The following is a 134898-nucleotide window of genomic DNA, read 5'->3' on the forward strand; positions in this document are numbered from 1 at the left end:
CTTCTTCCAATCCAGCTTCCCTTAATATATATTCTGTATATCGGTTGCATAAATAAGGGGAGAGTATACGGCCTCATTGCGCTCCTTTGCAACCTGGAGCCAGACTGTTTTGCCGTGTTCTGTCCGAACTGCGGCTTCCTGACCTGTTTCTTATGAGGACAAGGAGATCATCTGGGATTCCCTTTATTCTGAGCACATTCCACAGCCTGACGTGATCAACACGGTCGAAGGCCTTTCTATAATCGATGAACCGCATCCTGACTACTTTTTGGTATTCTTTGGCCTTCTCAGTTATCCAGCGTGCATCGGCAATAACGTCCCGTGTTCCTCGGCCTTTTCTAAAGCCAGCTTGAACATCTGGCATCTCTCTTTGCATGTAGGGCTCTAATCTGCATTGGATGATCCTAAATGTATTTTGCTACCTTGTGAAATTAAGGATATCGTATGGTAGTTTGCACCCTCTGTTAAGTCTCCTTTCTCTGGTATTGGAATGTGGATTGACCTCTTCCAGCCGGTTGGCCACTGCGTCGTCGTCCAGATTTGCTGGAATGGCTTGGTTAGGACCTTGCTTGACTTCTTCTGTTGCGTTCCTTATTTCAGTGGGTCTTCCGTCAGTTCCTCCAGCCTTCTGACTTGGTAACCACTGGAGTCTGATCTAACTTCATCTTGTAGTACTGGAGGTTCTTGTAAGTAGGGAATATCTTCTCAGGATGATATCTTGGATGTTGGCATCTCTGCTGTGTAGTGTTTCCGTATCCTCCTTCCATCTTCTTTTGATCTCTTTTGAATTGGTTACTATCTGCCCATTGGTGTCTCTTAGCATACCAATTTGAGGTTGGAACCGCCTTCTGAGTTCAGAGATCTTTTGAAAGACTTTCCTTGATTTTCCAACTCCGTTTCCCCCTTCATTGTCTTTACAGATGTTATTATAATACTGCTCTTCTGACAGCTCTCTGAAACCCTTTGTTGAGTTCCTTTCTGAGATTTTTGTCTTTCTTGGCTTTGGCGTCTCTTCTCTTCTTGGCCCCCTTCATGGATCACTGCCTTGTCATGGCGAAGGGCCTTGCGTAACTCAGTGAAGCCATGAGCTATACCGTGCAGGGCCACCCAAGACGGACAGGTCATGACAGAGAGTTCGGACAGAATGTGGTCCACTGGAGAAGGAAATGGCAACCCACTCCGGTATCCTTGCCAAGAAAACCCCATGGACAATGTCAAAAGGCTAAAAGATATGACGCCGGAAGACAAGCCCCTCAGGTCGGAAGGTGTCCAATATGCTACTGGGGAAGAGCGGAGGGCAATTCCAAGCAGCTCCAGAAAGAGCGAAGCGGCTGGGCCAAAGCCGAGAGGACGTTCAGCTGTGGATGTATCTGGAAGCGAAAAGAAGGTCCGATGCTGTAAAGAACAATATTGTCTAGGTACCCGGAATGTAAGATCTATGAACCAAGGCAAGCTGGATGTGGTCAAACATGAGATGACAAGATTGAACGTCGACATCATGGGAATCAGCGAACTGAAATGGACGGGAATGGGTGAATTTAATTCGGGTGACCATTATATCTACTACTGTGGGCAAGAAACCCTTAGAAGAAATGGAGTTGCACTCATAGTGAATAAGAGAGTGGGAAAGGCAGTAATGGGGTACAACCTCAAAAACGACAGAATGAGCTCAGTGCGAATCCAAGGCAAACCATTCAACATCACAGTCATCCAAGTCTATGCCCCAACCACTGATGCCGAAGAAGCTGAAGTTGACCGCTTCTATGAAGACCTACAACACCTTCTAGAACTAGCACCAAAAAAAGATGTCCTTTTCATCATAGGGGATTGGAATGCTAAAGCAGGAAGTCAAGGAGTAATCGGAATAACAGGCAAATTTGGCCTTGGAGTACAAAATGAAGCAGGGCAAAGGCTAATAGAGTTCTGTCAAGAGAACAAGCTAGTCACAGCAAACACTCTTTTCCAACAACACAAGAGACGACTCTACACATGGACATCACCAGATGGTCAATACCGAAACCAGATTGATTACATACTTTGCAGCCAAAGATGGAGAAGCTCTATACAGACAGCAAAAACAAGACCAGGAGCTGACTGTGGCTCAGATCATGAGCTTCTTACTGCAAAATTTAGGCTTAAATTGAAGAATGTAGGGAAAACCACTAGACCACTCAGGTATGACTTAGACCATATTCCTTGTGAGTACACAGTGAAGGTGATGAATAGATTTAGAGGGTTATATTTGGTAGACAGAGTGCCTGAAGAACTATGGACGGAGGTCCGTAACATTGTACAGGAGGCAGCAACTAAAACCATCCCAAGGAAAAAGAAATGCAAGAAAGCAAAATGGCTGTCTGATGAGGGCTTACAAATAGCTGTGGAAAGAAGGAATGCGAAAAGCAAGGGTGAAAGGGAAAGATATAAGCAACTGAATGCAGATTTCCAGAGAATAGCAAGGAGAGATAAGAAGGCCTTCTTAAATGAACAATGCAAAGAAATCGAGGAAAACAATAGAATGGGGAAGACTAGAGATCTCTTCAAGAAAATTGGAGATATCAAAGGAACGTTTAGTGCAAAGATGGACATGATAAAGGACAAAAAAGGCAGGGACCTAACAGAAGCAGAAGAGATTAAGAAGAGGTGGCAAGAATACACAGAAGAACTATACAAGAAAGATCTTAATGTCCCTGATGTCCATGTGGTGTGATCACTGACCTTGAGCCAGACATCCTAGAGAGTGAAGTCAAGTGGGCCTTAGGAAGCATTGCTAACAACAAAGCTAGTGGAGATGACAGTATTCCAGCTGAGTTATTTAAAAAACTAAACAATGATGGTGTTAAAGTGCTGCACTCAATATGCCAGCAAGTTTGGAAAACGCAACAGTGGCCACGGGATTGGAAAAGGTCAGTTTACGTTCCAATTCCAAAGAAGGGCAATGCCAAAGAATGCTCAAACTACCGCACAATTGCACTCATTTCACATGCTAGCAAGGTTATGCTCAAAATCCTACAAGCTAGGCTTCAGCAGTACGTGAACCGAGAACTACCGGATGTACAAGCTGGGTTTCGAAGAGGCAGAAGCACTAGAGATCAAATCGCCAACATTCGCTGGATCATGGAGAAAGCACGAGAGTTCCAGAAAAACATCTACTTCTGCTTCATTGACTATGCAAAAGCCTTCGATCGTGTGGATCACAACAAACTCTGGCAAATTCTTAAAGAGATGGGGGTACCAGACCACCTTACCTGTCTCCTGAGAAATCTGTATGCGGGCCAAGAAGCAACAGTTAGAACCGGTCACGGAACAACCGATCGGTTCAAAATAGGGAAAGGAGTACGACAAGGCTGTATACTGTCACCCTGCTGATTTAACCCTTATGCAGAGTGCATCATGAGAAATGCCAGGCTGGAAGAATCACAAGCCGGAATTAAGATTGCAGGGAGAATCATCAACAACCTCAGATATGCGGACGATACCACCCTCATGGCAGAAAGCGAAGAAGAACTAAAGAGCCTCTTGATGAGGGTGAAAGAGGAGAGTGCGAAAGCTGGCTTGAAACTCAACATTAAAAAAACTAAGATCATGGCATCTGGACCCATCAATTCCTGGCAAATAGAAGGGGTAGAAATGGAAGCAGTAACAGACTTCATTTATTTGGGCTCCAAGATCACCGCAGACGGAGACTGCAGCCATGAAATTACAAGATGCTTGCTCCTTGGGAGGAAAGCCATGGCAAACCTAGATAGCATATTAAAAAGCAGAGACGTCACCTTGCCGACAAAGATCCGCATAGTCAAAGCTATGGTTTTTCCAGTAGTAATGTATGGCTGTGAGAGCTGGACCATAAAGAAGGCTGAGCGCCGAAGAATTGATGCCTTTGAACTGTGGTGCTGGAGAAGACTCTTAAGAGTCCCCTGGACTGCTAGGAGGTCAAACCAGTCAATCTTAAAGGAAATCAACCCTGATTGCTCATTGGAAGGACTGATAATGAAGCTCAAGCTCAGATACTTTGGTAACCTAATGCGAAGAGAGGACTCTTTGGAAAAGACCTTGATGCTGGGAAAGATTGAAGGCAAAAGCTAAGATTGAAGGGGACAGCAGAGGATGAGATGGTTAGATAGCATCACTGAAGCAATAAGCATGAAACTGAGCAAACTCAGGGAGGCAGCGAAGGGCAGGAAGGCCTGGCGCGATGTGGTTCATGGGGTCACGAAGAGTCGGACACGACTTAACGACTGAACAACAACAACTCTTCTTGGCAGTTTCCATGGTTTGCTCCGACATCCACTTTGGTGGCTGGGAGTGAAAAAGACTTATGGAATCTGTTTTTGAAGGTGAAAGATGTGCCAACTTGGTGCCAATAGGTGAAGAAGTAACGAAGGGATTTCTTCCTGGGCTAAAAGAATCCACAGGGCAACGGTTACTGGGACAGCTGGCCCAAGCCCTGCACAGAATCCAGCATCTCCTCTGCATGTTGCGGCTGAAGGTCAGGGACAGCCGACGCCTGCCGGTTCAGAGACGTCACCTGGGGCTGCCTCTTCCCTCGGTGACCAGTAACCCACGCTCCCACCAGTTCAGCCCCACAAAGCCTTGGTCAGAAGCGAGAAAGGGGCCAGAACACGTCAGTTGTTAGAAGGGTCACCTGCGTTAGGGTTACTAGCGGCCACGCTCCCTTGTGGCCCTGGGCCCTCCGGGGAGCATTGGCTTAGCCCGCCCGAGTGTAACAGGCTAATGCTGGCTTGCAGCTCTCCTGGGGTGTGGGAAGAGCCTGTGGGAACAGAGCTTGGGATGCTTGTCTAGGTTCTCTCCGGCGCTAGCCTGGGCGATGGGAAGCTGAGGTCAGTGGACCTACGACCTGGGGCCTGGTATCAGGTGTTGCCCAGCCCATTTCTTAACTCAGCGCAGGCAGAGATTCAAGGGCACAACTCTTTGATAAGCTAGTTTTATTACAGGTACCGGAAAAGCTGTAATTTGAACAGGAAACCGGCAGCTGCAGAGACTGCATCTTGAGAGGGCTAAGCAGGTGGGTTGGGAGAGATCCCGAGATTCAGCTGTAGGTCTTGCTTTGCTGCCCTGCACCCTGAGCGGGGTTGCATGAAAGGCACCGTTGGAATCAGTGCCTCCTTACAGTACTAGGCTTACGGGCCACAAAGCCTGTCCTTCTAGCTTTCACAAACCTGGACACTGTGATGGAAAAATAATGACAGAAAGCTGCAAACTCCCCCCCCCACCTCTCTTGCTGCAGACTTGTTCCTCCCCTCCCCTCTGCCACTCTTGCATACATAAAACAGGAGCAGCCTCTGGCTGCTGTGTGACCCAAGAGCAATCGGGCTTCCGCTTCCCCAGAACTGCCCTTTCAATCCTATCACAGCAAAAACCGTGGGAAAGCCCACACCTGTCCGCCTAAAGATTTGCCAGGGGGCAGACCCAGAGAGGGCCCTTGGATAACGAGGGGAGAAGCCAAACCACAGGCTTTTTGCTCCCATCAAGCGCGAACGCCTGGTTATCTCCACACTCCATCCTTGTTCACCGCAGAATCCTTAGCCGACAGTCTGTTGCAAGAGGCGTGGCTTTGTTTTACAATAGAAAAATGCCTTTTCCTTTTGTTTAACACCTCTCTTGCTTCCCCAAACCTTGGTCACGAATCAGATCCTTCAGATTTCCCGCCTCTCTACCGCAAAGTGTATGAGAATCTCTGTCTTTCTACTGCTGGGGTCCCACTTTCTTGGAAAGGAGGCATCCAACGACTGAGGATTGAATAAAGAGCTAGCAATTTCTCCTCCCAGGCGAATTTCCATGACAGGAACCATGTGTGAAATGAGACAGATCCACCCAGACAAGCTTACCAGCAACCCTAATCCGTTTACTTCAAATCTTCCTTTCTATTTTAGATCCGGAGGTCATTTTGTCCTCCTGCCTTCCAGCTTCGGGGCTTCTCTGTTATTCTTGCTGTAAGTTCCGGGTCACGGCTGACGAATAACTCTTCTTGGGGGTCCCGACGGGGCTGGTGCTCTCCAGCCTTGCAGAGGTGTCATGGAGGAAAGGAGGTCGGGGGTGGCTGGGGCCTTTAGGGGGAAGCGCCAGCTCTTGGTGACCGTCTGGAAGACTAAAGGGGTGGGACCCTCCAGACCTCCATAGCCCTCATAGCCATTGTCCCTCCAGCCCAGCTGGGAACCACCCTGCTGTTGCAGGGGACAGGCAACATTTCTTGGCCCAAGAGAGTCCCCAGGGCCACAGCCATTGCCTGGGCTGTCCCCCGTGGAAGGCGAGAGGCCCTGGAGGCTTAGAGGAATTTGCAGAACACACATTGACTTGCAGAAACACAGCCACACAGCCCTCCAAACAGCTAGCACCGGGGGGGGGGGGGGGGGGGGGCGGTTCAGTGGCCAAAAGCTCCTCTGCGGCTCCCTGGTCTCCTTCAACAGCCTCCATAGATAGGTGGAAATGGAGACGAGACGCGTGCTTCTGTTAGAGATTCCTACTTTCCAGAGGAAACTGGCTATTTCAGATTCAAGTGGGGGGGGCGTGCTCCCTTGCCTTAGCAAAAGTTAGCACTTGCCAATTTTACTAAAGCCACTGAGTGACCAGAGGAAGGTTCTCTTTTTTTATCACCAGTTCAAACATTCTAATTTCTGAATAATGCTTTGAAATGCATCCTGAATAGCGGCTGTTGCTAAATCCATCTATTTGGTGCTTTTCAATATTATCTTCCTCCCAAAGCAGCTTAAAGAATTTTTCTGGCAGCAACAGAAAAGGAGGCAGCGGCGGCGACGGTGGCAATCTCCTATTTCATCCCCTCAGCAGCCGGGTTCTTGCAGGGTTAGGGTATCTGCTCCTGAATCTCTCCCTCCTATTTTTAGAAGTGTCGCTTCATTGTTCCAGGGGTCTAGTTTCTGCATTCGTAATATCTTTGAAAACGGGGGGAGGGTGAGAATGCACCAAGAGTCACTTTTTCAATGAACCCCTCCCTCCCCCTGCGGCTTTGGCATCTTAAAGACCTCCATATTTATCACTGTGTTTGTGGACTTCTGCCCACTTAGCCGGATGCACAGACCCTCAACGGTTTACGCAGGAGTAAATTGGGCAGTTGTCAGGGTGCATTTGCTGCTAAAGTCAAACTTGGCTGCCTCATGGAAACTTTTTCAGTGGGATCCACTGGACGGCCTTTGTTCCAAAATATCCTATTAAGAAACATGAAAGAATTTTGCAAAATCTGTTTATAAGGGATACTTTTCTTTTCCAACTTTTATTATAAATGATCGAAAGATACTGGTTCCTGTAGTCACTTCTGGAAAAGGAAAATGTAAACACGAGGTGCAACGTGATTGTAGCGCTTTCCCCCAACAGGCTATTGGCTAACCTGAGACTGTGTCTCCGCTGCTGCTGGGCCCTCCTGCCCTCCTGCCCGCTCTCGGCGGGGCGCACCCACTGCCCTCCCCCCCATCATCCTCCCATCAGCCAATGCAGTGCCAACGGCTTACTGCCCAGGTGCCTCAGCGATGAAGAGGAGCGCCCCCCGAAAGTCCGCAGGAAGAGTGGGGGACGGGTGCCTTGCTTGCTTGCCGGGGGGGCGGGAGGAGCAGCCCCCAAGCTCCCTTTGCTCCCCAGAGTGGAATCGGCCTGGGAGCCCAGCAAGGGCAAAGCTGGCTCGTTTGCGTAAAACTTCCCGATCATCAACCCCTCTTTCCTGGACGTTTTCTCGCCTTGGAGCCAGCGGCGCTGACTGGCTATTTATTCTGGGGCCAGTGGCCCCTCAGAACCTCTGGGAAGCCTGCCAGCAAAAGCAGCAGCGCTACTGCACATGCACAAGAAGAAGAAGAACAAAGCCCACTTTTAAGTTGCAAAAAACCAACAAATAACAGGAAGGGCCCACGCATCCTCCGGCCTGGGAGAATTACCAGGCTTGAGCAACTTCCGGGCCATCGTGAATCTGTGGGTGGGGATCGTTCCGGATGGCAGGCTCCGGACAGCGGAGACCTGCTGCCTGGGGCCCGTCAGGGGCCGTCGTTTCCTAGGCAGGCCCAGGAGCGTGCCCGCTTTTGCAGACCGTTCCAGGCAGGCAGAGAGAGTTAGCCATACCGTGGAGGGCTTTAAGGGTGATAACCAGCACCACGAATTGCACCTGGAAGCTGACCGGTCGGTCACCCCTGCAGCTCAGGGTGCATAACACGCCACTCCCATCACTCCCTCCGTTGTTGCATCCTGGACCAGCTGTAGCTTCCAGATGGCCTTCGAGGGCAGCCCAGTGGTCAACACATTACAATAATCCAATTGTGAAGTGACTAGGGCACGGGGGGCCACCTGAAGGGCCTTCTGGTCCAGGAAAGGTCACATCTGGCACACTAGATGTACCTGTGCGAAGGCCCTCTTGACCACCGAGAGTCCAGATGACGCACACATCTCGAAGGGAGAAGCGCAACCCCACTGAAAGTCAGTGCTGGGATACCTCCGGGTCTGGGGGCCTGCACAGGCATAGTCCCCTGGGCTTCTCAGGGTTGTGCCTGCGCCTGTTCCTCCCCATCCAGACCCGCCCAGCCTCTAAGCCCCGGGCTAGCATTTCGATGGCAGGGGGTCGAGATGCCCAGCTGGATCTCATTGATGGCACCCGACCCCAAACGGAGGGAAGACCTCACCCAGCGGTTCCACGCAGATGTTAAACAGAAGGGAAGCGAGCACCCCACAGGGAGCACCAGGATAGGCACGCCACCCCCATCCCGGCTCCACCACCAGTCAGTGATGGGTGTGACTTGCGGCGCCACCTCTGTACCGAAAAGGAAAGGCCGGAGCCTGGATGATAATTGCCCAGGACCATCGGGCCCCGGATGACCTCTTGAGGTGAGGCTGGTTCTCTTGGGTCCTTGTTCCCTTTTTGCACAGAAAACTCCGCAAGCTTGGCTCACAAGAAAAGCAACTCCAATTCCAGACGTGGTTCATTTGCATTTTAAAGTCTTATTTGACCTGGCAATCCATTAGCTCGTTCCATTAGATACCTGCTGGTTTCAGCTGCTTGAAAAAAGAAAAAAAGTCAGATCTGTTGTTCACGGTCTGCTCCGTCAGCGAATTTGGAAACAGCAAAGGAAGGTTAGTTGTTTCAGGGGTTCAGCCTCCCACCGGCCCCCGACGGAGCCACGGAAGCGACGGCAGCGGCCAGAGGGGAGGGGGCGTCCCTGCTCCAGCCGGGGCTCAGCGTCTTTCTCTTCCTTCAGTTTTCCTCCTGGAAGGTTGTGCACGCCTGTTTTGCGTCTGTCAAAGACAGAATTGCAAAGCTTGGGGTCCTCGCACGAGCAGCGCTCCTGCATTTACTGGGGAAGGTGCTGAACCAAGCGCCAAATTCCCCTCCAACTCATCCAGCTTGACCCCGCTGCCTTCAGGGGAGCTGCGCCTTCTTTGGCTGCCCAGCTGGGCCTTCTGTGCATGCTCGGGCTTGCTGATATTGCACCCCCGGAAGAGGAGGGCTGCCTGGCCAAGGGTAGGGGAGCAGGAGGAGATAGCTGGCGGCTGTGTGTGTGTGTGTGTGGGGGGGCTTGCACAGCAGCCCTTCCCCACAGGCAAGAAAGAGGGGAGGTAAGCAGCTGATTAGCACTTTGCAGGGACCAGAAGCCCAGCAGCCCCCAACTCCCTTGACCAGCGCTGGGCTGGGCTGGGCTGGCTGCGGGGGTTAGGCCTGGCCGCCTTCTGCCACACTCCTCCCCCACCCAACCCAAGTATCCGGGCACCCGCTAATGTGCTGGCAAGCCCCACAGGAGGCCTGAAATTTGATCTCTGCTGGGCTGTAAAATGGGGCCGGCGGCGGGGGCGGGGGGGGGGCGGCAGGCCAACCCAGAGCCTAGTGGGGGTGGCGAAGGGAACAAGCTGTCCCCGCACTAAAGCAAGCTAAGCTCACCTACGCTCTGTGCCTCCTGACAGCTCTGTCCTGGGGCGGGGAAGCCGACATCCTGGAATGCGGTCCCATTATCCACAGCCAGAGCAGGGGCCTGCAGGCGGGAGAGAGAGACCAAGGGCAGACCCGCCAGCGCTGCAGGAGGGCCTCCAAAGCCGTGGGGTGCAAGCGGTGCGGGTCTGCTCCCCCTGCATCCACGGGGGACGAGGGCGGGAGGGCCACCCCGGGAGAGAAGGGGAGATTCAGAGGGGCCATCAGCCTAATCATTTCACCATCAGTCTTGGAAGATATTTATTATTTATTATCCGAAGGACTATGGTTTTATGGTTTTACTGTATTTTAATTAATACTTATTCTTTTACTGTAAATCGCCCAGAGTCGCTTGTAGGGAGATGGGCGATGACCAATGGGAAACATCAATAAATAAAATAAAAATTAGGAACGTCCCGAAGCAGCGGGCAAGTCTGCCTAGAAGGCGGGGGGGGGGGGCTCCCCCTTGCTGGGGGCTTGCGAATGGGGCTGGGGCGGTTCAGCGACTCCTGCACGGAGCAGGGAGTTGGACTAACGTCCCCGAAGGTCCCGTCCGGCTCACCCTCTCTACGGCTCCACAGCCAGACCTCCCAGACCGGGGAAGGCGTTTGGTTGGGAACAGGCTGTGGGGACCACGCTGGGCCCCTAGAAGGCACCCTGGCTTGATCCCCAGCTCCTGGTCCCAGCCACGCCCTCCAAAGAAACTCCCTGGATGTGGGGTGCAAGGCTGCTTCACCGCGAAGCTCCTGCCAGGCCGGATCAGGGCCAATCTCTTCTTCCCAGCAGAGTCAGGCCAGCCATGGAAGGCAGCGGCTCTTGTTACGGCCCCTCGGCTTTTGGGTCTGGGGGTTGCCCTCCTGCTTGCCAGGCAGACTTGGCTGTCGTAGCTGCCGTCTCGCCTGCTCGGTGGGCCTCCTTGGGTCAACCAGGAGAGGGGCTCAGCACTGCCCAGGTCTGGGAACTCTTCCTGGTCTCTGAGCAGAGCTCGGGGCACTGGGGGAAGGAGTAGCCCCCCCCAGGCTTGGATGGACTGTTCTTAGCCCCCCCCCGTAAATCCTACAAACATCATCCTCATCTTAAGCATCCCTGATGCTCCTGCCGCTTTCCCCTTCCTCCCGTTCCTCCTCTGCCACGAGGGACTTGACAGCTCTTGAGGGAACGCGCTGCCAGGGAAGGCCCCGGATCCTCGTTCAGCTGGGCAATGGAGCCTTTGTCTGCCAGAGCTGGCTCGGAGCCAGCAGCCCCTATAAAAATGTTGCTTGTCTGGGCTACGTTCCAGCAGGTTGTGCATGCTCTGAAAGCCTGGCTGAAAATGAAGCTCGGTGCTCATGGGTTGGCACCTACCCCTCGTAGCTGCCCTGCATCCAGTGCCAGGTGCCTTGCAAAAGGCTCCATGATTCCGCTCATCCCACCTGGAACAGGTAGGCCAAGCTGCCCCTCCCTCCCTCCCTCCCTCCCTTCCGCCCTTCCTGCCTTCTCTCGCTAGGCTTAAGGGTCGATGCTGCACCTCAGGCTCAGCTGAGAAATAATTGCTTTCGGAAGGACTTTGCTCCCCTTGTCCCCTGAGGCTGGCTTGCTGCTTCATAGACTTAAGGTGGGGCCGGCCCAGCTCTGGCCCTGCCCAGCTCCTCTGCCTGGCTGCACGTCCCAGCCAGGTTCCCAGGAAGACTCAGGAGAGTGCCATGCCTGGCACCTGCCAGTCACCACCAATCCCGAAGTGCCCAGTGCCAGCCAACGGCCCAGTGCCAGGACCTGCCCCTTCCACCTGCTACCCGCCCACTGTCCCTCCCCAAGGGGGAAGATAAGTAGGGGTGGCCCCGCAGGAGGACTCTGTGGCGGCAGGCGCAGGCAGCCCAGCGCAGAAGAGGCGGCCCAGAAGTGAGTGGGCAGACTGGGGGGCAGGAAGGGGCTGCAGGGAAGGTGGGTTGGGTGCAGGAGATGATGGCGCTGGGGCTTGGTGGGGCGTGGGGCTGAGCTCCCCAGGGCAGGAGGCCAGAGACGAGGCTGCGCGTTCTGCATTCCAGAGCGAGAGGGGAGAGCGGCCATCCTCCGTCAAGTTCACAGGCGCCACTCGGGGCCTGCGCTCTGCCATCTACCCCCCCGGGTCCCAGCCCACTGTCCCCCCTGTACACGCATCGTTTGAAGGGGGGGCTCAGCTGCTTGCAGAATTAGGGCTAAAACACAGCGCTGCTGATTCCTTCCAGGGACATCAGCGGAGTCGAGGGTTCAGCCTGGTGGCCTCTGGGCTTGTGGAACGAGACCTCCCATCAGTCCTGGCTCAGCAAGGATAGGCCCGCGGGAGGCACAGCGCAAGGCCCTTGGCAGGCCCCAGGGGTCCGCACCATCTTGGTCAGGGAGGCCCCCCATAACAATAGTGGCCCCAAGGCCCCGAGGTCCAAGGCAAGTCAAGGCTGCGGTGGATCCAACTTGCCCCGTGTCCTGCCTCCAACAGGGATCCGCTGGGTGCCTCTGGAAGTGTCAAAAGGGCCCCTTGACCACCAGCAGCACCCTTGGCCTGCAGGACCTGCTGCTGCGCCCGTTCACCAGCGCTGGGAAGTAGCTGTTGCCTGATCAGTCCGCAAGGCCGTCCCACTCATCGCTCTTTGCTTTGCCATTTTCCCCTTGCCCTTCCTGCCGGCGAAGCAGCTCTCCCTCCCCTGTCCCCGTCCCCCCCACCCTGCTTAGCTTTATCCACTGAGCTCCAGGAACCTGCCACCTTAGAAGGAGCTGAGGCCGGTCAGAGCAGACGCAGTTCACAGGCCAGAGGGGAGCCACGGTCTCCTCTGTACTGCGTCTGCTCTGCCTGCTGCACGTGCATGCATGTTGACTGCCTGTTTCCTCCAGCAGACCCCTAGCGAGATGTGGATGTCCGTGGCCTCCGTGGTGGGGATGCTCAGCCTCCTAGTCCGGGCTGACCCCCATCCTCTGCCGCCTCTGACCCAAGAGAAGGCCTCCATGTTCTCCGACCTGAGCCCTGCAGAACTGCGGGCAGTCAGGAGGTTCCTGATGAGTCGCCCTGAACTGGAGCTCCTGCCGAGCAAGGAGGCGTCCCTTGCCAAGAACAGCCTCTTCCTGATCGAGCTGCTAGCCCCAAAGAAAAGCCAGGCCTTGCGCTACCTCGATTCGGGCAGGCAGCCCCCCCGGCGACGGGCCCGAGCAGTGGTGTTCTTTGGCACTGGGACCAGGCCCAACATCACCGAGTACGTGGTCGGCCCGTTGCCTGTGCCAACCTTTTATCGGCCGTCTGGCCAACCGGCGGCCTACACGGCCCGACCGATGACCCAAGTGGAGTACAAGCTGCTCTACGAGAAGCTAGCGGAACACCTCGCCCCTCTGAAACAGTTCCTGCAGGACATTTCAGGGTTTGGGCTTCAGGACTGCAATGACCGATGCCTGACGTTCACAGACATTGCCCCGCGGGGCCTGGCCTCAGGGGAGCGGCGGACGTGGGTCATGCTGCAGCGCTCTATCGAGGGCTTCTTCCTGCACCCCGTGGGCCTGGAAGTCCTTATCAACCACAAAGAGCTCGACCCCTCTCGGTGGTTCACAGAGAAGGTGTGGTACAACGGGCAGTACTTCAGCAGCCCAGAGGAACTGGCAGAACAATATGCGCAGGGCAGGGTGTCCATCGTTCCGCTCGTTTCACATCCAGACAACACCCTCTTTTCCACCTTTGTGCCGCGTGGACAGTTCACCACGGGGCCCTCGACGGATGTGAATGGCGCCAAAGTATGTGAAACACACGGACACCGATACGACGTGCGTGGCAACCTTCTGGAGTACAGCGGGTGGAGCCTTGCTTTCCGGCTGCGCAGCTCGACTGGCCTGCAGCTCTTTGATGTGAGATTCAATGGCGAGCGCATTGCCTACGAACTAAGCGTGCAGGAGGCCATTGCGTTCTATGGTGGGAACTCACCTGCTGCCATGCAGACAAAGTACATCGATGTTGGATGGGGGATGGGCAGCGTCACTCACGAATTGGCTCCAGGCATCGACTGTCCGGAAGTGGCAACCTTTCTGGACGTATACCACCACTATGATGCTGACGGGCCAGTCCGCTACCCCCGTGCCATCTGCATCTTTGAGCTGCCCACTGGAGTGCCCCTGCGGCGCCATTTTGACAGCAACTTCCAAGGGGGCTCCAACTTCTATGCAGGGCTTGAGGGTCATGCCCTTGTGATGCGGACCACCTCCACTGTATACAACTATGACTACATCTGGGACTTTCTGCTCTACCCTAATGGAGTGCTGGAGGCCAAGGTCCATGCCACAGGCTATGTCCATGCCTCCTTCTACACCCCAGGGGGGATCCACTATGGCACCCGTCTTCAGGCACACTTGCTGGGCAACATCCACACTCATCTGGTGCATTACAAGGTTGACCTGGATGTCGCAGGTAGGTTCTCTTTTCCACAACATAGACTGATGGAGTGGTGGGGATCCCCAGTCCACGTGTCCAATGTAATGGCAGAACTGTCCTGGACAGAAGCCTTTCCTTCCAGTTGCCCATGTATGTGGAAACCAAATAGTCCCATGAAATGGCTTTTCTTGAAATAACTTCTAAAGCTGTTTCATTGCATGGTGCACATCTCCAAATAGTCTCGTCTACAAAAGCGAGATTGCCCTCTCTCTTCTGTGGCGAAGAGCGCGCTATTCTAATGCTGCCCTCTTCAGGCATTTGGTTCTCTCCTCCAGAGCCGCTGGGGTCCCTCTGAAGCAGGACCTGGCACGATCCATGGCCTGAGACCCAGCTGGACCTGTTATTATCCCCAAGAATTCTGGGGCTCACACCTACTTTTACACGATCGCCTCAAGGTCAAATGGGGTCACCAACAGCCAATTCTATTTCAGAGCCAAGGCTCTTTCTCCCACCTTAGACCACCAGATCCATCACAGGAAGTCCAGCTGTTTTGATCAAGCCCTTCCAGTTCCCTCCTCAGATCCCAGGGGTTCAGCAGGACGAGGAGTGTCTGTTCCTCCTCTTTCTTGGAGATGATTTTCATCTCCTTCCATCCCACGTCACCGCCAGGCGGGACCCTCACTGTATAACTGTTCTGGTCTTGGCTTTCTCCACAGGAACCCAAAACAGCTTTGAGACAGTGGACATTGCCTTTGAGAACATATCACTGCCCTGGGAACCGAGCCACCGGCTGGTGCAGCCGCGCTTGCATCACCAGCCACGCCTCCGGGAGCGCCAGGCCACGTTCCCCTTCGGCAAGCCTCTGCCTCGCTACTTCATGTTCTCCAACCCCACCCAGCACAACCGCTGGGGCCACCCGCGGAGCTACCGCATCCAGCTCAACTCCCACGGTGGCCGAGTCCTGCCGCGCAACTGGAAGGAAGAGAACGGCATCTCCTGGAGCAGGTGAGTTGGGCCGGTGCAGGCCGGAGGGCACCTGGCTGGCCAGGTGTGATCAGGACCCCATTGTGCTGGCAGCTGGACCTTCCCCACGGAGGGCTTTGTGCAGCGATCGCCCAGAGAGAGACTGGCCGGGCTGCGGCCCCTGCAGAGGAGTCTGGCAGCTGAGCAGGGCTGCGCTGTGCTCAGGGTCTTATTTCCACAGCACCACCTGCAGAGCACAAGAGGAGGGGTCTCTGCCTTCTAGCATTCTCCTCAAGGGGGTTGGCAGAGAACAGGGGAGGCAGTGATAGTGGGGGCTTCGGGTACAAGGCTGGGGTCAAGGGCAGCTTGGGGATGGAGGGCTGTGTCAAGGGCAGCTTGGAGAGGTGGATTTGGAGAAATGGCCAAGGCCATGTCCCCCAGTTCTTGTGGGGAGCAGCTCCAGGGTCAAGGGGCAGCATGGGAGAGACCTTAAGTGTGGAGGACACCAGAGGATGGACGGGCCCCTGTAGCTGCAGGAAGGGAGAGCAGAGATGTGGGGCAAGGCCCCAGGGGGCTCTGCGCTGCGGGCTGGGTCTGCAGTTGTGTACGGACCCTGCTCTGGATCAGGAGGAAGATGTCTAGTCCGTCCAGCCCAGCTCTGACCATGCCTAGCCCAGTCCTGCTCAGCTGCCGCGCCACTCTGCAGAGCCCGCAGCCCAGCCAGACTCTCTCTCTCGGGTGGGGGGAAACCAGAGACCGGATCCCGGGGTAGAGGGACACAGGCCTTTTCTCTTGATACGGGGGGCGAGTGCACCTTTGCCACCCCGGAGGTTGAGGCAGGGCATCCTCCTGGCAGGTACCACTTGGCTGTCACTCAGCACCGCGAGAACGAAGACGTCAGCAGCAACTTGTACATCCAGAATGATCCTTGGCAGCCTGGCGTGAGCTTCGAAAACTTCCTCCGTAATGATGACAGCATCGACCGCCAGGTGAGCCTCTGGGGTCGTCTGGGCGGGGGTATGTGCGCACACGTGCGTGTGTGCACGGGTGGGCGGCGGTTGGCCCTTTCCTGACCGGGGGTTTGTTTCTGGCAGGATCTGGTGGCCTGGGTGACCGTGGGATTCCTCCACATCCCACACTCGGAGGATATCCCCAACACCGCCACGCCTGGCAACATGGTCGGGTTCTACCTGCGCCCCTTCAACTTCTTTGATGAAGACCCGTCGGTGGCATCCCGTCGCACAATCATTGTGCGTCCCGGGGAGCCTGGGAGCAGGGAGGCAGTGCACGTCAAGCGCTGGACGCCAGGCGGTCCCGAGCCCTGCGTTTCAACGACGGCGTTCAGCTACAACGGTACCTACAGCCAGCTGTAGTCCAGAAGGGAAGCAGCCGTCCCCCGAGGGAAGGACCTCACCCAGCGATGTGCGTGGCCAGGCAGAGGGCCGACAAGGGGCAAGGGCAGAAAGGGTCTGGAGGAGGGGGAAGAACCCTATCATGCTGCCCCCCCCAGTAATACAACCTAAGGCACCCTGTTCAAAGTCAGTTGAAACCAGTTCCTCCCCAGGCCTGGCTGGCAGCTGGGCTTCTGGCAGCTGGCACCAATCCCCACGGTATTCTTCTAGAGCATGGCACAGGCCCAGAGAAGGTGCCCAGCTGATCTCACCTGCTCCCCCTCCTGGCCATCACTGGCTCTGCAGCAGAAGCGGAAGATTTGGACTGGGAAGGCCCACCCGCTGGGAAAGGGAATGCCTCAGGGCGCAACGGGTTCCAGTCCAATGTTTCTTCGGCTCCAGATGTGTACTTCCCCAAGAGGGTGGCCTTTAAAGCATGGCTCCCCCTTTGCAATGTGAACCTGCCATCCTACCTCACAGGGCTGTTGTGAAAATGAACAAGATAAACCTTTCAAAGCACATTGTGCCAATGTACAAATTATGTCATGCAGTGAAACAGGCTGCCGTTGCTCAGATGCCACAGCCAGTGTTTTCTGTGCCCAGAACGAGAGGAAAACACACTCTGGAAAGTGAGCTCGTAATTAAAGGTCAAGCAAGTTGATCCCCAAGGCCCCCCCACTGCCCCCAAAGTGCCAGTTAACGGCAACCCCCCCTCCCCATGCGCTCCCGGCAACCACAAAGCCCAGGGTGGCCCTTGCCCAGGGAGGAGCTCTGGGATGCCGTGCGCCTAGCATTGCAGAGACCCCTTTTGGGAATCCAGCATGCAAAGGGCAGAAGGGAAAGAGACACCACATGGCGGAGGGCCTCGTGCAGAATGGGGTGCGGGGGGGGGAAGAGGAAAGAACATGCAGTCCCCAGGCCGAGTTCTGTGGCAACTCCAGAGACAGCAAACTCCCGACAAGCTTCAGCGCAGCAGAAGGCCAAGGGATCCGGCTCCAGCCAGAAGACGGGAGTGTGTGTGTGTGGTATGGCCCCCACCATAGCCTCTTGTGTGGTGGAAAAAGTGGCCTCTCCAGGGCAAACGCACCCACACGGCACCTTTCAACACAGCAGCAGACACATGGGCCTCCCCCTACCCCCCCGGCTGCAAAGCCTGAGACCCACAGCCAGCCCCCAATGCTGAAGGAGACCAGCCCAGCCCAACCCCCCCCGCCCAAGGCTGACTCTGTCCTTGGAAATGGGGATGTGCCACGAAGCCTCCCAGGACCATCTTCCGAGACCCCTGGCCAAGCCTCACAGGGGCCAGATCGTTGTGCTGTGCTGGCAGTGGTTTTACTGGGGGAGGGGGATGGCTGGGGTCCCACGTGTGGGACCCGCTGTCATCCCGGCATGGCCCCACACAGCCTTCTGTGGCGCTGGTCCTGGGGGAACATAGTGAGGATAAGACTCTGGCTCGGGACCCCTAAACCATGTCCAGGCCAGGCCTTTGGAGGGAGATGGATCCCTAACCAGTGGCCCTCAAGAGGGGCACCAGCAGGCTGGGCGGAAGCGCAAGAGACCTGGTAACTCTTGGCATCTGTCTGTGGGCTTACCCAGCAAAGCTGGGCACCTCAAGGGCCACCTTGACACTGACCCCGAGCTTGAGCTGACGATGAAGGACAAGCTTGGGGGAGGAGGGGAAAGCCAGGATTGTTATTGGCCAATATAAGGGGAGGGGGAAATCTCAGGGAGGAAGGGTGTGCCACAGAACGCCATGGGCCTTACCCCCCCACAAGGAAGTGGAGCCTGGGCTCACTGGCCACCAGAACTCTTCAGGGGGGTAACACAGGCCCCCTCCCACTACTCTAGTTTGGGAGGGGGATTTGAGAAGGTAGGTGCAAGGTGGTCATGCCCAGGAAAACCTCTGCCGGAGGGACAGGTTGCGATCCAGCGTCAGAGGCTGGACGGGAGAGTAAGGGCCATTCTGCCTTCCCAGCAGACGGGAGCAATACAGACGGGGGCCCCTCACCCCCCTCCCAGCCAGCACAGAGTTGCGATGGGAAGGGGCCCGCTACCTCTTGAGCTTCCCTGTTGAACTGCTCTGAAGAGTTTTCCTGGCTTTTCGAAGGGAATCAGCTCTCCTGTGATTTAACTCAAAGTTCGTTTGATTTTGAACCCCAAGCAAGTTTTGAATCCCTTTGGATCAGGCGGGGTCAGCAGAAAGGAACCCGAAGCAGGAGGAATTTCTGCCTTTTCAAAACCAATCCATACCTTTGTACTTCCACTGTGTCCTCTCCGCTGACTCGCATTTTTCCTAAACTGAAGAGCCCCCCCCCCCTCGTTCCAACAGTTCCTCTGCGTTTTATTGCGCCACGTATTAAGCTGCGTCTCCATGCCAAGCAGCCTCTGCCGCCACAGTCAAACAAACAACCCTTGGACAATCGGCCCACTGCACTTTATTTCCCCCTGACCAGTTGGCCCAGGGCTGTGCCCCCCGACATACACGTGCAGCTTGGCTGATGGCTCCTCTGTTGCCTTTCTGTGGGCTGTTAACGCACAAGGGCTCAGGCCTGAAGCCCCCTGGCAGCGGATCAGTCCAGGCGTCCTTTCCCGCCTCTACAAGCCCTCAGCGAGATCGGCGCAGCGAGTGGTCCCAAGTGTGGCACCGTAGGCCAGCCCCCATCCTGGCTGCTGTTTCCCCTCCCCACCCGTGCATGAAATACACACTCGCCAGCCAGCCCCACTGCCCCCGCTCTCCTGTTTTCCAGGCCACCATTGCTGACGCCTGTGTGCCCAGCAGGCTAGCCTGCAGGTCCCCTGCACCAGCTGACGCCTCCCCCCACGCAAGCGGACCAGACACCGAGGGGCGGGCGGGCAGGCATCCACTCCGAGTTTATTGGGCATCAGTTGCTACTGCTGAGGGCAGCATGCGGGGTGGGCATGTCACGCGCATTCAGATGTGTGGGTCAAGCTGACCAGGAGGGCCTGCGACCTGCCAGTGGGGGCTGTCAGCATCACTGTGATGGGACAAAGCCTCCCCCTACCCAAGTAAGAGGGGTAGGATAAACCAGGAGTGGGGGAGGGCGAGGGCAAGGAAGGGGGCTGCATCCAGCAGGGCACCATTCTGGCTGCGGCCTGATCCGAGGGTGCCTACGGCAAGCAGGATGCAGAAAAGAACCAGGATCTCTGGCCATTCTGTGACGTGTTCCCCCGCGCCCCATTTTTTGTCAACAGGAACATCCAGCAGCAATTCCTGCAGCGGAAGAGGTGGGCAAAAAAGGGGGGGCATGTGTGTGTGCACCCAACCAAGAACGATACCCTTCAGAGATGTAAAGAGATGCACCCCGCCTCCAGTCCCATGCAGTAGGGGGAGGGGGCTGCTGACGCAGCCCGGATTTCACGGGGTGTGTGACTCAGCAGGCCACCTGCCTCCAAGTCCTCAAGGCCTCCTGGGCCGCTTGAGCTCAGCCAGGCCCCCCCCCCCCCGTGCAGACTGCTCTGCCGGCCCCTCCCCCCACGGACCCAAGGGGCTTTGAAGTATTGCTCAGCGGGCAGCTGGAGCCCCCGCCCAGCAGGCACAGCCAGCAATAACTTTGGGCACACTGGTGGACCGAGAGGTTCATGGAAGGCCTGGCTCGGGGGGGGGGGGGGCTTATCTCAAAACAAGGAAGAGGGAAGCAGGGTCCAGGGATTCTACGCCCCTGCATTGCTCTCATCCGGGGTAGCGCACGTGCGGACAGGCGGACCGCAATGAGCCCAGCTCCACCTATGGAGGCTGGGGTTCCTGCTGGCTGTGGGGGTCCAGCCGGAATGTCCCCTGCAGGAGCATTCGTGTCCTCCTGGCCTTCCAGCTCAGAGACCTGGGGTTGGTCAAAGCCCCCGCAACGATGATACACAACATGCTCTTGGATGATATGTTTAGGGCCCCACTGGGCATTCTGACCCTGGTTGGCATCGCATCTACTCATTTTTCATCATCTTCGTAATCCCACTGCTCCTACACATACCCAGGCCCTCCAGCCAGTCCCCCGGGAGTGCCCCCCCGGCGCTGTCCTGTCTGTTAGGCCAGCTAACATTGTGGAGTGGCCGGCCCTCCCCGGCCACGCCTTGGGCAGCCGCGGGGCTCCTGGCGCTCCCCGTCCACAGGCGGGGCTGTTCCCCGCTAGCTGAGAGACCCTCGGCTGGTCCTCCACCCAAGTCCATTAACTGCCGGGGTCCGAGCCGTGTCTGTGCAGATCTGGGGGCAAGTCCGGGGACAGTGCTGCAGCCAGCTGTCCTGGGAGCGAAAGGCGGCGAGGGGCAGCGCAGGGCGGCTCCACCAGCAGCACCACATCCTCACTGGGTTCAGCAGCCTCCATGCCGGGTGCCAGGAAACAGGGAATCTGCGCAGGAGCAAGAGGCGGGATCAGCTCGAGGGACCCAGGCCACCCCAGGAGGCGGGTGGGGTGCGAGTCCCTCTCCTGATGCTGCGATTTCGCGGGCCCCGGCTTGCCTTCAAGGGGAAAAGAGGGCAGAGAGGCAGGCGCGGATCACAACCGCCAGCAAAACTGAGCCAAGGGGAAGGAGAGCTGCCCCAGAAGAGAAGATCAGAGCAGCCCTGAGGGGGAAGCTGCCAGGGAAGGCAGGGGTGGGGCCCACCAGAGGGCCCCCGGATGCCAAGCCCGCCTGCCCAGACGCCTGGTCCGTGTGGCAGACGTGCCCTGGGCTTCGCGCACATTGCTCCCTAACTGGGGACTGGTGGCTTGGAGCACCATGTGACACTCTTGCAGGGGCTCTGGGGCCACAGCACATGGGGGGACTCACGGGGCCTGCAGATCTGGGGACGGGACCCAACCTTTGGATGGGACGCTCACCTGTGGTGGGGTGCAGAACGCCTGGGCCGGGATAGGGGTGAGGGGCAGGGGGTGCTCCCCGGAGGATGGTCCAGGATTTGGTGGTGGTGGCAGCGGGGAAGAGACTGTGCTGTAGGCGGGGGGCACCAGCACGGCCTGCCGCTGCAGCAGCTGCAGGATGGTGGCCATGTCCGCAGTCAGGCGGTTCTCCAGCCTGGGTGGGAAACGAACGACAAGGGAGAGGGAGCATGTGAAGGGCTTGCAAGGCGCGGCTTCTACTGCCAGGCAGCGCGAGCGCACAGAGTGCCCAGAAGGCAACAGGCGATCTGTTCCACGCAAGTCGGCGGGGGGGGGAGGGGGGAGACGCCTGGTAACAAGAAGAGCGGTCCCGCCTCCACTTCCGCCTTAGAGAGGGAGAGCCCTGCACAGTGGCCCCGTGCAAGGAAAGGAAACCGCCACATGCCAGAACAGGGTGCGCTCCTTGGGGCAGCCACACCTGCCTGCTATGTGCAGGAAGGGCCCCTCCCCTGCGTTCCCCTCTGGTGCCCCCTCACTCTAGCCAGCTCCTCCCACGGGTCGCTGTATCTTGAGGGGCTGGAGGTTCCCAAGATGGGAAGCAGTTCCCCTGCAGAGTGCGCGTGCAGAGTGCGCCCCCTCGTCAAGGACAGCCCTCCTGGACGCCAGGGGCCCGGGCCTTCAGCCCCAGCCCCTTCCCTTTAATGACAAAATGCCCAGAACGATACTGCCGAGCATGGAGGTGGACACCCCCCCACCCGTGCCCATCTGGCACTACCTGTTGAGCTGCTCCTGGAGCAGGTCCAGGCGGCCCTCCAGCTCAGAGCGGTGCCGCTTGTTTGAGGGGACGTTGCCGGCCAGGGGGATGTTGAGGGCGGGGCGGGCAGGGGTGGGGCAGCGGGGCAGCTCCTGGTACTGCCGTTCTCGGCTCTCGCCCCAGAAGCTGAAGATGTTTGACACGCCAGAAAAGGCCCCTGTGCAACACAGGAGGAGGAGGGGGAGTCAGCCCAGGCACCCCTCGGCTGGTCCCTGCTGCCACTGCGGGAGGGGCAGGCCAGCCCCCTCCCAGCCCCCACCTGCGAAGAGGGGCACTGCTGTCACGGGCCTGGCAGGTCCCGCTGGCCGAGGTGGCCTGGAGAGACGCAGCAGCCAAGCCCTCTGCTACCACTGCCGCAGCAGCGTGGCCGGCCCGAGGGAGGGGTCTGAAGCGGCAGGCAGGCATTGCTGGCCCAGCAATGGCAAGGCGAGGCCCTGCTCCTTCTGGCCAGCCCCCATCTGCTCCGCTCCTATCGCAGCACCCCGCGGCAGGGCAGGGCAGGGCAGGGCAGGGCAGGGCAGGGCAGGGCAGGGCAGGCAGCCTCGCCTCCAGCAGCCTTACCTGAGAGCGGGTTGCAAGAGTCGCTGCTCTGCTGCTCGGGGGGGGCTGTGGAGGGAGGCGCAGCCGGGGTCCCCGTGGTGTGGAAAGGCGACAGCTCGGTGGTCCTGGCGATAGGACCGGGGGCCTCCTCCTCATCGCTGGAGGGCGGGCTGGAGGCTGCCGAGCTGCTGAGGCACGGCTCCCACCTGGGGGGGCCTGGAGTCTGGCAGTTCTGGCCCACGTGCAGCGCCTTGGGCTGGGCTCTCGGTTCCCCCAGGTGCTCGTCTGCGAACAAGGCAGAAAAAACTGCTCTGGGGGGTCTCGGGCACATCTGCCCAGAAACGGCCACAAGGCAGGGCTCCAAGCCAGGCGGGTAGACGTCCGTCCTCTGGCCGCGAGACGGAGGCGTAGGGAAACCCAACCCTGGGTCTGGGTGGGCGAAGCAGCAAAGGCCGGTGGTTTCCAGCTGAGCTTGCAGCTCCAGCCCTTTCTGTCACCCACCCGGAGGTCTCCCGCTAGTCTCTCGCCCAGAGGATCGGCTCCGGTCACCCGCCCCGAGGGCAGCCATGAAAGGGACAAGCTGCTTTGGCCGTACATGTGCGGCTCCCCCTGGCTGGCCCACTTGAAAGAGGGCACTCTTGCACATTCCCGGACCCCTTTTCCTACCTTGCTCCTTCAGGATGGCTTGCAAGTGTCTGCCGCAGCAATGATGCTGGGGCGGCCCTTGAATCTCTTCCCTCTCGTTCAAAGCTCAGGTGGGGGAAGGCTTGGTCAAACTGCGAGGGATGAGCCCCGTGGGGGAGAAGGGAGGCGGCGCTCTCTGGCCCTGTGCTCACCTTTCTCTGTGCGCCGGCGGAAGGAGAGCTTGCGCCGTCGCAACCGGTTGAAGCCACCATTCATCTCGTCGCTGCTGGGTGAACCCGGGATCATGTTTGTCTGCAAGGCCAAGCAGATCTCTTACTTGGTGAGGGGCAGGGCTCAGGAGGAGGAGCTGGGCTGCCTGGGGCATGCCTATCTACCAGGGTCTGGTGGGCTCAGGAGCCTTGAGTCATGGGGCCCCTGAGGAACTCACATCTCGCAGATTGAAAGTAATCTCCAGGTTGGACCAGAAGTAGTCAGAGAACTCTGGGTACATGTCCAACACCTCCAGAAGATCTTCGCGGTGGATCTTGTGCAGATCGCAGTACGTCAGGGCTCGCACATCTGCATTTGACTTGCCAGGCCGCGCGTACAGGTTAAGTGGCTCCCCAAAGATGTCGTTCTTCCCTGGGGGACACAGAAGGTACAGGGGTGAGGGTACATCTCGCAAGAGATGCGGCTCAGGCAACTCCTCCTGCTCTGGCACAAGGACAGAAGCCTCTCCTACGTCTGGTGCTTCCAGCTCCTCAAACCCTGCGAAGGCCCATGGCCCCCCGCCCGTATGCCCCCCTGCCCTGGGCTTCAGACTGAGCTTCGACTCATCAGCAGTTTTGCCCAAGATCAAGAGGCACGATGAGTCCTGCGCTGGGAACAGACCAGCGCTTGGGGGAAAAAAGCCCACGTGCTGTCTCTTCCTGTACCCAAGAGATTCCCCAACTCCTGAAAAGGATCGACCGCTGGCACCCCCAGCAGCCCTGCAGAGGTGGGCAGTTTTCTCTCCTCTTCCCTGCTGGAGCTGCCAGTCTCGGAAGGGAAGAACGAAAAGGTCATCAACTTGCCTGCAGACTTCCCCCCTCCCGGCATTGCATTGGCCACGGACTCGCATGCCACGTGTGGCACTGCTCAACCGACAGGAAGGTTTCTCTTATGCTTTTCCAACCCTTTACTCAGCTCGTGGAGCAGTGGGGAAGGAGGGCATCTGTGGGCATAAATTTTGGGACTGTCTTCTATTTTTTCTAGTTGGCCAGCCATTATTACTATTATTTAACCCATTTTCAGTAGGCACTGCCACATCTGCAAAACTTTTTACGTTAAAACTGGCATTCCTTGCAGTTGTACTGGGACACACACATTTCACCAGCTTTAGGGAAGGAAAAATGAAAGATAGAAAGAAATGCTCCAGGATGGTTGTTCTGCAATAGTGCTTTTATGATAAACACAAATGGGACCGCAGATTGGGGCGAGGGGGGTTCAAACTTCTCCTACTTCTCCGACCCCGAGTGATGCAGGCAGCGCTGTCTGGATTAATGGAAGTTCCTATTGTGATGATCGGAAACAAAAGGGTGTTTCAGCCATCCTTAGTTTATGGTGGCAAAAAATCAGGAGGCGCCTCGGAGCCTTTCTTGACGGACAATTCCTCTGAAAGGCAGAGCTTTCACGAGCTGCAATTCCCTTCCTCAGATGCACAGACTGGCCAGACTCATGCAGGACTTAAACTGGGTGGGATGCGAAGGGAGGGTGCAGGTGGATGTGAGACAGGTTGCAAGAACCTTACCCATTTTCTGCAAACTAAGGATGCTTTGGGGAGCTTCTCCCCCTGAAAACATTCTGTGTTGGGGCAGCCTGAATTCCTTTATTGTGATGGCAGGAAAGGCGGCCTCGGTGGGTGGCCTGCACTTGCATGTGTTTACTCTGATGATCTGCACCTCTCTGTCGCCCACTCCCTTACCCGCTCTGAGTGGGCTGCAAAATGCCAGATGCAGTTTCTCTCCTGGCCCTCCCTCTCCACGCTGGGAATGGGCCTGCCGAGCGCCGTCTCCCTAAGCCTTCCAGCTTTCATCCCTCCTCTCGTCCAAAGGCTGGGGCTGCGGGTCACAGAGCGGGGGGGCACTGAATGCCCCCGTAAGAAGCAGGAGCGTTCGAGGAGTCACCTGGAAACCCTTTGCTGTATCCTGGGACGCCCCGGTCGGGTCCTCCCAGGATGCAGGACGGATTCCTCTCAGAGAACATGGAAGCAGATCCTTGAACTCAAGATCAGCCTGGCATCTTTCAGACAGCTTGGCACGCCACTGATCTCGGGTGCCCAAGGGAGAGAAAATGGCAGGGGCTGGTCCTGAAACGCCTGCTGCTTGGGATCCAAAGCCCCATGGAGCCACAAGAGAAGCAGGGTTCTCCTCGAAGCGGCTCCCGTTGGGTTTCTTGCTGTGTTGCAAGCAGCTCCGTATAAACCGAAGCCAATCGAGAGCTGCCGGAAGTGACCCAAGACAGACGATGGGCAAAAAGAGGCCGGAAGATCCCTGCAGTTTTCTGGGCAAGGTTTTTCAGAGGCGGCTTGCCCCGGCCCCCTTCCTAGGCTCAGAGAGAGGGACTGGCCCGGGGTCACCCAGCTGGCTCCGTGCCTAAGGCGGGACTAGAGCTCACGGTCTCCTGGTTTCTAGCCTGAAGCCTGCTTAATATTAGCAGGGTGCTAAAATGGTGTTCTTTGGCCCAGCCTTTTACTTATTTACTAGCACTTCAGTACCTTTTCCTTCCATAGTGCCAACTTAGCAGCAGCAGCTCACAAAATTAGGCTAGGCCACAAACCACCAGCTGTGCCCAGACCTTGGAGCTGCAGCAGAGCTCCTCGCCCCAAGTCCTCGGGGCCTCTGGAAAGACGCCTCGTGGCTGGGGCCAAGCAGAGAGAGCCCCTCCTCCCTCAGCAACTAGCCAGACCCCTCCAGAAGTCCTCCAGAGCATGGGGCCACCCTGCGGCCAGGGACAGCCTGCCTTCTTCCCAAAGGGCATCCTGGGGGCAAAGGCCAGAGGTGGAGCAGGGCCGCGGCACCAGGGAAAGCCCCTTCTCACCTAGGATGGCCACCACCACGTCACCCCTGAGGATCTCGATGGAGCCGCGGGATATGAAGTAGAGGGCGGTGAGGACGTCCCCTGCGTGCACCAGGGTGTCCCCCGGCGGGGCGTGGGTGGTCTTGAACTTCATGGCCAAGGCGCGCAGGCAGCCCTTGCTGGCGCCCCGGAAGGGGCGGCAATTCTGCAACAGGCTGCGGTTCAGGTGCAGGCAGATGTCGGCCTGCAGGCACTCAGGGAAGCCCTTCAGCACCTGCAGTGGGGAGGAAGTGGGGGTGAGCTTGGACTGGGGCCCCAAGAGCCTCCACCTTCTAGCCCCGGGTCAGACGAACCCCAGCGGAAAGCAGGGGTTGAGCCAGATCTTTGAAACTTTGGTTTGGGGCTTTTAAAGGGACGTTTGTCCTACTCTCTTTCGGGCTGCTGAAGGGTGAGACCCCAGCGACCCCGGGACCCCAGAAGGGGGCTGCGGCATGGTCACCCAGCAGAGGGGTCGGCCCACCCGCCCTCGGCCCTCAGCCCGGGGCCGCTGTACCCTCACCGCGTTCATGTCGATGCCGTTGGTGTAAGACCAGGCATGCTGGAAGTATTCTTCTAAGCGCTGGCGCAGGGGATTCGGGATCTGGTGGAAGCGGATGAACTCTCGCACCCGCAGCATCTGGGTGTGGTAGCGGGCCGTGCCCGAGTACAGCCGCTGGATGATGGCGGACACATTCCCAAAGATGCTGGCATACATCAGCGCTGGGGAGAAGGGGGGAGAGACACGCTGGTGAGCGGCCATCGCTCGCTCCCCCCCGCCTTCAGCACGGCTCGGCCTCGCTCAACGGCACGCCTGGCGCGGCTTCCGCGCTCTGCCCAGGACCAGCTAGGCTCCCCACCGCATGCCCAATCGGGGCAGCAGCTCCGGCTCCCGATCCTTTTGAGGCCCCTCAGGAAAGGGGTGACACGAGCCAACCATGTGGTGGCCTGGGGAGCAGGAAGGCTGTGCTTCCTATTTGGGGAGCATGAGGGTGAGAAGAATTCCTCTGAGCATGCAGAGAGTACCCGCCGTACGTATCCTGGCCAGCTGCGGCTGAGACAAACCCTGAGGGTCCAGGGAGGGGCCGCAGGCCCTCCCCTCTCCAGAGTCACAGGCCGAAGGCAGGCTGCCCGCACATCTGCCTCCCCCACCGGGCGCCCTCCAGACGGGTCAGAGCCGCCCCGGAGGGAGAGCCCCAGGGCACTCACAGCCGATGAGCATGACGCAGATGGAGAAAATCTTTTCCGGGTTGGTGTTGGGCGACACGTTTCCGAAGCCCACGCTGGTGAGGCTGCTGAAGGTGAAGTAGAGGGCGGTGATGTACTTGTCCTTGATGCTGGGGCCCAGGTGGTGGGTGCTCTCGTTGAAGGGCTTGCCGATCTGGCCACCCAGGGAGTGCAGCCAGCCGATGGCCTTGCCCTCCATGTTCCCGATGGCGTACCAGATGCAGGCCAGCCAGTGTGCAATCAGGGCAAAGGTGCACATCAGCAGAAAAAGTACGGCTGCCCCGTACTCCGAGTAGCGATCCAGCTTGCGGGCCACGCGCACCAGACGCAGCAGCCGCGCGGTCTTCAGCAGCCCAATGAGGGTGGTGGTCTGGGCAGGGAGAAGCGAGGGGGAGGAGGTATGAATCCCCCAGGGTGGAGCCAGGGCTCCCCCCTAGCCTGGCCCACCCCTGCAGGGTCACAGGGACCCCCTGCCCCCTTTTCACAGGCCATTTCCACCCCGCAGGGTTCGGGGGAAGCATTTGCACAAAATATATTTGTCAGAGTTCTTCACAGCGAGCCTGTCAAGTGGGAATTCTCTGAGGCCGCAGAGAGAGTACCCACACGTGTACACTGTGAAGCCATGCCTTCAAATAGAGGGAGGGGGCCCTCTCCAAGCGACAGGATAGGGGCCCTGGCGTCTGCAACTCCATTTGGCTCTGCTGGGGCATCAGGAGCCTTTGCAGCTCAGCTGAGGCAGAGATTCCTCTGGCATAACCCTGCTGTGGTGCCATCCGGCTTCTCCCACCAGCAAGGCAGCCCTCTCCGGTAAGAGCCCGCGCCCTCCCACCGCTGGCACCCTGTCCTCCGACTGCCCACTGCGAGCCTCTCCTCGCAACCAGGGCAAACGACGAGTTTCAGGCCCAGAGGACCAGGAGCCACTGCTGGCAAGGAAGGGGAGGGGGAAAGGCCTGACCTGCCCCTGAGGGCAGCAGCTCCCTGTCTTTCTCTGGGCCCTCTGGGTGCTCTGTGCAGACTGGGCAAGGGCACCGTGACCCGCTCTGCCACTGCCAGCTTCCTCGGGGGCAGATCTAGTCTCTTCCTGCACCACAGGGGAGCCTGAGGGGGGCTGCGCAGCTGTGCTGAAGGCAGGGGCAGAGACGCCAGCTTCAGGGAAGAGGCAGAACCGCTTAGACCGGGGGGCCAGGGAGGTCACTGCTCCTTCCTCCTGCCCTCTGGGCTTCGGCTTGGCTTTTCTGCTGAGCATCTCTGCCAGCCTCTCGTCGTTGCAGGCAGAGATCCAACAGATGCCTCTTCGCTCGCTCAATATAAGCCACCTGCAGACAGTGCCTGTCAAGCACCGTTGCAACTGAAGGAAATGCAGCTCTGAGGGGGACAAAGGGAGCATCTGGCTCCCAGAACTCAAGCCCCCGCCCCGCGTTCCAGCGCGCTTGCTTTGGGCGCTGGGCTGCTGCAAGGGCTCCTCTCAGTCTCAGACCCCACTCGGTCCCTGAAAAAGAGAACCCTGCCTTGCCTGGTGGCAGGCGCTGCTACCCTAAGCTCTAAATTAATTGTCAGCTAGCTTTAAAAAAGCAAAGACCCCAGGAATCTTCCTGCCCACGCCCATGATAAAGCTACGCGCACGTTGTGTGACAAGTGGTAAGTGTGGCCCCAACCAAAGTATTTTCCGCCGTCAGACAGCCTCTCATCAGCCGCCCGAGCGAGGAGCCACGGCTGCGGGCGGAGCGACCGGTCCGAGCAAGTACCTCTTCTGATCCAGAGCCAAAGATAAGCAGGTCGAAGGGAATGGCCGCCACCATGTCGATCAGGAACCAGCCCTTGAAGTAATGGATGGCGATCTTGGCCGGGTGGCTGACCACCTCCTCGTTGGAGTTGACGTAGGTGGTGCGGAAGTTGATCAGGATGTCAATGATGAACATGATGTCCACAATCAGGTCGACCACGTTGAGGGGGCTGCAGGAGTAGCCGCAGGTGCGGTGGTCGCGCCCCTCCTGGTTGTTGAGCAGGAAGGCCGCCGAGTAGGGGGTGAAGATGGCCGTGTAGATGACCAGCAGCAAGATCAGCCAATCCCAGACTGCCTTGAATGGGCTGTAGTGCAGGATCGTCCACTTATGGATGCGGGGAGCCTGCAGCTTGTACTCTGGGAGGACGTCGGCCCCCAGAGACAGGACCTGGGGGGCAGGAGGCAACACGAGCAACTCTAAGCACCAGCCTCCCCAGAGGCACAGCCCCCAGCTGTCCCCACCTCCACGCCCTCTCTGCCAGCAGTCCTTTCTGGATGCGGGCTCTCCCCGCAAGGCCTCCGGAGCAGCACAGCCCTTGCATGCGGGTCAAGGGTCCTGCGCCCGGGTCGGCTCCCATGGCAGCAGCAACAAGGACTACCTGCCTTCCTGAGCTACAAAAACGAAACGGGAGGCGCAACTAGCCCCTCCCCCTCCCGCCATGCTCAGCTTGGTGGGAATCCAGCCCTGTGTGCCTCGTCCATCTGCGCTGCCTCAGCGCCCGGTTCCAGGGCACTGCCATCCTGACCTCCCTCTGAGGCAAAGGATAACCGTGCCCCGGAGAGTTACGGACCTCAGGGCCGCCCTCGCACAGGGAAAGTCGTGCCCACACCACAAGGCTGTCGCCAAGGACAAGCGGTGGAGAGAGGGCGGAAAAAACCCTGCCCCCACGGCCCAGGGGAGAGAGCGAGGAGAGCCCCCTGCGTGTCCTTGCGCCTTCCTCAGATCCCGGTGTGCGCTTAGCGAGAGTGACGATCAGGCCAGGAGAACCACGGGCCTTTGGGCATCCTGGGGAGCTGCTCCAGGGGGAGGGGGGACGGAGGCAAGTGGGAAGAGGGAGGCCAGCCTGCCTGTATCTCGCACTCCTGCCCCACAGTGCCCCGCCCCACGCGGCCAGGGGCCGGACAGGGCTCCAAATCCCTACCCTTGGCAGGGAGTGTAGCAAGGCAGAGAGGGAAGCCCCTGGAGGACTTTCCGGGCCCCCAAGCCTCTGGCCCGGCACATCCGAGTCCGTGCGGAGCGTCCTCTTCCCGTCCCTGCCCAGTGCGGCTGGGCCTTCACTGCCACCCCGGCTTCTTGTGCTAAAGACACGGCTCTCTGATGAGCGCGACCTGCAGGACTGGTTTGGGAGAGGTAATAAAGCTCGGAACCGTCCCCAAGAACTTCCTTCCCCCTCTGCCGGCCTGTCTGCACATCCTTATAACACCAGGCAGGAGCAACATCTGGAAACCCTTAAACCGCAGAACAAGCATCTTCCCAGCTGTTAGGTACCAAAGCCTTGCACACCTCTCGGTTTAAGAGTTCAGAGCGACCAGCAGCTCAGTCCCCAAGGACAGTGTGGCTGAACCTGCCCTCCCCTTCCGGCACCGCAGAAGCCCTTTTCCTGCAGCCTTTTCCTGCTGGAGCGGAACCGCCAGCCGCGCCACTCTTGAACTGCAGAGCTGGAGAGGAGCCGCGAGGATCGCCCAGTCATCCGGCTGCAGCGTGCAGGGCAAGAGCGTCCTCCGTCTCGGCAGGTTTCTGCACGGCCACCGCTCGGGAGCGCTTCAACTGGCTCCCCTGTCCAGCCTGTTCTGTCCTGCTCCTCACCCCTCCGTGCCCTGGAGCCGGCTGTCCTGCCTCCCGTCGTCCTCCCTTCATGCCTGGCGTCCCAAGTCCCCTCGGCGTGTCTGCCTGGGGTACGTCCCCCTCTCCCTGCCTCGCCTTTTTGCCTTCCTTTGCACCCCGTCAACATCCCTGGTACAAAGCTGCCCCCTGCCTGACCCCATCCTCCTCCCAAGACAGTTTTCTTCAGATGCAGAGGCTTGGAGGGTGCGGGGTGGAAAAAGGGAGGAAAGAGTGGGGGGAGGTCCCTTGTCACCCCCCCTTGTCTCAGGAGTCTGGTGGGCCCAGCACCATCCCCTGGACTGAGCTCCCATCTGCCGAGAAGCAAGGACCCAGCTCAGCAGAAGCCACCGATGTGGCTGGGTCCTCTGGAGTCTGGATCCATGCAAGGCTGCACTTGAAAAAATGCCAACAAAGAGTGCCTCTGAGCATGTTCCAAAGTCTTGCCTCCCCACCTCGCCTGGGAAGTCCTGGTCACCACTCTGCTTGTTGGTGGGGGAACCCTGGCCGTCAAGCCCCTTCCGCTGCCAAGCTGTCTTTCTGCCCACCCCTCCTCTGGGAAGACCCCAGCAGGATCCCACCTGCAGCCCCCCCGGCCTACCTTCTCCGTGTTTTTCTGTTGGGCTCTGGCCTGGAGGGCATCACTGTCCTGGCACAAGCAGGTGCCGCAGAGGAAAGTGCCCACTGGCATGGGTTGCCTGGATCTGGATCCAGAAGGGGCAACTGGGGGCAGAGAGAAGTCCTGGAGCAGCTGCAGGAGGGATGCCAGCATCCTCCTGGCGGCTCCTGGGCTGGGCTGGGGCAGCAGCCTTATTCCCCGCTGGGGGCCCAGGCGCCCTGGGCTCCACTGGGCATGCTGCCACAGGCCCAAGCAAGGCAGCCCTGCCAGACGAAAGCCGGCTGCCCAGGCGAGGAAGTGGGGAGCACACGAGTGACCAAATTATTGGGGCAGAAACTTTACCCAGCCTGCCCTGCTCTCAAAAGAGGCAGCCTCTCAGCGCCCCCACCCCCGCCACACACACCAAAACCCTCTGCCAGGCAGACAGATGGATGGAGGGATGGAGAGCGGGAGTGGCACGTCTCCTGCCCTGCCAGCCGGGCTACAATCCAGAAGCCCCAGAGAATTGCTCAAGGAGGGCAGGTCCCCCGCCCCCCATAAGCACCAGAGCAAGGCGTGAGGGAGGTGTGGAAAGCATCTTAGTTCTCTGGCTTGGCGCTGTTATTTTGGTGCCAGACGGGTTGGGGGTGGAAAACACGCCAAGAGCCGGGGGGGGGGGGATGCAAGCAAGCCAGGGAGGCACCAAGTCTGATTCCCACCCCATCAGATCTCCCTGCCCCATGGGCAGCTGATCCTCAAAGCTGGCTCCCCCCCAGCAGCCCCTGACCATAGACGAAGTGCACAGAGACCTCCTCCTTGGGGCTTGTTCTCACGGGAGGGAGGTGCCCGCTTCCATGGTCAGGCCAGGCCAGGCGCCTGCAGAGCTACCCCTTTGCAGGGTGGCAGGAGCTGCAGGTGGAGGTGGCAGGCTGGCCCTCTCTCTTCCCAAGTGGGGAAGGAAGGAACCTGGTCCCGGAAAGGGGGCCTGCCAGGCGGGCAGGGGGCACCCAGTCCTGGGGAGGGAGGGAGGGTGCCCCTGCCAGGGCACGGCCACAAGATAGGCTGGGCCTCCCAAACTCTGCCTGGTCATTTGGTCAGAGCTGAGCTGAGCTGGCTGGTGGAGAGGAACTGGGCGCGGGGGCAGAGCCTGGGATGGGACACTTTTGGTGCTGAAGAAGAGATGGAACGATCCTTCTGCCCCCCCCAGGACAGGGCAGCCCTCATCCGGCTGAGCCTCCTGCCCCAAAGGAGGGGCCCAGAGGGCCTCTGTCCAGATGGGCTGCCTCTTTAAAGGCTCTCAGCCTTTCCTGGGTCCCCCGGCTGGCCCCCTTTTCAGCTGGGAGGGGGCAGATGGCCGGGGGAGGGAGCGGGGCCAGGGCTCCTTCCCTGGAGCTGACCATGCTGCTGGCCTGGGAGCTAAAATTAGCCACCTTGTGCTGTGCACCAAATTGGGACAAAATCTCTCCCTTTGCTGGAAATGCCAGAGCAGGACGGTGTGTGTGTGTGTGTGCGCGCGTGCACGCATGCGCGTGAGAGAAAGCTCTTCCCTTGCAGTGGGCGAAGGGGAAGGGGACAGCCTCTCTTCGGGAGCTGTAGGCCAGGAAGCCCAGGAAGTGGGACGAGAAGAGCCTCCCCGTCCTCCCCCCACAAGCCCCTGCTGAGCAGCTTCCCCGCCCGCCAACAACCAACAACGGACCGGACCGACTGCAGGATCTCGGGACGTTGTCCGGAGCCGGATGGAGGACGGAGGAGCGACAGAGGGGCAATCGAGCTGCCTGCCTGTGTGGTGTGGCTGTGCGGCTGTGAACTTCTGCGTCCTGGGATTTGCTCCGCTCGTGCCTCTCCTCTGCCAGCTGAGAAACAGCGAGAGAGAGACGGGGCATTCCGCGGGGGACCTGCAGGCACTGGGGGGGGGGGGCTCTTTCCCAAGCACTGGATGTGCCAAGGTCCAGCTGGCGCTCCAGCCAGGCTACCTATTCCAAGATCAAGCGAGGAGGGAGCTTCCCTCCCACCCTGTGAGCTGAAGCAGGACCCGGCCCCTTCGCTTCATCAGGCTGCGCCCAGCAGCACCCACTGCCCTATTTGCTCTGCGCAGGCAGTTTCCCAGCCGCGGAGACTGGGAGGTTTGCAGAGACCCCTTCTGCCTCCCCATGCGCCTGCCACAGGCTTAACTTAAGTGGCTGCCTGGCCCTGGCCCTGGCGAGAGAAGAGATGGGCATCAGGGCAAACCATGGGGTTGGGGGCCAGCTCAACATGACCCTCTCTGGGCACAGGAGGCTTGGACACCCAGGCGGGACTTTCTTTCATTCCTGGTAAGAAGTCTGTTTCCTGGATCCGGGTCACTGTGCCCAAGGCAGGCCCTGGGTCTCCTCTTGTGGGAAATGGGGCTGAGAGGGAGGAGCTGTTCAGGGCAGGCATGGCCCCCCGGCTTCCCACCCTGCCCCCCTGAACTGGCCTCACAAGGAAATGGGTCTGTGCCTGGCAGTGGGGGCTGGGCTTCTACCTTCCCTCGGCAGGACACGGTTGGGTTCCCCGGGAGCAGGGCAGGAAGGGTGGGTGGAATTCAGCACTGCCTGCCCCCAGGTCTCTTTCCTGGCAAGCCTGGCACTAAGGAAGGGCTGGTAGGGGCAGGGCAGAGCTGGCATTGCCCAGGAGATGGGATTAAGGATGCCACTTGGCTGGCAGTTCACCTGAATCTTCCCAGCCTGTTTTCTGAGGGTGTCTCCTGTCCAGCCAGCAACAGAGGGCTGGGGATGATGGGCTGCGGAGAGCAGCAATGCAGTGTAAGGTCTGCAGTCCCTTCACTGCTGTCCTGGGGCCCAAACTGGTTGGGATGTCACATCAGAGATCCGCCACCGGATCCCTTTGAGGAGACTGGGATGAGGATCAGCGCCCAAGATTAGCCCTCCCCTTTCCCCACGGAAATTCCTCTCCACACCCTCTCCCTTGGAAAAAGGCTTCTGCCCTGCCCCTTCCAGCCTGGGGGAAAGGGGACAGTGGACACTGCTGAAGTGGGGCAGGCCCAGAGCAAGCTTGACTGCACGGAGCATCTTCTTAAGCAGAGAAAAACCTGACGCCAAAAGGCAACAACTGGCAAAAGGGCAGTTTCCAGGCAGTTCCCGTACGAGAGGCTGCCTGGCCCCACAGGAAAGGAACTACTGGGGGTCTTCCACCCCAGTCCACGTGGTCTGAGCCTCGCCCCTGCCCCCCAGCTACAGCACACTTCTACCTACTGAAAAGGAAGCTTTAATTGGCTAATCAGGTTTATGAGTTTACAATAAACTTTATATTATGTTCCATTTTACATGTGATGGGAGGCCAGAAGGGGCATGGAAGCTCCATCCCGGATGGGGGCAGGGCCCCAGGAGAGGGGCAGCTCTGTCTTTCTTCAAAAAACCCCAGACACACACTACCTTGCACGGTTAGGACACAAAGCTGCATCTTGTGTTTCTTGGAGAACATCTGTTTTCTACGTGGTTGCTAAGGATCGACATCAACTTGACAGCACATAATCAATCAATCGTATCTTGAGGTAATGAATTCCAAAGTTAATTCTGGAACTCTGTGCAGTCGTTCAATTTCTTCACTGAACTTGAAACTCTGCAATTCTCACTTCTCAACGCAAACATCAGGGTTGAAATGGAAAATAGGTGCAGACTTTAAAATGGTTTCTAGAACCTCTGGGCATCAGTGGCGCCAACTCCAGTCCTCACCCTGGTGAGAGGAGAACCCGGAGAGTCTCAGCCGGCCACAAAGCTCTTGAGGGGCCCTGGAGGCACCTCTGGGCCATGTCTCCGTCTCCGTCTCTGTCAGGCAGGCAGGAGGGGGGAGGGGGGGCGGCCCCGGCTGCCTACTGTAGGACTGGCAATTGCCCGTCTCACGCTTTCCTGGCGGGGTGGGGGGGGACCACCAGGGTCCTACAGCCGCCTCCAGCGCTTTGGGGGCAGCAGCTCCTGAGATGGTGCTCCGTGGGCCTTAGGAAGGGGCAGCCCAGTTTAGGATCCTGCCCAGCCATGATCCAAGGGCTGAAAGAGGGGTGTCAGTGGGCGGCGTGGGGGGTGTGGGGGGGGCCTTTGCAGGAAGCAAGAGCGCACCAGGCCTGCGTCTGGGCAGCCGCTGGCAGAGAGGAGGAAAAGGATGCTGGCAGAAAAGACCACGGTGAGGGGCACGGAGACTAAGCCCCCCCGCCCGGGAAAGAAGGGAGGACCTGGACGCATTCTGAGGATTCTTTGGAAAATGGGGGACTGGGCGGGGGAATGCGCAGACTCGCTCCCAAGGCGGAGCAGGGCCTGGCAGCACCCAGCTGCCGCAAGAGCTGAGCGCGGCCTGCTCGGCGAGAACCTGCCTGTCCGGCGGAGGAGACCCTCCGGGAGGGAAGCGGCCCCCCCTCCTTCCCACGTATTTCGGCAGGAAAAGCTGCTTACGGGCAACCCCCCCCCCTTGTCAGGGCTTCCACCCCCATTTGAGGAAAGGCAGAGAACCCAACGCAGCCCCAGACCTGGCAATAAAACCGGCACCCCCCGGACAGAGGGCGGGCAGGGCAGCTGCCTCCGAGGGGTCCCCCCTACGCTCAGCCCAGGGGCTGGTTCTCCCGGAAGGGGCTTAGCAGGCTGCGCAGAGAAGAAAAGCAGCAGCTTTTAGACCAGCATGAGCCGTGGGGGGGGGTGCGCGCGCGCGCGGATTTAATGGTTTGTGACCCCCGGCTTGGCAATGCGCGGCTCCCTCTCACCGCTGCACAATGCCCCCGCTCCACAGCAAGCTTTCCTGGGTCTCCTGAGGCTCGGGTTCAGAGACAGTGGGAGCCTCTGAGCATGCCCAAAGTGCCTTTTCAGACCTCTGGAATTCAGATCCAGCTCTGCGAACCCATTTTGGCTCTGCTGCCTCCCCCACAGCCCCCCTACCTCCTGAGCCACCAAGCTGGAGATGCGGACAGCCCGGCGCACACGTGTGTCCTTGCCCTCCTGCTGCCTGTCTCTGCCCCTTCTGCCCCGAGACATCCCGGCTGGATTGAGGAGGCAGGCTCAGTGGGGAGCTTCGTGGGTCCACAGCCGGAGCTCCAAGCATTGCAGCCAGGGTGGGGATGGGGGGGCGGCCCAGGCAGCAGCCAGAGGCCGCCACACAGCTGCATCTGGCAGGACCCCCATCTTCAGCGGCTGGCAGAGGGAGCAGCAGCCAGCTCCCTCCCTCCCCCTCTGCTCCGCCCCAGAAGGCCCCCCCTTCCTGGCTCCTCTGGGTCCCTCCTCTTATTCGGAGCTTCCCAGACATCTCTGAAAGATGGGGCGGACCGACCGGGAGCAGCGCAGACTTGAGAGGCTAGCTGGGGACAGGGCTGGATCCCCCCTCGTCCTGCCCCCAGTCCCTCGGGGCGGGGCGGGGCGGGGAGAAGCCAGCGAACGAGGCTCCAAGGGAAGGGAGGGGTCACCGGCTCTTCCCTGCATTCAGGGGGGTCTTCTCCCTGGCCCACGCCCAGGGTATGACTCCTGCAATGCAGCTGTACTGTCTCGGGGGAAAGGGGACATAGATCTGGGCCACCCAGCTGGAGCACGGTCACCTTGGGCGTGCAGCACTCAGTGCAGGCAATTCACAGGAACACCCGTAAGTGCTTCCCTGGCACACCTCCTGCAAGGGCCTTGCCAGCCAGCCATGAATTATGGGGCTACAGGCCGTTTGCATCATCCAAGTCCCAGTGCCCCGTAGTCTCCACGCAGCATACTGATTATGGCTGACAACGTGCGCTAGGCCACCAATGTCCTCAAGGGCATGGACTGCTCCCTTGAGACACTATGGAAAGTGCCCCCCCCAGTGCTCATGCTTCCACGGCCCCCTCGCTACCCTCTCGGAAGAAAGGCAGGGCATGCTCCGTCACGGCCTATTTGTAGGCCTGCCACCTCCTTGGGCACCTTTTCTGCAGCCACCCAAACGTTACGGCTCCAAGCAACACCATCTTTGGCCTCAGGCTGAGAAGAGGCACCTGTTCAGAAACAGGTGCTTGTGAAGCCCAACTTCCCACTGCTCCGCGGCCACCAGAACACACCCTCACCCCAAATCACGGAGGCATCGCTGGGCACCTTCGGGAAGGCATCAGCCCCTCCAGCGCTGGGACTGGATTCCACGGACGTCCCACCATCTAAGCCGAATCTCCAGCTCCGTTAACGCCAGATTGCCTACCGGCTCTCCTTTCGGTCTCCTACCTACCAGGCCGCCCCCTGTTTCACCCGAGATGGAGACGGGGGGACCGACTCAACAACCTGTGTGCTGCTCGTCTGCCAGCCGAAGCAGCTCTGGGCGGCTTAGAGGTCAGGGTGCGAAACAGCCGGAGCCATAAGCAACGAAAGTCATCGGCCCCGAGGGGAAGGAGATGAAACTCTAAGCCAGTTCTAAGACAGAAATCTCCCACCAGATCACATCCCTCCCAACCCAGGACCTGCTGGAAGTGCCAGCTGCGGGGCCGGGCGGGGAGAATGCTGCTCCGTGGGCGATGGCTTCGGACACCAGAGCGATCCAGCAAGACCAGAGGCCACCGCAAGCGTGAACCACCCCTGGGCAGCCCCCGCCTGAAGCCTGATCCTCCAGCTAAGCCGCTTCCTACAGGGCCCTCTGGGGTCGCAGTGCCAAAATCTTCTCATCACTTTCCCCCAAAGCAGTACCCAGATCCCAGTGACAGCTGGATCTCCCAGATTTCCAAAAACGGGAAGTTTTGTTTGCTCCTGCACCTCAGCAGTCCAGGGGCGTTCTGAAGTCCAGCCAGCTTGCAGCCCTCCCCAAATGGGCCGGTGACTCCAATGGAACTCAAGCACAGAAGACCCCTCCCCATCCAGATCTCCTCCTTGACCACAAGCTCACTTGCTCCATCTCCAGTTGCAAGACCCCACCTCTTCTCTGCTCCCCTCTCCCCCCAGCTGCCTTGCCCCGTTGGCCATTGTCTCAGCCGCAGAAATCAGAGCAGAGACAGAGAGAGAGCGGAGGGTGTCCGCGGCCCCTTCCGACTCTAGGTTCCTATGCAGCAATGAAATGTCTGCCCTCACGAGGACACCCTGGAAGCCCCCTCACCAACTTCTCTACAGCCACGCTCCAAGGTCCAAGTCTGCCTGCCACACGTCCACGGAGGGTGGGGGTGAGGGCTAAGAGACCCGCCAACGGGGAGGTGGCGGAGACGGACAGACATTGCTGGCGCAGGACGTCAGGCGAACCTCCCCACTGCGGCATCCCGGCCGGCCCAGAGATGCTTGACCGGCTCACCTGGGTGACCTTCTCGGTGACGTTGTGGGTGCGGTCCTTGAGCTTGCTGGGGGCGATGATCTCCTTCTCGCTGGAGGGGGACGTAAGGAAGGCCTCGGCTTTGAAGTCCACAAAGTTGAGGGTGATCTGGGGAATTTTGCTGATGGCACGATAGCGCATGAGGTCCGAATCTGAGGTGGAGTTCAACAGATGACTCCGGATGTTGTTCATGGCCCCTGCCAAAAGAACGAAGCGGTCAGGGAAGCCCCTCTTACTGTTCCTGCAGAGTTGGGGGCCCGGGTCTCCCTCCACGCTCACGCAAGGCCCCCTGAGCCTGTGCCCTCTTCAGTGCTCTGGGACGAGAGCTGTGCCGGCTGAGAGAGCCAGACCTTGCCCTCCAGAGGTGGGGCCCTCAGCATCCTGCCCTCCGGGCGCATCCATGGAGCTCCACAGGTCTATGCGTGGGGCCAGCGGAGGCCCTCCACATCCATTTCTGCACAGCTGAGGAAGAGGTCCTGGTGGGCCATGTCCCTCCGCTGCAGGTTGGCCTCGCTTCCCACCACCCCGGGGCCCCTGCCAGCCACTTCTCCACTAGGCTGGCCTGCACCTGGCAGCCAGAGCCCTGCCTCCCCACGCCCACAGGCGATACCTGTGCTGGCGTGCCGGCTGTGGGCCCAGCCCTTGTCCCCCTCGCCCTTCATGGCCTCGATGTCGTCCACGGAGGACGCCCGGCGCACACTGTAGAAACTCTCGCGGGACCGGCTGCGGGTCAAGCTGCAGTTGGAGAAGGAGGCCTCCAGGTGGAGGTGGGCTTTGTCCGTCCGAGGGGAGGAGTGGGTGATGGGGGGGTCCTCGTGGCCATCCCCCCTGCGCTCCATCAGGGCCTGCTGGTCCTCGGGCTCCTCGCAGCCCAGGCAGTTGTTGTCCAGGGAGGAGGTGACCTCGTCCAGGGCCACGGACTCGCTGCTCTGCTTGGAGAAGTCCACCACCACGGCCCCGTCGGGGTCGTCTTGCGGGAGTGACTGTTTGCTCCCAGCCAGAGCCAGCAGCGCCGGCAGCTTCAGCCGGAAAGACTTGCCACGGCCTAGAGGGCAGAACCAAGCAGGGGTGGGGGGGTTGAGATGGCTGCAGAGCGCCCCCTCCCCATCCGCTTCTGCACACCCCCGTTGACCCTTTCCCCATCCCTCAGGAGAGGACGTGCCACAAGCCCCTCTTGCCTTGGGAGGAAACCCCACCCAATCTGAAGAAAAGGCACCCCCCAGGAGGGAGGTCTCAGGGGGAGCATGGGGGGAGGAATGCTTTGGCCACCAGGGGTCAGTAGCCCTAGCTGTGGCCTAGCGCACTGGGGTAGCGGGAGGGTGCAAAGGGGCCACTCACCCTGAGCTCTGCAGAGAAAGCAGGACCCAAGAGGAAACCTACCCCCTCCGGGCACTTTCCCCAAACACCCCCCCACAACACACAGAGAATTGGCTTTATAGCAGAAATCTGTGAGCTTTTTCCCGCAGAGAAGCAAGGGGACACCCTGCTCTCGCTGGAAGCAGCTTTGGACAGCCACGCCTGTCCTCCAGCCTCTCGATCCATCCTCCCACGCCACGTCCAGCACTGAGCAGTTGCCTGGCGGAAACCGCCCACCCCCGGCAGCCTCCCTCCTCGGGCTCTCGGCCAAGCGTGGGAGCAACCTGACCCAAGGGGACCCCAGAGTGCCCTGCAGGGACCAGCCCCCCTAGGGCCCCCCACTGGAAACAGCCCCAACAGCCTGTCACTGAAAGCCGCAAGGCTCTTCTCTCGCCCTTTCTGGCCGCCCCCCGCCCCCAGCAATCAGCATCTCTTCGGAGGTGAAAGGGCTTCTCCCCCGCATTTTGCAGCTCCATGGGAGGCAGCCAGCACCCTGTGGTCTGGGAGAAGGAGGGACAGGGGCCCAGAGACTTTCTCTTGAGGAGAAAGCTCTTCCCGGCGTTGGGCCACTTACACGTTTCTTGCATTAAAGCGTTTTAAGATCTCGAGCGCCTGGCCAGGAGCACGCTGGGCGTACGGTTGCCCTCTGTGGTTGCTAATGGGCATTTGGGCCTTTCCCCACCCCTGGGGCAGCACTTCACCCGTCCTTGGTCCCCACTGCCGATCCCCATCTGGCCTGTTCTGTCCCCGGTGGGCTGTCCTGACGGGTGGGGGCGCAGCTGGGGCAGACAAGAGGCGACTGACTCTCTCCCCTGGCTTTGCAGCCGCCCCCCTTCAGCAGATCAGTAGGCAAGTGCAGTGGGGTGAGGAGTCAGGCGTCCCTAGCCCGGGTGGCGTCAGTCCCACAAGGTAGACCAGACCAGGAATCCGGTCCACAGGAAGGCTAAGTCTGCTTGCTGCTTATACCCACGTGAATTAGGGAGGCATCAGTAAGCCACTTGTGTACGCTTGAATGCTGTACGTTCTGCTGGTTTTGGACTCGAGATATGTTTCCCCCTCACCGCTTTGGTAGCAGGTCTCACCTAGCTCCCTCAAGTTGCCTGCCTTCCTCTCTACGGGCGGTCTGCCTCCTCCCACTCATTTGGGCCTACCCCAGGTTAAAATAATACGATTTTTAAAAAAATACATACGGGAGGACACCAGGACAGAAACAGCCTCTGAGAGGAGGGAGGCTGACCCTGCCCGGAGAGCCAACCAGCTATAGCCTGCAGAGCCTGACCGCTGCTGGGCAGCCAGGCTCTTCCTTCGCGGGGTGGGGAGGGGAAGCAAGTGGAACTGGCACCTGCAGGGGCACTGGCAGGTGAGCCACAGGAACCCAGTTCAATCTCTGATTATTCCCCGGACTCTGCAGGGAGCAGCCGTAGGCCAGATCATCTGCAGACAAAGGTCCTGCTGAAGCTATTAGGAGTTCTGCTCAGACTGACCTGTGCTAGCGTGACCTCTTTCCTTCCTCTCCCTAAACGTGGGACTCCGCTCTCCCCTTCCCACCTGCCCCAAAGTAAAATGGCAATAAAAAAAAAAGAACTGTCTCTTTTGAAGACCAGCCAGATGTACAGACGAGCCTTCAAAAGAAACTTCCCAGGACAGAGCAGCTGCCCTGAAGCTGGGCGAGGGAAACCCTGGCGACGGTGCCCTGTCCTGGTGCCCCCAGCTCCACTGGAAGTGGGGTGTATGAGTGTCCAGGCCTCCCCTGCAGACAGAGGCCATCTCCTACCTGTGGGCAACCAGGCGGCAGGCGAAACCCAGTGGTTGGTGTTCTTGGCGGAGCTGGTCAGCACAGCCCGGTCCATCACCACCTCGAAGTTGAGGATGAACATGATCACGGTGCCGTCCTCATTCTTCACTGGGACAACATCCACCAGGCACAGGAAACAGCTGCCTGGGGGGGTAGAAGAGGAGAGGGCCTCGTTTTCTCTCCCCATGCTGGGAAGGGGGGGGGAGTAGGAATGGAGGCAGTGGGGGGGCAAGACAGCCTCCTCCCCATTTGACCGTCCCTGTTCACTGCTGGCAAGGACACCCACCAGGTCCAAGGAGAGGTTGGCCCCCTGCCTTCCTCCTGCTTCCAGCCATCCCCAGAGGTCACTCGAAAGGGTCCCTCCCCGGAAGCCCCGGTGCTGCTGACCTGGAGATGCCACCTGCTGCCAACTGGCCGGCAGGCTGCTCTGGCCTGGCGTAGAATTCCTGCGGGCAAGGTTCTTCTCATCCCACCCTCTGGCTCCACAGGTGGACAACGTAATGAACGACAAGCCCCAAACTTGTGAACAAAACCCAAGGGAGGAGATGGTTGCAGCCCCCTGCCTAGCTGGACCCCCTCGCGGACAAACCCTCTGCCGTTTCTTTCTCCCCGGGAACTCGGCGAGGACCCCCTTTGAAGTGGAGGGCAAGGGAGGGGGCCAGTGGAGGAACACCGGGCCCCACCTTTCCCGGAAGCTCCCTTCAGCCCTCCATTTGGAAAGGGCGAAAGAAGAAGGGGGGGGCTGGGGGGATGCCGTCAGAGGAGGCCCAAAGAATCACTGAGGAGGCTGCCCCCCTCGGCGCGCTGCTTGCCAGATGTGGCCAGCAATGGGATTTGCGGTTCCAAATCACCAGCACTCCTTCAGCCCGCTGGCGTGGCCAACCTGGCAGCGAAAGCAGGAAGCCCAGAAAACGCTCAGAGCAACCCTGGGCTCTCGTGGCGACAAGGTGAGAGAAGCAGGAGGGGCAGCGCTGGGCAATCCATGGGGGATGGCCTCCACGTAGCTTAGGGGGAGTCTGGTGCTCCCCACGCTCTCCCCCCAAGAGGGAAGCTGCGCCCCATCACTGGCATAAAGCAGAGTGCTGGGGGCTCCGCCTGCCGCAACGGCACAGAACGGGAGCGCCCCCCTGGGTGGAAAGCCCAGACTGAGTTTCCGGGGGGGAGGCAGTGGCCTCTGGGGAAAGGCCGGGGGGGGGCCCGGTTGCGCAGCAGAGAGCACTACTGCTGTGGGGAGGGAGCCACAACCAGCAGCAGGAGAAGCCAGTTGCCCCCTGGACCTGCAAAGCAGTGAGGAGCACGCTGGGGAAGGGGAAGGAAAGGCTCCCAGCGCAGCCCCAACAGCCCCCAGGCACAGGCTTCGCGTCCTGCTCCCAAGATCAGACCCGACGTGGGCGCCACGTGTTCCTCCTGTGCTGCCCCCGGAATTCCCCAGAGGGGCCAAAGTCCTCCTGTCGGAGGGAGCAGCAGAGCCCCCCAAGCCCCGGGATGGCCAGCCGGCACAGTCATCTGAATGCCAGGAGGAGCCCGGCTGGAGCAGTCCCTGGGCTCCTCTGCCCTCGCAGCCAGCCATCATCTCCCACCCTAAACAGCCCCCCACGCAGACCCCTCCTTCCCGGATGCAGCTCCATTGGGGGACATACACTCCACTTCCCTCTCCCCCACAAGAGAACCGAGCATCCACTCATCCAAGCTCTGTTCTTACTTTCTAAATGTTAAGTCCCTAGTCCTCAGGGCTCTGGCTGAAGTCAGAGCCAGGTCCTCCCGCAGCTTTGCACCCATGGAACAGCCAGAAGAAAGGCTCCGACCCACAGCCCTTGGGCCCAGCTCCCCTCCTCCCCCTTTCTGGCCTCTCCCTACCATGCAGCAGTCTGAGTGGGGCTCCCTACAAGAGCCCTCAGGAACAGGGTACTTCTGAGCACGAGCAGAGTCCCAACCGCAGAGGCAGCACCTGCTTGCCTGCCTGCCTGGAGTTCAGAGACGACATTCAGCGTGGAGCAAGGCATCAGCCTTCACCCCGGCACGGCTTCCTCCCAGCCAGTCCCACGGGGTCTCCCTGGCCCCTCTCTGGATTGGGTCCCCGGGGCTTCTGCCTGCCAAAAGGAGGCTGGGCACAGCCGGCAGGCAGCCTCCGGGCAGAGGGCAGAACCCGGCTTGCCCAGGACTAGACCAGCCCTTCGGGTCCAGACCCTCTCCCGCAAGGCTGCCCTCCGGCCACCCAGACCGCGACCTGAGCTGGAGGCGGGCGGCCCGACGCAGGAGGGAGAGGTGGCTGGGGAACTTGGCACAGGAGCCCCTGGCAAGTGGGGATTTTATTCCCAAATAAGGTTGTGGGCAGCTGCCATTGCCGCCACAACACCATGGCAACAGGCAAAAGCAGGAGGGAGGCAGCCCGACCCGGAGGAGGAGGGAGGTCAGGCAGTGGTGGCGGCGGCAGCGGCGGCGGCGGCAGCAAAGCTTTGAGCCGGAGCGCCCCTCCGCGGGCTGGGAGCTGCCCCATGTCCAGAGGGAGCCCGCCCGCTCTGTCCCAGCAGCGGCGCTTAGGCAGAGCCAGGGCCGCAAGCCGAGACTCGCCTCCAAGCCCAAGGCCGGCCCCGGGAGGGCAGGGGGCGTTCCTGAGGAGCATCTCCTGGTCCAGCCAAGTGGCGCATCCCTTGCTCCGGCCCACACCCCAACCGCTTCGTAACTCGCCCTGGAGTTCTGCCGGGCCTCGGCGTCAGGCTCTTGGTCAGTGTTCCCAGCTGCCCTTTGCCCCCCTTTGTAAGGCCTCTGCGCCACCCCCGCCCTCCGCGGGGTCTCCGGGATCCCCGGAAGGGGCTCCAGGCTGGCCCCAGGAAGCTCGTTTGGGACTCTCGGGCGGAATCGGCCTGGCCCCGCCGGACACGCGGACTCCTTCGTGGGAGCCAGGGGCCCCCGGCCGTCCCTCCTTCGCCTGGGTGGCCACTGAGGCCCCTTCGGACCCAGCTCCTCTTTGGGGAGGAGGTCAGGCAAAGGAGGGGCGGAGGAGCTCTGCCCTCTCCCCAACACCGCTTACTTTCCCGTAATCCTTTCCTAGAAGCAGAATCTCTCAACAATAAGGGAACCAGCAATCAAGAAATACGCCACAGACTCGCACTTGGTAGAGGAGCCATGAAGCCCTTGGAAAAGATACTCAGACGCCATGATGAGTCTATACCTACAGGGACTGGAGCCGGGCAGACCATGATCTTCCCTGTGACACTCTATGGATGCAAATGTTGTACTCTGAAGAAAGAACACGGAGATCTTTGAACTCTGCGGCCGGAGAAGACTCTTGAGAATACCACGGATCACAAAAGAAATGAATCCAGAGGTCTCACTTGAGGCATGAATGGCCATAGCTGTGGTCGTATTTTGGACACGTTATGCAAAGACCCATCTCTCTTCATCTTTCCCAGTCCATAATGCTGGGGGAAGTGGAAGGAAAGAGAAGAGGGTGACCAGCAAGAAATGAACCTGAGATACCTAAAAGGCCAGGTTAAATGAAGACCGATTGTCTTGGAGAAAGTCTATCTACATGGTCACTGAAGGCTGACACTGATTGATGACACATAATCAATTAATCGATCGAGTTCCGCAGCAACCCTTTGTGTTTTACTCTTTTTAATGCAATTTCGGCAGTTCATAGCTCCTTGCTCCTTGGTGATTACTCCCATGACCTTTACCTGTTCCTTCTCATTCCTGCCCCTTCATGGATCACTGCCTTGTCGTGGCGAAGGGCCTTGCGTAACTCAGTGAAGCCATGAGCTATACCGTGCAGGGCCACCCAAGACGGACAGGTCATGACAGAGAGTTCGGACAGAATGTGGTCCACTGGAGAAGGAAATGGCAACCCACTCCGGTATCCTTGCCAAGAAAACCCCATGGACAATGTCAAAAGGCTAAAAGATATGACGCCGGAAGACGAGCCCCTCAGGTCGGAAGGTGTCCAATATGCTACTGGGGAAGAGCGGAGGGCAATTCCAAGCAGCTCCAGAAAGAGTGAAGCGGCTGGGCCAAAGCCGAAAGGACGTTCAGCTGTGGATGTATCTGGAAGCGAAAAGAAGGTCCGATGCTGTAAAGAACAATATTGTATAGGTACCTGGAATGTAAGATCTATGAACCAAGGCAAGCTGGATGTGGTCAAACATGAGATGACAAGATTGAACGTCGACATCTTGGGAATCAGCGAACTGAAATGGACGGGAATGGGTGAATTTAATTCGGGTGACCATTATATCTACTACTGTGGGCAAGAAACCCTTAGAAGAAATGGAGTTGCACTCATAGTGAATAAGAGAGTGGGAAAGGCAGTAATGGGGTACAACCTCAAAAACGACAGAATGAGCTCAGTGCGAATCCAAGGCAAACCATTCAACATCACAGTCATCCAAGTCTATGCCCCAACCACTGATGCCGAAGAAGCTGAAGTTGACCGCTTCTATGAAGACCTACAACACCTTCTAGAACTAGCACCAAAAAAAGATGTCCTTTTCATCATAGGGGATTGGAATGCTAAAGCAGGAAGTCAAGGAGTAATCGGAATAACAGGCAAATTTGGCCTTGGAGTACAAAATGAAGCAGGGCAAAGGCTAATAGAGTTCTGTCAAGAGAACAAGCTAGTCACAGCAAACACTCTTTTCCAACAACACAAGAGACGACTCTACACATGGACATCACCAGATGGTCAATACCGAAACCAGATTGATTACATACTTTGCAGCCAAAGATGGAGAAGCTCTATACAGACAGCAAAAACAAGACCAGGAGCTGACTGTGGCTCAGATCATGAGCTTCTTACTGCAAAATTTAGGCTTAAATTGAAGAATGTAGGGAAAACCACTAGACCACTCAGGTATGACTTAGACCATATTCCTTGTGAGTACACAGTGAAGGTGATGAATAGATTTAGAGGATTAGATTTGGTAGACAGAGTGCCTGAAGAACTATGGACGGAGGTCCGTAACATTGTACAGGAGGCAGCAACTAAAACCATCCCAAGGAAAAAGAAATGCAAGAAAGCAAAATGGCTGTCTGAGGAGGGCTTACAAATAGCTGTGGAAAGAAGGAATGCGAAAAGCAAGGGTGAAAGGGAAAGATATAAGCAACTGAATGCAGATTTCCAGAGAATAGCAAGGAGAGATAAGAAGGCCTTCTTAAATGAACAATGCAAAGAAATCGAGGAAAACAATAGAATGGGGAAGACTAGAGATCTCTTCAAGAAAATTGGAGATATCAAAGGAACGTTTAGTGCAAAGATGGACATGATAAAGGACAAAAAAGGCAGGGACCTAACAGAAGCAGAAGAGATTAAGAAGAGGTGGCAAGAATACACAGAAGAACTATACAAGAAAGATCTTAATGTCCCTGATGTCCATGTGGTGTGGTCACGGACCTTGAGCCAGACATCCTAGAGAGTGAAGTCAAGTGGGCCTTAGGAAGCATTGCTAACAACAAAGCTAGTGGAGATGACAGTATTCCAGCTGAGTTATTTAAAAAACTAAACAATGATGGTGTTAAAGTGCTGCACTCAATATGCCAGCAAGTTTGGAAAACGCAACAGTGGCCACGGGATTGGAAAAGGTCAGTTTACGTTCCAATTCCAAAGAAGGGCAATGCCAAAGAATGCTCAAACTACCGCACAATTGCACTCATTTCACATGCTAGCAAGGTTATGCTCAAAATCCTACAAGCTAGGCTTCAGCAGTACGTGAACCGAGAACTACCGGATGTACAAGCTGGGTTTCGAAGAGGCAGAAGCACTAGAGATCAAATCGCCAACATTCGCTGGATCATGGAGAAAGCACGAGAGTTCCAGAAAAACATCTACTTCTGCTTCATTGACTATGCAAAAGCCTTCGATTGTGTGGATCACAACAAACTCTGGCAAATTCTTAAAGAGATGGGGGTACCAGACCACCTTACCTGTCTCCTGAGAAATCTGTATGCGGGCCAAGAAGCAACAGTTAGAACCGGTCACGGAACAACCGATTGGTTCAAAATAGGGAAAGGTGTACGACAAGGCTGTATACTGTCACCCTGCTGATTTAACCTATATGCAGAGTGCATCATGAGAAATGCCAGGCTGGAAGAATCACAAGCCGGAATTAAGATTGCAGGGAGAATCATCAACAACCTCAGATATGCGGACGATACCACCCTAATGGCAGAAAGCGAAGAAGAACTAAAGAGCCTCTTGATGAGGGTGAAAGAGGAGAGTGCGAAAGCTGGCTTGAAACTCAACATTAAAAAAACTAAGATCATGGCATCTGGACCCATCAATTCCTGGCAAATAGAAGGGGTAGAAATGGAAGCAGTAACAGACTTCATTTATTTGGGCTCCAAGATCACCACAGACGGAGACTGCAGCCATGAAATTAAAAGACGCTTGCTCCTTGGGAGGAAAGCCATGGCAAGCCTAGATAGCATATTAAAAAGCAGAGACGTCACCTTGCCGACAAAGATCCGCATAGTCAAAGCTATGGTTTTTCCAGTAGTAATGTATGGCTGTGAGAGCTGGACCATAAAGAAGGCTGAGCGCCGAAGAATTGATGCCTTTGAACTGTGGTGCTGGAGAAGACTCTTAAGAGTCCCCTGGACTGCTAGGAGGTCAAACCAGTCAATCTTAAAGGAAATCAACCCTGATTGCTCATTGGAAGGACTGATAATGAAGCTCAAGCTCAGATACTTTGGTAACCTAATGCGAAGAGAGGACTCTTTGGAAAAGACCTTGATGCTGGGAAAGATGGAAGGCAAAAGGAGAAGAGGACGGCAGAGGATGAGATGGTTAGATAGCATCACTGAAGCAATGAGCATGAAACTGAGCAAACTCAGGGAGGCAGTGAAGGACAGGAAGGCCTGGCGCAATATGGTTCATGGGGTCACGAAGAGTCGGACACGACTTAACGACTAAACCACAACAACAATCTCATTCCTGGCCCACAGCGGTCTCCTAAACTACCCCTTTTCTCACTGGAATAGGCTCCCTCTGACCCGAGGATGTGTGTCCATGGGATCCTGCCTGGCGCATCTCTGCGCGTGTTGAAAATGGCCCTCCTGAGATGCAGCGGGCGTGGCAACTATGGTCTCCTTCAGGAGCATCTTGAAGCGACGTGGTCACCTCCTCCCCCTCTGCAACCAGCTCATCCCTGGTGGTTAGGATCCGGCCCTGGGCAGCCAATCTCTTCTTCAGCCTTCTGGAGAAGGAAACGGTCAGCGACAGCACGGAGGAATCCTGGTGAGGCTGCCGTTCCGGCTGAGCTGGCTTGGCAGCTGATGCGCGAGCAGTCAAAGCCCCCCATTATTACGATTCCTCTCCTCCTGAGCGACTGGTCCAGAAGGCTGGTGCCACGGTGGGTGTCACGGCTTCCTGCTCTTTCCTCTTGGGGAAGTGCTGCCCGCAGTAGCACCCCTGCAGGCTTCTCCCGGGGACGCCCCCTTCCCATCCGGAATGCTGCAGGGGAGCGGGGCAGCACCCACCCAGCAGGGAGGCCGAGGCTGGGGCCAGCTTCCAGAAACTCACCGGAAGGAATTTTGCCCAGAAGGGCTGGCTCGGCCTTGCCCCACGTCTGGAGGGCAGCCGGCAGGGACTGCTGCTCAACGCCCCTCCCAGCAGGCTTAAATCTGTGAAACTGCCAAGCGGCCATGCCTAAAACCAGGGCCGTGGAGGCTCCCCGTGTCACGTGGGTTTGACCCCCAGGCTCTTCCCCAGCCTTCCTTCCTGCCTGCTGGCCAGGAAGACTGACCAGGTCGCCCCAGAGAGGCACGCAGTGAGGAGAGGAAGGGGAGGCAATGCACACCTGCTCAGGCGCACTCCACCAGACCCCCAGGCCTCTGGCGAGCCAAAGAGACTGGCTGAACATGGCAGAAGGGTGCTTGCAGGGCCCCCTACTCTTGGCCGCAGCCAGATCTTCTCTAAGTGGACACCCTGGACTACAACTCACGTCATCCCCAGAGGGCAGAAGGCTCCTGCCTGGGGCGGGCAGTCCCAACAACCCCTCCTCCTGACACAGTGTAAATTCTGGGCAGCAGGTGGCGCACTTACCCCGCAGCACCAGGCTGAGGAGGGAGGGGGTGAGCTTGGCCGCGGCCCCAAGCAGGCGCGACTCACGGGGTGCCAGGCTGTGGCCGAAAGATTGGAGGACTAGCTCCTTCAGCGGTTATGCCAGGCACGCGCTCTGGAAGGGCAGCTCTCGTGGAGGGCCCAAGCTGGGTCCGGTGCCTTGGGGGTGGCAAAGGAGGCGCAAAGGGCCCTGCTGCCCTCCATCCTGACACCCCTTGCAAGCCCTACGGGAGCCAACCTACTGCCCAGAGCTGCTGTCGTGCAGGTCCTGCTCCCTGGAGACCTTCCAGCAGCGGCACACCCGGCCCGTGCCCTGGCCGCATGTCCCTTCCCCACGTGCTGCTTGGCTTCGGGGAGCCAACCTCGACCTCCCAGCCTCTAGAATGGGAGGGTCAGGTATGGAAAGGCCAGAATCTCCCAAGCCCCTCCTGGATTGCAACGCCCGCCGGTCACGAGGCAGCTCTGTTCCCACTGCAGAGACTGGCGGAGAAGCAGGTGACTCAGGCGGCTCAAGCAAGCCAGCCAAACCACACAAGCAAGGAAAACTGCATGCCTCTTCACCTCCCCGAACACCAAGCCTGCGGTTACTCTGGCCTGGCCAGATACCTGAACCACAATGTGGCCTGCAGAAATTCATGAGCTCCTCGGAAGTGGAAAACAGACCTGGGATCCCTCCCAGAGGCCAACCCGGGAGCTGGTGGAGCAGGATCACCGGCTAGCTGGACTTGCTGAGCGGCACACTCCACACACGCCCAATGACATCCCTGCCCTTGTAACTGCTGGTCACGCTCCTGGGTCGCACTCTGGCACGAAAAGCGGTAACGAATCGTGGAGGAGGAGAGGAAAGGAAGACAGAGAGGCGATCCTCGGAGGGAGGAGAAAAGGTTAGGGAACAGACGCCACCTCGAATCGAAGCAGGGCATGGGTGAGAGGGCGGAGGGGGTGAGGCTCTGTCTGTCCTGCAGACCACCTCTGGTGATGGGGAAGGGGCAGGGCAAACGCAATCCTGCTTCAAGTCCTCCTCTGGGGGCCGTGAGAGCGCTGGGTGGTACCCCATCCTCCCCATTTCTGCAGCTGCTTTCAGAGCTGCTCCTCCCCCACTTGCCTGTGGATACCCGACAGGAGGGTGGGGTGGTTCACCCCCCCATCCCCCCGGGTAGGCTGCTGTTTAGGTTTCGTTTTTCATTACATGCTAGGTTGACCTGGGGTAGCACCAGCTGCACCCCCTCATGCCCAGGCCACCCTATCAGGAAGGAAGCGCAGGCTCTCCGCCCCCACCCTCACTTGGCCTAGACCTGCCCTCCAGCTCCGGGGTCCCTGCCAAGGTGGGTGCAAATGCTCTGCAGGAGGAGGAGGAGGAGGAGGAGGAGGAGGAGGAGGAGGAGGAGGGAGCCTCTGCAGCAGCACGGCCAGCCCCGCTCTCCGTACCCAGAGACAGGGCCAGCCGCTGCCCCGCCCAGTTGGGAGGTGCCCGGAGAGAGCCCTTCCCAAGGGCAACGATGGCCCCGCCGTGCTGCCCTCAAGCCTGCAGAGGATGGCATTTGCAGAGTTCACGCGAGGTGAAGGTCAGGACTAGCCCAGCCAAGTCTCCTTTGCACCTCTGGGGCCACGGATGGGCCCTTCCCAAGAGCTGCATCGCAGCCGGGCAGGGGAAGCGCTCCCCCACTTGGGGCAGCTGCCACCTTCCAGCCTTGGCACAGTCTCCTTCTCAACTCTTAATTAGCCCCTCTGCCAACGCACTAAGCGGAGCTGCCGAGGCTGGTTCTATTTCGGAGGCAAGAGAGGGCTTTATTCTTATTTTAAAACAAACCCAGATTTCACGGGGAAAGGAAAGGTCAGCGCTTTGCCTCTCCTTTGTTACTGGCATTTCTCCCCCCAGTTTAACAGGACCAATTTTAAAGCGAGGCCTTCCTTTTGGGGCTCTGTTCGCCTTGTGCCACTGCGAATGGCGGGGGCTCTCCTGAAGAAGGACCCCCCCTTCTGGCCGCAGCAGCAAAAAGGATCTGGCCCAGTTGTCTTGCACGTGCCCCGCCCCCTCCCTCCCAATGGTGGCAGTATCTCTCACAAGTTAATGGGCCGTTTCCCCCCCCTCCCCCATCTGCAGAAGCTGACAAGCTGCGCAAAGGGAAGGAGGACGTCTGGCTCGGCAGATGCAGGTGGTTTTCTGTCAGAGAAAAGATCGCAGCTTATGCCCACCCCACCCCCCGCTACTCCACATGGCACAGCGCCCGCTCTGCAGCCTGCTACTGTCAGCTAGTCAGAGGAGGACGGGCCCGGGGGCAGCAAGGAGAGTCAGAATGCGGAGGAGGGCCTGGCCAGCTGTCCCAAGTGGGCAAAAACTCACTGACCACCCGCTGGTGGGGGACTGGAGCAGCCTGGCTCCAGAGCCACACGGAGGAGCCGTGGAGGAGGGCACCCATGGGGGCACTGGCTGTGGCAGCAGCCAGGTCACAAGGGCCAGAGTGACCAGCTAGGCAGGATCCCTGCTTTGGGGTCACCCTTCCCGGACAGCTTTGTCTGGGACCAGGCTCACAGGCTCTGGAAAAGAACCCCCCCCACTCCCCATTGCTGCAATGGACCAGTCAGGCCTCTGAGCGCATCTGGATGGGATCATGGTGGTCTCAGCCAGAAGAGGTGAACCATCTCAGGGGCCAGACTGGTCCTCCGCGAGATTCGCCAGGCTCAGCCCAGGTTTAATTTTAAAAGCCTCTGAACACGCCAAGATCAACAATGTCCCAATCCCCACCCTTATTCCCAGATGCCCTTTGGAAGACGGGCAGCCAAGGTAGCTGAGTGGCCTAGGCATGCTTTCTCTCAAAGAGAGAATGGCCAGTATGTGCAGAGGAGGATCAGCTGATTTGATACACGGGTGTCTTATTTACAGGCAATTAATTTAGAGAGCAATTCAATTACAGGTAGTTCTCGAGTTACGACGGTAACTGGGACCAGACTTTCCATCGCTAAGCAATGCGGTCATAAAGTACGATGTCATATGACCGCACTGCTTAGTGATGGCAATCCCAGCACTTCCCACTGCTGTTGTTAACTGAATCCTACTGGCTGTTAGGCGAGGACCCACCCAAAATCCAAGCCATTCCTGGCTTGGACCCTCCCAGCCTCAAGCCTCGGTAAGGTAAAGGACTGCCTCCTCTTCAACTCCCCCCACCTGCCTATCTTCCCCCCATCTCTGCCCTTTTGGCTGCCTTGCACTCCGCTGCCTCTGCCAGCCTTGCTGCCTGCGCTCTGCTGGCCTTGCCACGCTGCTGGAACACATTTGGAGAATGGAGCAAGCAGGCTCAGGAAGAAGGCCTGGCGCGGCCAGCAGCTGCCTCACATAGGCCCAGGAAGGGCGTGCTTTGTCAGCAGCCAGAAGAAGACGGCGAAGGTCAGGTGGTGGCAGCAGGATGGCAGAGCCAGTGAGTGCAGGGTGGCAGGGCCAGCAGAGGCAGTGAGCACAGGGCAACAGGACAGTAGGACCAGCAAGGTCAGAATGGTAAGGCTGGCAGGACCAGAAGAGTGCAGAGTGGTGGGGGCGGCACATTGTGGCACTGGGGTGGCTGGCTGGGTGCCAGGCTTGAGGTGGCACTATTCAGCAGTGGCAACACTGGGGCTGAAGTAGAGGCCCAGGGATGGTGGCGGCCAGCTGAGACTGCCGAAGACCCCAGGCCTCTACTTCAGCCCTGGCACCACTGCTGAGGATTGCCACTGTGCAGGGTGGCCAAAAATGCAGAGATGGGAGGGAGACAAGTGGGTAAGGGGAGCTGAAGCACCCCTGTGGTTGTAAGTGCAGGCAGGCTGCCAAGTACCCGAATTTTGATCACATGACTGCTGGGGCACTGCAATGGCCATAATTTCTGGGAACCGGGCATAAGTACCATTTATTCAGCGCTGTCGTAACTTCAAACTGTCACTGAACAAATGGTCATAACTCCGGGACTACCTGTAGCATACATTTTCCTGACTGGACTGTGACTTTCGGCATGTACATATGCACACTTTCATATATAGTTGCAAACACAATATATTGGGACAGGGGGAATCTCCATGATTGGTTTCGCTTGTACTGGGGAACCCGAGACCACCACGGTGTGGAAGCTGGGCAGTGCACTGGCTTAGGCGGGAATTACGAATTCTTTTTGTCCCTTTTCCTTTGGGGGAAATTCAGAGTCTTCTGCTGAGATACATGCAGCCCCTCACCCCTGTGAGTGTAATCCCCCTTTCCAGACGCAGAGGATGGCCTTTCTAGAGAGCTTTGGGTCTCGACAGCTGCAAGCCTGGGCATCTGCCAGGGGTGGGGGGGGGAGGGAGAGCGACAAAACCGTACCTTTTTTATTTGCATGTGGAGCACAAAAGGGCAGAGCCTGCATTGTGATGCCACAACACACATTTCATCATTTGGCACCACCATGGTTAGGAACTGGACAAAACGGTGGGCAACCATTCTGCTCCTGGAGTGCGAGGAGCTAAGAAGGAACCCGGATGTGCCATCCAGGCATGCTCAACTCCATCCAGGCCTGGGCAGATCCGGGGGGATGGCAGACCCTAGGGCACTGGCGTGGTGGGCTTTGGGGCAAGACCAGTTGTGGGGAGAAAGCAGGCCTGCCCCTTTTGTGCTCTACGGCCTGCAGGAGGCCAGCAGCTGCTGGGGGCCCCTCTGGAGCTGCCTCCCTCCGTTCGGGCCTCAGAGGAAAGGATCGGACTGCTCCTCATGCGTTTTGCATGGCAACACGGTATGGGGGGGCGGGGGTGAGTAAGAGGTCACGTGCCTGTCTGGGGAGGGACGCGCGATGGGCAAGGGTTTCCCTGCCCGCCCCGGCAGTCTTGCTCAGCACACAAAGGGAGGCAGCGCTCCTGCCGCGGTGGAGGCTGCTTTGTTTACCCGCTGGCTGGAGCTGGGCTGAGGCGAGGAAATGGCCCTGGAGAGAAAAGCCACCTGGCATGGATGGCCCCAGGGTGGGAGGGGCGAGCGTCCGGCCCCCAGCCCAGAAGGGAAGTGGCAAGGAGACGCAGCGCTGGCCTGGACGCGTGGGGTGGGGGCCTTGATCCACCACCGGAGGGCGGGCGCCTGCCCAGACAGAGGGAAAGACAACCCCCCCGCCCACCCCAGCCTCCCCACAGCACTGCCAAGCGCAGCGCCTGGGTTCCTACGCTGCGTCCTCCAAGGGCCTGCTTACCGCCACCCCCGAAACACAACTGCCCAGCCCACAGGCTGGCGGCTCCACCCTCAGGGCAGATGAGAGGCTATGCGCAGATAGAGAGCCCGTTACGGTTACCAGGATCCTCCTGATTCACGAAAGGATCGGCCGCTGGCTCCTGACCCAGAGTCCTTGCCACCCCAGCCCCTTCCCAGCTGAGAGAACCAGCACGGACACAGGAGCAGGAGGCTGAAGACCCCCTTGGGAGCTGGCAGGCCCCACTGCAGCCCCCCTGCCCCCCAAGCCAGCCCCAGAGTTGTTGTTTAGCAAGAGGGACTGAAGCACCGAAGGGCTTTCCAGAGCATCTGACCAGCAGGGAGAGGGCCAAACACTCCCCCACCCGCACGTCTCATCAGCGGGCTGCAACTGTCACATTGGGGCAGGTTTGCGGCGGGGCCTGACCCACCCTCAGATTCTTGCCACCTGAGCTGAGAGGATGGGGAAGCAGAAGGGACCCTTCTCTTGACCAGACATTACCAGGGCACAGCAAGAGTGTCCTCAGTGGGCAGAGAAAACGCAGTTCAAGGACACGCAGCTCCAAAACCTCTGCGGGCCACTTTGTTGGGGATTCTTCTAATAGATCCATGGCTCCTTTTCCCAGGCTGACGTGGGCATGCTCCCCTCTGTGCCCTACAGGGCAGGTCTTCCAGGACCCCACCAGCCGAGCACACCTGCCCGTGGGGACCCGGGAGAGCAAAACAGTTCCTCGCGTGCCAAACTAGGAGGTTATTGCCCTTCTGCGTCAGTTCCCGGGAAGAACAGGTAATTGTGATGCGAACTCTCCATCCCCAGCTTGATGGCTAGTGGCTTGTGGCTAATTTTCATTGTCGCCACAATGAAAACAAGGCAACAGCTGACGTGAGGCCAAATTCCGTGGTTTTTCCTTTTTACTGGTTTCTACGTGATTTGCTCTCGCCAGTCGAAATAAAACTATGGTTTAATCTCGGCAGCTGACCATACAGGCGTGGGAGGAGGGAGAGGGCTGGAAAGGAAGTGGGCCTACGCAAGGAGGGGCCTCCAGTCGAGCTTCCCAGGACGGAAGTGCAAGCCCTGCCCCAAAGGTGAAAAGAAGAGCTCTGACTTGCGCCCAGAGATGATCTTGAGGGGGTCAGTTTCTGCCCTCAGCGGAACACAGGGGCAACTCTGAGGGGAGAGGCGCAGGTTCAAATCACGGCTTCTCTAGCAATCACAGAGACAGGGAGGGAGGGAACCATGCAAGGCACTTTGAGGCCCTGCGAGCTGCACCCGGCGATTAGGGAAGCACTTTTATGCTCTGTTATTGACACCCGCCCGGCCCCAGACAGGCCCGAATCAAAAGCTCCTGGGAGGGCAGAGGGAGACAGGCAGGATGCCGGGGCCGGCAGAGGCGAAGGACGGAAGGACGCTGCTGGTCCAAAGGGGGCGTGGAGAAGAGGCGGCCGGCCGAGCAGCTGGCCTAACGCCCCGAAGAGGAGAGCATCCCTGGACCGGGAAGCTGGCAGACCCCGCCCCAAAGCTTTGCCTGGGGGGAGGAGGACAAGGGGGGGGTCTGGCCCACGGTGAGGCCAGAGAAGGCTGCCCACACGGGGGAGAAGGCGGCCCTTCCGCGGCCTCATCAGGAGCACAGACGTGGTGGTGGGAGAGGAGCAGAGAGAACGGCGTCCCCCGAAGAGGGGAGGAGGAAGGAGCTGCAAGCAGGAGGCAGCCGCTAGCCCCGGACCTCTTGCGCCACGGGGGCCAGCGGAGGGGGGGGCGCCAGAGCCGCCTGCCAACCGCGCCCGCTGGATGAAACGCCGCTCTCCGGAGGGCTGGAGAGGGCAGCCGGGTAAACAAACGCAGCGGCCGCTGGCAGGGGGCAGGGGAGCCTGGCGGCTACGGCTGGGGCGCCACCACAGCCGCGGCCAAGGCAAGGTCTGCAGTCGCACCCTGGCCCCGCTGCTCCGAAAGGGCCCGCTGCGCTCTCCCGGGGCCCGCGGCAGCCCCCTCCTCCTACAGCCACCTTGAAGTCCGGAAAAAACAGGGTTGACGGCCACCCTCGCGTAAGAGGAAGCCGCACATCTTAGTGGAGTCCCAAGGGGGGCCCACACTGGAAGAACCCACAAGGGGACGGCAGCAGACCCAAAGAACCCAAAGCTGAACTGGTCCAGCCTCCTGGCAGCCACCCAGCTCCTGCTCCTGATCCTCTAGGGACCAAGAGCCCAGCTTTCATCTCCCGGGGCAGCCCGATCCATTTCCGAACGCAGCGTCGGCCCAGAACTGGAGCCCGGGATCCCTGCGTACCTCTTTACTGGGGTAATCAGGTGGGCTGCAAAACTCCAGGCTGCCACTAGAAGGCGGCAGGCCAGGGTTTTTCTGCACCTATTGGCTGCCCCCTAGTGGCCATCCCAAGTATCACAGCAACATCTTTACAAAAAGCCAGCTGGACTTTTCCTGCCTTCTCCCTTTCAACCCTTAGAAGTGGAAGCAAAACAGGACCGGTCTTCCAGGTGTAGGCCGGGGAGAAGGGAGAGTGAGGGCAAGCTCCTGTAACTTGGCCCCCACCCTTTGGGGTCCTGCTTTCTGAACCAGCTAAAAGCGGCTCCATCCCTCAGGCAAACGGGTTAAAGAGTGGGCAAGGCTCTCCATCGCTCCCAATTCTCCTTCTTAGGCACGTGCCACAGGTTTGGGGCAGTCTTTGCTAGTGGGCGGTGGGCTTGTCAGCACTCCCCTGGATCCCCTCCCATTTGTGGGAGTCCAGAGACCCCAAACAGTCCTCCAGATAGGTCTGAAGAAAGCAGATGGAAGAAGACTGTTGCGTTTCGAAGCAGAGCATTGCCTCCCTCTTTGGAGCCGACGCATCGCCCAGCTGCCTCCCTCCTCTCTGGGCCAGTTAAAATCTTTTCACCCGCGTGGCTCTCAGCCGGGGCCATTATTCTGCCTCTCTGCAGCTTCATTTCATCTTCCTAAATGCCAGTCACCACATTTCTGGGTGGACAGTCGCCTTCTTAGCCGAAAGCCAGGGCTTGGGAGCTTCCTTGCTTGTTTGTTGATGAGGATTCTCAGCCATCCAGGTGGAACTGTCTGGAGGCTGAGTCATGGCAACGGGACTTCATTTCTTTTCCTTTTTGGTTCCTTACTTGTTCCCTCCGAATTGACCCAGAGCCTACGATGGAAACTCCGTGGGGCCAGTCCCCCACCCCCTCGCTGGCCTGCCTTTCACCAGATGACAACAGGAGTACCACGGGTCAGGCAACCTTGCCAAATCACGCCAGGATGTGAGGAGACCCCCGTGCCCAAGTCCTCCCTCCGCAGTCAGGAGTCCACGGCCCCAGGCAGCTCCTCGCTCTCCTCCAGAAGGGCTTCCGGGGGCCTGCCTTGACCTGCTAAGCCAGAGCGCCCTGAACCTTCTCTTCCAGCCTGCCCTTGCTGAGGGCCACCAGGGCATTTTGGGAGTCAGGATCAGCACGGCCCAGGGAGAGGGGCCCTTCCAGCGGCATTTGTGGTGAGAGAGAGGACCCTGCTGCCCAGCAGCGCCCAGCTGGGGAGGAGGCCAACCGCCATCGACAGCACTCTGCCTAAGCACCCCTGAGCTTCGGTGCCCCCGAGGTTTAGACTTGCTCGGGCAAGAGAAACATCGGGCTGGCAACCGAGGCATCTCCTTTGCTGGCCAGGCTGGTCACGCTGGGTCCTGAACGGTCAAGTAAATCTCACTGTTGGCCTTGCTGGATCCCACCCAACCCTCTGGAGGCCTCCTGGGGAGCAAGAGCTGAAAGGGGCTCCAGGAAGCCGCCCTCGTATAACGGCAGCCCAGAGGCCTTTGGAGGTGGGGGAGGCTCAGGCAGGCAGGCATTTCCCCATCCAGCGGCAGGAGGGGAGGGAGGCGCATCTTGTGCTCCCACTGCCTATGCGCTGCGGGCTCTTCCTGCCTCGTGGGAAAGACCAAGCCTTCCCCTGGCTCAGCCCACTTCACAACCCTGGTCAAGGAGATTCCCCCTTCTGGAACAGCCGCTTTGCCTCACTGGGCTACTAAAGCTGCTTCAGCTTTAACTAAGGGAGCCCCAGCCTCAGTCTTACCCAAATGCAAAGCTGGCTTAATAACGAATTCACCACATATTTGAGAAGGTGAACATACGTCATACAGCAGCGAAGGAAGTAGCTGAGGTCTGGCTAAACCTTTATGTATTATTTTGGGGAAATCTTGGAGAACTGGCGGACTCCCAGCTGACTGGAGGAGATGGCAGAGAGATTAACATATACTTTGAAAACAAGGTAACAGCAGAAATCGTTGGGGATTCGTCAAGTGCGTGTCTTGCCAAATTACCTTGTTTCTGGCTAGGTAATAGATTGTAGGTATGCTAAGGATGTAATGTATCTTGATTTCAGCAAAGCATTCAACAGGGGCTCTGTGTGGCATTCTGATACTAGGCTAGTTAAGTGTGGGCTGAATGGTGTGAGGAGTTTTCTTCAATGGTTCTGTGACAAGCCCGCCTTCAGCCATGGCTTCCTGCCAGCTCTTCACATATTCACATTGCCACCTTGTTCTCACTTGGCTAACAGGACTTTAGATTCTCATAGGAAAGGAGGGGCTGAAGATGGGTTGGTATCATCTCCAATGCCACGTGGGCACTGGAGGTGGAGTTTGAAACACCACCAGAGAAAACTCTGGGAAAGAGAAGCTTGAGTCGGAAGACTGCTGTGTGGCACTCCCCGAAGAAGTGCACTAAACACCAGAGGAAAGCAAGATGCCAGGGGACAACTGCATACCAACGCAGAGAGCATGGTGGGGTGCTGGAAGATGTGGAAGATGAAAGGTTTGCTGACCAAGGAAAGCTGGAAGCAAGAGAGGCCTGCTGTGAATCTCTGTAAGTCTGTACAGACACGCGAGAAAGTTCCTTGTCCCACCGGAGGGAGGCCCTGGGTGGGGAGCCACTAGGTTCAGCTATGGGCCCTTCCCTCTTCCATATTTCTGTTCATCACTTAGGTAAAGAAGGAATGCCTATCCCCACCTTCAGAAGAGACGAAACTGGCCGGGACAGCCATTATCCCAGAGGGCAAAAATAAATTTCAAAATGATCTTACTAAGTTAGAGAAGCCAGCCCAAATTACAGAATGAAATTTAACAGAGACCAATGCCAAGTTCTTCACTTAGGAAACAGATACAGGATGAGGGCCTGACTGCAGACTGAGTTAGAGTCAGAGTCTGATGTGGGTTCAAAAAAGGCAAATGGGATTTTAGGCTCCATCAACAGAAGCATGGTTTCCAAATCATGGTTAACAGTTCCACTTTATGTTGGTTTGTTCAAACCCTACTTACTGTATCCTCTTCTAGGCACCAGATATCATCGCAACAACAATAATAAAGTTATATATTATTATAAAATTAATTATATTTATTATAATTTTAATATAATAACAATCTAATATCCTGCTTTCTCTCCAGGAGTTTAGGGTGACTTCTATGGGGATTTCCCTTCCCTTTTTACGCTCTCAACACCCATTGTGGGCAGTCAGGCTGCATCAAAGGGCTGACCCACAGTCTCCCTGGGAACAGGGGAGAAATTAATTAGGTTGCATTCAAGCTTATTTTTGATGTAATAAACAAGCCACTACTCAATTATCCTTGACAGTTTAACCTCTCTGAATTTTTCCATGTAGTTAGTCCATAAAGAAAACACAGTAGGAAAAGTCAGTACATACATGCAGATATTCTTGAAAGCAATACTCACAAATGCTTTATACTATGGAAGTTGGCAAACAAAATGCACGCTTGGAGAAACGGGATCAGAGGAACCCATTCTAAGCCTCCAACCCATAGAAGGAAAGCACAACGTAAATTTATGAATGGAAAACCGGGAAAGAGAGAGAATGCGTGTCCAACCGATGACCGCAAGGACGGCCGCGGCAACAGCAGCTCGGAGGACGGAGCAGGTGCCGGAGCAAGAGCAGGAGACGTGCTGCACCTGGCAGGACGGCTGGAATGGCACTGCGGAGGCTGCCCCGGGAGGACAGCGCTCTCCCCCGCCACATTCCTGCAGAAGAGGCTAGCCAGCCCTGCCAACGAGCACGCGCTGGGGACCGCTGGTTCCAGGGCAAGTTTTATGTCAACCAGGGAGCTGCAGAACAGCCAGCCGAGGCAAGGGCGGTCTTCGGCGGTACGGCAGAGTGACCAGAGCGACGTGCCCGCCCAGCTCCAGGCCTCTTAACTTGAGGGCCTGTCCGCTGGTGATAGATGTCAGCTTTCACACACACACAAATAGTCATCAGTCTCCGGAGCGCCGTGCGTGCGCTAGCGAGGCCAGCTGCTCCGGCATCTCCATGGGGACTGCCAAAATATTAGTCAGGCAACTCCGCTGGGTGGGGGAGGGCTTGGCAAAGGGGATCCCAGCTACCTTCCAAGCTGCGTTTCTGATCAGATGACATCCCCACGTGTCTTTGCTGGCAGGAGCGAGGGGCCAGACTAACATAAAAGCAAGCAGGATGTGGGCACTCCCAGCATTCAGGATCCCAGCGATCCCTCTCCAGGAGGCGCTAGGATTCCCCCTCCCGTGCCTCACCCCCTTCGACTCCTCTCCCCAGCTTGCTTTGCTTGGCCATCCCCCGCCATGTGCAGCTTGGCTCGGTTGCTTCGATCACCCAGGGCTGTTTTCCCTCCTACTGGCACAATGAAGTTTGCAGTGCTGGAGCCAGACTCCTTTCCCGGAAGAATACGAGGAAGCTGGGACTGTACGCAAACCCAGTCTGAGCCAAAGTACCGGTGGCTGCAAGGCCCCAGAGCCCCACCTGGACAGGCGCCATGGCTTCCTAGGGGAGCTGCTGCTGCTGCTGCTGCTGCTGAGGGAGCCTCTGGACACACCAAGCTGGCACTGCTGCCCACGGGCTCTCTGCTGGGGGAAGGCTGTGAGCCTCTAGGCGTGGAATCAGTTCAGGCCCAGGACCCCAAGGAAAGGCCACGATCCCTGTGTGACCCTCCCTGTCTCTGCTCGCTGGAATCCCATGTCCCAGCGAGGCTGCCCTCAGCTTGCGAGAGGAGAGAGCCTGGCAAGAGGCCGGAAGGGAATTCCTCTGAGGCCAGGAACAAGCCAAGGCCTCGCTGGGGGGGGGGGGGGGGGGAGGGTCCCGCTTGTCCTTCCTGGGAAAACAAAGCAGGCACCAGGGATGCGAGGTCTGAGCCCAGCACCTAGAAATCCTGACAGCTGCCTGCATCTTCCGAAGGGCTACAGTTAATTGCAAATGGGGGTTCAATGAGCACACAAAACACTGCAAGCTGAGCGTGTTGCCACTCTGCCTCCCAGCATCTCCTCTGGCAGCAGGTCAGCTGCTCTGCCGTGCTAAATGATGCCCCCTCCCCCTGCTGGAGGTGCAGAAGAATTTGAAATATTTTCCCCTAGCCTGGGAAAAGTCTGCACGCAACAGCAAGTGGGTGTCCTTGATGGTGATCAGCTGCGTGCCAAACCCAGGAATACCCCCCCCGCCCCCAAATAAACGTTTGGACGCATCAGGATCAAGCAAGCGCATTCTGTTGTTCAAGTGCTCCTGCCGTCCTGCTCAGAGCACCAGAGTCCTGAAGGGGCAAGTCTGCACGGTTGCCAGTCCCCAAATCATGAAGGGTCCCACAGAGCCGGGGCTCTCTCTTTGTGCAGAGCAACCGTACTGGGGAGGGGTGTTAATTGGCCGTTTTCCTCCCCACCCTAAGAGCCCGCCCGGCAACCCAGAAAAGGGGGGGTGCGTCCCACCCCGGCTGTGCTGGGGGCGGGAGGCAGAGTTGTGGGTGAAGCCACCCGAGAGCCCTCCAGACCACGGCTCCCGTCCCCCGCAGACCCCTTACTTGGCAGGGGTGCCTGCAGAGGGCACACCAGAGCAATCGACTTCCTTCCTGGCTATACAGTTCTGCATTTTTAATGGCAGGCAGGAATGGCCCAGGGAGGCCCCTCGGCTAGAACTAGAACGTAAGGCTGCGTTTCCCTCTTCTTTCTCACGCTGAACTGCCAAGGAGCAAGTGGGGCTGGGGGCACCAGGACTGGGGAACGGCCATGTGTGTTGCGGGAGAGGAATGGCCGCCCACCCCAAGCACCCGAACCGCAACACCGTTTGCTTAACAGCGCTGAAGGCTGAAACACAGAGGCTCTTCCCCCGCTCACGAATCCCAATCAGTCCGCGGGAATGGCGCTTTCCAAGAAGGGGGGCGATGCGAGAGGCAACCCGCCAAAGAAGGGGCGATGAAGAGAGCCATCCCGCGCCCTCCGCAGTCCTGGCGCTACGGAAGGCCCCTTCGGTGCAGCCGAGCTCACTGCTCTGACTGCAACATCTATCACAAGACAAACCGAACAGTCAGAAAGGAGGCCGGGACAGCAATTAATAACTCACCAGCAGAATTTCTCACGCCATTAAAAACCAAACGAACATCAGGTCAAGTTTTAAAGAGTGCAATCGTACTGTTTAAGGAATTCCAAGAGTGAGCTAATTCACAGAACCTGGATGCAAACACCAAACAGGCCGGAAACAGGACAGGAGCAGCCTCTTCAGACGCTTTTTGCAACAGAGGCAACCATTTCCTTTAAATTGGCTTTTGCAATCACAACTAATAACGTCAAGGACAAATGCTAAATGATTTTGTATCTGCAAAAAATGGTGTTCACGCACAAACCACTGAATGTAGCAATGCCCAGGGTCAGATCATTTTAAAACGTAAAAAGACGAATCTGCCAAACAGTCATACAAGAAACATTTGTTGGAAAAGAAGGAACGTATCCTTCAAATGCGGCCTTCAAAAACGTACTGTTTGACACATTCTTTTGGAAAATTAAGAAACGACTGAGAGGGGAGAAAAGAAACATTCAGCTGCCTTGAGAAGTCAGTTGGGTTAGTTTACAAATTAAAACAATATGGTTAATAAGTAAAAACAACCCAAAATGTTCTGAAAATTTGTTACTTTTTTTTTTTTTACATTCCACTCTATCAAGGCATTGCCGTCTGTCTCATAAGGTTTTCCGTTGCTGATGGAAATCCTCGCACCAGTTCCCCCCAGCCGTCCAGCGGCGCATCACGTCCCCCCAGCGTGGAGCCAAAGGAACTCTTGGAGCTGCATCGTTGGCCATTCCGTAAGTGCCAGGGCCGGAAAGGATTTCAACATTAGCGCCAGTTCAAGGGTGGAGGCGGCCAGGAAGGAGGCTGTAACATGCGTGCGCACACGCACACAAACGCCCCTGTGTGCAAATAACTAAACATTTTACGTGTTTCTGGGGCACCACGGCTTATACGCCCTGCCCGCAGCGGACTTCCCTGCGTGCCTCTGGTCTCGGAACAGAACTCTCCCAGCCGCCTCCTCACGTGATTCGGCCCGCTGGATCCTCCTGCCCTCGTCTTCCCACCTCCTACGCTACAGGGTCCTCGAGGTTCTGGCGCTTTCTCTCGGGGAAGGCCCTCGGGACCCCTGGCCGCTGGGCTTCCAGCTCCAGCAGCAGCTTCCTTTTCACAGGCAGGTTTGAATAAAAGCATTTCAGCGCTGGCCGCCTTCTTTTCAATCCCCGTTTTGTATTCCGGAGCATGGCACGCAGCCACTCCTTCTCTTTGAGCACATCCAACGACAGGGGAGCCCGAGCATCAAACTGCTGTGAGAAAAGGGTTTCTGGCCTTCCCGCAGCTCCAGTCCTTGCCTTGTGCCCTGAACCCTGAGCCTACGCCGAGCTGGCTGCGACCTCCTTCCAGGCCCGAGAAGGCCCTTTCCCTGCAACCGCGTTCTCCACCCCTCCCCGGCACAGCACAAAAGGGCAGGGGCCTGAAGAGCGCTGCCCCATGGCTGGTCCCTCCCTGCCTCTCCTGGACAGCTGCGGCTGAGGGTGCAAGGGCACGGGTTCCCTTGCCGGACTTCCCTGTCCTCTGCTTTCTCAGGTCACCAGTACCCGTCTGGGTGTCTCCAAAGTTAAAATGATACAAAACGAAGGCAGGGAAGTCTCCAGGGCAGGACCTGCCTGCCTGGGGCCACTAGCTGGTCCTTGCAGAGAAGAGGAGCTTGCACGGAGCAGTGGCCAGGCACCCACTTCCTACCCGAGCAAAGGAGGCCGGTAAAGAAGCACAACCACGCCTGAGTCTGTCTTCTTCCCCAATAACCCTAAGGAGGTTCGTCCTCTGACCGGGAGCCTGGACAGAAGCAGGTTTTACAGCGGGGGGAAGCAAAGATATGCAAGGCGTCGGGAAACAAGGAGCAATGCGAGGGGGGGCAAATGCTGGTAGAGAAATGGCCGCAGCAGAGCCTAGCGAGCGGCCAGAGGGGAAGGGGCATTCCTGCGGCTCCCCAAGCCTCCCTCTGGTCATGCCCACAGCTGGTCACCTCCCTCCACATAGACGATGAACGGCAAAGGGTAACATGTTTTACAGACCTTGAGGCTGCTGTTGGTTTAAGTCAGAATAAGAGGGAAAATGCTCCTCGTCCAGCTTTATGGCCAACGGCAACCTACGCTTGTCTCACTAGGAAACATAGCAATTGTGTCCGAGGCATCGGGAGGGAAAAGTGTGTTCTCAAGGCACAATTGTGGCACAGCCAAGTCTGAGCAGGGGCAGAGCCAAGGAACGGAGTCCCTGGTCCCCTCTCCTCCCCAGTCATCTCTTCTCAAGGCTTGGCCTGCCCAGCTCCCCAATCTCTTGAAAGGCCTGAGTTCCTTGCCCTTTGACCCACGTCCCAGCCCTCCTCTGACTCAGTTCCAGTTCATTTCTGGCAGCAGAGGAACCACACAAAACGTGGTGGGCGATTGGACCAACCCACCTGCACGCACCCTCCTCCCCCGCAGAGCACTCACCATCCTTCCGGTAGAAGCAGATCTCCACCTTGCGCTCCTCGGAGCCCAGGAGGGCCTGTGCGATCTGCGCTGTGGAGCTCGCCTGGGTGCGTGGCCCATACAGGAAGTCACAGGTGCACGGTTTCTGCATGACCTCAGCCCGGGTGTAGCCACAGAGATCACAGAAGCCATCGTTGCAGTAGATTATGGCGCAGTTCTCCACGCGGGCGTTGGCGATGATGAACTTGCGGCCTTCGGAGGAAAGAGGGGCAGTGAGCCAGAAGGACCCCGCCGGCCTGGCCAGCTTCGCCTGGCATCCCCCTCCCTCCAGCCCGGCTCCTGCCCATGTCTGGGAGGCATGGCCCAGCCTGGGTCTACTAAGTGCATAAGGGAAGTGAGGTGGATGGATGGACGAGTAGCCCATTTTCTCCAGGGCCCACACAGGATGCACCCGCACCCACACGAAGACTCTCTGCCAGAAGACCTTCCTGTGGACTGAAGGCCAAGTAGTGGGACCAGAAGCCGCTCTCACAGAGGCAACCCCAGACTGGCGGAAGAGCGAGCGCAGCACCCCCTGCTCTCTCTGCTTTGGCCTGACCAGGGGCCTCTATGAAGCCCCAGAGCTCCTGGTGGGGCCTGCCCCTCCCTCCACCTCCAAGCCCTGTGGAGACTGGCGCCCTGCAGCTGCCTATTCCTGGGGCGGGAGGGGCGCACCCAGCTGCTCCCACCCACAAACCAGCAGAAAGGAAGCGCTCAAAGGGAGCTGAGCAGCTAGGGCCTCCCAGGACCGCCAAGGGATCTTTGCTCTGCAAGAGGGTGGCTTAGCTATGTGAGAGCAGGGGTACCAGGGAGCCCAGCATGCCAGTCCTTCTGGGGAGGGCTGCCTCCCACCTGCCCTGCAACGCCCAGAGAGGTCTGGGCACAGGCTCACCAGCAGCCCTGGACCAGCACCCTGGCACAGCAGCAGGGTGACAGAAACGTTACGCCAGGCCTTGGGCTCCTGGCTGGAAAGGTTTTCCATCTGAGGACTCAGAGGACGTGGGCAAAGCCGAGCCTGCTTCTCCGCAGGCACAAAATGGAGAACCAGGCACCAGAGCTGACTTGGACTCGTCGCAGAAATATATCACCCACTGACAGTTCCGGTGGAAGGCAGGCAGGAAGCCATCGGTGGGGTCAGCATCTTCATGACAAATCCAGACACCTCTGGCAGACGCCGTGTGAGGCCCGCAAGCAGTCCCTGCCTGACCACAGAATGGGGCCTTTGCAGAGGTCACCCGCTGAGCAGGAGCACCCAGCATCCTCGCTGACAGGGCTGCTTCTGTTGGGATCAGCAGGAGTGGAAGGGGGGCAGTCTGAGGCTAAAGGTGGGGCCCTGGCCTTGGATTCTAATCCTGCCACCAGGCATCCTCTGGCAGGTCCCTCTCTGCCTCAGCTTTCCACTGGGAAGATGGGCACAAAGGGCTCTACACCATCCCCACCTGGAGCCCTCCTTGGGGCATGTGGCTTTAATCCAAGGGGCTGAGGCTAGGTCTGCACTGAGCAACAGACTGGGCCTCCAAAAGCCTCCTGGAGGGCAGGGGGAACCCGTCCTGTGCTGCCCTCTCAGCCAGGGAAGACAGAACCCATCAACAGATGGACTGCGGGGGAGCCAAGCCTCCCCCCCCCCGGATCTGACCCTTCTGCTGGAGAGGTGGGCCAGGAGAAGATAATCTGTGGGGGGGGTGCTCAGGGAGGGGGCACAGCTTCAGGGAAAAGTGAGGGCTACTGCTTTGCCCAGAAGGGAGCTGGCTCTTCCGCCAGAGTAGGTGGCCCACAACAGGCCAGGGACCTGCTGGGTAGCTTGTCCCAAGGCCAAACAGCCCAGATCCGAGTGCCCTGGCACACCACCTGGCTGGCAACCCTTCTTCCCAGGCTGCCCAAGAACATCCTGCAGGCAGGCAGGGAAGCAGGGGCGCGGCAGCTCTTCTGCTCGGACCCACTGATTACCCCCGAGCCGTGAGGGGGCTGCAAGGTCGCTAATCCCCTGGCCCAGGCGGACCCCGGCCCGCTCTTTCCTCCACCCTCGGCCTCCTCTCCCGGAGGCGCCGCCGCCAAGTGTGCAGCTGGCGCGCGCCCCTCCCTCCCTGCCTGCCTGCCTGCCTGCCTGTCGCTCGCTCGCTCGCTCGGCCTCCTCCCGGCGCGGCAGCTGCTTAACCTTTCCTCGCGCGCCACGCCGGGCTCCCCGAGGCCTCGCCTCGCTCCTCGCCCGCCTGCCGCAGCGGCCTAGCCGGAGCCCGCGCCGCTCGGCAGGAGCTCGGGAGCCGCGCGGCTGACCCGCCCCGCTGCGGCCGCGCCAGCCGGGGGGCGACGAGCGCTGGGCGGCCCGGGGGAGCCGCCGAGCCTGGGAAGCCGCAGGCACTCCGCGAGGCCGGCAAGGAGAGGGCCATCCCCGCCACCGACAGACGGAGGACTCTCCCAGCGGCCTAGAAACCCCTTCCTCCCCTCGCCGGCCGCGCGCGCTCCAGGGCCGGCCCCAGCCCGCCTCGGCCGCGCGAAACGAGCCCGCGTTCGCAAGGGTGGCCTCCCCCAGCGCCCGCCCGGCCAGCCGCCGCGGCCGCGTCTGCCCCTCCACAATCCCCAGATGCCCACGTGCCCGGGCAGGCGGGCGGCTCCGCTCCGCCGCGCCTCTCCGCGCGCCCCTGTCGCCCCCTGCGCCGCCGGCGGCACGCGTTCAAGCAGCAGGCCGCCATCCCGCTGCCCTCCGAGTCCCCGAGGCCTGTATCCCTTGAGTCTCCAGCCGCCTGGGACGGGGGCACTCGCCCGCGCCCCCGCCGTCAGTCGCTCACCCGCCCGCCAGGAGAGCCCAGCGGGACCTCTCGCGCCCGCACCCACCGGGCGCCCCCCTCCCGGGAGCACCCGCTTTCCTGCATCCGCACACAACGCTCCCCCCGCTCAACGCCGCTCCACGGGCGCCCGTTCTCCGCGGCTCTCTGCCCCCTCTTAGGGCCGCTCTGGAATACGGGACTGGCGCCCAGAAGCGAGAAACCCCATGACGGCAACCCGTCCCACGCGCGCGCACCTGCCCGTTCTGACGTTCTTTGCAGTCCAACCTGCCCGGGCTCGCGGCTCGGACTCCTTCCTTCTCCCCAGGGCTTCCAACTGCGCGTGACAACAGTCGCGCCGACCGCCCCACGGGGAGAGTCGGGGGAGGGCAGGGGTCCGCGTCAGCCTCGGTCGCTCCGGGATCCTGCCGCAGCTGTCCCCGGGAGAGCCTGTCCTGCAGCCCGCGCCATCCCTCCCCAGCCCGCCGGCCCTTCCTGCGCAAACGGCCCACGGCCGGGACCCGCGTCCTCCCCACCACCGTCGCAGGATCCCGCGAGCGAGAGCGCGCCCCGCGGCCACTTACTCTGGCCCTCAAACTTGCGGATGATGGTGTCCAGGAAAGTATTCTGGGGGGCCACGTGCCCGCGCCGGACCGGCATGCTGCAAGCCCATGGGGGAGGGCCTCCCGGCGCCCGCCCCCAAACACATCCAGGCGCGCCGACGACGGCCACGGAGCGGCCCAGCGCTGGGGCCCTTCAAGCCGGCTCCGCTTCGCTGGGGTGGGCAGGCCCGTGGCCCCGGAGCAGGGCAGGGACCCGCAAGGTCGAAGCGCGCTGGCGACGGCGACGTCCTCTCGTTCGCTGCAGCTCTCCGGGAGGGGCGAATGAACCCGAGGCGGCCGGGCAAGAGGCGCCAAAGCCGCCGGCAAGGAAGGAAGGGACCCCCTCCAGCCCGGCCCTGCGCCCCGAGGTGCTCCGGGCCGTCCTCTGGGGGCTCCGGCGCCTGGAGTGGATGGCGCCCTTTGCCCTCGCTCTTGCCTGCCGTGAGTCCGGGCCCGACGGGGCGGGGCGGGCGGGGCGGGCGGTCTCCGACGCACCGAGCCCCCAGCGAGCCCCTAAGCCGGCGTCCGGGCCGGCACCCCGCCCGAGCGAGCTGTCTGCGGCGTCCGGGTCTCTGGCTCGACGGGACGGGCCGCGACGGGCCCGGCTGGCGGCAACAGCAGCAGCAGCGCCCTTATTTAGGCAAAGCCGAAGGAGGCGGCGGCGGCGGCGGCGGCGAAACAGGCTGGCTTGAGAAAGAGAAAGAGGGAGGGACCGACCCAGGCAGACAGAGCGGAAGGAGGAGGAGGAGGAGGAGGAGACGGCGGGGCGCTGCTCCTACTGCGCGCGGAGCCGGGCTGGGCTTGGCTGGCCTGGGCTGTCCGCGCGGGGCTCTGACCCGTCCCAGCAGCGGCTCCGGCGGTCCAGAACGCCGCGGCGGCGGCGGCGGCGGAGGAGGAGGGGAGAGCTCGGCTGGGGCGGAGCCAAGGGGCCGCGCAGCCAATGGAAGCGCCCGACACACAGGGACTACGGGGAGGGGGCGGGGGGGACTGTCGCCGGCTGGCTTAGCCGGAGCCCCGGAACCTGTCCACTGTGTTAAAGGCGGGCCTTGCCTCGCTCGGAGCACTCGGAAGGATGAGGTCGACGGGGAAGCCGAGTGCCTCTGAGCGAGGGCAGAGTGCCTTTTTGTTTCCGCGCAGAGCTCCTATCCCCCTCCTCCTCCCTCTCGCTGAAAAGCAAAGCGGGGTGGGGGCTCTCGTTGGGAGCAGCCGTGGGTGGGCTTGCGGCCAGAGGGTCTCATTTCACGCAGGGGGTGCCAGAAAGCCAGCCGGATCGGGTCGGGGGACCGCCGAGGGCCTTGCTGCCCCGTCGGGAAGAGCCTCGTCCCTGCGCCGGCCTCCTGTGCTCCGAGGGGACGTGGGGCTCCGGCCGCGGGGCTTCCTCCTGGAGAACCGGGAGAGGCCGGGCGGCCGCGAGCAGACGAGCTCCCCGCCAGGCCCCTCCTCTGCCCGCGGGGGCATTTGCTCTGGAGCAGAGCAGCCCCTTCGAGGCGCCCGGACACCCCCGCGGCGGCTCCCGGGTCGGAAGACCCGGGAGCCGCCTCCCTCTGCTCGCGCGCCCGCTCCGCCGCCGAGTCCCGAGCGCGGCCGCTTCCCTTGCGAGGCTCTCCGGCGCTCGCTGCCTCCCTCCCTCGGCTCCTTCTCCGGGGTCAACGGCCTTGGGGCCTGAGCGGAGCCGGGCGGCTGCAGGACGAGGGCGGGAGAAAGCGGGGGCGGCTGCGGCGAGCAGGACGCCCACCTCCAGTTTCCCGGGGAGGAGCCTGGCGCAAGCTGCCCGCTCGCCCCGTATCTTGCTCCCAGAGCTGCCCGGGAGCCCAGGCCAGGCATCCCCTTGAGCTGGAAGAAAGCAGCTGCCAGCTGGAGCCCAGCGGAGGGAGGCGAACTGCAACAATGCCTGAAATTGGGTCGCCTGCTCGGCGGGGCAAGGGGGCTAAGGGGCCGCAGCCTTTCCGGGGCTGACAGGTGGGTCCCCCTTTCCAGGAGGAGGAGCGAGCATGACGTTCTTCTGGGGTGGCAGAGATTACAGCTTCCCAGCCCCCCCATCCTCAGCTCACTGATCCCCAGTTCCAGAAACTCACCTGGCCAGCTGCTTCCCAGAGTTTGGGCACTGTGTGACTCAGAAGGCTGGACTGGAGCTGTCTCTGGCCCGCTCCAGCCCCCGGCTGGCTGGCTGCCGTCCCTGGGTTCTAACTTCGGTCAGGCTCTTCTGCTGAAGTCAAAGTATACATTTTCCACAGTTTTAATTTTAAAACCATTTGTTTCAAACTTTCTACATAAAGAGCCCTCCGTAATATGGCAGATGTAAGACCCTATGGTGTAGCTGCGCCCCAGATCAGCAGGACTCCTTCCTTGAGCTGGAGTGGAGTGATGCTGGCTTTGCCAGTCCTGGTCTTAGTCCAGAGGGAGCTGAACACGCAATCAAAGATGACCAGGGGCCCGGAAAGAGAAATTGGGTGTGTTTATTGGGAGAAGGGAAGGCTGCAGGGAGATCTGATTGCTGTCTTCAAGAATCAACAGCGGTGTTTCTCAACCTTGGCAACTTTAAGAAGTCTGGACTTCAACTCCCAGAATTCCCCAGCCAGCTTCAATTCTGGGAGTTGAAGTCCAGACATCTTAAAGTTGCCAAGGTCAAGAAACACTGCTCTAGAGGATGGGGCAGAATTCTGCAGAGATATTCCCAAAGACAGGGCAAGCCACAACGGGATTGAATTATGTGGAAGGAGAGTTCAGTTAGAGAGTAAGAACTGCTCAACTATTTGTGCTGATTTTTTTCAAAACAAATCTTCCAAGCAGCTAAACAACCATAAAATACACAATAAAAATTACTCTGAACAATATAAAACTGTCTCAAAGTCATATACAATGAGCAACCGGTTAAGACAGCATCCAAGTAAAATACTGGTTAAAACAGAGCGATAGGCGCCCTGATAGGCGGTATCTTGGAAAAGAAAAGATTGCAGATGAAATCAGTGCATAGCTGACCTATGAATTCACTGCTCCACAATGCAATGAGGGCTGCCAATTTGGGTGACTTTTGAAAGAAATCAGACAAATCCAAAGAGAATATAGGATTACCAGCCACGATGGGGACAAGCCCCGCTTGAATTAGAGGTTCTCGGCTGGTGGGCACTCAAAGCGCCCTGAATGCCAGGCCAGGGAGTGGTGGGTAGGGGTGAGTGGGGCCTTCTGGTTGCCGCTTACGTGCTTGCACATCTCCAGGGGGACCTAAGAGTGGAAAAAGTCAAGGTCTTACCTTCCCCAGCACCAAAGCACCTTCTGCTAATTAATTAGTGTGTCAGGATCCCAGGGAGCATCACAGAACAAAAAACGGCAGTGGAATTTCCCCTGGTGCTAGAGAGAGTAAACAACCTTGGACATGGGGGCAGGGGGGGAAGTTTCCTACTTCCCAAGTGAATGTGAATATAGAATAAGAAGAAAGGTCGGCTGAGGTCAGAAAATCACCCACAAGTCCAGGGATTGGTTTACGCCCAACGAGGGCAACCTGAAATTCAGACAAAGCAATAGGCCTGTGGATACAAGTATTCAAGAAAAGAGAATTCTAAAAACACACTTCTGATGGAATTGCTATTGGTGGGAAACTGAATTTGACAAGGTATGAGAAATTTCATGCGAGGGGGAAAATAGAAAAAGGAGCCCCTATTTTTCATGGCAACTAACTTTACATTAATACAAAAGGTTGCACAAAAGGTCGCAGGTGGATCCTCATGCAGCTCTGGATGACCACCATCGCAGGATGCAAAAGACTTCGCAACTGAGGGGAGCGGACAGAAGGCCGTGCAAGGCCTCAAACCTTCAGCTGGGACATCCATGCTTGGCTTGGCTAGACACCATGGATGGGATGGGAAGTGGCACACAGAGAATATGTGCTGAAGGGTCTATGGGGTGATGGACCTTCAGAGCAGGCAAGCAGAAAGAGTGGAAACTCTGCAGGTCCAGGATCCTGCTGAGGGAGAACTATTGTGTCCCCGCTTTTAACTCTGAATCCTAGAATCCTAGTTTGGCTCAGACTATTGCAGACAGAGGCCTACTGAGTCTCTGCCCGAATCCCTTCGGCGAGGGCAGCACCACCCTTGGAGATATTGGTTCCGCTGCTGAACTGCTTTACTCTGAGGAAGTTCTCTGGCATTTACACTGAATCTCCCTCCATGGATCTTCAGTCCAGGATTCTCTGCCTGGCGCTCTGCAATGAGAGAAACTGGTCTTAGTCTTCTTTGCAACAGCCCTTTGGATATTTGAAGGTTCATATGCTATCCCTCCCAGGCTTCATCTTTTCTCAGGGCTAAACGTTTCCAGCACCATCCGTGTCTCTTCCTGGAACTCAGTTTCTTGTCCCCAGATCTTCTCTGAACCCAGTTCCTCAGGATCCTTCTCAAAGTGTGGCATCCATAACTGGACAAGATATTCAGAGTAGAATAAACCGGAACCATCACTTCACGTGCTTTGGAAACGATCCTTCTGATGACGGAACTTAAAGCTGCATTTGCCTCCTCTGCAGCCACCTCACCCTGCTGGTGCGTATGTACCGATTGCAACCGAATACTTTGCTGGGACCTCTTTCACAAGAAGTATTACCAAGCTAATTGTCCAAGTAAGATCATTCTGAATTTTATTTCTCCCTCCGAGGCAATGGTTTTATCTGCAGCCCTGACCAGCATTCCTTCCATCCTTCATCTAGTGGCTCCTCCCCTCCAGTTGGATGAGCACCCTTGGCATATGGTTCCCGAACTTGCTATCTGTGCACAACCATCTCACCGTCCAGCCCACGGTTAATTAGCATGAGAAGCAAAAGGCTATTGGATCCTTTGTCAAATGCTTTGCTGGGAAAAAAATACAGCATCAACACAATACATTAAGAAAATGCTCTGATTTTTAAAAATAGATAAAGGTAGGCTGGTGAGTCCTGTCCTTGACAAATCCTTACTGATTTATAAAGATAGTCCTCACTTAATGACCCGAACTGGGACCAGCAACTCTGTCATTAAGCGAAGTGGTTGTTAAGCGAAACATCATGTGACCGCCCCACTTAGTGATGATAGTTATGGTTGCAGTTGTTAAGTGAATCACATGCCATTGTTAAGCGAGACATCACATGACCACAACCTGCAACCTCCTGCCGGCTTCCCCACTGACTGCTTGTCAGAAGCCAACTGGGAAGGTTGCAAATGGTGATCACATGACCACAGGATGCTGTGACAGTTGTAAGTGTTGCCAAGTGCCCAAATTGCGATCATGTGACTGCAAGGACACGGCAATGGTCATAAGTCACTTTTTTCAGCACTGTCGTAACTTTGAACAGTCACTAAGTGAATGCTCATTAAGCAAGGACTACCTGTAGTGATATCTGCATTGTTTCTCAAGTGCCTGGACCCATTTCTTTCTGAACTGTTGTAGAATTTCCCAGCTACTGCTCTACACTCTGCTGGATCTTTCTTCTTCCCTATTTCAAAGGTAGGGACGATATTTGCTCTCTCCCAGTCACCTGGCACATCTCCAGGGTGGAATCCTGAGCCAGACATGCAGATCTTCTCTGGGACATTGGCCTAACTCCCTCTTCTGTACAGGTGGGTTGGAGAGAAGTGGGTAGCGGCGTTCCCTCTTATCAGCCCTTGCTTATGGAGGGAGGTTGAGTACAAAATTGGGGCCCTCTAGGATAGTAAGCAAGGGCTGGCTTTTGGCCTCAAACCCTCAAACTAGATGATCCTCCTCCTCCTCCTCCTCCTCCTCCTCTTCCTCCTCCTCCTCCTCCTCCCTCTAAAACACATCTTCAGTGGGTCTCTGTGTATGGTGTCTATGAAAAGGTCCTTTCTGGAACAATGGCTGTGTATGACTATGGCAGCAAACGTAGTTGTCCTGTGGCATCTTAAAAACTGGCAAATTACTGCTTCATGAATGTTCTAGGCTAGAGTTGCTCTGTAAAAGGAGCTCTTGCTTATGAAAGCTCACACCACAAATCCTTTGTTCTTTAAAGCATCCTGAGGCTGGACCTTGTTTTTCTTCAGCAGCAACAGCAGAAAAGATGGTGAGGAGGAACCCACCCACCTCCCCTCAGCTGCAAGGAGATCACTAGAACTGGGGTCTGCCACTGGAAAGGCACCCCCTTGCAAAGAGCTTGCCCAGGGCTGGGCTTCAGTTGGAGAACTGCTCCCAGTTGCTGCATGGCCAGGGGTCTGTGAGGTGGAGGGTTCGAAAGAAGGAAGGGCGTTTCCTTGCTCAGGGGACACCTCACGGCCATCTTGAGCTAAACGTTCTAAAGATGGAGACGTGTGCTCATTTCGTGCGATTTCTAGACTCTGTAGCTGGACAGCCTTTTTTCAGCCCAGGGGCCCCCAGTCAGGCTTCAGGGCTCTTCTTCCATTTTAACTTCCCTCAGAGGAAGACATCTAGGTAAGGTCTTGTATACCATGCTGCCATCCATGTGAGAAGGGCTATGGGCCCACGTTTAAAACTTTTTGTGGGTCCCAGAGCTGCAACAGATGGAGCAACCATGCAGAATGGGCAGGCAGAATTTGCACGACGTACCTTGAAAGGGCCGAGCCTCCCTTTCTTTCCTTGACGGAGCTTTTTTCTCTTCTTTCTTCATTAAGCTATTTTAGGGCTTACGTTGCAGTTTTCTTATGTTTCTGCTTTGAAATGGCAGGAAACCACATCACTAAAATTTGCTGGCATAGTTGATAGAGGCTCTGGAGGCTCTAAAATTATCCTGCTTGGGGCCTGTTACGCAGAGGTGGAGCTCTCTGAAGCAGTCGGCAGCTGTGGGAAGGACGGAAGGAAAGAGCAGAAGCGGGCGACCAGGGAATGGACTCAGTGACAGTGAGTGGTGAGGAGTGCGTCGTTGGGACAGATTGTCACGGAGGAAAATCTATCCACGTGGCCACTAAAAGATGACACCAACCTGATGGTGCATCATCAATCAATTTGGAGGCCATAAAAAGGGCTTTGGGCGGCAGTCTAGGGCCAAAGGTTCCTCACCCTTGGTTCACAGGGAAGGGCTGGCCAGGATGGACTCACAGCTCAAAGACCAACTGATTTGCACCTTGTGCAATCAAAGATCACTGATCCTGAGTGCAGGAAAAGGCCACGCTGCTTTCTCCCCACTCTGGCTTCTCCCTGGGCCTAGGAAAACTGTGGCAGGTGGCTGCTTCTCTGTCCTCAAATGGGGCAGGGGGAAAGACATGTTGATGGAGAAAGGGCAGGTGTTGAAAGAAAGGGATTCACCAGCAACTTGCTTACATGAGACACGGGTGGTCCTGCCCAGCATCCTTTGCAGGGTCTCAGAGTGGGATGCAATTCTCAGGATCAGGCACAACCACAGAAGTGGCACTCTTGACAGATGGCAGAAGCAGAACCCCTTAGTCAAGTGCTACATGTTGGGGTCTTGCTGTGGAGAACTGAATGAGAGGCTGCAGGTGCAGGGGTGGTCAGCAATTACAGGGCAGTGTGCTGGGCTTCCCCAAGGGGTCCACTCGAGCCAGCTTGCCTCCCCTCTCGGTCTCGACCTTTTTGGCTGGAGTGCTGGGAGATGAATCTGAGGGCCCAGGCATGGACAGCATGTGTTGTCCTATGGACCAATGCTCCTGTCCACTCACAAATGGCCCAGATGTGCAAACTCATTGGGTCCCTCTGCAGTAGCCAAAGGTCCAAAGGAGGACCTTCTGTGTGTCCCTTCGAGGTTCTTCTTGGCCAGGCTGAGCTGAAGCTATTGTCAGGAAAAATTTCCCATCCAGGTCAAGCTGGCTGGAGTGCTGGGGCGAGGCTTCCTCTACGCCTGCAGATCATGACTTGACTCAGTTGCAGCCATTGCTTCCCAGACCTTGTAGCCTTGTCCCAATCTCTCTCACTGCTCTTCTGCCTGCCCTGCCCTCAAGTTCTTGTTTTTGAAGAACTTCATTCAAGAAATTGGATGTCCTGCTTGGATGAGGGATGCAGCAGTGAAAGCCATCGGTTGACTCACTCACCTCCCTCCCTCTCAAAGGCAGGAGCGGGCTCAGGTGGGGGAGGAAATGGGTGCCACTGATTCAAAAAACTGGAGAGAAGAAATGGCAGAGTTGCTGGAGGTGCAAGCAGGAAGCGTTGCTTTGGAAGAAACCGGAGCAGAAATGGTTCTAATGGAAGAAAACATCTGTAGCTTATATCTGGAGTCCTTGGTGCCCTCTGTGTTTGGTTGTTTGCTTGCAGATGCTTCCCTAACCCAACTAGGTGACATCCTCATTCAGACAAATCAGCCATCAATAGACAGGTAGAGATAAATCACATTTACACACCATTCAAAAGAGAGAATAAAAAAAAGCTCAAAAGAAAAAGACCAGATCACATCCCCTCCGGCAGCCAACACCCAAACAAGCAGGGATTAACACAAGACAATCAAGCAGAAAACAATACCCCAATCAAGGAACTAGCAAGGGGAAAAACACACACACACCCCACACACACTGGCAGGGCAAGCCACTGCACAGAAACAGGGAGCAAACCCCACACTCACCAGCACTGGTGATGTTACCTAGATGGGTAATATGTCTGCAACAAACCACCCGGCTCAGAGAGCGCCAAGGGCTCCACAGAAGCGATTCCCTTTGCAGGGCCGTGCCCCCCACTCAGCAGCTATGTGACTCCTCACGAGGGATCCAGAAGAGCCTCCCTTCTCTCTTCCCTGATGTCGTTCTTTTATTTAATCATTTAATTGACATATTTCGGTTCCTTTGTGAGCCTCCAATGGTGGGATCGCTTTCCAAATGCCGCATCGTTCCGGCCATGGAACTGCCCGGCTGCCTTCCTCCTCGGTTCCCTTGCCTGGCTAAAATCTTCTCTGCCAGTTTAGTGGAGTGGCGAGGAAGGTGCTTCCCAGGCCCGCCTCTCTCGTCTCCCAGGCCCTCTGGGTCTCAGGCGCGTGGAGACCTTTCCAGCGATGGCAAGGGTGCCATTCGGGTGGAAGGGTGGCGTTTCAGCCACTGACCCCTCGTGCTCTCAGGCGCGGCCTGTACCCACGGCCTGCACTGGTAGGCGGAGGGTCGCGCCTTGGAAAATTACCCAGAGCGAGGGAGGGAGGGAGGGGTAACTCAAACGGGGTTTGGGGCGCAGTCCCGATTTCCATGACTCACGCGCTGGCTTAACCCATCGCGGTGAGCCACGCTTTGCGTAACTGCGACCGATCCACTCAGCCCCGCACAAACCGTCAGCTGCGCCACAGGCCACTCTCGCCCGCCCTTCGCCGGGAAACGCGCCGCGCGTTCGGCCCGTGGCGCTCTCCAAGGTGCTGAAAGGGCCGCCCGCCGCCCCGGTTTGCTCGGCGGGAGGCGCTTGGCCTCCGCCGCCCCGCTGCCGCGCGGGAGAGAGCGCGGCTCCGAGGCGCCGCCCAGCAGCTGCCAGCCTGCCAGCCGCGGAGACGGCGAGCTCCGTGTCCCCCAGCAACGGGGCGGCGCCCGAGCAGCCTCCTCCCGCGTCGGGACGCCCTGCCCTGCCCTGCCCTGCCCTGCCCTGCCCTGCCTGCCCTGCCTTCCCGCGGGGGACCCGGGTGGGGGTGGGGCCAGATCGGGGCCAGGGCGGGGCTGAGGAGAGGGACCACATCTCGCTGGGTGCCTCCAGCCAGCTGCCCTCGCTTCACCCAGCAAGGCTGGTGAGGTCGCTCAGTCCCGGAGCCAGGTTAGTCAGGACAAGAGGGGCGCAGCCGACCAGATAAGGCTGGAGCTGACCACTACGCCCCTGCCCGTGTTTTTGTCATTAGACACACTATCCTTTAAGATCAACCATGCGCTGTACAGAAATAAAGGTGGTATGACATACTGTAAATCTGATAATCAGCATTATCGTCTCTTGAACAACAAAGTGCAGGGCTTGATGATGCCCCTCCCTGCCGCCAGAAAGCTGAGATGTTGCCTCCCCACCACCTGCCACGCATCCACCCATCCAGCAGACTCTCCTGAGTGGGGCGGGAATGCCCCAAAGCCAACCTGCCCCAAAGCTAACCCGACATAGGTGGCAATCCTGCTCAAACAGGCAGAAATTAGTGGAGATAAGGGCCTCGCACCCCAAAAGCTCTCTCTTGGAGCTGGGATACTTAAGGAACAAAGAGTATGCCTGGATCCCATAAGCGAAGTCCCCCTTTTCCACTTGAACAGGAAAAGCTGGAGAAAGCGGTGGCAGTTTGGTTGGCCGTGGTTCCCCCTCCCACAAGAAAGGCTAACCCCAAAGGCTATTTTGCAAGGGTGCTGGGGCTCTGTAACGGAAGAAGGAATAACCTTGAGGAAAAGGAGGACGAGCTGCAACCAAGGCAGCGGCCAGATAAAAGGAATCTGGGTCTGGGCCAGAATTGTAACCTGAGAAAGCGCCTCAAACAAGATCCTCCTTAGTTCTCATGAAGATAAAGGGGCGGGGGTGGGGGGGAGCACATTCAGACTTGGAAGATTCTGTTTATTATAACCTTCTAAAAAAGTAGCATTAGCTTATATGAATTTAATTTCCTAGCCTGGTTACCTTGGAGGGCTGACAGGCTTTGTGGATCCAGGACAAGTTTTTCTGATCTGTGCCAGAGACCACAAGTCTCATCATCTCAGATACCTCCATGCTGTGGGGGGGGGGGGGGAACTGCACCCCATGGCATCCAGAAGTTGGCATTGACTGAAAGACTTCTAGTCCCAAAGGAGCCAACACCCTACATCTGGCTAGGGGGCAGGCCCCAACTGCCTCCAACTATATGCTGGCAGGAACAATGGGGGCTGAGGTCCAATATCCCCAGGAAGGCTTCTCTGTCCTCTGAGAACCATGCGAAGCCCTCCACCCTTTCCTCGGGTGCTGAGGGCAAGAGGAAGGAGTTGGCTGCCAATCCCCCCACGCCAGCTCCTGCCAGAGGAATCCAAGGGCGCCGAGCAGATGTGCTGCCTCCCTCTTCTCCTTCCAGGTGAGCCGAACGCCTCTCCTGCCCCTGCCAGCATTCTGCCTGAGGCATTTCCCAGCGCACCCAGGGAAAGGCCGGCCTGGAAACCTGGATTTCCTTACAGCGAAAGGGGAAGACTGTGAGGAAAAGGAGGGCGGGAAGCAGAGGAAGAACTCTTTTCTTGGGAACTCCTCAGCGGCCTCCCTCAGTCTGGGCCTCGCTCCCCGGGAGAAGCTCTGCGGGTTGTTCGGCAAAGGCTCTTCAAGGCAGCAGGGCGTGGAGAGGGGAGGGCTCTGCCTCAAAGATCCCCCTGCCTAGTGCTGCCTTGGGGTCCTCCTTTACCCGGCCGAGCTCTGGCCTCTCGACCCCCTCTGTCCGCTGTGGAGGACTCTGTCGCCTTGCCCCTTGGCAGGGAGGCACGAGTCAGCAGCACCGGCTTGGCGGGCTGGGCTGGATCCCAAGAAGCAGCTCCGCTTGCGGGCGTTTGCTTTCACTTTCCTCTGCCTCATGCTGTACAATAGCTCTGGTTTTAGATCCAAACAAAAAAGTTCAATTTTTATTTGCCATAGTGTTAATATTTTATCCAGCACTTCTACTGGGAGAGTTTGAAATGAAAAAAATATATATACATTTGAAAGAACCATTGTTTTAGGCTCTGCAATGTGACCCAGAATATTATCCCAGATTTGCATTTCTTTGTAATGTGTATGTGTGTGTGTGTGTGACTGTTTATTTATTTACTCATTATATCTGGAGTTGTTGCATTCACACGCACACTCACAAGCCCGGCATTATGATGGCTCCCACCCATGCTTGACGTTGGAGGGTGAGAATAGCACCACCCACAAGCTACCAGGTATCTTGTTGCCCTCAGAGTGTGTGGGATTACAGCTCCGATCAGGGCCAATGGGTTGGGCGGTTTATGGTGCCAGATGGTGCTCCACCGTCCCTGGCCAAGGTTTGCTGCCTTGTGGGGGCCTCTATCAAGAAGGAAGGGGACTTGCTCGGGGGCAGGCAGAAAATCTTCCTTTCCTGAAATCTTGGCTACTGACTGGGACAGCCATGCCACAGGGTGAAGAGGAGACGCCTGGGCAGGCTTCCTTATGGCCCTTGGGGGCTCGTGGTGGCAGGCAACCTGACCAGACTTAGGTGTGCTAGTTCTGAAAACGGCGGGAAAAGCTTTGGAAAGTTTCGCCCTCTGACAGGCTGTATAAAATGCGGGCCAAACAGCCGGCAGGTGCTTTGAGGGTGTCAGGATCAGAAGCAGGTGATTCTTTTGCGCCTACACCTTCCTCTGATTTTTTGGTGGCGTTTAGTGGAAGAGAAGAACATAAAAACATAAAAACATAAGCCATGCCCTGCTGGATCGGACCCCTGGCCCGTCCAGTCCAGCCGTCTGTCTTCCCAGTGGCCAACCGAATGCCCAAGGAAGCCTACGGGTCCCTCAGCAGGTGGCCTTCAGAGGCAGTCCCACTCCCCTCAGAGCCAAGGACCCATTGATCCCAGCACTTCCAGGAATCAATCCAACCTTTTTTTGAAGCCAGCCAGGTGATAGCTAGCATCCCATCTCGTGGTAGCAAATTCCAAAGTTGAATTGCACATTGTAAGGGGGTTGGAGGTATAACCTACTGGCACTTGGGGAGGTGCTTTATGTGATGAACAGGAATGTGGGCTGTCTGTTCTTAATTCAAACCTTCGTCTCCTTGCCCAGTAGGTGGCGGAAAAGGGGCTTCACTGTCCTTGCTCTGCAATAAAGCCCAAGAAGAAGTCAAGCCGTGCTGGACGACCAGCTCCCTGGAGTGGACGCCCAGCCCTGGAAGGCGCATCTCTGGGTCCTACCTCTGTCTCCTGGCTTGGGGCCCCGTTCCTCTTCAATTTGTATTTGCTGTTCCTCTGTGGAGCTCCAGGTGGGGCTCTTGTGGTTTCCGCTCCCTCTGCATCTTGCCCCGGACCATTTGCAAACTGCTTAGACATGCGCTTTGTGGTCTGGGAGTGCATGTGGAAGGAAAAGTCAAATGGTCCTTGAGCTGTGACCCCAAAGGAACGCAGAGGCTGAGTTTGCAGCACAAAACGCAGCGGTTTGCTCAGCAGCCTTGTTCCGTCACACGTTGAACTTTATCCAAGTCCTTGGACTTCTCCGATGCACTTAGCCTTCTTGTCAGATCATTGCTGTCATTTCCACAACAATGAGAAGGCACCAGGCACTCACACACCGCAGGACCAGTGAACGGAAAGGTAGCAGGGAGATCAACTCCTCAGCCCAGAGCCCTGGGGATCTGCACCAGTTCAGGCGAGTTGGACTGGATCCTCCTTGCAGGCAGCTGTTCTGGAACAACACAGCCAGCACATGTTTCTTGGGTCAGCAGCTGGCAGGATCCCGTCTCCACTCCTCTGCAGGTCCATTGGAATGGGCACTCTTGGGCACCGAAGGGGAAAGGGCTCATGAATTGAAGCCTGCACCAGACTTCCTAGGAAGGTGGGGAGGGGGCTTCCACAAGCCCCTGGTTGGCAGCAGAAGCAATGTGCTGCTCGACCAAATAGCAGAGAGTCCACAGCTGCCCTGTGGGCATCTCTGGACTTTGGCACCCATGGCTTCTGGGGGCAGCTACGCCATTGGTAACAAGTGTTTCTGTCTTCTGATGAGGAGAAGTGGGGTGAATGAAACCCTCTCTTACAAGTGTCTGCCACACCTGGCCAGCCGAGCAAGCCTTGCTGGTGGGACATCCAGAGGGCAGCAGCCATGTCTCTTTGCTCTCCTTCAAACCCAGAGAGTGCACTTGGGGCGGGGGGGCACTGAGGGTATTTCTAGCACTATTTGCCCAGTTCAGAGCCTGAAGTGAGGCAGCCCAGCAGAGGGGAAGGGTAGCAGCTCCTCTGCCCGGCTTTCCCCTGGCACCCTCCCTTTCTTAGGGCAGAGCCCAGCTGGGGATGGGGGTCCCTTGAGTGGCTGCCAAGCTCCTTCAATGGGCCTGAGGTCTGCCAAGGGAAGGGGAGCCTTTTTTCCTGGGCCTGTGGCTGCCCAGAGGGGAGAGGCCTTGGAAGGGCTATCCCCAAGAGGCTGCCTGCAGCAGTCCCACCCACTGGGCTCCCGAAAGGGCAACTCCCCCGAGCCAATAGCTTGGCTGGGAAGGAGCATCGGGCGGGGTAGTTAGAGCAGCCCCCCAAGCTGGTGCCGCCCCAAAGGTAGGCTGTCCCTTCCGGCATCCTTGGTCCTCTGCCCAGCTCTGGGCAGCTGTCCCGGGACCTCTCTTTGGGGCCTGATCCCAGGAGGACGACGGCTTCCAGCCTGCTTCCAGGTCTCCCCCGACTGGGAGAAGCAAGCGTGCCCTGTGGTTGGCACGGCCTGGGAGGGCCTCCGCAGGGCGTCTGGCCCTCCTGCCAGGCAGCTGCCGAGGCTCTCTGGGGAGAGATGCTCCGGGTGGCCTTGGGAGGGGAGGGTGTGTGGCAGGCCCAAGGCTGGCAAGAGGAAGTCTCAACCTGGAGGTTGCTGCCAGCAGCCCAGAGGAGTGGGGCCGGGATCTGGGCCACTGGATGGTTTATTTATAGAAGTGTTTATAGCGCAGACTTTCCAGCCCAATAGAACATCAAATGCCTGGAACAATAGAATGGCCACAATCAAACACTCTGCCACCTCAGTCAAGCGAGGAAAGAGAGCTCGGCCAGGCCCCGGGTCCAGCGTGACTCAGGACCCACGGACTGTCCCAGAAAACACGTGTGCTCAGGCCAGGCCGCTTCTGCCAGCCTCCCAGCTGGCCTCCCGGGCTGAGCAACGTGGGGATTTGGGCATCGCCAGAGGGTCCTCCCTGCACTGCTCCTTGCTCTTGAATCTGGGATCTGGGGAGGCGCATCCTGGTCTGCACTAAGGGGGGCACAGCTGCCCCCTCGTTGTGGACTTGCTATTCAACCTCTCTTGGGGTTGGCCCTCTCAGTCCTGCAACCCCCCGGCTCTTTCCTCCCCCCACCCCCCTCCTCGCAGAGCCTCCTTTCTCCCCCTGGGATTCACAACTTTTGCAGTAGCCTTGGCCGAGAACAGGAAGGCTCCCAGAAACCGTCCGCTCATTTCCCCTGCTGACCCGCTGGTGAGCAAAGCGGTTTTGCAGTCCCGTCCTTGAGAGGGGAGAGGGGTCAGGAGGGCTTGGAGGAGCAGCCGGTCCACTCCAGCTGGCCCCCTGCTGCTGTGGGGAAGGATGCTCAGGCAGCGATAAGGCACGGCTGTGTATGCGTGTTGGGAGGGTATTGCGTGCATCAGACCACTTGCCCTAAGGAGAAGCCATTAGCTGTGTGTTGATCCTGCACGCGGCTTGCCACCCACGTTTTAGCAAAAGGAGTAGATGGGCAACACGTGGTCTTCATCCTGCCCTGCATGTGGTTCTTCCCCTCCACGTCATACGGAAGCCCCCTGTGAGGTAGGCAGGCTGAGAGTGAGTCCCAGCTGAGGATGGGTGTGACGCCTGCCCCGCTGCACTGCCCTGGCCATCTGGACTATCTGCCCCAGCCACCAAGCCCCAGGACCCCAGCGGGGAGTGCTTCCCCCTCCAGCTGTGAGCCTGTCCAAGGCAGGGGGCTTCTGTGGGCCGGAGCTCAGATGGGGAGGCTCCCCTGCCTGCCTGCCACGTGCTTTGCTGGAAGGCTGGCTGGCAGTGCGACTTCCAGGCGCTGGGGGGAGGGGGCGGATGGGCGGATGGAAAGAGTCATGGGGCTCCTTCCTGCCTGCCCCTCCCCGTGGGTGACGCCATCCAGCTGCTGCTGAGAGATGGGGAGGGGTGGCACCCCCGGCTCTGGCGTGGATCCTGCACCTCCCTGGAAGGAGCTTGCTTGGGGAGCAAATCCCCAGTCCACGTGCTCCAGCGGATCAAGCTCCTCCCTTTAGCCTGAATTCACACAAGACGTGAAACCCAGCCTTGCCATCGCCATGCGGGGCTCTGCGGGAGAGGCAGGGTCTCCTGGCCCAGGCTTTCCAAGTGAGAGCCTTGGGGAAGCCATTCCCCCAGGCTGAAACCCCTGCAGACCAGTGGGGGACGGCTGAGCCGACCCGGTGAAGCCCCTTCCGCCTCCCTTTGAAAAACGTCCCCCCCCCCTCGTTCCCCAGGGTTTCCTAAAGCTTTCTTCTTTGGCTCCATCAGTCCACCCTCAGAGTGCAGAAGTGGGGTGGGGTGGGTGACAGCTTGCTCGCTCCCCCTTCTTCTGGGAAATACCACCAGACTTGGGCTGAGCAACTCGGATTACCCCAGGGTATGCGGGGGGGGGGGGCTCATCTCCTCGTCCCCAGTCCGGATGGCCCCCACTCTGCTGCTGTTTAGAAGACCGGTGAAGACGGGGCTCTTCGCCCAGGCCTTGGCGAGGGAGACCCTCGCTTCATCCGTTGTGCTGGCCAACTTTTATCTTCATCGTTTATGTTCTAATGATTTGATTGCAATTTCTTTGCGCGATTGTTGTGAGCCTCCCAGAGTCATTGAGAGTCAGGTGGCATACAAGTTCAATATATTACTGTTGTGCTGTGGCGGCGGTGATTATTATTACAGTATTATTATTCCTGACTAGGTCTGAGGGGTCCTGCAGCATGCTGGACTAGACTGGAATTGTAAGGTCAGGAGGGGCCTTGAAGGACTTCTGGTCCAACCCTGTGCCCAGCCAGGAATCCTCAGAGTGGCTGACACCCCCCAGTGAGGGAACCCCACAATTCCAGGTGGCAGTCCGCATGGTCAGGAAATTCCTCCCGATTTACAGCTTGGGCCTCCGTCTGCAAGGCTTCCAGCATTGGCTCTTGTCCTGCCCTCGGGAGGTACCCCCCCACCCCATTCCCTGGGACAGCCCTTCCAGGACTGGAGGGGACCTTTAACCAGCCAAACTGTGCCCCATCACGTTCGGGAAACCCTCCCGCAATCTTCACTTCCAGCACATTTGTTCCGAACGCAGCGCTCTGTGGGGGGGGGCGATGAGTGGGTGTGAGAGAGCCCGCCCTTCCTCTCGGGCGGCTCCTGGCAAAGGCTGCTGGAGAGACGTGGCTGCCTGGGGGAGGGGGGAGGGCTTGCATTTTGTCCTCTGTGCGTCTTCTGTCTTCCACCTACCTTTCCTTCAAGAACATGACTCCCCCCCCATTTGTGTTCCTAGCAACTCATTGGTGATGGAGGGGGGAACATCTGCTCATCTGGGACACTGAGGCGGCTAACGTGATGGCTGGGTTCCCATAACATGCGATCCCCAAACAGAAGGGCGACCGGACAGCCCAATTCACATGTGCTGACGAGGCCTGAGTTTCCGCCCCCCACGCTCACCACGCAACCCATTTCCCCCTTTCCATGGGGTTGTTTTCCCCAGTGAAGAAGCCCCGACAGTTTGCACTGAGCAAGTGGCAGAAAGGAAAGCTTAGGAGCGCAGCCTGGCAGGGCTGCTCAGAGGCACCTGTCATGCGGTCCCTTCCCCCACCAGGCGGAAAGGGCGCCCATCCCCACTGTGCCATCTTTGCTCAGGGTGGAAGGATGCCCGGTAGTTGCCCAGCCTAAAGGCACTGAGACTCTGAGCGCGGCCCCACGGCAGACCAAGCGGAGGGAGAAGACGATCCGGTCCCGACCTCTTCCACCCCATGTGCAGCAGCAGCAGAGAGGGGCCAAGAGGAAGCCCCTTCTTGCTTCGGCCCCCTTCCCCTGCCGCCCATCTTTTCAGATGGAGCCTCTTTTTCACCACCTGCTCTGCGTGCATGTGAGCGCCCGTGGGGAGCTACCGAAGGGGTGGCAGGGCCGGGGCACCTGCCAGGGCCCGCTGCCATTGCTGCCTTCCCCAGAGCATCAACCTCTTCTCTGCCCTAGAAGCCAAACCGGTTTGCGGCCCACACCACCCACACTGGGCTGATGGCCTCCCCGTTGGTTGCCCAGAGCCGTCAGGAGCAGACCAGGGCCCTTGAGCTGGAAGGGCCTGGGTCTGTTCTAGGGGAGAAGCCTCCGTCTCTGCCAGCAAAAGGCCAATTAACAGATGGCTTGGCGAAGCTCAGGGCTGGGCCGGTGGTCCCTCTGTCCACCTCTGGATTTTCTGCCCCATTGGCAGGGGCTCTGGCCAGGGCTGTAACAACCCCCGGGAATGGGACTCCCTGGCAAAAGGGGCGGGGCAGCCCCATGGCTGCCCTTCCCAAGGCAAGGAAAAAGCCCCATTGGCAGCATGCCAGCCCATGCTAGCTGCAGCAGCTGGTCTGCGCAGCGGGGAAACCAGCCCTTTTGACCCCTTACAGCAGGCAGGGAGCCCAGAGCAGGTGGCCAGTCAGAGGGGGCCCACAGGGAAGGTTGTGCCCGTGAGCCACAGCCAGAAAAGCAGAGGGGGCCGTGCTCCATTTGCCAACGAGGCTACGCTGCCAACCGTGGCAGTGCTGGCAGCTCCTTACACTTCCCAGCCAGGACAGTTTGTCCCTTGCCGCATGGTGGGCAGCGGTCAAGACTCCCTGTGCCCTGAACTTAACCAGGTTCTGCTCTGGCAGAACGGGAACCCGTTGGAATTAAGCACTGCTTTAATCTTGTCACTGGACATTGGTTAATAATAAGCTGCTGTAACGGCTGTTTTTAATGTCCTTTATTATGGTATCTTGTACTGCATGAACCACTCAGAAATGTTCATTTGAACTGGAAAAATGGGCTTTGTTGGTTTGTCAGTTACACCCTGCTGCAAGCCGTCAGGACTCTCAGTGGTTTTATAGGAAGATGAAACTACTAAAACGTCCTCACTCTGTTCAAAATAATAAAAGCCATAAAAAAATACAGAAACAAAAGATCCCCCAAATCAGGGGTCATTTCCAAACACTCTTCCAAAGGCCTGTTTTCAGCCGCTTCCAGAGGCAGCTAGAGGAGGAACTGATCTCCCTTCCACAAGGGGCCATTCCAGGGGTCTAGCGCCTCCAAGCCTGGCCCCCCACCCCCCGCAAAGGGGGAAGCAGCAGAGGTGGTCCTGAGGGGACCTCGGTGCCAGGCGAAATGGGCCAACGCCAGCTCTTCCAATCGCACCCGAAGGCTCGCAGGAAGCCAGCGCAGGGCCCGTGGCATGGGTGTCATGCGCTCCCGCTGGCGGGTGCCGGATAGCACACGGCCTGCTGCGTTTTGGACCGAGCGAAGCTTCCAAGGGGCAGCCCCACGTGCAGCGCGTCGCAGCAATCTAGACTGGGGTGATGAGGGCCCGAGTTACTGCAGCAGGGTCTTCCCACCCCAGGTGGGGCTGGAAACCGGACAAAGTCCCCCTCGCCCCGGCCCCCGCCTGCTCATCGAGCGGGAGCTGCGAGCACAGGAGGGCCCATCACTTTTAGCCTCTTCCCTCCCTCCCACCGGAGCCCCCCGGCCTCTGGGGCAGGACTTCCGCAGCCTCCTGGCCCGGGGACCTGGGGAGGCTGGGTATCCTGGCAGGCTGATGGTCCTGAACCCCACGCTTAGTGGGGAGAGAGCCAGGCCTGGCAACCCGCACAACCGACCTTTCCTCCCCCCGACTGAAACCCTCCACGAGGAGGGAGCAGAACGCCTACGAGGCCCACCGCCAAGGAGGAGGCCACGGCTGAGGGTACCGAAGGCAGCCGAGAGGTTGACAAGGACCGGGACGGGCGCGCTTCCCCCCCCCAGATCCCGCGGAAGACCATCCGCGAGTCTCCGCCTCAAACCAGGCCTGAACCCCGGCCGAAGAGGGCCCAGATCCTCCGTTTCCTTCGGGGCCCTCTGTATTTGGTCCCTCGGCACCATCTCAGCCGGAAGGGAAGGTGGGAGAGCAGGCGCCAGCTCTCCAAGGCCTCTGGGCACCACCGGCAGGGTTCCTTCCCGCAAGGAGGCATCCACTATCTCCCGGCTCCAGGAGGAAGAGAGCCTTTTCTGCCGTGGCACGCGCCCTGTGGAACATCATCCCGCCGGGGATTAGACGGGCCACGGGCCTACTGGCCAGACGGGTGGTGGAGCCCGTGCAGCAGCTGTGCTAATTGCTGCCGGCGATACCTTTTCCTCGGGTGCTGACTGTACTCGTACGGTTTGCATGCCGTTTTTTGCATCTCTGTCCGCTTCCTCGGCGACATGTGAATCCAGCCCCTGTGAAATGCCAGTTAAGGTGAAGAAACGCATAATGGAGGGAAAAGTGGTGGCCTGGCTACCCTAATTCCCTCATCTGTTGCTCTCACGGTCTCCAACGGGCAGCTGTTCGTTTGTGCTTTTTTAAGGCCAGTTGGCCAGTATTTTACTGGTGATTGGAACAGACAAGGGTCACAGCCAGGCCAGACCAACGTCCCACATCATCAAGCCACCTGCTTTCTGCAGGGTCCCAAGAGACCCCCAGAAACAAGTTCGAGAGTTTCCTTTTGGTGGGGCCGAGTGGCGTCTTGCCTCTCAATGGACCTGCCTCGCCTGGTCCAGCCAGTGACCAGAAGCCATCTTGGGGCAGCCGATCCTATCAAGTACTCCTCGATTACGAGAGGGAGAGAGAGAGAGAGAAAGAGAGAGAGAGAGAGAGAGAGAAGGGTATGCCATTCTCCCCACACTAATTCTACCCGATGATCCAAAAATGCGGGTCCTGCGTCACACGCTTGGCAAAGTGCCTGGCTCTCTGTGCTCCAACTGCATCGCTCCAAATCCCAGCGGCTGGGTTGCCATAGAAAGGCGCATTAAACCAGTGAAATTAAACTATGGCTAAGCATCAGGGGTGATTTTGGGGATGGTAACAAAGTCGATGTTGGCTAGGACTCTGTGATCAGAGCTTTGCCCGTTTTTTATGTGATGCCCGTGAAAAGCAGGCAGAGCTTTGCTCAAACTGTCATGGGCACCCTTCTGAATTTTCTGACCACACCTTGCAGCACCCCTGCGTAGCATAACGTATCCATGCTGGTATCGCTTACTTAGCTGGAAAAAGTGTGGCTCGCAATTTCTAAAGTACAGCACGATGGGATCTCTGTCTCTTTCTCTCTCAGACAGACCCACACCCAAACACACACATACACCTGAAAGTGGGCCCAGCGGGTTGATGGGGCCGGCACGGGCTAGTTGGTGGATGGAAGTGAGCTGTTATCTGGGCCCCAGCGTCCGTCGTCAGTTCTTTGAAACGGCTGTTTTACTGCTTCGTGTTTTTATTGCGTTCACCTCCCAGAGTCCCGTCTGGCAGATGGGCAGCTGTATGAATTTGTTGAATGAGTGAATGAATGAATGAATGAATGAATGCAGATGGAAGGAAGGAAGGAAGGAAGGAAGGAAGGAAGGAAGGAAGGAAGGAAGGAAGGAAGGAAGGAAGGAAGGAAGGAAGGAAGGAAGGAAGGAATTCTGATTCTATTATGTTTCCTTTTTGTAAAAAAAACTTGGCTCCCTTCTCTGCCCACCCATACTACATGTTTGATGGAGAACAGTCCAATATTGCTAAGTGAGGCAAATTGGGGGGCGGGGGGTGAGGAGAGAGCAGTCAAGGGAACATCTGCCGGATGGATGGGAGCCCAGCTTGATCATACAACCGGGGGGGGGGGTCGCTTCGGTTCCCCCACATCCAAAGCCACCCCTCTTTCACAGCCGGCTCCCAGTCTCTGGGACCGACCCTCCCCCGGATTGACATTTGGAGCCCCCCCCCCAGCCTCCTGAGTGTGAGAGAGGTCCCAAAAATTCCTCTTTTCTCAGGCTTTTATGAAGCCGGAAGACTGTCTCGGGGCTGTCCTTGATGCGGATTTAAAACGTGGTGGTCCTGGGATTATCATCCAGCTTCGGCTCCCCTCGTCTCCCCTGCACTCTGATGCAGGGCAGAGCAAAGAACCGCTCTGAGCGAGCCCTTGTCCCAGCCGGGGAGGGCCCCCCGCCCCTGCTGCCTTCAGCCCTCCCTCCAAGACGGAGGAAGGAAAGGCAAAGGTGGGGCTTCCCGTCTCCAACACCCTGGAACAACGGCTCGGCTCGGCGCGTTGGGCGGCCGCCGTGCCAAGGCTGGGGGCTGGGGGGGCTCCCAAGGGCAGGCCCTCCCCAGCACTGAGGCCTCCCTCTCTCACGGGGGAGGGGACGCCACCCGTCAGATTCCCCCAAGCCTGGGGGGAGAGCACCCTGCCTTTCCTTGCCCAGCCAGGGAGCCGTTCGTTTTCCTTTCGCACGCAGCTCAAACCCCATCCAGACAGCCAGCGCCAAGCAGTTAACCAAACACCCAATGGAGCACAACGGAGCTAACACCTTGTTGGAGACGTCCACAGCCTCTTCCGCATTTCATATCACGCCTCTGACAGGAAGAGCTCCCATGAAGTCAGATTTTACCTGAACGACCATCTTTTCAGAAGGTATCTAAGAGCAGCTATTCTTACGCCGCTCGATCGTTTCAGGTTTTGTTGCCTCTTGCAACGTGTCGCTTGTCTTTATCCCAGGTTTTAAAAGCGGTTCTGTGAGATACGGTGATTCCCAACAGCGTCGTGTCTTGATGACCAGAGAATGCCACTCCGGGGCCCCTTTGGCAGGCTGGCAGTGCCCATTTCCAGGGCCCAGCCCCATGGACTCAGCTCATGGACATTTCTGCCAATCAATGTGGGCTCTCACGAAGATGTGGGGGTGAACACAGGCCCCCCAAAACAAGCCACACTCCACCCCCTCAGCGGAAGCCCCCACTTTGTGCATGGCCCACGTGGGGGGAGTGAAGGCAGGCCAAAGGCCCCCACTTCACGGCACTGAGACCAGTTGCAGGCCCCTCTCTGGAAAGGCTGGAGGGATGCTGCCTCCACCGGCTGGCTCTTGGGGGAATGGAACAGTGGGAGACCCCCGTGGCCCGTGGAGACGCCAGCCCTGCTGGTCCTGGCCAAGCACGCAGGGAGCTCTTCCCGCCCCCTCCCTGCCACGGAGAGCGGGCAGAGGGCGAGGCTGTGCCACAGCTGGGGCAGGCTGGGCCGGGAAGAGGCAGGGACCTCTCTGGAGGGCCGGAGGGTGCCCAGGCCACCACGTGGGGAGGCAGCGGCGAGCCTCAGTGTCAGCCTGCAGCCGGGCAGGATCTGATCCGCCTCTTCCCCCTGCTTGGTCTCTTGCCCCCTCCCCGCCTGCCTGTTCTTGCAGGAGGAAAAAGCAGGATTTCCTGGCATTGCTTAAGAGTCAGCTGCAGCTGGGAGTCGGAGAGCAGAGCCATGGGGAACTGGCCCGGGGGCCCTTCACAGCCCCACACCCGTGGGCGCAATCTGTGTTCCCGGCATCGGGCTTCCACCTCGGAGGAGAGCGATCCCGTCCGCAAGAGCAGGTCAGGGCGGCGAGAAGGCTGCGGGGGGGGGGGGGGGTTGGTGCCCAGAGGACGGGCCCTGGGCCCGAGTCCAGGGAAACTGTGGGCTTCTCTGGGCGGGGCAGACCCCCTGCCCCACCTCTGCTTGGGGTGTTCAGAGGCACGCCACCTGGCTGTGGGGCCAGGCTGCTCTGGAGATAGTGAGCCAAAGGCCACCCCATGGAGCTGCTGCTCTGGGGGGAGCTTTAAACCAACTGAGGGTTAAGAACGGCCAGGGTCGAACCCCAGCTGGTCTCTTCAGCAGTGGGGGACCCTCTTTGGCTCACGGGTGACTGGCAATGACCCCCCTTGCCCGCCTCCCTCTGCCGAACCGCTGCCCCTCCAAAGAGGTGGCACTGGGCCTGAGGGAGCGGCTGAAGGGTGCCTTTGGCAATCCGGGGCTTGGGGGGCCCTCGGCGGTCCTCAGACGCCCCAGTTGCCATTGCTCCGCTCCCTGTTGCGTGGCCGCGTGGCCTCCTGCCCTCTTTCAGTTTATTTATTTATTTATTTCAGGTTTATATGTGCCGCCTATCTCATTGTACAAGTGACTCTAGGCAGCGTCACAAGTAAAAGTAATGAAATCTTAGAAATAAATACAGGTTAAAAACTGCAAAAGATTAAAATTAAACTAAAACGTTAAAACTACAGTGCGACTAAAAGGGTGGAGAGAGCATCCTCGGGCTACCAACGGAGAGGAGGAGGCTACCTCCTCTCTCCCGGCCAGCTGGCAGTGACCAGCCCCAGAGGGAGCCGGCAAGTGAGCAGCGGCAGCCCCCGGGGGTGCCTCCCATTGCGGGCTTCTAGGGAGATGCCACGGGGGAAGGGGGACCAGAGGCTAGCCCCGCTCTTGGCTTCAGCGCCCAGGGCAGCCTCCTCCTCAGCCCCCACCAGTGGAGAGGGTCACCCTGGGTTGGCCCTGCCCCCAGGTGAGGTTGACTGGGTCCCCCTCGACCGGGGCCCCCCGCCAGTTGCTCCCAGAACAGCCTGAGCTGCAACTCTGGGGGAGGGGGTGAGTTCAGCCCTGGGATGCCCCCTCTGGCTCTGAACTTTCCCCAGCCTGGTGCTCCGCGAGAAGGGGGACCGCGGCCCCTCGGCTTGTGGGGAGCCCTGCCCCTGTCCAGGCAGCAGGTCTGCTCCCCGGCCATCCGGGCCATGTGTGCGTGGCAGACACCGGAGGCCCCCAGCTCTGGGCCCCTTCTCCGCAGGCAGGCCCCATCCCCCTTCCCTGCCTCGGCTGCCCTTCCGCCTTTTGCCTCCTCCTTTCCCCGGGCCTGGCAGGGGTTCAGCTGGGGGGGGGGCGGCTGTATCTGTTTCCTCTGCCCTCAAGGCGCCCCCCCATTAATGCTCCTTTGGTGTTGCCCAAATGAAGAAGCGCCTCCCGGGCAGTCCACCTCGCCCAGGTGGGGGGGGAGGTGCCCCTGGTCAACCGTGCCCAGGGACTGCAGTGGGGAAGGGGCCCTGCTCAGGCTTCCGAGGCTCACGCCTTCCAAGCAGGGTTGGCCTGGGCAGGGACCCTGCCCTGGGCCAGCAGGCCGTGCCCCACCCACTCCTGGAGCACCCAGGGCCATGCACAGATGTGCTCCCCAGCCCTGGGAGAGACTGAGCCCCCTTAGAAAGAGAAGTGCCTGGCCAGGGCTCCTTGGCTCTCCAGCGACTCAGTTGGGGGTCTCCTTGCCCAAAGGCGCCCACATGCCCTTGGGGCCTGCTGGGGCTCCTGGCCCCCTCCCCCCACCTTCATGCCAGCATGGGACCAAGGCCTTGATGCGGGCCTTGGGGGTGGGAAGGCAAGGTCGCTGCTGGGGCCCCCAGCCAGGGGCCAGTCTCCCACTGGGGCCGCTCAGGGGCTGGACAGGGCCGCAGCTGTCCTCCCCTCGGGAAGCTCACCAGCACGGGGGCTCATTGGACTGACCTGTCCTCATATCCCCCCAGCTTGCCGGCTGAGCGCCCCGCAGACCCGCCCCGGTATTCCAGGATCAAGAATTGGCAGACAGGCAGCATCTTGTATGACACGCTCAGCGCCCAGGCCAGACAGGTGAGGGGTACCTGTCGCCGTGGGAGGGGCCCAGTCGGAGGCGGGGAGGGAGGGACGGTCAGCTCTGGAGGCAGGCAGGGGCCCTGGAGCAGCTTTTCGGCGCTGCTGCGGCTGCTGCCCCCGTTCCAGGCGGACCCCGCAGGTGGCAACAGGTCGAGGGCAGGCCTGCCCTCTTCGCCCCTACGGAGACTCGCTTGCCCTTCCAGGAGGTGCCCTGCAACGGGAAGCGCTGCCTAGGCTCCACCATGCTCCCCAAGCAAATGCTTGCTGGGCCAGAGGGGCCCCACTCCGAGGCAGCGCTGCTTTCCCTGGCTCAGGAGTTCATCGACCTCTACTACAGCTCCATGAAACGGTGAGTCCGTCTCTGGAAGCCCAAGGCTTCCCCCGCGCCGACTCTCGCCACAGCCCTGCCCTCACCACCCCCCCGTCCACCTCCTGGGCTGTGGCTTCACCCACAGAAATGGGGGGGGGAGTACAGAAAGGATCTTCTGCTGGTTCCGGAACTGGTGCCAACCGGCCATCCCCGCTGCCAGGGCTGACCTTGGGGCTTCATCCTCCAGTCCTTGCCCCGCCAGGAGCAACGAATCCCCCCTTCCAGCAGGGCTGCAGCAGCGCCAGGTGGCCAGGATCATCGCACCCCGGTTGCACGCGCAACACCGTCCTCTTCCTCTGCGCCTACAGGGTGGGGGAGTCATGAGTCAGCAGCCAGCCCTGATCCAGGAGGAGGCTGAGGGCTCTTGGGCTGTGGGGTGTGTGCCCAGAGCGGAACTCCCCGGGGGAAAGGCTGCATCGCCCCACCCGGGGGCCCTCCTCCTACAGCTGGGTCCTGAGCAACAGACAAGGCCTCCTGAAGCCCGTGAACCTCGGCCAGGGGGCAAGGAGGCTGCCCGGGTTTGGGCCCTCAGCTGCTCCGGGCCCCCTGCCCTGCTCAGCCGCTGCCTGGAGCATGAATGCCTCGGCCCCAGCCCAGCTCTGCTGTGGCCACTCCCTTGTTCTGGGCCTTATCAGAGGCCCTTTCCTCCTGCAGCCATCTCTTCCGGCCCCCTCCAGCCTCGGATGTCTCGCGTGGTCTTTCGGCGCCCCTCTCCTCCCCTTGCAAAAACATTCTGGCCTGGCTCTGAAGAAATGTTATCGCACCGTGGATGGAAACATAAATGAGTAATGAATGGTTCACAGCACAGAGCTCTGTAGCCCATCGCCCCCACCGCTGCGGGAGGCTGAACTCTAGCCCCCGCTGCCAATCTGAGCTTCTCTGTGCCACAGAGCCCTGAGGAGGGCTGGCCCCAGGCTTCGGCCTCTCGAGGTCCTGCACAGCCAGTGGTCCTCCTAGGATTGTGCCCACCAGGACAGCCCCTTCCCCAGCCTCTGCATTTGTCCTGGGGGGCATTGGCAGCTTCTGGGCCCGGTGCCTTGCCCCCGAACATAGAAGGAGAGAGGTCTGTGGGGAGGGGGTGCCCCTTCTGAGCCCTTGGCCAGTCCTGCAGCCAGGATGCACTTAGCTGGGGGAGCGGTGAGCCCACGCCCATCTGTCTCCAGCAGACAGGAGAACTGGGGTGTCTTCTTCTTGCCCAGCAGCTGGCAAGCAGCTGGCACCTCCTCCTTCTGCAGTGTCCAGGCTAGGATTCCTGGGCTCCCCGAAACGATCTGGGGAGTCTAGGCTGGGAGTCCACGATGCCTGGGAGCAAGAGTGGCTGTGACCCGCTGTCTCCCAGAGGAGACGCCGTGGCTGATTCGGTTCATGGATGAGGAGAACTGTTCAGGGCAGGTTACTACAATATCAGAGGAAGCCGAAAGAGGAGTGGGCCGGTGGGTGGGACTGATCTTCCCCAGATGCGCTCCCTCGGCCTCCAGCCTTGCAGCTGCTTTCCGGCCTGGTTCGGCGTCCCCAGGCCGCTGCCCGTGGGTCCTTGGACTCCCCCAGCCTGCCCAGCTCCCCTCGCCCTCCTGGCAGGGACAGGATCAGCTGGTTCCGTTGGCCTCCTGGGCCTTGCCTTGGAAGTGGGTAAGGAGCAGCCCCTGAGGGCCCGGCTCAGGCAGGAGGGGCACCCAGCCCGGGCCGCCCTTCTTCCCTGAGCCGAGGATGCAGGGGAAACGCCCTGCAGGCGAGGAGCCCTCCACGCTGGAAGCCCCTGTGGGTTCCGGGGCAGGCCCGGGCGACCTCGAGCATCCGTCCAATGACCGAGCCTGTTGTTCTCCCCAGCGCCCAGTCCCAGGCCCACCGCCAGCGCCTCCAGGAGGTGGAGCGGCAGATTGCCAACACTGGCTCCTACCAGCTGCTGGAGGCTGAGCTGGTCTTCGGAGCCAAACACGCCTGGCGCAACGCCGCACGCTGCCTGGGCCGGATCCAGTGGAACAAGCTGCAGGTGCGTTGGGGGCCGGGAGCCACGTCCTCTGATCCCGCCCCGGGGCTGCCAGCACAGCTCCCGCAGAGCGCAGGCAGAGCCACCACCACCACCACCCAGGCTCACCCTGGGAACACCCTTGGCTGCCCCCAGACGTAGCGCGATGAAGGCTCCCGTGTTCCAGACGGTGGGCAGTTCCCGATGGAGATCTCTGAGGGGTGCCAGGCTCAGGGGTTCTGGCCATCTTGCCCCAGCCCTGTCAGAGAGAGCCTCCCTTCCCTTTCTCAGCAGCCCTCTTGGGTGGGTCCCCAGCCTTTGGGGCAGTCCTGAAGGCTGTGGGGTGTAGCCACCTCCCCACCCGTGCAGCCCCTCCTCCACAGGCAACTTCCTAGGCCGGGACGTGCTGGCTGCCCACTTCCTCCTTGGCAGCCCAGCCTCAAGAAAGGCGAGCAAGTGGGAAGGCTGGCAAGGGCCAGGGGCAGCCTCTGCGCCCACTTTGACCCTCATTTCCTCCAGGTGTTTGATGCCCGGGACATCACCAGTGCCCAGGAAATGTTCACCTTCGTGTGTACCCACATCAACTACGCAACCAACCGTGGCAACCTCCGGTGAGCCCTGCAGGTGGGGGCTCGGGGCCGCTGGTGGAAGGGCCCACTGGCGAATCCTGAGGTTCCCCGCTCGCTTCCTTCTGCCAGGTCAGCCATCACCATCTTTCCCCCACGGGTGGCAGGGCGTGGGGACTTCCGCATCTGGAACCAGCAGCTCATTCGCTACGCCGGCTATAAGCAGCCCGATGGCACCATCTTGGGAGACCCGGCCAATGTGGAGATCACCGAGGTGAGCAGCAGTCCATCCTCCTGGCAAGCCTCCGCCCTTGAGATGCCTCCCGTCACTGGGGCTCTCCCGTCCCTTGGAGCAGGCCTGGCACAGGGAATAAATCAAGTAAAATACTGAAAATGGATCCTTTAACTTATGTGGAAGAATGCCCCCCACGCCCCCTGCAGCTGGCTCTCCTCCCTCTGTATTGGGCCCTGAGTGAAGGGGGCGCCGGGGGAGCTCCCTGCTGGGCACTGCCAAGGCCCAGGCCCAGGAAGTGTCCTGGAGCCTCCAACCCAGCTCCACAAAGGGGAGGTGGTGGTGGGGCAGCCTCACCCCCCAGCCCTAATTCCCACTTCGGAAAACTGACAAGCCAGCTCTCCGTGGGTGGCCGGTGGGGGCCTCAGGACTCTGCTGCCAAAGCAGGCGAGGTGAGCCGAGGATCAGCTGGGCCAACTCCGGCGGCCTCTTCCCCTTCCCGATGGCTGCCCTCTCTGCCCCCAGCTCTGCATCCAGTATGGCTGGCGCCCCCCCTACGGCCGCTTCGACGTGCTCCCGCTGCTGCTGCAGGCTCCCGATGAGGACCCGGAGCTCTTCATCCTGCCTGCCGAACTGGTGCTGGAGGTGCCCATCACGCACCCCACGTAAGTACAGGGGACTGCAGCTGTGTGCCAGGAAGGGGGCTACAGTGATTGCTGGGGCCTCAGAGGAGCCCGAGAGCCCTTTCAACAAGAGGATGCAGGGCAACCCACATAGACCAGTAGAGCTCTTGGGGCCCTTGCCCAACTCACTAGAGATCTGTGGGGTGGAATCGCCCGCTCCCTCCTGCACAGCCAGGGGCGGGCCCGCTGGAGAGGACAGGGCTGTGGCCAAGGGCACCAGTCCGGGGAAAGCCATTCAAGTACCGGGGCTACAAAGCTCTTCTGCCCCTCACGTGGGTCTCGCACAAGAGAAGCTTCCTGGGACTGTGATTCCCGCCCCCAGCAGGACCTCCACGGTGTAGTGAGTGCTGGGGAGGCCCTGGGCACTGCCTGTCCCCCTCAGCCGCTTGCTCCCATGTCTGCTCTAGGCTGCCATGGTTTGAGGACCTGGGCCTTCGCTGGTACGCCCTCCCGGCTGTGGCCAACATGCTGCTGGAGATTGGGGGGCTGGAGTTTCCTGCAGCCCCCTTCAGCGGCTGGTACGTGGGCTGTGAGATTGGAATGAGGGACTTCTGTGATGCCCAGCGCTACAACCTGTTGCAGGTATGGAGCTTTCTGCTGCCCCTCTGGGGCCCCACCGAAGGGGCGAAAGGGGGCCACCTCTCAGACCGCCTCCCCCCATAGTCTTCTGCTTGGGGATCGCTGTAGCTTACAGGGTCTCCGACCTCTCGGCGTCAGGTGGAAAACGTGTGGCCGCAGAGAGCTGGGGGGCACTTCTCTTGCCCGGGGAGCTCCCAGCGGTTTTCCAAGGCTGAGCTCTCCCCAGAGTGAGGAGAAGAGGGGAAGAGCCTTCGGCGGCCTCCGTATGAGGATCCATGGGGGCCTGGCCCATGATCCCGCCAGTAGCAAACACAGGGGGCCCACTGCCAGCCCAGCGCCTTTCAGTCTCCGTCTGCAAAAGGCTGATTCTTCCCCAGCAACTGACTCTAAACAGGCCCCCCTCAAAGAACCCCCCGACCCGCCACTCAGGGGTTGCCGGGGATCCCGGGCCTTGTCCACAGCCTGCTCCTGCTTCATTGGATTTCTCCCCCCATAACCACAGCGTTCCTTGCAGGAGGTGGCCGAACAGATGGGGCTGGACACACGGACGACCTTGTCCCTCTGGAAGGACAAGGCGGCCGTGGAGATGAACGTGGCCGTGCTGCACAGTTTCCAGGTGAAGTGAGGGGGGGGTTGCTGTTGGGGAGGAGGGGTGCTGGAAGAGCTGTGGGGGTGGGGGGCAGAGAGCCAGAGGACGAGGGAGAGTGGGCAGAGCGTGATCCATCCAGGGTCTGGTCTACTGGAAAGTTGCTGCCCCAAGAGTGAACCCCTGCCCCGTCACACCGTGAGGGGTCCGCTTCTGAAGCGCAGGTGCGCTTCTTGGCGATGCACGGTGGGGGCTTTGAGGCTTTTTATTGTACACAGACATTCACAGCAGGTATTTACAACAAGCTCAGCAACATAGTCCCGGCGTCAGGTTTCCTCCCAGGTCTCCCTCCCAACAACTCCCCCCCCCCGCTTTCCCCCCTCTCCCTCCACCTCCCTGCCCCGTTTCTGGGCTCGAAAAGAGAGAGAGTGTGAAAAGAGGTGAAAGGGGTGGGATAACTGTGGGGCGCTCAGCCAAAACACCCACTGCTTCTCCGCTGGTCTTCTGCCCAGGGCTTCTTTGCCGGCAGCCATCTCCCTCCAGGGTCTTGGGTGAAGACAGCCGGGCCCCTCCCAGCCCTCCGGGGTCTTCCCTTCCCTTTTCCCAGGGAAGCCCCCGGACCTTTCTTCTCCCTTCCGAACAGGAGCCTTTTCCTCCCCACTCCCTCCCTCCCTCTCATTTTCGGTTTGTGCTGGCCGCAGCTGAGGACCTGGGTGTCCCCTGCCCCAGGGCCCTAGTCCCCATCACCTGTACACCCGGCCGCCCCAAAGGGACTGCCGCCCCCCAGTCTCCCCCCACCAGGCCTCGTGACAGAGCAGCTGCCCTTCGAGGCTGCTTTTCCGCTTTTCCGTCCCTCCAGGAGCTGGCTCATGCCTGCAGAGCGGCAGCCCGGCCAGACCACTTGACCCATATGCCACAGCTCCCGGGGCAGGGAGCCTTTGCTTTGTCCTCGTGTTGGTCCTGCTTACACAGAAATGTGGCCGAGGGCGGGACCCCCCCCGTCCTTTTACCCTTCCGGGCTCTGGAGGGAGAGGGGCTTTGACAGATAATTGGGACCCTCTCTGAGAGGCGCCTTCTCTCCAGCTCGCCAAAGTGACCATTGTGGACCACCACGCGGTGGCTGAATCCTTCATGAAGCACCTGGAGAACGAGCAGCGGATCCGAGGGGGGTGCCCAGCGGACTGGGTCTGGCTTGTGCCCCCCATCTCTGGCAGCCTCACGCCCATCTTCCACCAGGAGCTAGTGAACTACCAGCTCTCCCCCGGCTTCCGCTATCAGGTGGGTCTCTCCCACCCTGGCCACTGACGGCGAGGGGGGGCTGCACTTTCTTAATGCCACGGGGCATTATTGTTTGTCGGGTCATTGTTTGCTTTTGTTGCACGCCACCCAGAATCACGTGGTTTGAGTCGGGCGGCAGTCCACATTGGTTGATCAAACATGACGATGACGCTCCCCAAGCTACTCGCCAATTCCATCCATTCTTGGAATTTATTATTTATTTAAGACTGCTTTTATATCGTATTTTAATTGATTTTATCTTCTCTGAAAACCACCCAGAGTCACTTTTTAACAAGATCAGCGGCGACAAATCTGATACATAAATAAATACATAAACAAACAAACACGTTGAGGGAAAGGGCCAGGCAGGAGCGGCTGGGGTGGCCACTTAACAGGCCACATGTTTGCCTTGGTTAGTTTTAACCTTGTTGGGGTTATTATGCCTGCCTGTGTTCTGCACACCCAGGACGTTTGGACATTTTATGCTCGCTGACCTTTCCAGTGGCAGGGTAGCAGGGAACGTGGCTGCCCCAGAAGCCTAGAGAGCATCTGGAAGACTCCTGTGGGATGGAAAAAGGGAAGATTCCCATGAAAGAGGCGAAACGGAGAGCCCAGAAACTGGGTTATGGAAGAAGGAAGAGAGGCGGGTGAGGGGGCATCCTTAGGTGTGGCAGAAGATCAGCACCAGGCTTGTCTCCAGCAAAAGGAGCTCCCTCAGTTCTCAGGCTCAAGAGAGGCGTTGATGGAAGAGCCACATTTCCTCAGGGGCCCTTGGCCTTTGCCTTGCTTGAGCTGCTGGCTTTCACTCTGTTGGTCTCCCCAGACCTTTCCATGGGGCAGAGTTAGCTTACGAGTCCCTGTGAGCTCAAGGACGCATACAAAGCCCCATCATCTGCACCCAAGAAGGAGGCCTGTCTCCTCCGTAGCAAGTAACAGTGGCCCCTCTCTCGTCATCCAAATGGAGAGGTTTGAGGGGCTGAGACCTGACTCCCATACTGTCACCCCATAACAGAGCTGCTGTTCCCACAGGCTGACCCCTGGAAATCATACATTCCCAAAGGTACCACCATCACGCGCAAGAAGACCTTCAAGGAAATTGCCAAGTAAGCGTTGGGGGGAGGGGAGCCTGCACCCCTCAGGGGTGAGCCGGTACCTCCTAAAAGGGCCTCCAGAACTAGTGGTGCTCAGCTCACGCACAGAGCCCAGGAGGCTGGGGAGGCCGAGCAGAGGAGAGCGAGGCTGCCTCTCTGGGCACTGGTCCGGTGACCCCGAGCCACAGTTGCCGGAAGGAAGGAGCCCTCCAGCCTTCTCCGTCTGCAGCCCTTGTTTCCTTGCCCCTCGCAGCGCAGTCAAGATTTCAGCAAAGCTGATGGGGCACGTGATGGCACAGCGGGTCAAGGCCACCATCCTGTACGCCTCTGAGACAGGGAAGTCCAAGGCCTACGCCTTCAACCTAAAGGAGCTCTTCCAGTCTGCCTTTGCCCCCAGGGTAAGCCCGCCATGGCTGCTCCTTGTTCTGGGAAGCTGTGTGGGGAGACTCGCCTCGAGCTCTCCTTGGAGCAGAACGTGCCAGGCAGACGCGTCCGGGCCTCCCAGCGCTCTGGGCTCAGGGACAGGCATGCACCGTCCCCCATCAGGGCTCCATTTCCACAGCTGTGGGAGAAGGGTGGGCTGGTGAAGGAGAGCCTGTGGGGAGTTGAAAGGCCCACAGCCAAGTTGCACCAGTGCTTACAGAAACGGGGGCCTTTCCTGCCCAATGGTTCATACTTTTCTTAAGTCTGAGTCCTGGGGTGGAGCCCCCGTTCTTCCAGACTGTGTCTGTAGATCTATCAGCTTCCCTCTGCCTGGCCCAGGAGGGCATCCCGCTGGGGATGCCACGCAGGAATAAGGAAGGAGAACAGGTCTCCCCCTCCCCAGTTGGTTAACCTCCTTCATCTTATGAACCCGCAGCAGAAAGCAGTGAGTCTTCCCAGTTGGGGGGCCGGGGTAGGGGGATGGAGGATTGTGCTTCCATGTTTCGCCCACACTTTTCCACAGGTGATGTGCCTTGATGAATATGATGTGGTTTCCCTGGAGCATGAGACCCTTGTTCTGGTGGTAACAAGCACATTTGGCAACGGAGACCCTCCTGAGAATGGAGAGGTAACAGCCTGACCTGAGTGTCTGGGGCAACTTCCCCTGTCCTCCTGCTCTGAGCCCAGAGAAAAGTGTGGGAGTCCATCTCTGTACACAGGTGCCCCCCTTCACCCCCAGAGTTTCAAGCAGGTGGCAGGGCAGTTGTCGATGAGCACCTGGGCCTGGAGCAAGGACACAACTGAACCCGACCCAACCCCATTATGGTGATCAAAGGGCCAGTCAAGAAATGCACACGTTTATTCTATTCCTTCTTAGCGTTGGGCTAAGCGGACCGATGGAGGCTTTGATTATCTTCTGTAGGAGATAAGGTGGTCCTCTCTGGCTCATTTTCACTTGCGAATTATTGTTCCAGAGACTGAGGTTTCCGTTGTGTATTTCTGCCTGGATTGGAATACAAGCGGGCATCAAACCACCAGCCCCTTAGCAAAGGCAGCCGGGGGTACATCGAGCAGTAACTGCTCCCCCCACCGCCCACTCCTGAGCCTCTGACAAGGATGCGCCATCCTTCTGCCATCTTTCCCCAGGTGATATGCGTGCACACGCGCGTGCATGCATGCGAAGGAGGAGCTCGGCTTCCGGGCAAGGGCTGCTCCTCTGGCAGGACCAAGGTCCATATCAACCTCCTTCTTCAGGAAACCACAGCTGGCTGGGATCCTCCTTCCGCAGAAGGGGACCCCGCAAGTCTGCCTTGGTTCTTTTTCTTTGCAGAGTTTTGCCAAGGCCTTGATGGAGATGTCCTGCCCTTATCTGGGGGCTCCTGAGCCGGAGCTTCAAAAGTAAGCCCTGCGACCTCCTCTGCCTGCTCCTCTCTCCTCCCAGCTGGGTTCCGAGGTCTTCTCTGAACCAGTCCCAGGTTCAACTGCTGAAGCCTGGTTGAGGGTCCTTCTGCTTGCGCCTTCTCAGCTACCCCCGGTATGGCAGTTATGGCCCTTGTATGGGCAGGGAGGTCTTTATAGGAAAGTTCTTCAGGAAGGTCTGGCTTGGAGCCCAGTTGCTGATTTAATTAGCACGTTTGAATAACTTTACATCATGTGAAGCCCCAGTGAAGAAGCATTATGGAGAAGCAAGGGGGCATTTCCCCTGATGTGGCAAGGAAAGAATTAAGCTGTAGCCCTTTGAGGGCTTGAAGGAAGCCCACAGGACCTGGCTGGCGGGATGCCCTTGCAAGTCAACCCACGCAGGATTGCCTTGGGAACACAAGAAGCCCCCATTCCCTGTTGCAGCAGATCAGTGGCATTAGGACGGCCTTCCCCAGAGGTGGTGGAAGTCCATCCACATTTATGGGGATCTGAAGTCCAACGTAGCTGGGAGACACGAGATTGGGAAGGAGGCCTCAGGATATCCTGCAGAGACCTGAGTCGCCATAACCTGCTTTCTGTAATGCTCCATCCTTTTTCTTAAACATCTGGGGGAGCCCTCTAAAATGGCGTTCTTGCCTTCAGGCCAAAGGGTCATTGGAGAGCTACCTCCAGATGTTGGCCTTCCAGAAAAGGAACACCACTTCGGCTTTTATTTGTGTGGGTTACATTCAACATTTATTGCGTTAAAAATTAAACTTGATGCATTCGTAGAATATTTACTTATTGCATCATGTAAAAATAACAATATTAAACCCATTAGATATTAACAAATGTTTTCATGAAAAAACCCTGTATTTTTTTAACAAAAAATTGTATGTTTTAAATCTTTGCAAATATCTCAGGTCCGAGCGGGTCTTGGGGAACCCCAGGGGCGCTTGGACCACACTAAGAAAAGCTGCCCTAATGGAACGTGGGTTTCTTCTCTCTGGGCCTGCCCTCAATACTGTCCTCGTGTACGTCGCTAACTCCATAGAGCTCCCCCGGACAGCGGGGCCCAGAGAAAATTCCCAAGAGACTTCTTAGCGCAGCCCTCCTCTCCTACCTCCCTTAATTCTATTTTTATTTTGGGTAAGAAGGATTATCCAGCACTCTGGTTGCAGTCTAGCTCATCCTCCCATCATCCCCAGCTAGTGTGGAAAGGCCGGGTTAGCATGGTGCAAACCTCGCTCCAGCCTTTTCCCAGCTTCTCCTTTTCTGAACGTTTGACTCTTCTGTCTGCCCTGATCCCCAAGAAGCACCTTGCCCTCGTGCACCTCTTGGCCCAGGAACCGCCGGGCTCGTGTGCCACAGGGGGAGGGGGAGGGGGCCGTTGGCAGCCGAGGGTGCAGACACCCGACTGACAGTAGGGCAGAGCCGATGGCTGATGGCTTCCAGCTGTTGGAAAGGAGGATGAGGGCTCTGCACCCCCCCATCACTCTCTCCCCCTTCCTCCTCCAGGAGCTACAAGATGCGGTTCAACAGTATTTCGCAGTCCGACCCCTTGGTGGTCTTGTGGAAGAAGAAGCGCCGCCGGGAGTCTAGCAACACGGACAGCGCCGGTGCCCTGGGGACGCTGAGGTGGGTCCTGGCAGCAGGGGAGGAGCCGGGCCCCCAGCCGGGCCTGCTGGGGCGAGCCTCGAGGGGCTTTCCACAAGGGGTCTGGGGTTCTTGCCACACATCCGCAGGGGGTCCATGCAACCATTTTCTCCCTTTGCCATTCCCTGGGTACCCAAAAGGAAGGCGGAAAACGGGGAGCCTCTCTGCTGTTCTGGGGCTTGGGGTAGGCCCCCCGCCTTCTTGGTTTGCCGGAGTTTTGCTGGGAGAGGCAGGCCGGGCAGGGTTTTACGGGAGCATGTATCCTTATGCCCAGCCATGTTTAGTTCCACCAATACTCAAAAGCATTAAAGCAGTAGCAGAATAGGTGAGCTCATGCTAAAATGTTAGCATTACTCCTCTGATTTTTTCCAGTCAGCACAGGCCGGCAGATGGTTTCTCTGAATGAGTATTCTAGTTTACGCTAGGGGCCCAAGACAAATGTTGGTTTATGAGGGCCAGCGTGGACAGACATGCTTGGTTTTCATTCTGGCTAAGGATGGCCCTGATTTATCCCACTCCGAGGACACCCCCCTCCCCCCCCCCCCGTGAAGGGACCCTTCAGGGGGTGGAAGGGCCAGCTGGGCATCACCTGCCTTTCTGCGAAGCTGCCCCCTTTCCGCCCCGCTCTGCATCTCTGCCTTCCTCAGCCCAGGCTTCTGGGGGAGCAGCCCCAGGCTCCCCGCCTTAAAGGGCTGGGGGGGCACAAAGGGAGCTGCAGCTCTGCTGGCAGTAACCGGGGCACAGAAGGCAGGACCGCCTCCTCCTCCTCCTCCTCCTCCTCCTCGCGGCTGAAGTTCAGATTGTCCAGGGTGGGTGTGAACAGGAAGAAGCCCCCGCACGTTTTGCCCCTGAGCAGCCCAGGGTAAAGCCCCCCCCCCACCTCCCCACTGCTTCAGCCGACCCGCGGGAGCTTCCTCGCTGGGGCCCCCGGAGGAGGAAAAGCCGCTCCCCGACCCTCTGCCGTTTCCCAGGTTCTCCGTCTTCGGGCTGGGCTCCCGCGCATACCCGCACTTCTGCGCCTTTGCCCACGCTGTGGACACGCGCCTGGAGGAGCTGGGCGGCGAGCGGATCCTCCCCCTGGGCGAGGGGGACGAGCTCTGTGGCCAGGAAGAGTCTTTCCGCACCTGGGCCTCGAGCGTCTTCAAGGTGTGTGCAGGGCAGGGGCAGGATCGGGGCCCCCACCGCGACGGGGGCGTCCCCCAGCCGCTCCGCATGCGGGGCTCCTGCGCTGGGGCCGGCCGCGCGCCGCTGCCGCTGCCGCTGCCGCTGCCGCTGCCGCACTCCTGTCCGCGGCCCGGCCGAGGCTATCCCGGGCAGCCCCCCCCCACCCGCCCCGCTCAGAAGCGGCCAGGCGTCCTCGGTGTCTGCTGGGCGGCGAGGCCCCTTGCCCCGCCGCATCCCCTCGGGAAGGCGGGGCAGTACCGCCACCTGGTGGCAGGCTGGGGAGGGGCAGGCGCCTTCCCCTCTAGCCCGCTCTGCCCCGAAGCTCCGATGGCCGGGCTACCCTGCCAGTGACCAGAAGGCGCCGCTTGCTGCAGGGCCCTGACCTCTGGCCCCTTCCCCGCAGGCTGCCTGCGACACCTTTTGCGTGGAGTCGGATGCTGTGCCCACGGAGGTGTTCTCCAACCGCTGCAGCTGGAAGCGCAACCGGCACCGCCTCCTGGCCCACCCCACCGCCACGTTTGACCTCCTGGCAGGTAGAGGGGCAGAGCACGCCACCCCCCCTCCGTCCCGCCAGTTCAGCCTCGCGAACTGGCTCTTGCCCAAAGCAGCAGAGGTTCGGCTGCGTCTCTCCCGCCCCCCTCGATGGCGCTCTGGAGACCCCAAGATGCTTTTGCTGCAGTGCATCCAAACTCTGAGTTAACGGAAGGGGGGGGCGCAGGAGGAGGGGAACCAGGCGGCTGGGACACCCAGGTGTTGGGGAACCTCCCAACGCTCCTGAAAACCCGATGCCAAACAGCGCCATTTGAGACCCCTGGTGGGCCCCCCCAGGTTCACATCATGTCCCACCTTCTCCTCAAACGGTGCTGGGGGAGCTTTCCGATGGCAGCCTCTGTGGCCGGGAGGCGCGTCACTCTCCAGCGTGGGCTCCGGCTGCAGCGTCAAGCGCTTTCTTGCGGGTGGGCACCGTAACCCTGAGCCTCCCCTCCTGAAATGTCTCTTTCACATACTCCCCATCAGATCTGACCAAAATGCATAAGCGCAAGGTGGTTCCGTGCTATGTCCTTTCTGTCAAGAACCTGCAGAGCTCAGATTCCAGGTAAGAGTCCTACACGGGACGTGGCGTGCTCTGCAGGTACAGAAGGAGTGATGCCCACGTTAGCTTGGCAGAAGGATCACTTCTGAATGACATGTACCCCCCACCACACTCCTGGTTGCACGCCAAAATGGCTGAGCTCAACTCCATCAAGAGATTTCACCCAGCTTTCCTGCAACCCTACAGTTGGGAGGGGCTTCAAGGCCAGGGGGTCCCCCCCGCTCAGAGCAGGAGTCCAAATTAAAGCTCCCAGAGAGAGGCCGCCGAGCCCCACATCAGCACAGTCTGCGTAGGAAGGCAGAGCCCCAGCACCTCTCTTGGCCATTGACTCAAGCGCTTCTTTCTTGGGTCTGGGGAATCTGCCTTCCCGCGTGTTCAGGCTGTTTTCCAGCCCCAGTGCTCTGGGGTGATGGGGGCCAGGCCTTGACCTTCTTCTACAGGCGTCTCAAGGGGCCAATCATATTCCCCCTCCATCCTGTTTTCTCACGACCTAACTGGCCACTTGGCTTTTTGGGACCCCCCGATCATCCTTATTGCCATCCTCTGAACTTGTCCAGTTTCTCTAAGACTTCTTGAAATGGGGTACCAGACCTGGACCCTGTCCTTGAGACTACAGCATGACGTACCATGGCTGGAAACTACTTCAACTGACAGAATGTAGAATCGTGTTGGCTTTTTAGCAACTCCATCACTCTTTGGGCTGTTTTAGCATCCTCTGCTTATTCTGTCAGCTCATTCTAACACAAGAAAGGTCTATATGGATAGTCCTTCAGTTACAATTACTCATTCAGCAACCATTCAAAGTTATGACGGTGCTGAACAAGGGGGACTTACAACCGGTCCTTGGTGTTCCAGCTATTGCAGCGTCCCCACAGTCATGTGATCGCGATCTAGGCGCTTGGGTGTCTGGCTTGCGATTATGACATCACAGTGAGCTGTGGTCACATGATCCCCATTTGCGACCTTCCCTGCGGTTGTTGTTGTTGTTTAGTCGTTAAGTCGTGTCCGACTCTTCGTGACCCCATGAACCATATTGCGCCAGGCCTTCCTGTCCTTCACTGCCTCCCTGAGTTTGCTCAGTTTCATGCTCATTGCTTCAGTGATGCTATCTAACCATCTCATCCTCTGCCGTCCCCTTCTCCTTTTGCCTTCAATCTTTCCCAGCATCAGGGTCTTCTCCAAAGAGATCTCTCTTCGCATTAGGTGGCCAAAATATCTGAGCTTGAGCTTCATTATCGATCCTTCCAATGAGCAATCAGGGTTGATTTCCTTTAAGATTGACTGGTTTGACCTCCTAGCAGTCCAGGGGACTCTCAAGAGTCTTCTCCAGCACCACAGTTCAAAGGCATCAATTCTTCGGCGCTCGGCCTTTTTTATGGTCCAGCTCTCACAGCCATACATTACTACTGGAAAAACCATAGCTTTGACTATGCGGATCTTTGTCGGCAAGGTGACGTCTCTGCTTTTTAATATGCTATCTAGGCTTGCCATGGCTTTCCTCCCAAGGAGCAAGCGTCTTTTAATTTCATGGCTGCAGTCTCCGTCTGTGGTGATCTTGGAGCCCAAATAAATGAAGTCTGTTACTGCTTCCATTTCTACCCCTTCTATTTGCCAGGAATTGATGGGTCCAGATGCCATGATCTTAGTTTTTTTAATGTTGAGTTTCAAGCCAGCTTTCGCACTCTCCTCTTTCACCCTCATCAAGAGGCTCTTTAGTTCTTCTTCGCTTTCTGCCATTAGGGTGGTATCGTCCGCATATCTGAGGTTGTTGATGATTCTCCCTGCAATCTTGATTCCGGCTTGTGATTCTTCCAGCCTGGCATTTCTCATGATGTACTCTGCATATAGGTTAAATAAGCAGGGTGACAGCATACAGCCTTGTCGTACTCCTTTCCCTATTTTGAACCGATCGGTTGTTCCGTGACCGGTTCTAACTGTTGCTTCTTGGCCCGCATACAGATTTCTCAGGAGACAGGTAAGGTGGTCTGGTACCCCCATCTCTTTAAGAATTTGCCAGAGTTTGTTGTGATCCACACAATCAAAGGCTTTTGCATAGTCAATGAAGCAGAAGTAGATGTTTTTCTGGAACTCTCGTGCTTTCTCCATGATCCAGCGAATGTTGGCGATTTGATCTCTAGTGCTTCTGCCTCTTCGAAACCCAGCTTGTACATCCGGTAGTTCTCGGTTCATGTACTGCTGAAGCCTAGCTTGTAGGATTTTGAGCATAACCTTGCTAGCATGTGAAATGAGTGCAATTGTGCGGTAGTTTGAGCATTCTTTGGCATTGCCCTTCTTTGGAATTGGAACGTAAACTGACCTTTTCCAATCCCGTGGCCACTGTTGCGTTTTCCAAACTTGCTGGCATATTGAGTGCAGCCCTTTAACAGCATCGTCTTTTAGTATTTTAAATAACTCAGCTGGAATACTGTCATCTCCACTAGCTTTGTTGTTAGCAATGCTTCCTAAGGCCCACTTGACTTCACTCTCTAGGATGTCTGGCTCAAAGTCAGTGATCACACCAGCGTGGACATCAGGGACATTAAGATCTTTCTTGTATAGTTCTTCTGTGTATTCTTGCCACCTCTTCTTAATCTCTTCTGCTTCTGTTAGGTCCCTGCCTTTTTTGTCCTTTATCATGCCCATCTTTGCACTAAACGTTCCTTTCATATCTCCAATTTTCTTGTAGAGATCTCTAGTCTTCCCCATTCTATTGTTTTCCTCAATTTCTTTGCACTGTTCATTTAAGAAGGCCTTCTTATCTCTCCTTGCTATTCTCTGGAAATCTGCATTCAGTTGCTTATATCTTTCCCTTTCACCCTTGCTTTTCGCATTCCTTCTTTCCACAGCTATTTGTAAGGCCTCATCAGACAGCCATTTTGCTTTCTTGCATTTCTTTTTCCTTGGGATGGTTTTAGTTGCTGCCTCCTGTACAATGTTACGGACCTCCGTCCATAGTTCTTCAGGCACTCTGTCTACCAAATCTAATCCTCTAAATCTATTCATCACCTTCACTGTGTACTCACAAGGAATATGATCTAAGTCATACCTGAGTGGTCTAGTGGTTTTCCCTACATTCTTCAATTTAAGCCTAAATTTTGCAGTAAGAAGCTCATGATCTGAGCCACAGTCAGCTCCTGGTCTTGTTTTTGCTGTCTGTATAGAGCTTCTCCATCTTTGGCTGCAAAGTATATAATCAATCTGGTTTCGGTATTGACCATCTGGTGATGTCCATGTGTAGAGTCGTCTCTTGTGTTGTTGGAAAAGAGTGTTTGCTGTGACTAGCTTGTTCTCTTGACAGAACTCTATTAGCCTTTGCCCTGCTTCATTTTGTACTCCAAGGCCAAATTTGCCTGTTATTCCGATTACTCCTTGACTTCCTGCTTTAGCATTCCAATCCCCTATGATGAAAAGGACATCTTTTTTTGGTGCTAGTTCTAGAAGGTGTTGTAGGTCTTCATAGAACCGGTCAACTTCAGCTTCTTCAGCATCAGTGGTTGGGGCATAGACTTGCATGACTGTGATATTGAATGGTTTGCCTTGGATACGCACTGAGATCATTCTGTCGTTTTTGAGGTTGTACCCCATTACTGCCTTTCCCACTCTCTTATTGACTATGAGTGCTGCTCCATTTCTTCTAAGGGTTTCTTGCCCACAGTAGTAGATATAATGGTCACCCGAATTAAATTCACCCATTCCCGTCCATTTCAGTTCGCTGATTCCCAAGATGTCGACGTTCAATCTTGTCATCTCATGTTTGACCACATCCAGCTTGCCTTGGTTCATAGATCTTACATTCCAGGTACCTAGACAATATTGTTCTTTACAGCATCGGACCTTCTTTTCGCTTCCAGATACATCCACAGCTGAGCGTCCTTTCGGCTTTGGCCCAGCCGCTTCACTCTTTCTGGAGCTACTTGGAATTGCCCTCCGCTCTTCCCCAGTAGCATATTGGACACCTTCCGACCTGAGGGGCTCATCTTCCGGCGTCATATCTTTTAGCCTTTTGACATTGTCCATGGGGTTTTCTTGGCAAGGATACCGGAGTGGGTTGCCATTTCCTTCTCCAGTGGACCACATTTTGTCAGAACTCTCTGTCATGACCTGTCCGTCTTGGGTGGCCCTGCACGGTATAGCTCATGGCTTCACTGAGTTACGCAAGCCCCTTCGCCACGACAAGGCAGTGATCCATGAAGGGGTTCCCTGCGGACTTCCCATAAACAAAATCAATGGGAAGCTGGCAGGGAAGGTTGCAAGTCGCTCCAGCTCCTTTTTCTCCCAAGGAGCCCCACTATGGAGCATGAGACCCCAGGCTGGCCTGTGCTCCGCAGCAGTCCCTGTCAGCCCACCCGCGCTTTGCAGTGCGTGCTTGCGGCCCCTGCCAGCCCACCTGTGCTCAGTAGCCCCTGCCCGTGGTCCCCGCTGGCCTGCCCACAGCTCTCGCCCACTGGCCTGCTTGCCTAGGACTCCGGTCACGCGAGGTCCTCTCTTAATGACCCATGTTGTTTCTGGGTTACAACTGCAATCGGGACTGCCAGGATTGCCATCGCTAAGTGATGCAGTCGTGTGACATCGTGCTTTACGACCACATCGCTTAGCACCAGAAATTCTGGTCCCAACTGGCATCATAACCTGAGGACTACCTGCAGTTCTAGGCCACCTACCTAAACCCCTCTGCTGGAGGCTTCCTTTTAGATTTCCTGGACTTCTCTAAGTCTTCTGAGCACCTCAACTGCCGCCTTCTACTGTCTTGCCCGTTTCCCCCCCTCTAACTGTTCGCAGTTCTGCTCTCCGCACCTCGCATCCTAGTCACCTTGGACTCTTTTTCCCAAGAGCTTATCTGGTCACGGAATTCTGGTTCAAGCGTCTCTGCGTTTATGGAAAGGTTCCTTCCTCAGGTCAATGTTCTGTTTTTCAGCTGCACTCAGCTTTAGCTTCCTTGCTCCCAGGAACTCCCACATCACACAGCCCCCTTTCCCCGATGTTCCTGCTGCTTCCAGTTCCACAGCGAAGCCCTCCCGTCGATGACTGTCAAGTCAAGGGTGGCTGATCCTCTTGACCTTCCTCCTCCTTTGAAAGAATAAAGGTGTCAGCAAGACTAGTCCTGGAAGGACCAAGCTTGGTGGCGTTTCTCTCCCATCGGATGTCAGGCGAAGGTCTCCCATCATTGCAATGTTGTGCCTCTTTGAAAGATGTGCAGTTTGCACATTTTTGGAAGGCACCGTCCACGTCTTGATTGGTTGTTACCCGACACCAGCACTGCTTTTATGGGTTCCTCTACTTATTTTAACCCAGAAGCTCTCCATGGCATTCTCAGGTTAATTCGCTCAGATTTCTGAACAGGAACGGATGCCTTTAACGTACCATGTAACTCCCCTTCCTCTCGCTTCTATTCTCTTTGAACAAATGGTTGCCTTCGGCTGTCGCATTCCAGCCGTGGGAATCCTCTTACCAGGCTAAATCAGTTATGATTACTTGTAGCAAGAGTTCAAGCTCATCTTGAATCTACTTCTGATGGACTGAACAGGTGTCCTGTCATGCTACCTATATTAACCCCTCCAGGGCAAAGGCCACGCCTAATGGCTGCTTCATGAATGCTCACAAAGATGATTCTTTTTTACTTGCCTTTAGCTCTCCCCTTGCAAACGGCTGATGGTGCCTAGACAATATTGTCATATTGTCTAGCTGCGAGCAGCTGGCGAGATCCACTCTAAGCCACGAATAATCTTCAGCTGGATAGTCTTTATGGAGCCTTCAGGGAGCCATAATATCTTGCTGTCTTTGCATGAGTCGGTGTGGGTTTCCTCTGTCTCCAGCCAAGAAACCATCACTTTGGTGGAACCTTGGAGGAATTTCTGCGGAGACCTAAATAACTCTGCACAGCTCCAGTCAGGCCTCCCTGGAAGCAGCTCCTACTTTTCTCCCTTGGAGGAGGCAGTTGGAGCCCAAGGGGAGGGAGACAAGGGGGCGGATCTTTCCGGCGGTGCTTCTTCCTCGTGGGGAGCTCAGCAGCAGCTGAAGGGGGGGCAGGGCCTGGAGAGGGCGGCTTGCCCCCCCCCCGGCTGCAGAGTCCGTGCGGGAGGGGCCTTGCTGAAGTCAGCCTACCCAGCCCTTTGCTCCTGGCGGGGCATCGTGCAACCAGCCCGCTAAGGAAGGGCCGACCGGCCTGCCTTCCTTGCCTCAGCGGTTCTTCCACAGGTCATCGACGTTTCCCTGCTGCTGCCCCACGACGCACGCTTTCGAAATCCTCTGGCGGTCCAGGAGAAGCGTGTTTGACAACCGTTTCAGACGGGGTGGGTGGGTGGGAGGGCGGGCGGGCGGGGGCTCCACAGCACCTGACGGCTTGCCTGCCTTTCCCCACCAGTCGGGCCACGATCCTGGTGCGGCTGCAAACGGGAGACCAGCCGGAGCTGCAGTACCAGCCAGGCGACCACGTGAGCATCTTCCCCGCCAACAGAGCGGAGCTGGTGGAGGCGCTGATGGAGCTGGTCCAGGACCCGCCCCCTGCCGAGGACCCCGTGGCCGTGGAGACCTTGCAGGCGGGCACGGAGGGTGAGGGCGAAGGGGGAGCGCTGCCTGCTGGGGCTGTGTGCCGAATACTGGAGCCAGGAGGGCCTTCCCTGGGCGTAGGGTGGGATCTGGCATCCAGGTGTGCCCTGCCTTCCAGCAAGTGGCAGGAATCCCCTGCCCCCTGAGAAGAGTTCCCTGGGGTGAAACCAAGCCAGTGGTGATGCCGAGGCTGGGCAGCACTCAGCAGGAAAGTCCCACTTGTGCAAACGCCCCTCTCATCCGCCCCAAGGAGACCTGGCTTCCCCATTCCCCTCCCCTCCCCTCCCCTCCCCTCCCCTCCCCTGGGGTTGGCTGGGCAGAGGAAGGGAGGCAGGCAGGCTGGGTGGGGAGCATGGGCAGGAGGCTGAAGCCCGATTTGCCCTTGGGGGACTCTGGGCACCGACGTTGTTTCGTGGACTGCGTGGGGTAGGCAGGCCGGCTGAGCTGAGCCCTCCCTTCCTCGCAGGTTGCATTTTCTCTGCAGCAGCTCTCTCCCCCGGCCCCCAAACTCACACGCCTCTCCCTGGCCATTGCTGCTTCTTTGCTCCAGGTGTGAAGCGTATGTGGGTCCCCAACAACCGCTTGCCCCCCTGCACACTGCGCCAGGCCCTCACCTACTTTCTGGACATCACCACTGTCCCCAGCCCCCAGCTGCTGCAGCTCTTGGCCACCCTGGCAGAAGACCGGGCCGAACAGGAGAAGCTGCAGCGCCTCAGCCAGGTGGGAACCGCGGGCCACGCCGTCCCTCCCTCTGGACTGGGCGGCTGGTCCCTGACCTGGGCTGCTCAACAAGCGGAGTCGGACCCGCCTCGCCCTGGGACGGGGCGGGGCGGGGCAGGGCAGGGCAGGGCAGGGCAGGGCAGGGCAGGGCAGGGCAGCTTAGCTTGGGAAGCCAGGAGAACGCCCACCGAGCGCGCCATGGCAAACGGCCTCTGGGGAAAGCTGCTTGGGCGCGTCCCTGCGGTCAGCAAGAGCCGAGAGCTTCCTCAGCCACCGCCCTGGAGGCTGTTTTAAGCGCAAGCGTAGAGCTTGGTATCAGTGGAATGTGGCTTGCCAAGAAAAAGATGCCAAGGCAAAATGGAGGCACTGGCAGAGAAAAGCAGGGGTGCCGGGCAGACATCGATGCTGTGCAGTATTCTGGCTCAGGCCCTGAAGAGATCACAGTGGATGCCCCTTGGAAAGAGGGTGGTAGTTGAAATGGCTTTCTCAAGCACAATTAACCTTGCCTCATTTCTGGACTAGGCAGTTCAGGGCCCCCTCAGGGCCAGCACTTGACAGAGTGCCCCATGTGTGCTGATTCACACCCTAATTGAGAATGGGCTGGGTGGCGTGACAATGAAGTAGGCGCGCAGTTGGGTCGGTTCAGAACGGCCACGCTTGACCAGGCCTGTTGCAACCCTAGTGCTCATCCACCATGTCTCTAATGCCCTAGCCGGTATATTATGCAAGGGTGGAAAACGAGTCAATTCAAGCTTCGTTTAAATACCTCGTGTGAATGACACTCATCCCCTCCTGTGGCTCTCGGGCTGTGGTTCCCTGCCGCGCATGTGACGTGTTTACCGACCCAGGGGCGGGTGATGGTTTGGGGTGAGCCCCCTGACCTGCCAGCACGCGGTCGGAGGAGCTTACCCTGAGCTCGTAACAGCCCCGGGGCATTTGGCTCGCCCAGCTAAGATAGCAGCTTCACCCTCTCTCCCTGCTGCTGCCCATAGACCAGGTTCTAGGCCAGGTCAGAAAAATAGGACTGATCTGGCCGCTCCACCTGCCCCTCTGCCACCTATTCACTCTGCCCCCCACACCGGTCGGCCACATGGGGAGAAGTGGGGGAGCAGCCCTCCCCAATGCCATCTCTACCACCTGCTCAGGCAATAATAATTTTTAAAAAGGCAGGAAGAACGAGCTGGGCATCAAAGCTGGCCCTCCCCTCTGACCAGGCGCAGCCAGCCCTCAGGGACGCAAGAGGCAGCTGACCGGGTGCCCTGAAGGCAGCTGTGCCTCCCTCCTAGGCAAGAGGCACCCTAGAAGCCGCGTTGCCACCAGGCTTTGCTTTGCTTTGAGGCCCCAGGTTGTGGGGAGAGGACTTCCTCTGGAGCTTTTCTCATGTGGTGTATCATACTATTCCCCCCCCCCCGCTTTTCTCCGTAACCCACCCAGAGCGCTCGGGATACCATCTTAATTGAATGGCTAAAGCACGGCATGCGTTAAAGCACCCCTCGGTGCCCCAGGCTCAGCAGTGGTTCGTTTCCCGTCTCTGCCGCTGTGCTGACGTGCCCATCCTTGTGCCCGGCAGGACTCCCTTCTCTACGAGGAGTGGAAGTGGTTTCGCTGCCCCACGGTGGTGGAGCTGCTAGAGGAGTTCCCCTCGGTGGCCCTGCCCACCTCACTGCTCCTCACCCAGCTGCCCCTGCTGCAGGCCCGCCAGTACTCCATCAGCTCCGCGCCAGACGCCCACCCGGGAGAGCTGCACCTCACCGTCGCCGTGCTCAACTACCACAGCCAGGGTGAGCGGGGGCGGGGGGAATCGGGGGGCCTCGGAGGCCAGCCGGGGCTGGGCCACGCAGCGCACCTGGCACGTGGAAGGCAATTCTGCGGGGCTCATGGCGAAGTTCCCATTTTGCCCCCCAGATGGAAAGGGCCCCATGCACTATGGAGTGTGCTCCACGTGGCTGTCCCAGCTGTCCCCTGGCGAGATGGTGCCGGCGTTTGTCCGAAGGTAAGGAAGCTCTGCAGAGGCGGACGCCGGAATGCTTGGACCCGCTCCTCCCCCCCAACCCCATACATGCGCCCATACATGTTGGAGGGAAGTTGCACTGAGACGCTCTCAAGCGAGGGGGGCTAGATTCTCTTCCTGAGACAGTCACTCCCCCCGCCCTGAGATATTTCAGAGCCTGGCCTGGGCTGAAGCAAAGGTTGCAAGGATTTTGCACTTCACCCCTCTTCTTGGGGGAATCGGGCTGAAGCTGCAATGACTCCCTGGGAGGAGGAACAGCGGGGCGCTTGGGAACTTGCAGACACAGCCAGGAGACGTTCCCCCACACCCTTCTGGAAACCAGGCTGGAGGCTTCTCAGCCACCTCACTTCCAGGTCTCCAGGGCAGAAGTTGGAGCACAACACCCGAGTGTGCCCTCTGGGGGTAGTTTCATGTTGCCTTCTCTGCACCGGACCCTCCGGACACCTCGGACGCACAACTCATAACCCCCGGGCAGCACAATGGCTGCAACCCAGCATGCCAGATTGGAGACTTCATTGCCATCCCTGCCCCACAGGATGGAGCAGAGGGGCTTCCCACACAGCGGATCTGTTCTGGCTGCAGGGAGGGAGGCAGGAGGCCTTGGCTCCCCCTTCCCATTCTGCCGCTGACCAGGTTAAACGTGTTACACGAAGGCAGCTGCTGTGTCTTCCACCAGATCTGGAGGTTGTCAAGAAGCACACTTGAGGAGTGCATTAAGGGCTCTGGAATCCCTTTAAAGCCCCAGAAGCGAAGAGAAGCTTCTCCGGAGGCCTCCCTCTTATCCCAGATGCTCTCCTTTCAATGGGAGAATTTGGGGGGCGATGAAGCCCGCAACCCAAACCCTCTAAGTAAATCATGCTGTAAAATGCAGTCTTAAAATGGAGCCTTAAGAAGTCCTCCCCAGCCCCCAGTTCCTCCTTGGCTGCAGCGCGATTGACGCAGCCTCTTCCTCAGAGGCCGCAATCTGGGGAGCGCATCCAGAGAGCGGCTCTCCCGGGGAGATCTGTGTACATTTGGGTGTCACGTAGGCCAGAGGAGGGTGCTGGCCCTCACGCTGGGCTTTTGCTGCACGGAGGGAGGTTGCCTTGAGGAGGGATGGCACTTCTAAAGCAGGCTGTGAGCCTTTTCAGCCCTGTCTGGGTACTGCACTCCACCAGAGCTGCCCCTCCCCTCCCCTCTCCCCCCCCTTGGTACCCCCCAAGTAACTTGCTTCCTCTCTTGCCCTACACAGCGCTCCAAGCTTCCAGCTGCCGGAGGACCCCACAGCTCCCTGTATCTTGGTGGGGCCTGGCACCGGCATTGCCCCCTTCCGGGGTTTCTGGCAGCAACGGCAGCACGAAATTGAGACCAGAGGTGAGTCGAGGGGCCCTGGCCCAGGGTGGGTCCGTGAGCCGAGGGGGCCCTTTTGGCCCTCTGACCAAACGTCCTTCCAGGCCTGCCCTCGAGCGAGATGACCTTGGTCTTCGGCTGCCGCAGCTCCCGCCATGACCACATCTACTGCGAGGAGATCCGAGAGGCGCAAGAAAAAGGGGCTCTGAGCCGCGTCCTCACCGGCTTCTCCCGGGACCCGGATTACCCCAAGGTAGCCGAGTGGGAACTGCCAGCCCTCCGCCAGAGGCGCCCATCCCTCTCTCGCTCCTTAAGGCTGTCGGGACCCTAGGGCAGCCTCTGCCAGGCAGGTGCAGCGGAGAAACAGGTCCCTGGTGGGTGGGATCCCCCTGGAGGGAGGCTCAGAAACGTGCCCGTGAGGCTTCAGAAGCACGGACTGAGAGATTAAGCTCCTGGCTGGCAGGGGTGGTACTTGAGCACGTGGCTTCCTTGGTGGGGTGGCTGCTGCTTTCACAAGGGTCCCAGCTGGACCCCCACAGGCCGGGGCCCACCAGCTCTTTCTCCACACCACCAGACCTATGTCCAGGACTTGCTGAGGATGCAGCTGGCGGGGTACGTCTTCAAGGTCCTGAGCCAGCAGGAGGGCCACGTGTACGTCTGTGGGGATGTCACCATGGCCACCGGCGTCCTGCAAACCGTCCAGCAAATCCTGGCTAACGAAGGAAGGATGTCGCTTGTTGAGGCAGGCGACCTGATCAGCGAACTCCGGGTAAGGGCCAGGCTGGATCGATGTGGGGCAGGGGGCTGCCGCTCAGCCTCGGTTTTGGGGTGGGGTGGGGGGCCCTCACCCAATTTCCTCACAGGCCAACCCGGTTCCTCTGCCCTTCGGCCTCCCAGGACCGAAACCGCTACCACGAAGACATCTTTGGGCTGACCTTCCGCGCACAGGAAGTGGCATCGCGCATCCGAAGCCTGTCTTTCTCCAAGCAGGGCCGCAAGAGCTCCCTCCTGGTGGACCCCTGAGCCCCGCTGTCTTACGACCCCCCCTTTTCTAGACTTCCATTAAAGCCTTTGTTTCGACACTTTCCAGGCCGTTCTTTCCAGGGGGTGGGAAGGCAGGTTGCGAGCCTGGGCTGCTTCTCGGGGGACAGGCCAGCAGACCCACCTAGTTTTTCAAATCGGAACCTCCTGGGCCACAAACACGCAGCTGGTGAAACGCAGAGCCTCGGCGCTCAAGAAACATCCCCCAGCAGTGTGCTTCCACCACACGTTCTCTCCAGCCGCCCTGGCTCCCTTCGCTTTCACAGGAGGTGGCTGCAGGAGGCAGGCACCTTTGCGAGTCTGCCAAAAGCGGCTGTCACTAAGCGCATCTCGCTTCGTCTCCCGCTGTTCGATGCGTTAATCTGCTCTGGGACAAACCAAGAGCGGCAACGGGGGACGGAGGCAGAGCGCATCTTGGCTCAGAAGAATTCCCGAGCTGAAACGGAGCGTGTGGGGCGCAGGGCAGAGCTGTGGCAGGCAGCGAAGGGCCTCTGGGGCTCCAAGGGGCGAGTCTGCTTTTCCGGCCTGGCAGGGAAGCGCCCCCTTTCCCCTCCACAACGTGGGGAGAGGATACAGCCCCTTCCAGCAGCCCACTCTGGCGTTGCTCACAGCGGTCCTCGCATCCTAGTTGCGCCAGGAAGCCTTTCCCCACAATGGGGTCACAGAGCCTGTCTCCACCCCACTGGCTCCCCCCCCCCCCACTACCAGCCAAGGGAGGCGCCCCGGTGCCCTGCACTTAGCAGTTTCCCTGCCAATCCAGCCCCTTGGCAAACGGAGCCTTTCCCCAGAGGGCAAAGTTAGGGGATTTCTCCGCCCTCGCCACTTCCACTCCCACAGATGGCAACCGGGGCTCTTTGCTTGTAATTTCTGTAAACATTTATTGCCCCCCAACTCTCTTGCAATGCAACCGCCATGGCATGCGTGGTGGGGGGTGGGCCAGCCTGGGACCTAGAGGGAGGACGGAAAAAGCACGGGGGTGGGAGAAGAGCTTCTCCGTGCCATTCTCTCTTGACCACAGGGACCCCCTAAATACAAATAGCACCGTGCAGGGCCTGATCCAGCCCCAAAGCTTATTCACCCCCAAGAAGGGCACACTTCCCCCACGAAGAGGGGCCAGAAAGCCTCACGGAGGAGGCTCCTTGGCACAGCCAAGTCCACCGTGAAGGAGGGGCAGCCACGATCCACTCCTGCCCTGGCATGCCGTAGTGGGGAGAAGCGTGGCTGTACCACTTCCAGTCACGCTCTGACCGCAGGAGGGCCGTCCTGGTGAACTGACCTTGGCAGTGCCAACCGTCTAGAAACCTGCAGGGCAAAAGGAAGGTTGGACTTGGTCAGGGGGCCCAGAGCGCTCCTCATTGGAGCCTCCTCCTCCTCCCCCCTTTCCCACACTCATCGGCCACCCTCCAGGCTAAGGCCTGCCCAGACCATATGCAAAAGAGGGGGGACCAGCCAGAGACGGTCGGAGGGAGGGATTCGTATCCCACCCCAGAGCAGGAATGGACGGACAGCCCTGTCTGCGGAAGAGACCTACGCCAGAGGAAGAACGGAGGGCAGGGCTCCTGCTAGCTCTTCTGCTGCTGCTGCTGCTGGTGCCTCTCAGCTGACTCCTCTTCCCAGCCCCCCAGGGAGCCATCCTGGGCACGCGTATCGAAGGGGCGCCGAGGGGATGCTGCGCCAAGAAACAGGGGACCAGGCTTGCACCCCTTCTCCCACTGCCCATGTCTCCAGGGCACAGACGTGCAGGGCTAAGGACCCCAGCATTGCCCTGCGATGTGGGCACAGCCTGGCCTTGGTGGGCCTGCAAGGAGTGGCTCTGTGCACCATGACCAGGACGTGACATGGGTCCAGCTGGGAGAAGACGACAACTCCTGTCCTGGCAGCTCGACTGCGAAGGGGGTTATTTCTTGGGAGGCACCATTCGCCCAGAGCCGTCCTCCGAGGAAGCAGCAGAGGCACTGGGAGAGGCACGCAGCGTGACGGCAGAGGCCTTCCACGCAGCCCTCCTCCCCGCCGCCCGCCACCACGCGGGGAAGGAGGGGGCTGCAAGTGGTACAGTCCTGCCCTCCCCGGCTCTGACCTGCTCGTGCCGAAGACTGCGAAGGAAGGCGGGCCGCCGCTTGCTGCTGGTGAAGCTGGAGTGAGAGGAGAGGAGGGGTGGTGGTTACAGGTGGGGGCTCCTTTCCCCGCAAGAGTCATCGGGGGGCTCGCAGGAGAGGACCGAGCTGAGCTGGCCCGCTTCTTCCCTGCCCTTCACCGGGACACGCTGTGCCCCCAAGCACCGCCCACCTTTGGAGACAGAACAGCCGCTCACCTCGTGCATGTATATGGCGTGCAGACTCATCTCAGCTGAGGCGAACTCTGACAGAAGAACCGAGCGGGTGAGGGGAACTGGGCGCACCGCAGACCGAGTAGCGCTGCTGGGCAAGGGAGCAAAAACACAGTCAGCCCCCTCCTCACTCCTCCACGCATGGATGCGGAAGGGCTGAGCCCCCTGTTCAAGGCCCCCCCGCCCAGCCAGCGAGGTAGCTGAGCTGGGAAGAATTCAGCTAAGGGACTCTGGTCCAAGAGGAGCAGCAGAGGCGTTTCCTTGTGGGGAAGAGGGGTTGGCCCTGTGAAAACAGGGCCAACAGCTGGCATGCACAGAAACCTTTCCTGGTGGAGCCCAGATCAGCGTGGAGCAAGTCTGCAGCACCCCCACCAAACAGCCGAGGGCAGGGGTCGGGGTCCCAGGACCACCCTGGGCTTGGCCGGCTGGGCTGCGGCCTGACCCAGCATGTCGTGGTGGTGGGGGCACCTGCGGCCGACCCCCAGCCTGTACCTGTCCTCCAGAAGGGGGCTCTCGCTGTTGCACACAGAGGCCTCTCCGGGACGGGTCCTGTGCCGGGGCAACTGGGAGCAGGAGAGGGAGGCCAGGACACTGGCAGCTGCACCAGCTGTGCCCCCGGGCCGAGCAAGGAGGCGGCGCTCTGCCAGGGCAGCCAGGCTTCCCGCCGCGAGGACGGGACGGGCCAGAACGCTAGCTAGGAGGGCATCCGGCTGCAAAGAAAAAAAGCTCAGCCAGCGACGCGCGGGCGCCGCAGCCCCCACCCGCAGGCCAAAGCTGCCCCCAACTGACCACAGGGCCAGGGCCCTCGTCGGAAAGCAGGGAGGCTCCTAACGGTCCCTCAGCCAGGAGGCGCTGGGCATGGGAGGCGTCGTGATGCACTTTCTCCTTCAGGTGCCCGATGAAGAGGGAGCTTTCTGGCGGGGGCTGCCAGCGTGGATTGGCAATGGCAAAGTGAACCAGCGAGAGCTCTGTTTTGCCGTTCTCTGCCTGCTGGTAGACTGATGCCTCCGTCCGGCCCTGGGACAGCCACTTGCGGGGGAGGGAAAGGAAGCTGAGCTGACTCCCCTCCAGGCACCTGTCCTGTCAAGGTCTGTTCTTCCAAAATGGTGCGCGCGTCGGCGCAGGACAGAAGCCAGCTGGTCCCCTGAAGAGCCCCAATCCCAGGCTCCATCTCAGTGGGCTGTACTGGGGGGGAGCTCCCAAAAACTCCGTGGGATTTGAAGAGCAACACCCTCCCAAAGCAGCCAAGAAGCTCTTGGGCCGATCCCCCGCCCCCCAGCTGCAAAGACACCTCCCGCTGCACCTGGGGGTTGCCGTGGTTGCGGATGTCCAGCTGGGCAAAGGAGCAGATGTCCCCGACCCCCACCACCTCAACGGAGAAATTGCGGAAGAAGTCGATGATGTCCAGGGCCCTGGCCCGGAGCGCGAAGATGAGGAGGAAGGGCGTCACTATGGGGCTCAGCAGCTCCTCCAGGATGAAGACCTGGGGAGGGACAGACCGCAGGAGGAAGTAAGGGGCCCAGAGGCCGTGGCTGGCAGGCTGGCCCAGGGCGGCCTCCTCTCCCAGCCCCGCCCCGCCCCGCCCCACCCACTCACTCACTGCCTTGTACTGGAAGAGCTGAGCCAACTCCTCGCGTGTCTCCGACTTGTGGGCATTGCCTTGCCAGTGGTCAGGGATGTAGTGGATGTGAGCCAAGACGCACTGGAGAAGCTGCTCTGGACACCACACCAGGTGCTCATCTGGGATGAACGCCCTGCCAGGGGTGGGGGTGGGGGGAATCATCACCAGGATGTTCCGAAAGGCACAGCCAGAGAGCTCCGGGGTTTGGGCTCTTGGGTTTCCTTGTCAAAGGGCCTTGCCCATCCCTCTGCCCTCCACTGCCATGGAGCTTCCTCCGCCCAGGCCTCCACCTTGGGGACAAAGGCAGACCCCAGCCTGAATCCCAGAAGCTTCCTGCCTACAGGAACCCCTCAAAGTTGAGGAGGGTCTTCCGGAGCTGAGAAACAGCACGGCTGCCCAGAAGGGGCAAGGGGAGGGAGGGAGGGAGGCCCGAACACACAGACCAGCGTTTCTATGGAAGTCCAGAAGTCGGCCAGTTGGGAAAAGAACAAAGGCTGCAAGGTGACCTTTCAGGCCACGCCAGAAGAAACGCTCAGCCCCGTCCTGCTAACTGGCGCTGGAATGCGCTGGCTTCTTTTGGGGGGCCTCCTTGCAGGGTCTCTCCTCCTGGCAGCAAAAGGCAGAGCCCTGCGTCAGCCCCTACCTAGCCACGGTGACGATGAGCCCCAGAAGCGTGATGGCGGTCAGGATGTGCTGGACGGTGAGGACGTCCTCGTCGTAGATGGTGAGGGCGATGAGGACTGCCAGGATGGAGCCGGCGAAGAAGCCAATGTTCTTGGCCAGCACGGTCAGCAACGGGCTGGTGAACGAGTTCATGTACTTCGAGGCTGGCTTGTAGCCGCGGCTCAGGCGGGCCTGCAGCTCGTGGTCCAGCTCGTTGAAGTGGCGCAGGTAGAGGCGGCCGTAGAGCGACCAGCGGCGGGCCCCCAGGCTGCCCGGCTCCCGCTTGAGCACTTCCGTGTAGCTGAAGAAGGCGTAGAGCACCTGCCAGACCAGGATGAAGGGGCAGAGCAGCAGGTTGGCCAGCCCCAGCAGCAGCAGGCTGCGCTCCAGGCGGTGGGCAAGCTCCAGGCGGGCGCTGGCCCGCTTGTACTGGGGCTGGAGGTTCCACTTGCCCTGGAAGAGGGAGCCCGGCCCCCAGAAGAGCAGCAGCTCCAGGTTGTACTTGAGGCCCTGGGTCAGGAAGACGCCCCGGCCCAGCAGGGGCAGGCGGAAGCGGACGGGCAGGAGGGACTTGTTCACCATGGCCACCAGGTAGTTCTTGAAGCGCAGGATGCGATGGTGGATGTCCAGCTCCGTCAGCTCTCGCTTGTGGACGCACATCTGCTGCTCCCGCTGGAGCGAGATCAGCCGCGCCTGCACCTCCTGCCAGCTGCAGTTGCGCAGCTGCTCCTGCCGAGAGGGGTAGGAGGGTCAGGTGGCCTGTGTCTGGCTGGCGGCCGCTCCTGAGGCGTGAATTCACGGCTTAAAGCCCCCACGGGGACGTCCCCACCGAGTGACCGAAGGGCTGCCCCCCGGCCCTCTTGGAAGAGGCAAGCCTGTGGGAGGAGCCAGCCCCGCCCTCCCGCTCTACCTCTGCAAGGAGCAGGCAGGCGCCTGCTCTGCCTGCAAAGGGTGTAATTCCCAGCAGCCTCTCTGGGTGGGTGGGGGCAAGAAGGACCCATCAGAAACCAAGGAGCTGCAGGGGATCTGGGCTAGACTAAGCAGATGCCCCCTAAGTCCCCTTGCCTCATCTAAGGGTTGCCCGCCTTCCTGGCGCGCTAGCAGAATGAGAACGCCCCTCCCCACAAGCAGCTGCTTCCTGCCATTGTCTAGGATAGTCCTGACAGACTCCTGCCCAGGCTCCAGAAATGGCAGACGGCCTTGCTCTGGGGAGCCCACGCAGCTCCTTGCTCCTACAGAGGCAGGCTTCCTCCACAGCTCGAGGGTCCTGGAGGCCAAGGAGTCTGGGCATGGGAGTGCACGAAATTCCCTTACGGTCAAACGAGTGGGCACAGGGGCCCGGCTTGCCCGCCTGGTTTCTGTTCAGCCTCGGAGAGGACAACACCTCTTCATGCCCAGCGCAGAAACGCAGGAGACTCAAAGTGTTTCTCTTTCCTTCTCCTTACTTCTACGAGGAGCAAACGTGGGCTGCGCAGACCAGACTGCGTGCCCTCTGTGAAGCGCGGTGAAGAGAGGAGGACGCGGTCCCCAGGCCGACCCCCCACGTGCCCTCACCGAAGGGATCTTGAGAGCCTTGGTGTAAAAGGAGCGGATCTCCCAGTAGCCCAGCAGGCTGCAGAGGACCTTCGCCAGGCGGAACAGCCAGAAGGTGGCAGCCATCACCAGCAGGAAGATGATGCCGCCGCTGGCCTGGATCCTGGGGAGGATGTCAGCGTCAGCTGGTCCCTTGCGCAAGGGCATCTCCAGTTGCACACAAGCACAGCCAAGGGGGATGTTTTCCAGGAACGTGGCGCTCTCTAGCCAGCCACCAGATACGCGGAAAGGGACAGGAGTTTACGCGTGCTTTGGAAGAGCCCGAGAGCAGCCGGGAGAGGTGAGCGTTGCTCTCTGGCAGCTTGGCTCCCCAGCCGGCTCCCACTTGCAGAACTCCAGCCTTGCAGGCAGCTCAAGGCTCTTGCACAGAAACAGCGCTCAGCAAGCACGAATTTCTGAACTGAGCCAAAGCTGGGTGCAGACGGGTCTCGTCTCAGCAGAGAAGTCTCTTCCGCCCAGCATCACCAGCACCACCTCAAGGCCACAAGCCACCCTGCTATCCGAGGACATGAACTTGACCTGCCTGCCTCCCTCCTTGCCCCACATAAGCAGTCAAACCACCCCAGGATGTGACCTTCTGCACAGGCCACCTATTTCTATTGGGCCTCTCAACCGTAGCAGAAAAAGAGAAAGTCCGCATTCTGAGGCAGCCTATCCTCGACCAATAAGATACTGTGAAGGAAGAACTAGCCAGGTATCATCTCTGGCTCTGCCCGGCTGGCGGCTGCTGCATCTCAGCAGAGCCACCAAAAGGCTTCTGTTGCCCTCTTTTACTCAGCCCCTAACATCCACTAAGTACTGGAGGATCTGGAGGCCGGAGGGCAGCTGAGACCCCTGGTTTGCCCACCACTGCTCACCTCTGGGCACACTGAGAAGCTGGCAGGATGGCATCCGGGAGCGTCACCTTGCCCCGGTCGGGCATGAGACTGCCACCGCCTCCTCCCTGGTGAGTGCGATTGACCGGCTGGTTGGCAAAGAGGATATCGTACTCCACACAGCACAGCAGGAAGGTGGAAAAAGTGGCCACAAACAGGAACTGCCTGGGGAGGGGGGTGTCCTTTGGTCATCTGCCGCCACAGGTCAGCAGGCTGGCCAACCACTCCAGCAGAGACAGCAGTGCCCGTGCGGAGGGCTGACAGGCACGGAAACTGGGGGCAAGGGAGGGCTTGGCAGTGAAAGGCCTCCCCATTTTCTGGGCCACGCATCTTCCAAAGCTTATCCTGAGTCCCACGGAGAATGCCTGCGCCAGGGCAGGGCTGGCAAAGGAGGAACAGCCCTCTTTTACCAAGATGCCAAAAGAAGCCAGAGCTGAGTTCCAATGCTGTCCCTGACAAAGATTGGGAGGGGAAAGGGGAGCAGACTGCACAGCCCCCTCCCCAAATACATGCCCCCTTCTGCTGCCTTCCACCACCCTGCCCAGAAGGAGCTGGGTAGTGGCTGGAGTCCTTACACCAACTCAAAGATGTCCGAAAGCATCATGCAGCTGAAGCCGTTCTTCTGATGAAAATGATAGATGTACGGGAGCCGTCAAAGGAAAACACGTTGGCTGCCACGCCTGGCTGAGGGCACCCCACTGCCCTCCTGCCTGACTCGCGTGATGGGTTCACAAGCACAGCAGATGAAGCTACGACGATGTGGGGCACTTTGGGGAGCCTCAATACGGATTGCTTGTTCCGGCAAAAGGCACGAGGTGACCGCAATACCCGCTCGGTTCACCTGGCCTGCCGCTCACCAAAAGCAGCTTTGTGGTTGGCTAGCCACAGTCCTCACCCTCCACCCCACCCCGCTAGGATCAGCAAGCAGCAAAGAGCCGCACGCCCTCCCTTTGGGGCTGGGATGCTCCCAGGAGCATCAGCGCCAGGAAGCGGCACCGCAATGGCTGCCCCAAAGGATATTTTGGTGAAGAAGTTATCCAAGTTCTTGATGTGATGCCAGGAATCTGGGAAGAGGAGAAAAGACAACTTGGCAGCGAGGACTCTCCCCGGACGGCCCCCTCCGGCCACCCCGAAGCCCGGCGCCCGCCCGGGTACCTTTCAGCCCCTCGGTGACGTGGACCAGCAGCTCCTCCTCGTCCTCCGGCGGGGAGTCGTCTTCGTAGGCCGGCAAGCGGTGGTAGTCACCGAGGGGCTCCTGGCTCGCCGCCATGGGGCTGCCGCCCGGGCAGCGCGGCCGCTCGTCCTCCGCGGCCGGGCCCGGTTCGGGGGAAGCGACCCGGGCGGCTCAGCGAGAGCACCTGCCGAGCAGCGACAGCCGTGCGCCGTATTCAGAGCGAGCCGAACCCCGGAAGCGGCGCCCGGCGCCCTCCGCCCGCGGGACGGGCCCCCGCCCAGAAGGCGCGCCGCCTCCGCGAGCGAGCCCGGAACGCCCCGACGGCCCCCGCCGCGCCGAAGCGCCCGGCCGGTCCTCGGGGGCGGCGCGCGGCGGGCGCCCGGAACGCTCCGGCGGCAGCCGCCGGGCCCTCCCGCGGGCCCGAGCCGGGGTCTCCGCCGCTCCCCGGCTGGCCCGAGCCCCGCCCCGCCCGGCACCCCGGGACGCCGCGCAGCCCCAGAGCCCCGGGCCGGCGCCGCGCGCAGCGGAGGCGCTTCTCCGGCCCCCGCCGCGCGCCCCCCGGCGCTCCGTCCGCCCAGCGCCCGCAGCCCCCCGGCAGCCCACAGCGCGGAGGCGCTCCCCGGAGGGAGGGAAGGAAGGAAGGAAGGCCGGCCGGCCGCTCACCGCGCCGAGAAGAGCCGCCGCCGCCGCCGCCGCCGCCCCCCTGCTGTGGGACGCGCCGAGCGAGCAGCCGGCCCACCCCACCCCGGAGCCTGAGTCACGCCGGCCGGAGGCGCCTGCGACGCGAGAAAGGCCGCGCGGGCGACGGAGCCGCTTCCCCCGCGGCCCCCCCGCGGCCCCTCCTCCCGGGGCGGAGCGACGGCCTCGCCGGCGGCCGGGCGGCCCGTGGGCCCAGCCGCGCCGCCCCGCCGGCGCGGAGTGCGCCTGCGCGGCGCTCCGCCTCGTGCCGTGGCCACGCCCCGCCTGCCCCGCGCGGGGAATTGTGGGCGGCGACGGTTCCGAGCGCGGCCTGAGGCGCTCCCGCCAGAAGGGTGTGAGAGTCCCACTTTCGCTCGCCCGTCCCCGTCATGCTGGCGCGGCTGCTGCTCCTGCGGCCGGGGCTGGCCGGGGGGCGCTGCTACGGCCGCCGGCTGCCCCGCGCGGAGGCGGCCAAGAACGGCCCCTCGCAGGCCCTGCTTGTTGCCAGGTAACCGTCGCCCGCGCGGGGCAGGCCGGGAGCCGCGTCTCCTGCGCTGGCTGGGCCGCCTCGCGAAGCATCCTGGTTGTCGTAGTCCCCGGGCGAGGCGCCAGCTCCTCGGTCTGCCCGCGGGGCACTCCTGCCCCTGTCTCGGCGCCGCGCAGGACGCCCCCGTGGGGAGCTCAGGAGGCCGGCAGAGCTGCGGCCGCGGCCCCTTCCCTGCGAGTCCCGCGGCCCAGCTTCTCTTGGCTGGGGAGGCTCACCCTTTGGGCGTTTACAATGGATCGCCGCTCCCCGTCCCGTCTGTCCGCACAACACGCGCCGTCCCTCGTCCCGTCCCGTCGGCGCGCCCGGGAAGTGGAAGCAGCGGGTGCCCGGGCGCCTGCTGAGCCCCTCGCGCCTGGCAAGCGGGGCAGCTGCCCAGGGAGGAGAGCCGCCGGTGGTGGTTTGGGGCAGCGTCGAGGTGAGGAGGAGCGATTTCCTCTAATCTCGCACAGCTGCCCGGCTCCGGGTTGGAGACCCTCGAGAAGCCAGCGTTGGCCTCCCTGCCCCGGAGTTCGGGGCGGCAGGGCGAACTCTGCAGGCAGTTGGGCAGTGTCTCGGACCAGGCGGAGGAACGGCGGAGCGAGCAGCTGGGAAGTCTTAAGTTTCACTGCATCACCCTCGCACCCCGAGCAACCTCGTTTTGTTTACTTTCCTAGTCGTAGAAAGCGTTGTGCGTTATGTGTTTATGCCAAAGTACAAAGTGCCTCACAGATTTTAGCTAGACGAGAAAAGCAAGCACCTCAGATGCCACTCAGATAGAGATCTTTGGCAAGCCTGGGGTGAGTCACGCTTGTGCTCTGTTTGTTTTCCCACTTGGGGGATTTGGGTGCCAAGAAAGGAAGTCTGAAGAGGAATTATGCATGAACCTAGTTCCAAAGCCCTTCCTGGAACACTGCAGCGCTGCTCGCCTTAACTGTTGATAGGAGTCGCGCGTGGCGGGAAGGCAGTTTGTCGGCTTCAGATTAGTACTGTAGACTATGAACCCAGGCCGCTGAGGCCTATTCAGTAAACCATGATTAAGCAATAATACGTAAAGCCAATAACTGTGAGACTGGCGTGATCCTATGCCATAGTGCTTGTTTTCAGGTGAGACAGAAATGACACTGAGCTAAATTTGGGCTTCGGATATTAGCCTCCTGAAAATAACATGGAGTCTGCTTTGACCATTCAGCAGAATTAGTTCTCTTCTTTTGCATATCTGTTACATGCCCAACCTCGGATTACGGGTGGGAAGCTTGGTTTGGAGGAATCACTGGATGAGTTGGATGCCTAGGTACCAGGGGGCGAGTAGGCAGGGATGCAGAATGGCATCACTTGAAAGCAGCTTTTGCCGTCCTCTCTTTAGATTGAAATAGTTCCATTTTTTTCTCACAGTTAATGAGTGTGATTGGCCAGTTGTGCCAAATTGGCCTTCACATCCTATTTCCCCTCTCCTCACAGGCAGTCTGGCAGCCATGCCAGGTTCTCCTGCTTTCTGCGGGTTCCTCGCAGCCTGCCCAAGCTGTCCCCAGCTGTGCTACTGGTCTTGCCTCGCAGTCTTCTCCCACTGGGCCGGGTGGCAGCCTTGTGGGCAGGGCCAGCCTTGGTGGGACTGGGCGCTGGCTTCAGCAAGAGGGTCTTCTGCCAGGAGGCCCAAAAGATTGAGGTGGTGTGTATCCCCCCACCTGTGGACAAAGAGCCAGACTTCGACTGGGCCATGTTCTGGAAGTTCCTGCGCCCTCAACTACTGACGCTGACAGCAGCGGTCTTGGTGAGTCTTTCCCAGTGGTTAAGAGCAGGGGTGGGGGTGTGTGGGCAGGCCAGCATAGCCAGGGCTGGGGGGTGGGAAGGAAAGATGTTTAAAAAATCCGGCTGTTTTTCAGTCTTTCTCTTTCCTGAACTACAGTTTGCCTTCGGTGCTGCGATGCTCAACATACAGATCCCATTGTTACTGGGCCAGATGGTGAATGTGGTGGCAAAGCACATGCGTGTGGGCGATTACCTGCGCTTAGTGCGTGAACCTGCCCTGCGCCTACTGAGCCTCTATGGGCTGCAGGTTGGCTTCTTCGCTTACTTGACTGGTTGTGGGGCAGACCCTTTCCAGGTCCCTGCAACTGAGCCTGGGGTTAGAGTGCATCAGTGCCCACTACGCGGAGTTGGGGACAGGGGCTGGATAGAAGTGCACAACTCTCTTTCCCCTCTGCCTGCAGGGCGCAATGACCTTTGGGTATATCCTGCTGCTGTCATGGATTGGGGAGAAGGTGGCTAACAGCATGCGGAAGCAGCTGTTCTCCTCCTTTCTCAGGTAATTGGCCAGGAAACGGGTGTCATCCAAGGGAAGACCAGCCTGGGCTGTGTGTTGGGGAGGGGAAGGGGATGGGGTAGACCCTGAATTATCCAAAGCAGAGAACACGGCAGCTGCATTGTGTTGTCATATTCAGTTGATGAATTCAGCAACTTGCATTTGAATTAAGGTAGACTGCCATCAACCCCCCCGCCCCCCTCCCGCCCCGCCGAGTATACTTTGGTTGCAGACTTAGGGGTAGCTGCCCTTCATTTTTCTGCCCTGGCAACGCTGCAGTAGCTGCAGAAGGAGGACTGGCTGCATCAGCCACAAGTGACGCTGCATCTGGTCCTCTCCCAAGGCAAGAGGTGGCATTCTTCGATGCCAATCAGACGGGGCAGCTGGTGAATCGCCTGACTGCAGACATCCAAGAATTCAAATCTTCTTTCAAACTGGTCATCTCTCAGGTTTGGCTAATGGCTGTAGAAGGCTGGGATGTGGCTTGCTGAGTGGAGAACAATTTTGTTCCGATTAAGGCTGTTTCATAAGAACGGTGTGAATTGAAACAGGCCTGGGGGGTTCACTTCTCTCTCCAACAGTGTGTCTCTCTTCATGCTGTCACCTCTCCCCACCCCCAACCTTCCAGGGTCTACGCAGCCTCACTCAGACCGTGGGCTGTTTTGTGTCTCTTTACTTGATTTCACCCAAGCTGACTGGGCTGCTTGTTGTGGTGATGCCGATATTGATTGGGATCGGGACCTTTATTGGCACCTCCCTTCGCAGGCTGTCCCGCAAGGCCCAAGAGCAGGTAGGGAAGAGTAGGCTGATGTCTGTAATCTGTTTGAATGAGCGTGAATGTTCCCTGAAGTAACCTTTATTTGGTTCTGCTAGTCATGTTTGGGGAAGCACGGAACTCTTTGCTTTGTCAAGTTCTGCTGTATTTGGTATCATCTTTAGCTGTTAAATCTATCCTACAGTTCTGAATTACTCAGCTGCCTTCGATTGACTGGTATTCTTCCTTTCTTTTAAGGGTGGCATGACGCAGTGGGGTGTCCTTAGGTGGGTAAGCTCAGACTGCCCTTTTTGGGTTACCAACATCTTCCCAATGCCCAAGAGATCGCATGTGTTCTTTTTCGACAGCTCTTGCTTTTTTCTACTCTCGCTTTGTTCTGGTTAAACACCACGTCTATTTTTATTGTAGTTTTTACCACAGAGTATCTGGCTGCAGCCAATTCTGCTTCTGTTCAGCCAGCCCCCGAGTGATGTTCATTCTTCCCCTTTTGTGTGCAGGTGGCCAAGGCCACGGCTGTGGCAGATGAGGCTCTGGGTAATGTCCGGACGGTGAGGGCCTTTGCCATGGAGCCCAAAGAGATCCAGTGAGTACCACAGAGGAGAACTCTCAATGCCCTTTCCTCTTTAATGCTTGTAGGAGCCCACTTCCTAAACGTCTCTGATGTAGAGCCACCCAGAGGGGTCCCCAGCACGTTGGGGCTCTCCTTGCTGTTTCAAAGGGCGCAAAGCAGCTTGTGGTTTTCTGTTTCAGTCTGAAGAGATACGGTTGGGTTAAGGGTGCGTATTAGCTCTCATAATGCTGCATTGGTGGTCCTTCCCCTTTGGCCCCACCCAGGCTTCACTGTCTCATGTGGTTATTTATCGATTTAATCTGTTGAGTGCCCTTAAGATTGTGTACTTTAGCCAGTGAGAAATACCACTGGCTTGACTGACCTTCAGGGCAGAGCTCCTGTGTGCCATGTGTGACAAGCGCTGTGTGGGCCGTGCAATGGCCCTGGCAGAGCTGTCGGTTTTGCCTTTTCTTTCTTCCTCCCTTGCAGAGAATATTCAGCTGAAGTTGATATTTCCAGCCGCCTCAATATGAACTTGGGGCTGGGCATTGCCTTCTTCCAGGGGCTCTCCAATGTGGCCCTGAATTGTGAGTAGAAGCTCCGTTGTATTGGCTGCTGGTGGAGGCCTCCCCACTTCTTGTTCTGCCCAAGAGATGGTTGGCACAGTATCTTTGGGGGTTTCAAGGGAGGCTCCATGCACAGCCTCCCTTGAAACCGCCAAAGGTTTTTTGTATGATTTAATACTGCGGCATGTTGAGGCGGGAATCCCGGGGCCTTTGTGAATGCTTTCTCCAAACCAGGCCCAGGGGTTGGGATTGAATTCTTGGGTGACTGGAAAGAAATTGGAGGTTGGGGAAGATTGAGACCGATGGCTCTGCATTACTTTGTTTTGCGTGGCTTCTGAGAAAAATGTATTCCTCGCTGGGAACCATGTGCTCTGTACAATGGCCCTGGCACTGGTCCTTCCCCCTTTTCCCCACACCTTTCTGCTCTTCATGTTTAAGGTCCACTTAAGCCAGGCTTTAATGTGCATTAGACGCTATGGTGGTGGTGTTGTTCAGTCATTAAGTCGTGTCCAACTCTTCATGACCCCATGAACCATATCACGCCAGGCCTTCCTGTCCTTCACTGCTACGCTATGGTAGCACTGCCAAATTACCAGTTTCCTTCTCTTGCCTCGCTCCTGGGGAATTCAGCTTAACATTAAGACATATGGCTGCAAAGCAGTGCATGAAACTACCAATTCTTCACTCCCCAAGGCTGAGTTTGCCCCAAATCCTAACCCCCACTTGACAAGCACAATTATGATGTTCACATAATAGGCCAATAAGCCCAATGACAGCCTGGTTTGTGTTGAAATAATAGCTGGGTTCCCGCAACATCCTGAGTGACAAATGACCAACCTCATTTTAACCCAGCACGTTTTCTTTCTGCGGCTTCCCCCTTCAGCCATGTTGTTTTATCTCCCAGGTATTGTGCTAGGCACCATCTTTGTAGGTGGCTCCCTCATGGCCGGGCAAGAGATGACACCCGGGGACCTCATGTCCTTCCTGGTTTCCTCCCAGACTGTGCAGCGGTAAGACCTGCCCCAGCCCCAGGCCCTGTGCTGAGGGCAGACTTGCTAGCCGGCCCTTGAGAGCTTTCTGCTTCTATTTCTCTAGGTCCATGGCCAGCATGTCTGTGCTGTATGGTCAGGTAGGTGGGCTGGGAGGATTCTTGGGACACCTAAGTGCAAGGTAAAATGCCCTTCAGGGGTTTGTTAGCTCTGGAGCACGTGGCCAGGGAGGATGAGCTGTCTTGGGGCGTTTGAACTGGGGTTTCCCAGGAGGGCCTGGGAACAAGACTGCTCGTTGCTAGGGGCCTTCTCTTCACAACTGCAGGTGCTACGGGGGATGAGTGCTGGGGCCCGTGTGTTTGAATTCATGAACCCGTCGGCAGACGCCCCTCTGTGCGAGAGGGAGCAGCTTGCCTGCAGTATGTTGAGTGGGCACATCGAATTCCAGGATGTCACTTTCAGGTGAGATTCAAGGTAGACAGGCTCCTGGGTCGTAGGGGTAGGTCAGAAGTGGGCAGGGGAAATATTTTAGGCTAAAGTGGCACGCAGGAGCTCTTACACAGGCTTGCATAGTTTTCAGTGGTTTATTTTCAGCTTTATTTTGTGCAAACTGTTCTGTGTTTTATAAGGAAGAGGAAAGAGCGTTACCACGATCAGTGAGGGG

The 134898-nt window shown here is 58.6% G+C and overlaps 5 protein-coding genes across 15 annotated transcripts in view; 3 read left to right on the forward strand and 2 right to left on the reverse strand.

The window, feature by feature from the left end:
- The first annotated feature begins 11686 nt into the window (after positions 1–11686).
- Positions 11687–17145, forward strand: AOC1 (amine oxidase copper containing 1). 2 transcript variants are annotated; one of them, XM_007443237.4, is made up of 5 exons: positions 11687–11788; positions 12758–14306; positions 14987–15275; positions 16090–16222; positions 16328–17145. In XM_007443237.4, exons 2-5 carry the CDS (start codon positions 12770–12772, stop codon positions 16604–16606), a joined length of 2238 nt encoding a protein of 745 aa, XP_007443299.1. In that variant the 5' UTR covers positions 11687–11788; positions 12758–12769; the 3' UTR covers positions 16607–17145. The 2 variants fall into 2 exon arrangements, with proteins under 2 accessions (XP_007443299.1, XP_015746373.1); XM_015890887.3 differs by having other exon boundaries at positions 11691–11788; positions 12755–14306.
- A 1835-nt stretch (positions 17146–18980) lies between these two features.
- KCNH2 (potassium voltage-gated channel subfamily H member 2) lies at positions 18981–71219 on the reverse strand. 3 transcript variants are annotated; one of them, XM_088147732.1, is made up of 15 exons: positions 69729–71217; positions 66365–66595; positions 42342–42506; positions 39822–40256; positions 39194–39408; positions 29497–29922; positions 27734–28121; positions 27048–27247; positions 26510–26762; positions 23880–24073; positions 23644–23743; positions 22829–23092; positions 22229–22424; positions 21457–21649; positions 18982–20985 (listed from the first exon to the last, which is right to left on the reverse strand). In XM_088147732.1, exons 1-15 carry the CDS (start codon positions 69802–69804, stop codon positions 20806–20808), a joined length of 3516 nt encoding a protein of 1171 aa, XP_088003858.1. In that variant the 5' UTR covers positions 69805–71217; the 3' UTR covers positions 18982–20805. The 3 variants fall into 3 exon arrangements, with proteins under 3 accessions (XP_088003859.1, XP_088003858.1, XP_088003860.1); XM_088147734.1 differs by lacking the exon at positions 69729–71217 and adding an exon at positions 67275–67764; XM_088147733.1 differs by lacking the exon at positions 21457–21649 and having other exon boundaries at positions 18981–20985; positions 69729–71219.
- A 21258-nt stretch (positions 71220–92477) lies between these two features.
- Positions 92478–119640, forward strand: NOS3 (nitric oxide synthase 3). Of its 2 annotated transcripts, XM_088147729.1 has the most exons (26): positions 92490–92811; positions 94759–94861; positions 95068–95213; positions 97062–97224; positions 97720–97811; positions 97899–98040; positions 98524–98663; positions 99089–99263; positions 99775–99876; positions 100930–101124; positions 102154–102227; positions 102469–102613; positions 103162–103266; positions 103969–104036; positions 105558–105677; positions 106667–106841; positions 107263–107392; positions 107877–107955; positions 114314–114501; positions 115049–115218; positions 116789–116999; positions 117124–117211; positions 118461–118582; positions 118663–118811; positions 119133–119327; positions 119456–119640. In XM_088147729.1, exons 1-26 carry the CDS (start codon positions 92702–92704, stop codon positions 119579–119581), a joined length of 3513 nt encoding a protein of 1170 aa, XP_088003855.1. In that variant the 5' UTR covers positions 92490–92701; the 3' UTR covers positions 119582–119640. The 2 variants fall into 2 exon arrangements, with proteins under 2 accessions (XP_088003856.1, XP_088003855.1); XM_088147730.1 differs by lacking the exon at positions 119456–119640 and having other exon boundaries at positions 92478–92811; positions 118663–118904; positions 119133–119268.
- Positions 119641–120446: 806 nt separating this feature from the next.
- Positions 120447–128832, reverse strand: ATG9B (autophagy related 9B). Of its 4 annotated transcripts, none has more exons than XM_088147743.1 (15): positions 128515–128832; positions 127833–128035; positions 127696–127741; positions 127253–127315; positions 126660–126842; positions 125764–125905; positions 124190–124938; positions 123526–123679; positions 123229–123408; positions 122715–122954; positions 122418–122635; positions 121911–122013; positions 121677–121731; positions 121131–121268; positions 120447–120901 (listed from the first exon to the last, which is right to left on the reverse strand). In XM_088147743.1, exons 2-14 carry the CDS (start codon positions 127945–127947, stop codon positions 121162–121164), a joined length of 2355 nt encoding a protein of 784 aa, XP_088003869.1. In that variant the 5' UTR covers positions 127948–128035; positions 128515–128832; the 3' UTR covers positions 120447–120901; positions 121131–121161. The 4 variants fall into 4 exon arrangements, with proteins under 4 accessions (XP_088003869.1, XP_088003868.1, XP_088003870.1 ...); XM_088147742.1 differs by having other exon boundaries at positions 121911–122016; XM_088147744.1 differs by lacking the exon at positions 121131–121268 and having other exon boundaries at positions 121911–122016.
- ABCB8 (ATP binding cassette subfamily B member 8) overlaps positions 128820–134898 on the forward strand; it is an 11452-nt gene continuing 5373 nt past the window's right edge. The window contains exons 1-11 of one of the 4 annotated variants that reach the window (XM_007444010.3): positions 128820–129037; positions 130514–130823; positions 130959–131108; positions 131263–131357; positions 131698–131803; positions 131983–132144; positions 132627–132712; positions 133169–133266; positions 134150–134255; positions 134341–134374; positions 134560–134696. In XM_007444010.3, coding sequence (XP_007444072.2) covers positions 128919–129037; positions 130514–130823; positions 130959–131108; positions 131263–131357; positions 131698–131803; positions 131983–132144; positions 132627–132712; positions 133169–133266; positions 134150–134255; positions 134341–134374; positions 134560–134696 — 1403 coding nt within the window. In that variant the 5' untranslated portion in view covers positions 128820–128918. The other 3 variants (XM_088147747.1, XM_088147748.1, XM_088147746.1) reach the window with 3 other exon arrangements.

This window comes from Python bivittatus, unplaced genomic scaffold (assembly GCF_059951505.1).
Source record: "Python bivittatus isolate LINGU-HERP-01145 unplaced genomic scaffold, Pbiv_v1 ctg000600_np1212, whole genome shotgun sequence".
NCBI lineage: Eukaryota > Metazoa > Chordata > Lepidosauria > Squamata > Pythonidae > Python > Python bivittatus.

What these genes read in the sequence shown, in the direction of transcription:
- ATG9B (XM_088147742.1), bottom strand. Translation starts at nt 127,947, where the DNA reads ATGGCGGCGAGCCAGGAGCCCCTCGGTGACTACCACCGCTTGCCGGCC. An exon ending in GCAACCACGGCAACCCCCAG is followed by an intron (nt 122,955 to 123,228) that starts GTGCAGCGGGAG and finishes CTCCCCCGCAAG; the next exon opens with TGGCTGTCCCAGGGCCGGAC. An exon ending in ACGAGGGCCCTGGCCCTGTG is followed by an intron (nt 122,636 to 122,714) that starts GTCAGTTGGGGG and finishes TTTTCTTTGCAG; the next exon opens with CCGGATGCCCTCCTAGCTAG.
- AOC1 (XM_007443237.4), top strand. Translation starts at nt 12,770, where the DNA reads ATGTGGATGTCCGTGGCCTCCGTGGTGGGGATGCTCAGCCTCCTAGTC. An exon ending in GGTTGACCTGGATGTCGCAG is followed by an intron (nt 14,307 to 14,986) that starts GTAGGTTCTCTT and finishes CTTTCTCCACAG; the next exon opens with GAACCCAAAACAGCTTTGAG. An exon ending in ATGACAGCATCGACCGCCAG is followed by an intron (nt 16,223 to 16,327) that starts GTGAGCCTCTGG and finishes TGTTTCTGGCAG; the next exon opens with GATCTGGTGGCCTGGGTGAC.
- KCNH2 (XM_088147732.1), bottom strand. Translation starts at nt 69,804, where the DNA reads ATGCCGGTCCGGCGCGGGCACGTGGCCCCCCAGAATACTTTCCTGGAC. An exon ending in CTGCGTCATGCTCATCGGCT is followed by an intron (nt 27,248 to 27,733) that starts GTGAGTGCCCTG and finishes CCTTCTCCCCAG; the next exon opens with CGCTGATGTATGCCAGCATC. An exon ending in CTCCAGGAGCAGCTCAACAG is followed by an intron (nt 21,650 to 22,228) that starts GTAGTGCCAGAT and finishes TTTCCCACCCAG; the next exon opens with GCTGGAGAACCGCCTGACTG.
- NOS3 (XM_088147729.1), top strand. Translation starts at nt 92,702, where the DNA reads ATGGGGAACTGGCCCGGGGGCCCTTCACAGCCCCACACCCGTGGGCGC. An exon ending in TACTACAGCTCCATGAAACG is followed by an intron (nt 95,214 to 97,061) that starts GTGAGTCCGTCT and finishes TGTTCTCCCCAG; the next exon opens with CGCCCAGTCCCAGGCCCACC. An exon ending in ACCCTCCTGAGAATGGAGAG is followed by an intron (nt 103,267 to 103,968) that starts GTAACAGCCTGA and finishes TTTTCTTTGCAG; the next exon opens with AGTTTTGCCAAGGCCTTGAT.